This window comes from Setaria viridis, chromosome 1 (assembly GCF_005286985.2).
Source record: "Setaria viridis chromosome 1, Setaria_viridis_v4.0, whole genome shotgun sequence".
In the NCBI taxonomy this organism is placed as follows: Eukaryota; Viridiplantae; Streptophyta; class Magnoliopsida; order Poales; family Poaceae; genus Setaria; species Setaria viridis.
The window spans coordinates 24742771-24886558 of NC_048263.2; the positions used below are offsets into that span (position 1 = coordinate 24742771).

The following is a 143788-nucleotide window of genomic DNA, read 5'->3' on the forward strand; positions in this document are numbered from 1 at the left end:
GATATCATTGTCACAGCGACGAGTCGAGAATAAGGCAGCACGCAGCTAGAGATCGAATCTGGCAGTGGCAATAGGTTAAACAAATTAAGGTTCGAGTTCGAGTTCATCCCGGCCGATTTGTTGAGAGGTAAGTGAGGGTTTTGTTGAGACGAGGACGAGCTCGAAGCACAAGCGCATGGAGGGAGCCTGCTGATGTGCGAGTGCAGCTCGCGACGCAGAATATCATATCAGGCAACAGGCAGAGGTGAGAGGCCGCCTCACGTCAAGAACGGAAGGACACACGGTGAGGGGCCGTGCCGGCCCGACGGGTCCATCCTCTACCGGCCGGACCACTCCTCTTGTCTGTCTCTGCTGCGGCCGGCCGTCGACGTCGAGGCGCCATCGGCCGCTGGCCTTCCCTCGCGGCACGGACTGGATCGGAGAATTTGGCTCTATGTTTGCCACGCTTGATTATAACTTAAGCAAAGATTTTCTCGCTTTCACTTTTCACTTCTCGTAGTTTAACTCCGTATTTGGTGAAGTTCTTATTTATTTTCACCCATAAACCGTTTATAAACGAAAACAAACGGGAATAGCGCTAGCGACTGATTAGGATTAGGAACAGTCCATTCCTTTTCCATTTTCCCTGATTAGATTTAGTTTGGTTTCCCCTCTCTCTCTGTATTCCTGTGACAAACAAGAATGAATGATTGATTGTCGCTGTTTCAAAGCGGTCCAATCCAACTCGGCCTTGTAAGAGGGGCCCAAGCCCAGCGTTGCTCCACCGTGTGGGGCCCAACTTTACACGTTGTAGAAACCTTTTGTTTATCCAGCACTGATTCTTTTTAGATTATAGGCACGAGGAGTAAAAGAAAGATATTATCTTTTCTTATAGATCAGATTTATCTCATACGTTTATCCATTTATTAAAAATCCGATGTCAGATGCGAAAGTACCAAATCAGCCGAGAGGAGAAAAAGAAAGGGATTCAAATCCTCGATGGAAAATAGTTGTATAACGATTAGCAATCCGGTCATTTTAGCCCACTTAGCCATCTCATTTTTCTAAGTTGAAAGTTTTCATGACATGACATAAACCTACTTACACTTAACCCTATAAATACATGTGTGCAACTCTACCTCTACGAGTACTTCAGAATAAGCCAGCAAATCCTTAAGATTGACGAAGTTACCACTGACGCCTCGCTGTCGACAGGTATATCGCCCACCACTGAAAGAATAGCGCCGGTTAAATTCTGAAATTAATTTAGGGAGTCAAGAACTCGAACGCTGGTGGACAGGTTCAACCGCAAGAAGCCTTATCAGCTGAGGTAAGCTCAATTCCCACGTGCCCGATATCTACATCAACCAGGATCCTAAGCTAAGGTAGATTTTTTATTTTTAATCTTTTTTAAGATATTTTTAAAAATAACCCCTCCCCAACTTTATTTGCACGGCATAACCCTTTTGGTTGCGCCGTACGCCGTGGCACGGCAGTTTGCCGCTACCGCGCCACAGGCAGTGGAGCGATAGCGCTACCACGCTGGCACAGCAAGGCAAGCAGCGCCAGCGTGACGCTGATTGGACGAGACGCTGCCACGCCACATGCACTGGCACGACAAGCTTGCTACACCAGACCGTCTGGCACGGCAGCGGCTACACTTACAAGGTGCATTGGCCCTTCCTCCTCTCTTCCTCCTCCTCCAGCCCAACCCAAGCTCCCTCCCTTTCTCGCCGCCGGCTGCCCCCCTCCCCCCCAAAATTCGGTGATTCGGGGTGGGAAAAGTTGGGGGAATCGATCCCCGCGTCCCTAGGAAGGTATTCCCCCACTTTTTTTCCTTCTTTTACCATTTCATTTCATGATCTACAAGTTTGCTATGTACTAATGGATGCTTAGTTTACACGCAGTCAATTCTCTGCCCGCAATTTTAACGTGTAGAACTAGTTGCATGCATCGATTTACATAGTTATTGATGTATTTGTTTAGTGTACATAGCATGTGTAGGTTTATTTGTCTAATATATCGAATTGATGTAGATTATTGTTGTTGTTCATAGTAAATGAGCTATATTTGGTATGTTAAACTCTTTGTATTTTATAGATGGATCGTTTAGTTCGTATGTTTCATGGTGGTATTCTGAAAGAGAAGGGGAGTTTGAGATTATGGATGAGATACTGGAATTGTTCGATGCTCGTCCAAGTTTTAAAGATTTAGTCGACCGTGTAACGATAAAGTATGGATATGGAGTGGATGAGATGACATTGAGAGGCCGTTTTGATTGTGGTAAAGCTAGACCTCATTATGTTCTCATGAATTTGGCATCCGAGTGTAATTGGAAGCAATATAAGGAGGTAGTTGACCATGCATATTGTATGTTTGAAGGTGGTAGTTGATATTTATCGTAGGCCTAATGCAAATGTTGCCTTAAGAGATGAAGTCCAGTTAATGGTTGAGAATGGTACCCAAGAGTCAACAATTTCACAGCATGATTTAGGTGAAACCCAATTTGATTTTGGCTTGGGTATTCCGAATGATGATTTTTCCAATGATACTTTTGAGCGGGAAGAAGCAAACATAAATGATGATGACATATCTCTAGGTTCCAAAGATGATGACTTTGAGGAGGAGGATGGGTAGAAGATGTTCAGGCCAATGTACATGAAGATGTAGTAGTTGAAGATGTGCCTGAATGTGAGGACGAGTCACAATCTAAGGAGGATGGGCTTGAATCTGAGCAGTCACAATCTGAGGAGGATGGACCATAGGTCAACACTACAACCGTGCATAATGTAGAGGACATTGGTCCTGTGGATGAATGTTATTCTTACACCCCTAGTGAGTTGCGGTTGTTGAAGGAATATCATGTCGAACTCCCATCCGTTCCCAATGATAAGGAGATAAGCATGGTCCACAAAGCCATATGTGAATCTACTATGGTGAATTCGGAAGGGATATTCTATAGTGAGAATCCAGTGATTAAGAAGGAAATGAAGTTCAACAGTCTTGAGGAGCTCAAGTTTTTCTTGGCTGACTATGCAGTGAGGTTACATAGTCCGTTCAGTGTAGTTCACTCTGACAAGAACCTAAGGTATGATGTCGTGTGCAAGCAAGGATGCATGTGGTGTGTATGGTCGTGCCTAATTAGAAGCACGGGACAATGGAGGATTTCAAATGTTGTGAAACCTCATACTTGTCGTTCTTCTCAGCTGAAGCGAGTGCAGGTGCAGTGCACAGCTACATACCTTGGGCGGCGCATCCTAGGCATTGTCCGCGCCGATAGCGAGACATCGGTGTCATCTCTCGTGGAGTCCATATTCGCCTTTAGTGGATACCGTGTCAAGTATTCAAAGGCATGGCGGCCTGGCACGGCAGGGGGATGCTGCTGCACCATGCAACCTCAAGTTTCATTATGCTTCTTAGGCAAAATGAGAAGTCCCGCGTGGCTGGCGCAGCAGCCTATGTTTGCCGCACCAACCACACTGGCGTGGCAATTGTAAGCTGTTGCGCCAGACACCTCGGAGTTCTCAGTTTACCTTGGAAGCGTACTGAAACTTGAGGTTGCATGGCACGGCAGCAACCACTAGCCGTGCCAAGCTTCCTAGCGTGACAGGGTTACCGTGCCAAGTGGCCTGGCGCAGCAGGAGAATGCTGCCGCGCCATGCAACCTCAAGTTTTAGTAAGCTTCTTAGGCAAAAATGAGAATTGCAGGTTAGTTGGCGGCAGCTCTAGTTTGTCGCACTAGTGGGCTTGGCGCGACAAGGTAGGCTTAGACTCTAGTTATTGCATATGAAAGGAGGCGGGCTCGGCAGTCAGCCAAGATGGCCACGTCGGGCGAAATTGTTTTGGCCGTTGAATGACCATCCAATAGCTGTTGTTCTAGCCATTTTTGCATTATTGGTATATTAGTATCAAGAAATCATCCAGCACTTTCAAATATATTAGTATACAATGGCCATTCAGTAAGGAAAGTATAGTCACCGTGCTACATTAATGTGATCTAACACGAGGCAGAGGGTTCAGACAAGACGTCCATGCTTCAATAAGCCATAGCCTTGTACAATAAGAGAAAAGCATACCTGCCAGTTCCAACAACACTGCCGCTACAAGAGATCTCATCTTTGCACAGTTCAATCTCAGAGAAATCTCACATAACACGTAAGTTGATAAGACCCATGCAATCATGGATAAAAAGAACAACACAAAGATGTGCATTAAATGTTACGACTATGAAGGCTATAAATCACTGAAAATGAGGCAGTTCTAAAAAGCCTATGATGTCATGCTTAAAGGCTATAGATTCTTGCATCCCTAAAAAGCATATAGGGTCACTGCAAAGTCTTTAGATTTGCTGAAATAGCCTTTTCAGTTTGATGCGACTATACCACCAATGTTGTTTCTTCATCTTTCTCTATCAAACAAGCAACCCACTTGCACCAGCAGCACTACCAAGTTTTCCATTCAACTTCAGCAACAACACCAGCAAAGCCCTTCCTTCTCCTCCACCATAAGAAACTATGGCCGCACCAGGGGAAGAGGTCGTGCGAAGAAGGGTCAGGGTGCCACTTCTGCCATTCCTACCATTACTTGGCCAGGTTCATTTGGCCCTACCGAGTATGATGCACCAGTTGATCACTTCCCTCTCGAAGGGAGGAGTTGTTTCATTCCGCCGTAGGTACTAAGGCCATATGATGACCGGAAGGATGTGTGGCCCATTTGCCTCCATGGGGAGCCTTGTGTCGTGCAGATGTACGATGACTATGGGAATGGCAGCCATCGCTTCTTCAGGTGCCCTTATGGACTGGTGAGTACTCGTACCCTACATAATCATGCATTAATGTACTTTGGTTACAACTAACAGCATCATCAGAATTATCCTGATGAGGGAAATTGTCGCTACGCCAAGTGGGTTGATCCTCCAATCCATGAGCACACAAAATAGTACATCGAGTATCTGCAGTGCAAGATCTTCGACCTAAAGCAGAGGAACGAGACCCTTGAGGCGGAGGCTAAAGCCAATGCATAGGTCATTAGCATCAAGGATGACCCAATATGCTCAGATCCATGATGCAAGTGCGGTTACCACATGAAGAAGAATAGACCTCCATCTCCTCTGTCGTCTGGTGGTGGTGGCTAGTCACAAGGTGGACTGTCCCGATACTTCCAAAGTCAGTACTACTAGATGGTACATCTATGGTACTGCAAATGGCTATTTTCCTTTACCTAAGGCATGCTAGGTTTAGTAATGCTCAACATGTTTACTAAACAAGTAAGCCACACAAGCCATTGCAAAATGTACTAGATTGTGTATGTCAAAGACAACGGTGTCGGTTGTTGCATGTGTTATCGTAGTATCATGCAACAATACCTACAACATCGTTGCCTTTTCGTGTTTGTATGCAATGAAAGCTGGGACTTTATTATTAGCACATGCTACATATGTAAACTTTTTTTAGAGCATCTCTAGCTTTTTCAGAGCCTCGTAGACTTTGCAGTGCAGCTCTAGCCTTTTCAGGTCGCCTACCTTTTTCAGAGACCCTAGCCTTTTTAGGTGCATCTCTAGCCTTTTCAATGTTTTGGCACATCAACTGGACAAACAATGTTTGCAATGCAAAATAAAATCCTCAACTTATCCAGAATTCAATCTTGGGCTCCTATAAAATCAAACCTTGCCTATATTCCAAAACCATCACCTAGCAGAACTAGAACACTGAATCCATGGCATGGATGCAAGGTCCCTTGGATCCGCCTCCTCCCCATCCAAATCTAGATGTCAGCACTAAGGATTATTATGGAACCCATAATCCACTACCATGTGACTATTGGCCTACTTGCCGACATGGTGAAGAGGCGGTGATTCAAGTTCATGAGCTCTTTGGTGATGCCGGACGACGTTTCTTAAGTTTCCTGCACTTCAAGGTTACATTCTTAACTCATCGATTATGTTCTATTTTCAAGAAATTACATTAATTTGTTTAAACTTCTTGGTCAGATCAACGATTGCGGGTTCACTTATTGGATAGATAGTCAGATGGAACCACATCCCCAAGAGTGCATTCATCATCTTCATCTCGTCAAATAGCAATTGGAAGAGGACAACATGCAGAAACATCATCAGATAAATCAGTTGTTGCAAGAGAACATGCAAAAGGATCACCAAGTGACCTAGCTTCAACGAGAGAAGGACGAAACAACTGATCGCATCAGGCAACTTGAGGAACAACTACAACAGGAACGGGAGAGGAACGTGAATCGATGTTTCATGCCACCAACGGTACCTGGACGCCGGAACTACTACGGGTAGTAGTCGTAGTTTATCTAAATATTTAAGTACTTTCTTGCATCATTTGGTAGTTCGTCATCTATTTATGTACTACGAATGTTGTATCACAATTTGGTAGTTTGTTATCTATTTATGTACTTCAAATGTTGTATCCTCGATAATTATGTGTGCAATGACATAGAGACCGTACAAATAATTTCAAACTACACATCTCAAAATATACCAAACATCATGCAAATAGTATACCATGTGGTTCAATGCAAGATAAATACAGTGCAGATTACATCACATGGATACATAGTTCTCAACAATAAACATAGTTCTCACAAATCAATATAGTTCTCATAAATAAACTTAGTTCTCACAAATAACGAAACACAACTACTAACTCAATGAACACACTCATCTAGTCGGAGTCACCTTCATATAGTAACTTATCATCACCCCACCCATCATCATCATCGTAATCATCATCCCCTGCAATAACAACTTCCTTCCCTTTCTTGTCCACAGTAGCCCTATCTTGAGGCAGCTCTCTCACAAGTGCCTTGACTGCCTCCATATATACCTCCTTTGCTATCTCTTCTTCTCCATCCTTGCACTTGTCACCCTTGCCAAAGGCCATGCCAACAGGTAAGTCAGCAACAAGTGCCTTCATCGCCTCTATCTGCGCCTCCTCTGCCCTTTCTTATAACTCTTCCATTTCAATCCTTCTCTTTCTTGCCTCAACCTGCTGAAAATATTATTCCCATGAACCCTTAGGGTATTTTGCATCTGGATCAACAACAAAACCTATGCGAGCTCGCTCCTCCCTCAACCTCTATTTCTCCAACTCTCTCTCCTCCTGCAATTTCCTCCTTTTTTCTCTCCTCTCATCTTCAGTTAGAGGCCGTGGATACTTGGTTCGGTTCTGTCTCCAATACTTAATAAGAAGTCCTTTAGGCTTCACTTCATTCTCGCGAACCATGTCTTTGTATATTCTCCCCCATAGCAAGTCATTGTCAGGTATAGGCACATCATACTTAGACCTAATATTATCTCTCAAAGCTTGTGTTTCTCTTGACTTCCATGGTTCTGATGTACGACCCAACTTTAGCATTAGATCATGCCGACCATAAAAGTCTTCCCAATCGCATGTCCTTCCCTCCTACAAAAATGCTTCAAACTGTTAGAAATTTGTAGCAATGCAAAATGACACAAATCATCACAACAAAAAAAGGTGGATAGTTTCTCACCCAATACTCACCATATGCATTGCCACATAACCAACCATAGCCAAGGTCAGAGGGCACCACACCTTGCGTAGCCAATATATCAAACTTGCATCTATCACTAGGATATGACTCACATGGCCATGGTGCCTTTCCAATCTCGAACTCCCGCACTTGCTCCTCCGTTGGCCACAATGGCCTAGGCCCATGAATGTACTCATTGAAATCACATAGTGGCCATCCGTCCTGCATATAAAGAATGACAAGATTACATGCTACATCTCAAATAAATACAAGTGTGACTTGCATGAGATTGTAATATTATGGTACAAAACTTACATGTGTCTTTAGCGAGCATCGGAAAAATGGTGTGAACTTAGGTGGAACCCCTATGTTAAGACGCATAAGTTTAGTAGCAACTCCACACTTGCACAAGGGATGATCCCTCACACGCCTGCAGGCAGCCTCCTGCTTCTCCTCTTCGGTCATTGGAGGTAGGTTTGGTGGAGGAAAAACCCAACGCCTGAACTGATGGAATGGTTCAAACTTCCTCCTGTCATATGGGAATAGGAGGATCCTATGATCATGTTTCTCAAGTGCATCTATCCACTGAAAAAAATAACAAGGGCTTGTAGGCATAGGATCAAACTTCCACTTGCACACATAGTAGGCTATTCTAGCGGTTTTTGGGTGCCTTGATTGTTTCACCTCGGCTGGCACACCACATCTACAATCTGGGACCGAAAGGGCTAGAGGTACGGGAGCATCCTCATCCAACTCACTTGGGTACTGCATATAGCCCATGCGCTGCTTGTATTCATACCTAGTTGCCGACATCACACCTACACAACAAGTGAACAAACATGAATTAAGATTTTTTTAACAATACCATTGTGTTGCCAACGAATAGGTCTAACCACAACAACAACAATTCTATCATTCATCTACATTATTCATCTACATCCCATGCCTCCAACTAAATCATTACCAAAATCTTAAATCAAGCATATGTTACATTTTCTAAACATCAAATCCAGGGCAGAACAATACCTACAAGTGTACTGCCACTCCGATCTATCAACATGAGCGTGCATTGATTCAACTTTCAACATCTTACCATAACCCTAGCCTAACCTAGTTGTTCAAATATCTACGAAATGCAACGGTAAAATAAGGGCAAAAGTGGAGGAATACCTTCCCAAGGACGCGGGGATCGATACCCCCCCCCCTTTTCCCACCCCAAAACGCTGGAATTGGGGGGGGGGATCGGGGGCGCGGCGGCCGGTGGGAAGGAGAAGGTGTCGGTGTTTCAGACCGGCAACCCGCCTAGGGGGTACCCTAGGTGGTCTTTTATGCGGTAAGGATCGTCGAGAATCAAGGAATCAATGGTGACGCAAGGAACACGATTTCGACAGGTTCGAGCCGCTAGATCGCGTAATACCCTACGTCCTATGTGTTTGTTCGTATTGATCTTGGATGAACTGGAGTTGTTCCTGTTTGAGGGGGGTCCCTGCCCACCCTTATATGCACGGGAGGACAGGGTTACAAGTCCGAGTCCTAGTCGAGTACTATTACAGAGTTCTACTCGGTATTTCCTAGTAGTTTTCCATACACATACTTGACTAGTCCGAGTGGGATACGCCTATCCCTTGTCCTAATCATATCCGAGTACGTCCTTTAGTGGGCCGTCCAGGGTCTACTCGTGGGCCTGGGATGCATGCCCGACAAGCCCCCGAGTACTTTGTAGTCGTGCGCCATAGTCTCGAGAACTGTGGGCACTATTCGAGCAGTTTGTCGTAGAGGTTGCAGTGTTCGAAGTGCTCGAGTACTGTCGCGTGGCTGGAAGGTACTCTTCTTGTTCCTTTGAGTTGCTTCTGTTCCGAGAATTTTTATATGGTAGTGCGATGTCAATCGCACTCCATATGGAGTAGCCCCTGAGCCTTAGGTTGAGTCAAAGAGTCAGGCTTAGGGTCAATCCTGCTTTTTGGCTATTTTACCCTCGAAAAACTGAAAAAGAGTCAGCCCCCGAGCACTTAGGCGATTTTTGTCGTTGAAGTGGTCAAAACCCCGTTGAAAAGAGTAGCCGTTGGGTGTTTAAAGCAATTAATCTGCTTAAAATCCGTCCATTGCATAACTGACGCTTAGAATCCGGAGGTGGCAGAGATATAACTGGAGGGCCCCCTTTCGGTTAGGTTTACGCCCCACTAGCAGATTTGTTTCTCTTCTTCTCCACCCACCTTTCCTGTTTTCCTCCGCCGTGATCCTCTTGTGCCGCCACCACCGTTGTTGCTCCTCTGAGAGGTTCAAGGTTGAGTACATTCTGCTGCAAGTGAAGCCGACGGATGCGCACCAAGAAGATGGGGAAGAAACCCGCGAAGATCCAAGGCAAGGCTCCAGCGGCGGGCAAGGTGAAGTCCAAGAAAGGGAAGGAACTGGTGCTGCCGGCGCCGAAGATGGGGCCAATGAACCAGACTGCGCCGCCACCGCCTAGAGCAACGTGGCAGCATTCGGTGATGAAGGAGGAGGCCGTGCAGGCGCTAGTCGATACCAAGCTCCTGCAGACGAAGGAGGTACTCGAGTGGCGCCTTGCTTTTGCAAATGCGTGGCAGTTCAAAGAACACCCCAACAAGACGGTGATGTTTGCACACTTTGTGGAGAAGGGGTTGGTCGTGCCCACCTCCGACTTCTTCAGAGGTATCCTCAAGTACTATAAGCTTCAACTTGTTCACTTGAACCCCAATGGTGTACTGCATATGTCAATTTTCGTACACCTCTGCGAAGTTTACTTGGGAGTTCCTTCGAGCCTTGAGCTTTTTAGGAAGTTGTTTCGTTGTAAACCTCAGCCTAGTGCACTTAGGACGGAGGTCTTTGGAGGTGCTGGGTTCCAACTCAGGAGCTCAGGCGCGTATATTGAGTACAATTTGACTGAATCCCATGGGGAGTGGAAGAAAAGGTGGTTCTATATTGGGAACCATGATCCTCGCTTGCCGGTGGTTACTGGTCACGCGCCGAAGCATGCAGAGAACTGGGTGAGCGAACTCGAAGATACCCTGGAGCTTGACCATTTGTTGCAGCAGATTACCGAGTTGAAAGCACTCGGTCTCATTGGGATTAACATGGTGGCCAGTTTTCTCAAGAGAAGGGTTCAGCCGCTTCAAAAACGGGCTCACTCGGGGAGTGAGTACACAAGATTTAACGATCCATCACGTATGTCCAATGAGGATATATCTGACGATGATGTGGAGGCACTGCTAGCCAAGTTCTTCAGGAACTACCAAGGAGTACCAGTGATCCCTGCAGCTCTTCGGCAGTATGATGCCTGGTATGAGCCAGAAGTGGTGTGTCCTTGCACTTGACTTGTACTTTTTTGACTTTTGTGATATTTATTTTGAGTATCGACTTGTTTTTTGTAGTCCTGAGTTCTTGCCGGCTACTTGGTGCAGTCGGAAGAAGAAGAAACTGTTATTGAGGAGTCAGAGGATGAGCCCTCTCCTCCTGTGAAGAAACGCAGAGTAGTCCGCAAGATGTCTGCTGCTAAGTCTGCCTTAACTCCTGAGAAGTCTCAGGGTGCCAAGGTATGTTGCCGTATACTCACTTGTAGCTGATGGATTTGAATTTCCAATCTTGTGATTACTTTGTCTTGTTCAAAAGGCTGGCGATGTGGCACGTGGTGATAATGAGGCTGCTTCCGGAGAGGTAGCCGTGACCGACCCGGGCAACAGTATTGCGTCTGTTGAGAAGGTACCAGAGAAGGTGCCGCCAGCGGATGCTGAATTAGCCCCGAGTTGACCGCACAGGCTCCGTCGGCTGCCGCGCTGCCGGTTGCTGACCAGGCAGTCCTGGGATTGCCTGCCGGAGTAGCGGGTGTTGCAAAGAAAGTGTCGCTAGTAGTTGCTACTGGTTCTTTGTTGTCCAATGTGATTGCTAGTGGTAAGCTTTCTGTCGCGACTAGTTTTGTTAGTCTGAATTGTATTGTAGTCTTGACTCTGTGTTTCTCAGGCCTTAGCGAGAAGACAACGCCAGCAGCTGTTCCTGTGGCGCCGAGTACTCGGCCGTCTGTTGCCAAAAAGAAGCGTGTGCGATTGCCGCCACGCTCAACTCGGTGAGTTTGTTTGTCCTTGGTATGTATCTTTAAGTTGTCTTGAAGTCATGAAATGACTTTGTACTCTAATGTAGGGATGCGGAGGAGACTATCCCTGTGGAGGCAGGAGTAGAGTCGTATCCCCCGACTACTTTTTCTGCTCCCTTGCAGGATATTATTGTCAAGGAAGTATCCAGAGTTGACGCTGGTAACCTTGGAGCTACCATGTTTATCCTTCAAGAAGTGATTTGCTCGGTGGAGGTCCCCTCCGCTGCTTCGGGTTCTGGAAATGCTTCTTTGTCGACATCTACTGGCGGAGCTCTGGCTGTAGTGGATGTGGAAAAATCCAAAGAATCAACTGCTCTAGGTATGTATCCATAGTCCTGGTATTGTAGTCGTAGTATTCAGGTGACTGATGATAATCTTTTTAGGTACTACTTTGGGTGCAACTCCTCATCTTGCGAAGAGTACTCAAGGTCCAGTACTCAGCCTTCCGTCTGAGTTAGAATTCCAGAGAGCTGTCGATGTGTTTCGGAGCTTCCAGGTGTGTTTTCTTTGGTTTGTCACACAGATTGAGTAATTTTAACGTCTTTGACTGATCGCATTGCTTTGCGCACTCGGGCCCTTCAGGAACGAAGCCATCAATTGGAGCAGGAGTGTGCCCGACTTATAGAATCCTTGAGGGTTCATGAAGCTGGAGCAAAATCCTTTGTTATGGAGCGGTCAGATCACGAAGTCTTGCAGCAGAAGCTGGAGAGCCGCTACAAGTCTTTGAATACAAAGTATCAAGGTGAGTATTGTGTATCTTCTGAGTATGTCCGACTGTAGTCGGTTGTGTTTGAACTTGGCCTTTTTTGCAGAGCTCAAGAAGCAAGAGGCTGCTGCGAGTAGCCAACTCCTTGACTGGAGAAACGCGCACGACCGAGTGGCGGATGAAGCTGAACGTCTTCGGGCCGCGCTGACAGAAGCACAAGCTGCTTGCGAGCATCAGTGAGACAGGAAGATTCAGAATAGGGTGATGCTTGCTATATCCATGGTGGCATGCAGAGATCATGTCCAGACCATAGAAAGACTTCGGGGCAAACTCCAAGAGTTGACTGTGGCAGCTCAAGATTTTGTGAACGGCATTGCCCCCGTTGAAGAGGATGCGGGACCTCAATCACTAGTCGAGCGATTGAAGGTTACCCCGGGTAAGGTGGCGGGCCTCTGCAAGGCTGTTTGTAAACAAGTCCTAGCTGTGGTAAAGTCATATTACCCGAGGGCAGATTTGTCGACGGCTGGTGACGGCGTTGCTCGCAACTGCACAGAAAAAGCATATGCGCAGTACCTTGAGGAGGCAGAGCCAATCACATCCAAGATGTCTGAATTTGTATCTCCAGAGGAGCCTTGAACTTTTATGTACTCTTGTAGTTTTTCGAGTACCTTTAATGATACTTTGAAAAATGAATGATTGTTCATTCTTTTGTTGCTTGAAGTGGTTGTCTTGACGTGAGCGAGGAGTAATTCACTCCGTTTCGCCCAACCCAAGGTCCCGGGGTCGGATGTGTCCAACCCTTCGAGGGTGGAACTCCGCCTCGCCCGACCCTTGGTCCCAGGGTCTGATGCACCCGACCCCTTGCCGTAAGGCTTCGTATCGCCCGACCCCTGAGTAGAGGGTCGGACTTCTCCAAGCCCCCGAGACAATGGTGCGTTTGGAGCGCAGGCCATGCTTTGCTGGAGTAGTTCTGAGTTTCGAGTATGCTGTCGAGTACTCTACTTTCTGGGGATGCATGGGTGTACTGTACTCTTTTGTCCTTTGTAGCATGAATGCTTTCACGTGGGTAGAGTCAGAGGTCGTCAGACTTCATTGATCACGGGCGCATAGTAACTCCTAGGTGGGTGGCAGTTGCAGCGCTTGGCTTTAAATAGATCCCCCTAGAGGTCGACCTGAATCAAGTTTTTGAGTAGCAATGGATTGCCTTCGGTTGCTGTTGTTTGAGTGTAGAGAGCCTTCAAAGACTACACCAGTGCTAGAAGATTCCTCATAGATTGAGACCACCTTGCCTCCACAGACTCTAGCGCTCATAGAGATAGCCGCGATGCTAGAAGAATCCTCGTAGGAGGTTTCCTCGTGCGCCTCATCTTGTAGCTCGTGATCCAGTGGAGTACGCGTTGGAACTCGCGAGTGATGGGTGATGAGTGTCGTGGTCTTTATCCCGCTCCCTTAGAGGTGGAGGTGTGGCCGTAGAGTGGGTTGGCTCGGCAAGGCTAGCAAAAGAGCAGCCTTGGTTCCCTCTTGGCGCGGCACGCGGGATTCATCGTTGCCGCTGTCAAAGCAGCGGCGGTATAGGAGTTCCTGGCGTTGCCTTGGGTAGAGGACCTGGATATGGCTGCGTTTTGCAAAGCTTCCTTGCGTGTAGGCCCTCCCCATTGTAGTCGGCAGACCTGAGTGGCCTTGTGATATTGTAAAAGCCCGAGGCTTAAATACAGCCCGCCAGTAGGCAGTTGCTTGTAGTCCTTTTGTATTTTGAGTACCTTTACTCGTATGTAACTTGTTGATGTATCTTCGGGTTTGAGTAAAGAATTAATCTACCGCTGAGGCTTTACACCATGGCTGGAATGCCTGTTGAGTTGATAGTCTTGTGTCAAGAGTATTGTATTTTGAAGTTGGTAGTCGAGCTGTTGGCTCGAGTAGTTGATATGAGTTTTTGCTTTGAAGCAATTACTCGAGGTGCTACTACGGGTAGTAGCGACAAAGGTGTTCTATATTCCAAGAGTTTGGTATTTGTTCTCCTGAGAGCTCTTGCAGTCTGTAAGATCCGGGTCCCGTGACTTTTGATAGGATGTAAGGGCCCTCCCATGGTGAATTGAGTTTATGCAACCCTAACGTGTCTTGGATTCGCTTGACGACCATATCGCCCAAGTTGAAAGATCGTTCTTTCATGTTGCGGTCGTGGTAACGACTTAACCCGTCAAGGCACCTGGCAGATTGCACTAACGCTGCGCATCTTGCTTCTTCTAGACTGTTTAGATCTGTTCATCTTGTTTCTTCTGCCAGTTCTTCATCGTATTGTTCAACTGAGGGTGATTACCACATGATGTCGGCGGGTAATATGGCTTCTGAGCCATATACGAGGAAATAGGGTGAGAGCCTAGTAGTCTTGCATGGTTGGGTTCGTAGTCCCCATAAAGCATTAGGTAACTCCTTGAGCCATTTGCCGCCTTTGGTGTTGCCGACGTCGTGTAGTCTTTTCTTGAGGGCGTCGAGTATCATGCCATTGGCATGCTCGACCCTTCCATTGGCTCATGGGTGAGCGACCGAGACATAGCGAACGTCGATTCCGCTATTCTCGCGATATTCCCAGAAGTCGTGATTGTTGAAGTTTGACCCTAGGTCTGTGATGATCCTGTTAGGAAAACCGTAACGGTGTACGATTTCATCCAAGAAGTTGAGGACTCGGTATGCCTTGGGACAAGTGACTGGTTTGACCTCGATCCACTTGGTGAATTTGTCGATTGCCACGAGTACTCGGTTGAATCCTCCTGGCGCAGTTGGTAATGGCCCTATCATGTTGAGCCCCCAGCAGGCGAACGGCCATGTCGGAGGTATTGTGACTAGCCTGTAGGCCGGTACATGCTGCTATTTAGTAAAGAATTAACATCCCTTGCACTTCCGAACTAACTGTTTGGCATCAGCTAGAGCCATTGGCTAGTAGAAACCTACTCTAAAAGCCTTGCTGACTATTGTTCGTGAAGATGCGTGGTTGCCGCAGATTCCTTTGTGAATTTCTTCTAGGATTTCTTGGCCATTTTCCCGGGTAACACACTTCATGAGTACCCCTGATGATGCGCTTTTCCTGTAGAGCTTGTCTCCGATGAGAACGTAATTTTTTACTCGCCGGGAGATTTCTTCGGCTTGATTTTTGTCAGATGGTAGCTTGTGATCTTTGATGTAGTCGATGAAGGATGTCCTCCAGTCAACTTCTATCATCATGATTTCTCGAGTGACGTCAGTAGTCTGGACCACTAGCGGTGTAACTTGTTCAGGTATGGACGGCTTGTGCAGTTCGTGTACGAAAATTCCTGCTGGAACCTCTGCACGAGTTGAGTCCATTTTTTATAAGACATCGGCGGCTACGTTGTTGTCGCGGACGATGTGATGAAATTCCAAGCCTGAGAACTTGTTTTTCAGTTTGCGGACTTCTTTGCAGTAAGCGTCCATATTATCCTTGTTTCGGTCCCACTCGTCATTAACTTGGTTTATAACGACTAGTGAGTCACCATACACCAGTAGCCTTTTGATGCCGAGGGAGATTGAGAGACGAAGGCCGTGTAGCAGTGTTTCATACTCGGCTTCGTTGTTGGATGCCTCCCAGAAAATTTGTAGTACGTATTTGAACTGATCTCCCTTTGGGGAGATGAGGAGTACGCCTGCACCGGCCCCTTTAAGTTTGAGGGACCCGTGGAAGTACATTACCTAGTGTTCTGGCCGCTCGACTGGTGTTGGTACTTGATTTTCAGTCCATTCAGCCACGAAGTCGACCAAAGCTTGGGACTTGTTAGCTGTCCTCGGCTTGATGTCCAAGGTTAGAGCTCCGAGTTCAACTGACCATTTTGATATTCTGCTCGTGGCGTCTCTATTGTGTAGAATTTCGCCGAGCGGGAAGTCAGAGATGACCGTAATGTTGTGTTCTTGGAAGTAATGTTGCAGTTTTCGGGAGGTGAGCAGGATTGCGTATAAAAGTTTTTGTATCGGTGAATACCGAGTTTTGGAGTCCAAGAGTACTTCGCTGACGAAGTACACAGGTCGTTGGACCTTGTAAGCGTGGCCTGGTTCAGACCGTTCAACTACTATTGCCGTGATGACGACATGTGTAGTAGCTGATATGTATAGGAGCAAGTCCTCATTTGCAGATGGAGCAGTGAGTATAGGAGGTTTTGACAGAAAGTCTTTGAGTTGCATCAGTGCCTTATCTGCCTCTTCTGTCCATTTGAACTTGTCCTAGCGTTTGAGAAGCTTAAATAAGGGTAGTCCCCGTTCTCCAAGTCTCGAGATGAACCGATTGAGAGCGACCATGCAGCCTGTGAGTTTCTACACATCCTTGATGCTAGCTGGTGCTTGCATGTTTGTGATGGTAGATATTTTTTCCGGGTTGGCCTCAATGCCGCGATGGCTAATGATGAACCCGAGTAACTTGCCAGAAGGTACTCCGAAGACGCACTTAGTAGGATTGAGTTTCCATCGGAAAGCTCTTAGACTAAAGAAAGTTTCCTCCAGATCAGCGATGAGTTCCTCCTAGTTTCTTGTTTTGATGACTACGTCGCCGACATAAGCTTCGACATTGCGGTGAAGTTGCTTTTTGAAGCGCATCTGTATAGCTCGTTGATAGGTTGCTCCTGCATTTTTTAGTCCGAAGGACATTGTTTTGTAGCAGAAAGCTCCGAAAGGTGTGATGAAAGCTGTTTTGGCTTGCTCTTCTTCCTTAAGGCTTATCTGATGATAGCCGGAATAGCAGTCGAGAAAGCATAGTAAAGCGCACCCAGCGGTGGAGTCAACCACTAGGTCGATCCTGGGTAGTCCGAAAGGATCTTTGGGGCAGTGCTTGTTGAGGTCGGTGTAGTCAACGCACATTCTCCACTCGTTGTTTTTCTTACGGACGAGCACGGGGTTGGCGAGCCAGTCAGGTTGAAAAACTTATTTGATGAACCCTGCGGCGAGTAACTTGGCTAGCTCTTTTTTGATTGCTTCTCATCTGTCTTGAGCGAATCTACGGAGTCGCTGCCATTTTGGAGTAGCTTTGGGATCAACATTTAAAGAGTGCTCGATCAGCTCCTTGGGCACACCTGGCATGTCAGCTGGTTTCCAAGCGAAAATGTCGTGGTTAGCCCGAAGGAAACTGACGAGCACGGATTCCTATTAAGGATTTAGCCCTGTTCCGATCAGGGCTGTCTTGGAAGAATCACCCGTCTGGAGATCGACTGATTTCAAGTCTTGCTCACTTGCGGGTTTCACCTTTGTAGACCCCGACTTATTTTCTGGGATCTCGAGTTCATTTGGATGGAGCTTCTTTGAAGCTGTGAAGACTTGTTGCATGGGGCGACGTGTTGAGAAGTCGCGGCGATTTCCATGGCTTTGGTGTCGCATTTGTAGGATCGTCGTAGATCTCCTTGTAGCGTTAGTTCTCCCTTGGGGCCTGGCATTTTGAGTACCAAGTAAATGTAGTGTGGTATGGCCATGAACTTGGCGAGTGTTGGCCTTCCGAGTATGGTGTGGTAAGATGTCTCGAAGTCGGCGACTTCAAATCTGATGTACTCGGTCCGGTAGTGTTCCTTTGTTCCAAAGGTAACTGGGAGGACGACTTGTCCTAGTGGTATAGCTGTGTTTCCAGGTACGATGCCGTAGAAAGGTGAATCTGTTGGAGTAAGCATTTCTATAACGCCGAGGCACATCTTCCTCAATGTTTTGGCGAAAAGGACGTTGAGTCTACTTCCGCCGTCGATGAGTACTTTAGTTAGTTTTGAGCCTGCCACAATAGGATCAAGTACTAGGGGGAACCGGCTTGGTTCTGAGAACTTGGTCCATTGGTCCTTTATGCTGAAGGATATGGGCACTTCTAACCATTTTAGCGGTGTTGGATCTGTTGGTTCGATGGCCATGATCTCCCTGAGTACGATTTTGTTGGCTCGCTTCGATGCGGTGCCTGGGATTCCGCCAAAGATGACGTTGACTGTCTTGGAGGCGGTCTGGAAGTCGTCTTCTTCTTCGTCGTCGTTGTGGACTTTGTTCTTGCCCTTGTCCTTTTTCTTGCTGTATTCTTCAGGGGGTGGTGGTGCGGGTAAGTCTTGCATTACTCGGCGCATGCAGTAGTCTATTGCCAAGTGTTTGCGAGTTGGGTGCCATGGGCACTGCTTTTTGAGTAGTTCGGTGAAGGTCGGCCCTTCATCGTTTTTGCGGGATCCCTTTTTCCCGGAGTTGGTCATGGCAGCAACAGTATTGTCGGGCTTCCTTTTGCGGTTGTGATTACTCGAAAAGTTGTTTCGGGTATCATTGTGTCGAGTTCTATCTTGATCAGTGTTGTTGGTGTTGTCGCATCCACGGTTACGGTGGGAGCCGAACCGTTCTCGCTCTTTGTCTTCTTCGTCCGCCCACTGTTGCACCATGACTTTGAGGTCTTTGACGTTAGCTGGTCGTCGTCGACTGAAGTCTTGGTATGTTCGCCGATCGTAGAGTCCATTCTGGAAGCACTCGATGACGTCTGTTTCTGAAATGTCAACTATGGTTGCCTTCTTTTCGAAGAACCGTCGCAAGTAGTCGCGTAAGGTTTCACCTTCTTTTTGTTTAATTTGGCTCAAGTCGATCTTGTTGCCAGATCTAGCCATGGAGCTGGCAAGTTGTTGGTGAAAGTCTTTGTCAAATCTGCCCAAGAGTCAATTGACTTGGGTTTGAGTGACTCAAGCCACGTCAGTGGTGCGGGTTCCATGCATATGGAGAAGTGGATGACTTTGGTGTCGTTATTGCCCCCGGCTGCTTGGACTACTAGCGAGTAGCATCGTAGCCATTGAATTGGGTCTTGTTTGCCATCATACTTGGTAATTCATGTCGGCTTGAACTTGTCAGGTAGTCTTGTCTTCATTACCCAATTAGTGAAAGCAGGAAAGTGGTTGTAGTTGTCAACTTCTCGCTCGTGCCGATTGTTGAGTATTTCTCGCAGATCACTAAAGTTTGACACTTCGTGGTTCTTCCCAGTAGGACGAATGCTTTTTACCGAGTTGGTGCAGCTGGCCTCTCCAACATCCTTATGGCGTGTTGGAACATTGTATTTGCTTGGGCCTTGACTGTGTTGCCAAGGCTGGTTGACGACTTCGTTGTCGTTTCTTGGAGCATCGTTGTTGTTGGCTGCAGCACCTCGGCTGCCTTCTTGGTGAGCTGTGATGCGAGGAACAGACGGAATTGGTGATTCTTTGTCGAGTAGCTTGTAAGCTTGCTCTGCGAGTTGTGCGATTAGTCCGTTGCTGCGTTGCACGAGCTGAGCTGTGGCTTCGTTGTCCCTGTCTTGAGGCATTAACGTTATTAAAAGATTGATAGAAGCAATTGCCGCAAGTGGAGTGGTATGTTCCTGAGCCTGAACTGCGTCAAATGCTCTTTCCAGGTTTGTGATGGGAATATTTGTAGCTATCGACTGCCGTCGCTCGGCTCGAGTAGCATTGCGCATCCTTCTTTGGTTCCTTTGATCAGAGGTTTCTTTTTGTGGGGCATCAGCTGTAGACTCATCTTCTGAGATGTTGTCGAGTTGTGCTAATCGCCTGGGGGTTCTGTTCTGGCTAGTACCCGGGTTGTTATTTTGAGTAATAACAAAGACTTCCATGTCTGGGTAGTAGCTTCCGGAGCTTGATGTTGCAATCTCCGTGAAACTTTCCTCGCGATTGGAAGTGAGTGGGACACTCTCTTGATATGGGAGGTTGTCTATATGAGCGACAAGGCGTGACTCGTAGTCGTGGGTAAGAAGAGATGGTCTCAAACCTGGCCAATGTACGAATCTACCTTGTGATGTTGAAGTTATTACCAGTCCTTGGGCTGGACCAGATAATGGTATCTCTGGGGGATAAACCGAGTCAGAGCCGTCGTCTTCGTCGTGCCCGAGTTTGAGTTGAATTCGAGTAAGAAAACCCTGATGGGCTTTGGCTGCATTGCAGAGTCCGTGCGGAAACCGTTTTGGAGTCGAAGCCAGCTTGGGAAGTGACTGGGACCGACTAGCCCGAACCGAAGTTGAGTCCGACTCGAAGCCGAACTCGAGCTTGTTGACTTTGAAATCTTGGTCTTTTCTGACCAAACCCTCCGATTTCTTCTCTTGGGTGTTGATGATCTGGCGCCGGAACGAACCAGCGCCATCGGCGATGCAGAGCCAGGATCCAAAAATGAAGGTTGCGCCCGCTTCGATGGTGAAGACGGGCTTGATGACGACCGTTGCCATTGAGTTCGCGCTGAGAAACTCGACGAGTTCCCCTACTTGACGCGCCAGCTGTCGGTGTTTCAGACCGGCAACCCTGCCTAGGGGGTACCCTAGGTGGTCTTTTATGCGGTAAGGATCATCGAGAATCAAGGAATCAATGGTGACGCAAGGAACACGATTTAGACAGGTTCGGGCCGCTAGATCGTGTAATACCCTACGTCCTGTGTGTTTGTTCGTATTGATCTTAGATGAACTGGAGTTGTTCCTGTTTGAGGAGGGATCCCTGCCCGTCCTTATATGCACGGGAGGATAGGGTTACAAGTCCAAGTCCTAGTCGAGTACTATTACAGAGTTCTACTCGGTATGGCCCGAGTAGTTTTCCATACACATATTTGACTAGTTCGAGTGGGATACGCCTATCCCTTGTCCTGATCATATCCGAGTACGTCCCTTAGTGGGTCGTCCAGGGTCTACTCGTGGACCTGGGATGCATGCCCGCCAGAAGGGCCGGCTCGGACAGGGGCAACAGCTGGAAGAAAGGAGGGAGAGGGAAAGAGAAGGTTGCGCGCTGGCCTGGATGCAGCCGCTGCCGCGCCAGGCGGTCTGGCGCGACAAGCTTGTCGCACTAGTGCATATGGCGCAGCTTGCCTCGCCATGCCAGCGTGGCAGCGCTGTTGCGCCACTGCATGTGGTGCGGCAGCAGCTAACTGTCGTGCCACGGCGCACGGCATGACCAAAAGGGTCACACCATACAAATAAAGTTGGGAAGGGGTTGGTTTTAAAAATATCTAAAAGGGGTTAAAAATAAAAAAATGCTAAGGTATAAGAAAAGTATATTAAGATCTTTTCTTTCTTTCTTTTTCATGATTTTTTACTATGATATTGCTAGATTTTTTTGACGTGAATAAAAGAACGGTAGGATTTTTTTTGTCCATCCCATCAAGCCTCGTGATGGGAAATAGTTCCGGGCCACAGTACAATATTTCTACCGCATGTGGGGTATTTTCACGTGACTGGTGGCATCACAAGGGACGGAGCTTAGTGGAGTCTAGAGGGGTCATGGCTACCCCTGCCTATTGAAATTCCCCACTACATGAACAGTAATCAGCTACTGTTCATTGATTTTCAGAGAAAATTAGCATAGCTCCCCTTTCCCCTCATTAGTTGCTCCAGCTCCGCCACTACCCACTGCCATAAGATACTCCCTCCGTCCCAAATTACTATTCATTTTGACTTTTCCAAATACATATAGAAAAGTCAAAATGAACAGTAATTCGGGACGAAAGTAGTAGCTTAAAAAACAATTTCAGAAAAGAAGTCCCATAACATAATCATCATAGTAAGAACTATTCCAATGGCGATAAGATATAGTTGCCATACTGTGAAGTAGCCACCGATGACCCATTAGCCTCCCTGGCCACCTCCTGAAAAACACGCACACGAAAAGGATCGGAAGAAATGAGAATAAATCGAGTACGGCAGCTGCGGCATGAGCCGCGACGTCGCCGGCCAAGATATTGACGAAGCATCTGCCGGATATTTACGAGGGATTATTTAATGAGAAAACAGTAACGTCACACTACTTAAGAACACCTCACATCAGGTTAATTTTCTGAAAACTTTGTTATTTTTTTTATATCACAGGTCACAGGTGTAGATTCTGACCGGACAATGATTGGACGAGGAATTAAGAAAAAAAAGCAGGTTCGCAGCTGGATCATTCCGTGTTCGTACTACCCAAATAATTTGATCTACTCATCAGTCACTGCCATGCGTTGTTTGTTAGGTGTTTATCTCGAAAAGATGAGCAGATCTTGTCTCGTCCTACCGTTGCTGATCACCTTGCGTTGGTTGTTTATTAATTATTACACGGGCCTCGATGGGAGGAAAAAAAACAAAAGGATTAGGTCAATCATGCATGATGATAGTTTTTGGATGCCCCTCTTTGCCTTGAGCCAATCATTTTATAAAAAAAATAAAAAGAAAGCAAAACGCCCTTGAGCCTATCATTCACAAAGCCAGCAGTACGATTAGTGATTGGATTAAACAACTACTTTTAGGATGGTCCTAGTTCTCAGTTTTCACCTTTAAATTACTCTACTTTTACTTTATATCTCACCCAAGTGCTCTAGGTACTCTGTTGATCACCCCCAAGTGACTGACCTGGGCCTGGCTATGCTGCAAATCTAAAACGGGGCCCAGTGTCAGAGACCGGTCAGCAATGGTTTTAGTCAGTACTGTAAGAGCTAGAGGTCAATAGGATATTGTGCTCCGAGTCAGATTTGTGATGTGCCTACATGGCATGCCAAAATTTGGGTGACTCCTAGGAAGCAAGGCAGCCGTCAGCTTTGTCCCTTCCTTCTCCTCGGTTTTTTTACAGACCTCCTCAGTTTTTAAACTCCAAAGCTTGTACTTTTCTGTCTGAAATTAATAAATGGACACAAAACCACTGACATTATCCGAAACTATCTGAGCAAATTCAGTTTACTCTGTCCTGCTGTCCCTCACGTGTTGCTACATTATAAAAAGATTCAATTATACAAAGTATATACTCTCTCTGATGAAGGGGAAAAAAATTAACTCCGTATCCATGTGAGTCCTGGCAGAAGAGAAATGAGTAGCATTGCCATAGACACGCCTGTCCTGATTGCAGAATGAGATGTCCGGGTCAGTTGAGATGCCACTTATATTCTCAATGATTCAAGCTTGTTTATTCGGGTCCAGGCCATTGATTCCCCCCATACAGCAGATCGATCGGAGGCGTGCTCATCATCATGCTCCACCAAAAGTCCCAAGTGGTTAAATCCGGCGCGGAACATGCACAATCATCACTGTTCCTCTGAAAATGGATACGGAGGGAGACGGACGAGAGGGAGGGCTCGTTTGGTACGACTATGGATAGGAGGAGAGTACGCCCTTTTTGCGTTGAGTTTGTTAAAGCTGGAACAATAATGGACTGCCATGTAACATTACTGCTGCTGCCAGCACGTACTGTATTAGTGCTCAATAATGCAGCAAATCATTCAGGCTTTAATTTTGCGCGGGACAGATTAAGCGCGCACATGCACATTCCCAGGTCGCATTCGACAAGTTATTGCCCAAAGTAGGGGCCGATAATATTAACCGAGGCCTGTGCTAACGCGCCAGCATGGCTCAAGCAAGATCCCTCCCGTGCAATCAGTCTTGCGTCTGTGTTGATGGGTATGACTCGACAGCCACCGCCAATAATACGCGCGTGACCGTGCTTGAGAAATGAGAGCCGGCCACCTGCCGGTCTTGCTCCTCTTTCACACGCCCTGATCGCCGACTTGCATCCACCAAGCATCACAGTGAATGAACGAGGGGCTGACCCGACCGAGTTACACTTTGCTCTCGTTGGCCGTAGTACTCGTCATTGGGGGTGAGCAAAAAAGGCTCTAGCATTGCGAGTTAGCTTCTTGGCTCGGCTTAACTCGACTACGTTCATTAACGAGTCGATCTGAGCATAGTGTATTTATTTAGGGCGTTTATTTAATCACTCGACACAAGCTGGCTCGCTAGCTACGAGCCAAACAGAGCCGGATAAACAACCTAGCATCCAATTCTGGCCCAACAAGCAACAACTAGCGCACAACTATACGAGTACTAACCAAATTAGTTCCCTCTATGTGCACTTGGGTAATGACAAGTTGGTAAAACCAAAAGGGAGCAATAAGAAGGTCAAGAGATACTTAATTAATTGTCTATTTTATTTGTCCAGTATCTAAAGATTATGTGTCATATAAATAAGTTACTTAATTAATTGTCTATTTTATTTGTCCAGTATCTAAAGATTATGTGTCATATAAATAAGTTATGTCTTATACGTTCACACATAGTGCAATAATCACTAAAAATTCAGGACTTGCCATGGCCTTAGAATATTTTAGCTGTTTTTTAAAACGTTAGCTTTTCGTGTTTAAGATATCTAGAACCTGTAATATTCTTGCTCTAGAACCTAATGAGAGCTGCCTCAAGTTTTATTAATGAGCCAAACCGAGCAACACTTTTAGCTTGTTTGCTTTCCGAGCTGAGCCGAGCCAGCTTACCAAGCTAGCACAGGCTGAGTCGAGCCGACTGCCAAGCTAGCTCGACATCCACCCCTTGTCGTCGTCACGTTATGTTAATGGTCAGTAAAGTGAAATTCCTGCCCTGCCCTTTTGATCCACCACCAAACAGTGAGTCTAATTATTAGTTTTGTAACTTGACACTGGACACTACTTGAGTCCTCTCCATTCCTCCATTGTTACTTGCTACTACTACCAAAATTCGATCGATCACTTGGAAAACAGCGGCAGCCACAGCTTCATTCCCGTTCTGAGACAAGTGGAGAAGAAGCACGCTTCATCCCCAGCCGCTAATTAGAAGTAGGATGGGATTCTTTGTCCCGGCTTTCCGCATAAAGACCTACCCTACCCTGCTTTAACCGAAAGAGATGAGGCGACAGGTGCTTAATCTTGCCCTGGACGTGTATTTAAGGCAGGTTTCAGTAGGTCAGAGGACAGTTCTTGGTGTGCATCCAGGTGGGGCTGGTTGTTGGGTTGTCACTTTGTTAGTGCCGGAGTCAAAATATCCTAATCTTTCATTATCCTCCTCTAGTTAAGAGGGAGGGCGGATTAACCATGGATATTAGGATCGTTATACATTCTTTCAATGATAATAGAGATACTCTTCGGCCTACACACCACCAACAAAGAAGCACACAACCATTATAGAAACTGGATGCACACCAAAACCTATCTTCTCTGTTTGCATAATGGTCCGAACGTTCCAAACTAAGACGGGTACTCCATTCTATGAAAAGTACAATCCTCATGTTTGAAAAAAAAATCCTAAAGAAAGTCCAATAATCCTAAGAATTGGATTGCAAGTATTGCATAATTAAATGGTCAGGTCTGGTGTGCATGTCAAAATTAACTTATGGTCGGATTTTAGGAAGTCTAGTTAATTGCATGCAGCCAAACAAATAAGGATATAGGAGCCTTTTTACACCATCATTAATCTATCTAAAAAAATTAGCATTGTACCCTTTATGGGATGGAGAGAGTAGTCGAAGTTGCAGTATGTTCCAAACCAAGACCGATAGTTTGGAGAAATATGTATCAGTATTACTCTCCTTATTTCCAAATGCATGCTCTTTAGGACAGTTATAGAATCTCCAATATTATATTTTAAGAATATTACTATTTTAAATATTAAAAAGACAAGTTCTATTTACACGCACGTGTAGCTACTCCTATCATTAGTATACCACTATGTGTATGTCCACATATACTCATTTATCACTTTGAGTATGTTCATATACTGATTATAAGGTACTCCAAAAGAACTAAAAATTTTTTTCTAAAAACGCCTATATTTTCAAAGTATTATTGTGATTATTATACCTCGATACTAGTATATAAGGTGAGTTGGTCCACGTACTCTTTGTATGCTCACATACCCAATGTATTTACCATCCCGGTCTAGGATGATCACATACTTCATGTGCGTACTTTTCATTAGATCAGCTATATCCTATGTCATCAGATATATAGGTGGGAACAGCTACACGCGTGTGTAGAATGGATTTTTCTATATATTGAAAAATTATAAAATGTATATTATGATAATGTACAATCATGTGTTGTGAATCTACCCAACTTCTTATATAATACTCAAAATGGCCCGCTTCCTATGTACTTCATCCGTTCCAAACTATAGGTTATTTTGTCTTCTCTAAGTGTATAAAAGTTTGCATTCACCTAAATATAGTATATGTCTATATGCATACAAACATCTATAAAGCTAAAAAATCAAAATAACCTATAGTTTGAAAATTTGAAACGGAAGGAGTATATAGGATTGAAACTCTAAAGTCGCTGATAGGCTGCAACTGTATGCTGCGGATCAGTCCCATGTCCCAACTGCTCGCTGGAGCTATCAAACAATACTCGTCTGGATGAACAGGTAGCTGCATTTGCTAGAGGCCTGAAACTGAAATGCAAAGTCCGAGAGTGCACGTCACAGGCTTCTTCTAGTGGATCAGCGTGGAGGATATAACTCCGGTACCACTCAGATGGGTCTAGCCACCATCCAAATGTAGGGATACGAGGTAGGCTACACTAGCGCAAATCAAAATTTCTACCGCGTAAAATCAGGAAGAGATGCCGTATAAGGATCATGGGATTACCACTCGACGCACTACTGGTGCGGAAGATGTAGATATGCGCCGATGCAGTGAAGACGATCACGTAGTCGTACGTAGTTGATCAACGTAGTCGTACGTAGTCGATCACGTCAACGTTCAGAAGCTCCTCAGCAGCTCGTCCACGTGCAGCAAGATCGCCCTCGTGCCGCGGCTCGTCGTCGGCTCGTCGTGGCTCGTCGGCGGCTCGTCCAAGTGCTGCAGGCGCAACACCTCCAAGGTATCCACACGTGCAGGAGGAAGCGTCGCAAGCCGGACTGCTAGATCCGTGAGTTGCAACAGGCGAGGGCGTGGGAGGCGCGGCAGATGTGTTTCGCCAAAAGGTATTTTTAACCCTAGGGCGCCCCCACCCCTCTATTTATAGAGGTTCCTAACGGGCCTCTGGGTCCGAAGCCCATTAGTACTTCTAAACCTAATCCAACTCGGATCAGATCCGAATTGGGCTTCCAGCCCCTTAAGTGTGTGACCCTATGGGTTCGGATACGTATAGACATGGCCCGAGTACTCCTACTCGGCCCAATAGTCGGTAGCGGTCTCTAGCAAGACGTGCCAACTCCTATACGCACACGAAGATCATATCAGACGAACCATCACAACATAATATACATGCTATTCCCTTTGCCTCACGATATTTGGTCTAGCTTCAAGCCGACCGCTCTTTCTCGATCCTGTGATCCGGAATCCCTTTGTAGGTTAACTCTTAACCGTACGTAGCATGGCCATGCATTTTCGGATCCGATCACTCGAGGGGCCCAGAGATATCACTCTCAATCAGAGAGGGGCAAATCCCATCTTGATTGACCATGTCTCATAGCATGCTTCTTGACAAACCCGAAAGCTACCTTTATAACTACCCTGTTACGGCGTAGCGTTTGATAGCCCCTAAGTAGGTCGATCCACATCTAGAATACATGCGACAATCTCAGGTCTAAGGACAAAGCGTATATGTTGTTTAAAGAGAGAACTACTTCTCGTGTTGGGTCAGTCCTAGCACATGTCTCCACATGTGTCCACATTATTAGTTCAACATCTCCATGTCCATGACTTGTGAAACATAGTCATCAACTAATACATGTGCTAGTCTAATGTTCATGTGTGTCCTCACATGAACTCCGACTAGGGACAACTTTAGAATAACCATACAAGTAAAGAGTTTCACATACAATTCACATAATTGCAAATCAATTCAAGTAGCCTTTAATGGATATTCAATGAACACAATATACAAATCATGGATACAAATGGAATATCATCATCTCTATGATTGCCTCTAGGGCATACCTCCAACACCAAATGGGTGTCATGGCCCATACGAGGGAGACTCAGGATAGGTATACAGATCGACATCAAGAGATATAGTTATAGGTATACGTGTTTAAATATGTAAGGAGATAACTTGTACCGAAAGGGAGTAGATTTCCTTATAATTGACCAGAATTAGATCGAATCGAATCTGTAACCCTACTCCCAGACTACATAAGGACGGCAGGGACCCCCTAAAAACCCAAGCCATATTTGCTACGCTATATGCTGAGAATACAATGCTAAGCACAGGACATAGGGTATTACACCAATCTGATGGTCCGAACCTGGTAAAGTCCTCTGTGTCCCTGTGTTCATCCATCTAACTCTAGATGCGATGATCCCTCCACACAATCTACCACCTTGATTTACCCCGTGGTGCACCGCCGGACTGTTCCGCCCGCAATCAGATTTCTCCTTCGGCCGCAATCGTACCGTCTGGTTTTTGCAATATATATAAACAACGTGCCGGTTCGTACCGTTTCTTAATCGTGGTTGGGTACCCTTATCACGAGTGGTTGGTGTTCCATACTGTCCATCATGTCAACGTCATGCTCATCAAGTTTATCATTTGGATATGTTGACCCATCTTGGAATAATCCTACACCGATCCTCGCCAAAAAAAAAAACCCAAAAATCTTGGAATAATCCTGCAATGTGAAACGCGATGGTACTAATATAAATGTTCATTGACGTTTCCATTGCTCTACAATTCTGCAAACATGCCACTGATCGTTGTCGATCACCGCAAGAATCAGTAATTCAGGAGTCAATAATGCAAAACACAATTCAGGATTTACGAAAGGAAATACCAAAAGAGGGACGAAAATGAAAATGTCGACAGCAGCTCGTACAGGACGGCGTCGCATGCACTTGCTGGACCACCACACACATGCGGCACGCCGATGCGTACGCTTCCAGCTACGAGGCACGAGCGTTACGCCGGGTAGATTACCCCGCACGGAATGCTAAACTTGCGGGCGAGTCCAAACAAACACCTGATCAGGACCTGCCATGCTTTGTTAATCCTGCGCAGGCCAGGATGTTTTGCCAAGAAGCTTTTCGCCGTCTCTCTTTCCAGGCTTCCAGCCTCCACTCCACCCCCGGAACGGCAGCGGCGCGTCACGCCGGAAGCGTTTTCACGGGCACGCGAATGCTGCCGCCCCCACGGCAGAACGTTTGCTTCTTTGCACTGAAACCTTGAGTGATGCAGTTAGATTTCAGAAACAGTTTCTTCTGTTATAATTCTCCCTTTCAATTTTAATATATAAGAGCAGTTCCAGTTTTTCAAAAAGATCTTCTGGGGAGTCTTCCAAAAAAATTTCCCCAAAAATATATCAACCCACAGCAGATCCTCTCATTCTTTCTTCTTCTTCCTCCAGTCGAAGAAGAACTGAAACAGAGCGAGCTCCTCCTCGCCGCCGGCCAAAATCCTCCGGCTGTGCGCCACCTCAACCCAACAGCCACCACCCTCAGCTGCACAACCCCCTACACGAGGTCCTCGAGCCGTTCCCTCCAGCCACCCCACGCCTGGAAATCGCCGCTCCCCGAGCCGCCATTGTCGCTCGACCCCAACATTCGCCTCCCAGACGACAGCACCGTTCTGCCATCTTCCACCAATCACTCGCACACGCGCCTTCCCCACCTCTTCAGCTCCCTCCTCCACCATCTCTTGGCCGTAACCTTGGCTCCTGGCGCCGGGGATTCGAGTTGCTGTGGCTGCCCGAGCCGTCAGACACCATGGCCGTCCTTTGATGGAGCGCCGTCGTCCCGGCCATCCCCGACGCAAAAAACCGCAAAAATGGGCCCCTCACCCCCACCGCTGCTGCCACCCCTCGCCCCGCCACAGCCGTAGAGCTTCCTGCCACACGCGTGCCAAATTTCGTGGGAAGCTTCTCGTGCGCGGGGGGGAAGGGGGTGATTATGGAAGGAAGGACGTCACACAAATATGCGCGGCAACGGACTCTGTTGGCGTCAGGAATAGCTTGGGGAAGTTTTGGAGGAGCTGTTGGAATTTTTTTTTCCTCCCTAAACAAGGTATTATGGGTAGATACAGATTATTTTGGAGTTGCTCTAGGGACGTGCGTGCGACCATGTAAACATATATCTGAACCTTGCAGTCAATCTGAATTTTTACAGGGACGTCGATGCGAACTTTTTCTGTGCTTTTTAACCAGCTGTCACATCAGCTTAGACTCGCTCTTGCTCGAGTGTGTCCTGCCAATTCACCCATCACGTACAATTCCCCAGAGTCAACCGGTGCCTTGAAAAAGAGATGAACAGGCCTTTTGTTTTTTTTGAAACGTATAGTACTACAGTATTCTATATTCTCCTCGCGCAGGTGTTATCTGATCCAAATATAGGCCTATCCCATGCTGCGTGAGTACCAATACCACAGGGGAATTCACTACTACTTTACTCGGTCTGTGCTGGCGCAACAAAGAATATCCAGCATATCACCTCACAAGTCGCTGCCGATCGGCAATTTCTTTTTCATTTTTCTAAGAAAAACAAGGAAAAAAGACGAGAAGGGGCTTTCAGGAGAATTGCGACTCTCTCAGAGAGGAGGCCGGTGGCATGGTCATGGCGTCCTTTTCTTACCCTTTATTCGCGGCCTTTCTTGACTGACCCAACACAACACTACAGCATCAGCAGCATCCTAACACAGGTTAGCAATGCAATACCAATAAACAAAGCTGCTGGAATGTCCATCGTTCTTCACAGCTGCTCCTAACCTGATGCGCATGTGCTACCAGGTATGTGTTAATTACCGCAACGTCAAGATCAGTGCTGCTCCTTTTCTAATCCTAACCGGGAATGCACTGGCTCACATCACAAACTTAGGATTAAAACAAAGTGAAAGCCTGAGAGGCAGTACTACAATACAAATATACAATAGTCGGTAATTAAATCAAGGTCTGCTCTGCTGTTTCTCCGCTCCTCTAGATGACTGGATCATTGTCTTTGATTGTACTACCTCCGGTCGAATATATATGACGTTTTAGACAAGAAAATTAGCACAAAATAAGCTAGCTTCCTCTGTCTGAACGTCAAATAAAAATGAACGGAGGTTGTACTAACGGAAGGGGAAAAAGAGCAGCACCTCACCTCCGGAGGATCAAGTTGCTGGTCCAACCAAACCAACGCAACAGTCTGTCCAACTCGGATGGATGGGAAGAGTGGAACCGTGACAATCAAACGTGACGGATAGGGATAATCCTAAGAAATCCGCGCGAGTGACAGTGGGCGCGGCAGCAACAACGAGGCCTTCGTGGATAGCAGCATCTTTGATCTTTATTCGGATAGGTTCGTTGGGGGCCAGCCCCATGCCGCCCATCAGCCATGCACTGATGCACAGCGCAGTAGTGATAGAGAGAGAGATGGATGCAGGACACAGTTTCATTTCACCATCCCATCAGTCAGCAGTGCGGGGCAGGGCTTGCAACAGGAACAACAGAAGAAATGAGCCCCCAGTTCCCCTGTTGGACGCCCTGCTGTCTGGTCCCCCGGTGGCCCAGCACGACATGACATCCATCCTCGCCGCTCCTCACTTGCACCAGTGCTAGCAGATGACAGCATTATTTTTTCTTTTTATCCCAGAGAGGAAGGCTGCGAGTTTTCCTAAAGCAAATTAGTAGTACCAGCTTTTCAAAAAGAAAAATAGGAAGAAATCAGGACCTATTTGGACGTTCTATTGCTAAAGTTTACCTAGTACTGAAATTTAGCCCATCTAAGACCCTGTTTGAAAGAGGGGTGCTAAAGTTTAGCACTCCACTTTTAGCACCCTTTTACCACTTGGCCTGCCAAACAGGTGTGCTAAAATGTGAGTGACAAAGTTTAGCACACCCAATTTCATTAGCACATCAAAGGGGTGCTAAAACCTGCTAAAAGTGGTCCCCGAGCCCACATTTTCCCTGTTTGCCCCCCTTTCTCTCCTCTCCTCCCCGCTGCTTGCCTCTTCCGCCTAGCCTTGTTGCCTCCGCTGGCCGTGCCTTCTCCGTCCACCCCCGCTGCCTCCGCCGGCCCTGCCTCCTTTGCCCGGCCCCGCCTCCTCCGCCTGGCCATGCCTCATCCGCCGGCGCCCGGATCTGGAGGGGGCGTGAGGGAGGAGCGGGGAGGGAGGTGGCGGCGGAACTGGAGCTCGGCGAGGAAGTGGTTGGCCTTGATGACGCAGCACGTACCGAGGAAGGCGTAGGTGGCCTTGGAGTGCGCGGCGACCACGGCGGAGTTCCGCTCCTTTCGCCTGCGGCTGCTCCCCGGTGGCCACTGGTTCCTCCTGCCCGCCCCGTCGCCTGCGGCTGCTCCCCGACGGTTGCACAGCCTCGCACTGTGGGCAAGCGCAACGCGCTCGATGGAGAAAAGAGGAAGCTGGCTTGGATTTGTTCAGTGGGGTAGAAGAGCAAAGGGGTATAATTATCTTTTGGAAACCAATGTGTAAAGTTTAGCACACCATCCAAAGCGCTAAACTTTAGCCCTTCATTTAAGGGTGCTAAAATTTAGCATGAGGTATCCAAACAAAGCCTAAAGCACTTCCATCCATTAGCACTCTCGTTTGGAGACATGGCTAATGGATAGAGTTAAAGTTCATAAAAAGTCACTTTTACCCCTTTATCTCCACCCCTCCCTCTTTCGCCGCCCCCCCCCCCCCTCTCCCCCCTTCCCACCAGCTAATGCATTTTACACTTTTTAAGGGTGGGCTAAAGCCCTCCCATTAGCCCTTCCATTTGGATGGGCTAACGTGTAAAGGTGATGCACTTTAGTTTTTTCTTCCATTAGCGCTTGGAGACTGCATAGCAGTTGTGCTAATCTTTCTTAGCAGGTTTTACCTCTGATCGTCCAGCATTTGGCAAGGGGAAAAAAGCAATAATGCGGTTGATTGGGGGAGTAGTAGTTGGGCAGCTGATGATGTGATGGTTCTCATGCTAGGAGCACATCAATCGGTTGTTGGTTAGCATCAGGGAGGATGGATGGAGTTGGGCTGTTTCTGCTTGGACCGCTTAAATGCTCCATCCCTCCATTCAGGCCATGTTTAGTTACCCTCAACTCCCAACTTTGACACTATGCAAAAAGAAGATTTCCCATCACATCAAACTTGCGGTACATGCGTGGAAATGTAAACGAAATTAAAAACTAATTGCACAGTTTTGTTGTACTTTACGAGACGAATCTTTTGAGTCTAATTAGTCAATATTTGGACAATAATTCACAAATACAAACGAAACACTACAGTGTGCTACAGTGCTAGCACAGTAATTTTGCATCTCCCAATTTAGCCAACTAAACAAGACCTGACCTGACCGACCTGCACCGGAGAAAAAAGTTTCAGGGTACGGAAAGCCATCAAGAGGCCGTGTTGGGCAATAAATAAACCGTAATTAGCCTTTTTGATCGGTCGCTTTGGCCCTGTACAAGGGAAAATATTGGCACAAGTATTTGAATGTGTGTTCCTGGCGCTTTAGCAAATCGTGCGGGAATCAGGTACTTGCTGGGGAAAAAAATTTGAGGTGGGTTCTCATATGAAACGGCTTTCTCTGTGCCGCTACCTGCCAAAAACCATGGTAGAGGCAGCTACGGCATTTCGACTAGGTTCAAAAAGACAAAGGAGTGGGTACCAGCTCGCGCGTAGGCTTTTCTTTATCACGGAGTTATTGCTAGTGGTGAAAACCATGTAGACCCACGCGAGACGACGAGGGATTACGTGTACCTCCGTTGTTTCATTTGCGTGCGGTGTTTGGCTCTAGGACTCATTAGAAGTATTAAATATAGGTTAATTATAAAATTAATTACATAGATAGAGATTAATTTGCGAGATGAATATATTAAATCTAATTAGTTTATGATTTAATAATGTGGTGTTACAGTAACCATTTGCTAATGATGGATTAATTATACTTAATAGATTCGTCTCGCGAATTAGCTTAAAATTTCTGCAATTAATTTTATAATTAGTTCATATTTATTACTTCTAATTAATATCTGAACATTTGATGTGACAAGAGCTAACATTTAGCCTAGTATCCAAACAATCCAAACAACAGCCTGTAGGCCAAGAGCATTACAATTTGCAAGCCGCCCACGGGCTTCAGCTTTGCAAGGTACAGGCTGACGCACACACAAGACACAGTAGCCGACTAGTCGTCTCATGTACTGCCGCTTAAAAAAACACGTGTAGCATCACGTATTTTATTTCTACCCTGTATGTATACGGCAGAGTACGCACTTACAACTTGACGAAGCAGCAGCAGTAGGAGAGCGGCCGGGGAAGACGTAACCGCCACAGTACGCGACCGACCGACGGGAGGAGCGCGTCACGGCGGCGTCATCTCATCCGCCTGCCTACCCGGCAAGTGGGCCCACTGGACTGGGACCCTCCCCCTCCCCTCCGGCTCCGTAACAGCGCACTCATCTCCTCCGGCACGTAAGCACGTCTGCCACAAACGCGATCGCGTAGACGCGCAGAGCAAACCGCCGTTGCGTACGCTGTACACCACGCCGCCGTGGAGGCGAGGCATATAGTAGGGGCTAGCAGGCCGCAGGGATAGGCGGGTATCCTTTTAGCTCGGTGCGGAAAAACACGCAACCCTTCCCGCGCACGCAGCCGGCGGCCCGGCGAGGAGAGGGCGGGTGCGGAATCCGGTGGCCGAGGGTTTTCGGCCGCTCCCCGCCTCCGCGCGCCAGGCTTTTGATCCCTCCGAATCTTCCGTATGCGCCTCCCCCCCACCCCACCCTCGCGCCGCTTCCTCTTTCCACGCGAGCGGGAAATACCCACATGACTGCTCTGCGGGTCCAGGAGGGTGGGGGAGCCAGTAGGAAGCGGATTAGCGGAGGAGGTTGCGCGAGGATGCTGGTGCGGTGACGGGTCTTATCCTCGGAGGGCGGCGGGGCCCACGGTGCGGGGCGGGGTGGGGGGTCGGGTCCGTTCGATCCGTCCGTCGTCCTCCTGACGCACGCGGGCGGGGACAAGGCCCGGTTCGGTGGGCCCCTCGGCCGTTCGAACTGATGAGGCGCGGTAAATCGGCGGGGCCCACCTGGGATCCACTGCTTCCGGTCGCTCTCAGTCCCTTCCCTTGTGGTCTTTCCACCCTGTTGCACTTTCCTCGTGTTGGTTCCGGGCTGTCGTACTACTACTAATCCTTGGGTGATCTCTAATCCTTGGGTGATCTGCGGGACTGTTCGCTTCAGCTTATAAGCCGGCTGAAAAGCTGAAACGGCTGATTTGTTGTGAGAGGAAAATACTGTTTGGTGGCTGATAAGCCGGCTGAATAAGCTGAAGCGAACATGCCGTCATCACCTACAACAATACTATTAGGAAAGAAAATTGCTAATTATAGTAAGGTGTGGCGGAAGAAGTTACCGAAGATAAAGAGATGTTGCAATCCTTGAAATCCGATAGTTACAAGAAAGGCAGTGCCGTAGCCTTTTTAGGAAATATGCTTTTTACACACAACTTGCGTGCTAAGTAATTTATCCCATGTTAGTACTCGTGGCGATTGTAGTAGGGCGTTTCTATTTTCAGTAATAGCGATAGCAAAAGATGCATGCTCCACGATATTAGCATTAGATATAACTTTTTTTCTTCATTTTGTTCTTGATAAGGTAGGTGTCAATTTTAGAAGCGATTTTAGCCACCATCAAAGATCAAGACTTGAAGCACAATGCTTCATCTTTTAATGCTCTCGGTTTTAGTCCAGCAAAACCGGATGGTAGGCTATATATGAACTTGCTATGGAATACACATTTAACATCAAAGTCCGAGGACCGATGTTAATTAGTTTTTATTTCTAAGTAGTACAAGACAAGATATCACAAAACAACACACTAGACTATTAAAAAAGCGTGGACAAGAAGTTACCGAAAGATAAGAAGTTACAAAAGAAATGTGGGACCGTTGCCAATTTTAGTCAATACACTTATTACACAATAAATGAAAAATAAAACTTGCACTACTCAAAAGATGATATAGTTGGGCATTTCTATTTTATCCATGACTAAAGCCAAATGTGCTCCGCAAAAGGCTAGCAATCAATGACTAATTTGCATTTTTGGGGTAAGGAGGCATCAATTTCAGGAAATAGTCCATTCAGTGTCAAACAACAAAAAAAGGACTGCAATGCATGGTGCTTTCAATTCGAACTTTTACTACACCAAGTGAACTCTAATATCAATGTTAAGCTGTTTTTAAAATGTATTTGTGCCATGTGATTTCTGAATTCGAAGGTGAATTTACATAGAAAAAGTGTCAGTTAGAAGTATTGTGAACCAAAACCGTCAATTGAAATATGAAAAGTAATATAATTTAACTGAAGAAGAGAACCATCTAAGGCTTCCTTTGGAATAAAGGATTGGTGGAGGAATTATGTAGAATTTAGTTCCAACAGAAATTTTTCCTATGTACCCCTTTGAAATAAAGGATTGGACATCCAAGAATCCTACAAAATTCCTATGGAATGCTTCAATCCATAGGAATTTTGGAGAAAATCTAACATGAGGTCCAACCTCTTGGAAATTTTCCTTTGTGTCTATCTCTCTCCTCATGTTTCTATATTTTTCCTATGTTGTATCCAAATGCTCCCTTTGAAAGTTTCCAGCATGCTAAAATTCCTATAGAATTGTAATTGGCAACCAACTTGAATCCTACACTTTTCCTATTCCTACATTTTAAGAATTCTACATTCCAAAGGAGACCTAAATCTCTGAAGGAAGCAACTCTAAAGCCCCCTTTGGAACATAGGATTCATGTAGAAATTTTGTAGGATTTGAATCCTAGGAATTTTTCCTATATGGCTCTTTGGATCCAATCCTCAAAATTCAAAATTCCTATGGAATGGCTCAATCCATAGGAATTTTGGAGGAAGTCTAACATGAGGTCCAACCTCTTAAAAACTTTCCCTTATGTCTATCTCCCTCTTCTCATTCCTTTGTTTTTCCCATGTTGCATCCAAACACACAATTACAAACTTCCTACATTCTCAATTCATATAGAATTGCAAATGTCATGCAACTCCATTCCTATATTTTTTCTATTCCTATATTTTGAGATTCCTTCGTTCCAAGGAGATTAAAAAATAAAAAATAAAGTAAATACTGTAGCAACTCCAAGAGTTTTCCAAAAACTTCTTCCCTAAAACTATGTATTGGGAGCTCTTCCAAAAAGTTTTTCCTCCAAAAACATATCAACCCCCCAGTAGATCGCTAATAACTAGCCCCCAATATTTCAAAATAGGCCACATCATCGTAATTGGGCCCAGCCCGGCACCTTCCTGCTCTCTCCCCGTCTCGTTCTTTCTTCTTCTTCCTCTAGCCAAAGAAGAACCAAAACAGAGTGAGCTCCTCCTCGCCGTTGGCCAAAATCCTCCAACTATGCGCCGCTTCAACCCAATAGCCACCACCCTCAGCTTCACAACCCCTTGCACGACAGCCTCGAGCCGTTCCCCTTGAGCTCTGGCCACCCCACGCCTAGAAATCGCCGCTCCCCGAGCCGCCATTATCGCTAGACCCGACATTCGCCTCCCCGATGACAGCACCCTCCGGCCATCTCTCACCAATCACCCACGCACACGCCTTTCCCACCTCTTTAGTTTCCTCCTCAGCCAACTCTTGGCTGCAGCCAAGCGCTCATCGTGCTCGCATCACTCCAGGTCGAGACGCACGCTGTGCTGCACCGAGGGGGACCCCGCCAGGCTCGCGTTCGCGTCGCGCGCACAACGACGCGCCGGCTGCGACCTACCATGCCTCGTGGCGGCCGTACGCGCCATGTCCGGCAGGAGCCCCGAGTCGCTCCCCAAGGGCCTTCCCGCCGACACCATGGCACTCGCGGCCGCGGTCGCCGACGCCACCGTCGCCGTCGCCTCTGGCTCCGCGGGCGCCTTCTCTGGCGTGTCCTCGCTCTCCAACTCCGCCGCGTTCGCCCGCGTCGAGGTCACCTCCATGCCGTGTTGGGCCACCACCCCTGTGAGGCTCGCTGGCTTATCGAACATGCTGGGAACCAGCCGCCACCGCATATGGAGGGTGGCCGACCTCGTGCGTTGGATGTTGCGCGCCAAGCGGCGGTCCGCCGAGAAGCAGAATGGCGACGATGAAGAGGATGAGTCCTCTACCGTCCAGCTTCGGTCTGAGGCCTGCATGAAGCCTAAGGAGCGGCAGCGGAGGGCGGCATTGGAGCTGCATGAGAATTTGGAGCGATGCATCGCCAGTGTTGACGACACGGCGAGAAGGTGTTCTGAGCACGGGTCAACACCAGAGTGTCCTTTGCCACCACCGCTCGCCCCGCCGCCGCCGCTTGCCCTGCCGCTTCGCTCGTTCAAGGAGCTCCGCCACTTCCACGTCGAGCTACCCTTAGGTGAGCTCGGCATCGACGAAGGCGTGCTCCGATGGTGTTCGAGGGTGAGTAGGGAAGGACCGAACTCGCACATATATGCGGAGCGATGGAGGTATTTTTAGTGTCTGCGCAATTTTACGGGAAGGATTGGGCACTGTTGGAGCTAAATTTTATTTATTTTTCCTCTAAATAAGTTTTGGGATAATTTTAAAGGAGTTTTGGAGTTCAGCCGTCACCTCCCCGAACTCCCACCACCCAAATTTGCCCACCTGGCTCCCCCCGCGCCGCTCTCACCCACACTCTACTGCCATCATGGACCCACCTCAATCTCTATCCAGTGACAGGTCAGCCCGTCCAGGAGTGGGCCCTCTCCTGTCAGCGAGTGAGGTCGAGCGAGCCCCGGGGCAGGCGCATGCGCCGCGGTCCCGTGCTCCGCGGTTGCGGTCACCGGGCGTCACCGCGGGGCACGATATAAAACGCGTGCCCCCCTGTCTCGCCGCCCGCATTTGGGTAGGTAGTTGTTGTTCCCCTGCCCCTGAGGCCCGCGTCTCTGCTTCGTCTCACCACCCACCCACCACCTCGCCGGGACCCCTCGCCGGAGCCAGCGAGCCTCCGGCGAAGAACTCCGGCGGGCACACCACAAGGGGGCGGAGCGGGGCGACGTGGGCGAGCGCCGGAATGGGGGCCAGCGGCCGGGGGCGGGCCGTCGTCGTCGTCGCCGCTGGTGTCGCGTCGCTCTAGGGTTAGGTAGGTGTTCGTAGCTTTCTCCTTCCCTCGCCCCAGCGGGCGGGGCTCCGCAGCCCGGGCGTCGCATTGGGGTCCCCGGCCGCCCGTCGGTCCGCGTGATCCACCCGTGCTCGAGCTCGGAGAGGGGCCCGTTTGCGGGGCATGGGGGCATCTCTTCCGCCTGCTGCCGCCGCTTGCGAATTTGGCCCCAGCTTTTCGCTCTGAGGAGGAGGAGGTGGCCGCAGGCGCCGATCTGGTGAGCCCGCGCTCGCTCCCTGCTGTTTTCGTGGTTGCTCTTGCTTTGTGATGTTTGAATTTTGGGAAATTTTGGAAGGTCGCTTTGTTTCCTTGCTTGTTTCGTGTGATCTGAGCTCGAATTCGAGGGGCGGCAAGGTAATTTGGCTCGGGCCGCGCGGAATTCTTCGTTTTGTCTTCGCGGTTTCTTTGATCACAAGATACTTGCGTGTTTGGGGGCTCGTGGAGCCCGAGGCGCATTAAATTCCACATCTTCTGTGCTGTTTTATTGGGGAAATTAAACATTTCCCGCACCAGCTTGTGGGATTCCCACTCCGATTTGTCAAATCTACTGGTTCTGATTCAAAAGTATTGACTTTCGAAGCTTGCACGAACTAAATTCCACATTTTTTTTCTGCCGCCCCTTACTTGGTTGCTGCGGACTCCGAATTTCTGCGCGCAAAATTGCTCTGATTTATAATGCTTGCCCCCTGACGCTTCATCATTTCTGCAAAATTTGACAAATTTTGCCTTGATCCCGTGCAATTGAGCTACCGTGCTGTTGTCAGGGTTTGTGTCTAACACGCTATGTGGTCTGGGCTCCTGCAGGATGCCATCTCAAGTTATGGATCAGCGGCGCCACCTTTCCCAGTTCAGCAATCCCACCATGGCCGCGTCCTCCTTCTCTGAGGAGCTTCGCCTTCCCACAGAGGTAATCATCTACAATTGCAGAATTGCTGCTCCAGCTCTTGTTTTTCCATTTTTGGTTTGTTTACTATGGCCAATGGTGACTTGTTTGAGTTCTTTGTGTTTGACACCTTTCATTTTGTTGCCTGATTATTGTTCTTGACTATGGCTTGCACTAACTGTTGATCTATATTTGCAGAGGCAGGTTGGATTTTGGAAGCCAGAGTCATTGCCTCATCACATCGGTTAGTATTAAATTCGATGTAGTGTCCCTTAGCTTTTTGCTCATTTCTGTGTTAAGGATGCCTTCTAGCTGCAAAATTCACATGTTATTGGGGGTATTCTGTGCATTTAACGAGTCACAACTTTTTATGCATGACTAAATGACACATAAGGAGTGAAATGCTTTCCCGCCAACACACAAAGAATTTGTTTGCATGTGATGGATGTGATTTTAGCCTAGCACAACTTGCTTGGGAATAAAAAGGCTTTGTTGTTATTCTGATGGATATGATTTATTGCAAGATTCATTTGTTTTTTCTATATTTAGGGCAAGCCATTGTTTTTTCACCTTGGTTTCCCAAAGATTGTTGACAAATGTGCTGTATGGTTATCCCCTGATAAGCATTTGGTTGCTGCTGGTTTTTCCTTTTATTGTTCATTTTTTTTCCTTTGGCGCTGGTGTCATAGTCTCCTTTTGTTATCGTGATGGTTCATACATTTTGTTGTTCGTTATCATGATGCCTTCTCAAAACAAGATGTTTCTATTGTTGTCAGGAAACAAGTCAGTAGCATCTTCTCCAATTGAGAAGCCCCAACCTATTGGGACAAAAACTGTTGGTCGAGTAGATCTACAAGCATATAAGTTGAGGGAACAGAAGACTGCATTTAGCCTTGAGCACAAGATTTTTGGTCAAGAGAGACATGTTAACTTGTCACCATCTCTGTGGAGAGCTGATCAAGACCCTAACCGCCAATCTGATTCATCTTTATTTCCTGACGGAAGGAGGACTAATCCAAATGAGGCCTACAATGAGAATGGGCTTTTCTCAAGCTCCCTATCTGAAATTTTTGATAAAAAACGTGAGACACTTTACTTTAGCACTTTTATCTACTTAATCAGAGCAATCAATTGCACTGTGCAGCAAACCTGAACCATGGGAACTATTCACTTTTTTTATAGCTAAGGCAATGAACTGTATCACATCTAATATATTGGCAATTGTACCATTACGTAGCATCTTTTCTGTATGGTTGCTCCTTGAAATTAAGAGAAGGGAATAAAAAGTACAACAAAGGATATGGGTGAGTATGAAAGGGAAGAAAAAAAATGGAAAGACTTTCCATCTTATTTTTTGAAAGAATCCTGCTTGCTTTATCCTCTCTTTCTTTGGCCAAAAGAATCCTTTCACTTTAATTTGGTATTGTTATTCTTCTATTTCTCCGGCATATCTTGTGCAGGAATTGAGCAGTCAGACACTGTAATTTAATCATTTCTATCGCAGTAAGCAATATATTGTTCATATTTATTGCTTTCTAACCAATACTTCAATCTGTAGTGAGACTGGGATCCAAGAATGCCCTTGTACGCCAACCAGTTGAAAAGGTTGATCCAACTCATGTTGATGATGAGCCCTTTGAGTTAACAGAGGAAATTGAGGCCCAGATAATAGGAAACATACTTCCTGATGATGATGACCTGCTATCAGGTGTTCTTGATGAAGTTGGGTACACAGCCCATGCTAACAATGGTGATGATGTTGATGATGATATATTTTACACTGGAGGCGGGATGGAATTGGAAATCGATGAAAATAAAAAAATTACAGAACCTAATGGTGGAGTTAACGAGGGTCTTGGGTTGCTAAATGGCACATTGAATGGTGAACATCCTTATGGGGAACACCCTTCCAGAACTCTTTTTGTCCGAAACATTAATAGCAATGTTGAGGATTCTGAATTAAAGCTCCTGTTTGAGGTGTGTTCCTTTTTTCCATTCTCTGCTCAACCTATCGTTCTTGTACACCATATTTGTTTCTTAAAGCCATTTACTCTTTTCCCACAGCATTACGGAGACATCAGCAACCTCTACACTGCCTGTAAACATCGTGGTTTTGTGATGATATCTTACTATGACATAAGGTCAGCACGGAATGCCATGAGGGCACTTCAAAACAAGCCACTCAGACGTAGAAAACTTGACATACATTACTCCATTCCGAAGGTATTCACAAGTTTTTATCTTCCTGGCTTGATTTCGGGACATGATTTTGCCCTTGATAACAAAAATGCCGTTCGTAGGGCTTGTGCTAATTGTCACTTTTTCCCCCTTAGGACAATCCTTCGGAGAAGGATATTAACCAGGGAATGCTTGTAGTATTTAATGTTGATCCATCTTTAACAAATGATGACATCCACCAGATATTTAGCGACTATGGTGAAATCAAGGAGGTATGCTATGCTCTTACGTCAACTTACTCCTGCTCCATTATAACTAGAATTAATAATATCTTAAATTTTAATTGCAGATTCGGGACGCTCCGCAAAAGGGCCATCACAAAATTATAGAATTTTACGATGTCAGAGCAGCCGAAGCTGCAGTTCGTGCTTTAAGCAGGAGTGATCTTGCTGGCAAGAAAATAAAATTGGAGACCAGCCGTCTGGGTGGTACTAGACGGTATGTCTCTGAAATGTCAAACCATAATGTTCATTCTTGTATTTCATTATCAATACTTATTACTTTCAGACATTCCACATTCAACCATTGACCATTTGATCGCACATTGAGTGAACCTTATCTTGTTTTTTTTCTACAAGCTGAATGATTCTTTGCTTAGGCATCATTGACACTTGTTCTGTATTATGGTACCACTGAGGATAGTATGCACATTCGATATATGCTAAATGGGTTTTCATTTCCTTTTGTCAAGCGGAAAATCTCTTCTAGGAGATGTAAACATTGCATTGTTTTTTCTTGTGTATGGGCTCATGTTCTCATAAAAACATATTTCTGTTTTATTCTTTCGTATTATATTCCTAGTTCGTTGTATCACATTTAGATGTGTTGATATAAATGTGTGCTTGTTATTTAATTTGTTCAGAATAATAGCAATTATTATATGATGTAGTGTTCTAATCCTGGTTCCATTTTACACACTTTTGAACATGGTTGTATGAATATGTTGGATTTAGTCACTGCTCTAACATTGACTTTAATGTTGTTTTATAACAGCTTAACACAGCATGCGCCTCCAGAGTTGGGGCAGGAAGAATTTGGTGTATGCAAACTAGGCAGTCCGAGCACAAATAGCCCTCCAATACCTTCATTGGGTATGATATTTCTTTTTTCACCTTATTATATGTTTGTCTATAGTTGTATTTCCTGATATGGAGGCTTACTCTACACGGTTCGTCAAATATGGCAGCAGTGACATCTTCTGGCCGTGAAAATGGGAGTATTCATGGTTTGCATTCTGGACTTATCACATCAATGAGCCCATTCAGGGAGGCGTCTTTTCCGGGCCTATCCTCTACCATACCACAGAGCCTGTCCTCTCCCATTGGAATTGCATCTGCTACAACTCATGGTAATCAGGCTTCCCTGGCTGAGCTCAGCCACTCACTTGGTCGGATGAATGGACATATGAATTATGGTTTTCAAGGCATGGGTGCTCTTCATCCCCATTCTCTGCCCGAAGTTCACAACGGAGCAACTAATGGTGCCCCTTACAATCTAAACACCATGGCACCAGGTGGCATCAATAGCAACTCAAGAACAGCTGAAGCAGTGGACAGCAGACATCTTCATAAAGTGGGTTCTGGCAACCTCAATGGACATTCGTTTGATCGTGCTGGTGAAGGAGGTAATTTACATCCTAATAACCATTGTCTAATGGTGCCACTAGGATTTATCACACTTTTAAGTTCCAACCCATTCTTCCGCAATTCCATCCCTTAAGCATTGTGTTTTGTAATAATAAAGCTGATAGGTTTATCAGGATTGTGAAAGCAATGCTGTGAAACATTGATCAATTAATGTTTGCTATTTAACCACTCCCTGCATGGGTATCAATTTTTGCAGCTCTGGGATTTTCAAGAAGTGGAGGTGGTTCTCTCCGTGGTCACCAGTTAATGTGGAATAATTCAAATAACTTCCACCGGCATCCAAATTCTCCTGGGCTGTGGCAAAATCTAGGATCATATGTAAACAATGTTCCATCTCGCCCCCCTGCACAGATGCATGGAGTTCCAAGAGCACCATCGCACATGCTTGATAGTGTTCTTCCCATGCATCATCATCACGTGGGCTCTGCGCCAGCAATCAATCCATCACTATGGGACAGACGTCATGGCTATGCAGGGGAATTGACAGAGGCATCAAGTTTTCATCCTGGCAGTGTTGGGAGCATGGGATTTCCTGGTAGTCCTCAGCTTCATGGTCTGGAGCTAAATAACTTATTTTCTCACACTGCTGGGAATCGTATGGATCCAACTGTGTCTCCAGCTCAGATTGGCGCACCATCTCCTCAGCAGAGGGGTCCTATGTTCCATGGAAGGAATCCAATGGTTCCCCTTCCATCATTTGATTCACCTGGTGAGCGGATGAGAAGCCGGAGAAATGACTCGGGTGCTAATCAGTCTGATAATAAACGGCAGTACGAGCTTGATGTCGACCGCATTATGCGGGGGGAAGATTCACGAACTACACTGATGATTAAGAATATCCCAAATAAGTATGTATTAAAAGCACCTAATTTTATGCTGTATTTATGTTATGTCTCAGCAGTATTTGTTGTTCTGATTGCCTCATTCGGGTTTCAGGTACACCTCAAAGATGCTCTTGGCTGCTATTGATGAAAGTCATAAGGGAACATATGATTTTATTTACTTGCCGATTGATTTTAAGGTAGTTTGGATCTAATTCATATGCACTTTTGCTGCTTATTCTTTCAGATTGTAGTTGCCTGTTCATGTTACTAAATAAGATCTATCTCCTACTTTTCAGAATAAGTGTAATGTTGGATATGCTTTCATCAACATGACCAATCCTCAGCATATCATTCCGTTTTATCAGGTGAGAGAAAATTACCGAATTGGCTAAGTGCTGTACTGCATCAATGCAATAATGGTTATTTTTGCTGATGGTCAATTTATATGGCTTGCCAAATTCGTACCTTGATAAAATATGAAACTTGAATATCAGCATGCCGTCCTGAGCCATTTTGTCTTCTTTTTCAGTCTTTTAACGGAAAAAAGTGGGAGAAATTTAACAGTGAGAAGGTGGCATCACTGGCTTATGCCAGAATCCAAGGGAAGACAGCCCTGATTGCTCATTTCCAGAACTCTAGTTTGATGAATGAGGACAAGCGCTGCCGCCCCATACTCTTCCACTCAGATGGTCCTAATGCAGGAGATCAGGTATATATATATTTTCTTTTCTACCTTGGTTTCTTTCCTGGCGTATTCCCTTGCCATCTTCCTTGTTCTCCAATCACATTATGCATTGCTGCCCTGTGACAAGTTTTCTCTATACCATCTTTGTCATCTGTATATACCATGAGGGCTGCTAAACACAGTTAGGTTTTGTGCAAATAAAAATGAGGGAGGTAAATGCCATGTGCCATTAGCTGAATTAACTTTATGGTAGCGACTCCACAATAGTATCTGTGGTTACCTTATCATCTGCATATTCGTACTCTGCACCATGACCTAAGATACATTTTACATGTGGGGTAAGCATTCTTGTAGAGCGCAAGTTTGGCACGTAGTTTGCTATCTTACCATTCTTTATTGGTCTCAGTGTCTTACTTGCAATTTCAGAACTTGCACTATAATTGTGCCTGCAATTCTTGTAAGCGTATTATCATGATTTTGACATTTTGTTGTGACCATCTCTCAGGAACCGTTCCCTATGGGTACAAATATCCGAGCCAGGTCGGGGAGATCTCGGACTTCCTCTGGTGAAGAAAATCACCATGATGTCCAAACAGCCTTGACCAATGGTGACACTTCTTCCAATGGAGTTGACAGTTCAGGTCCCACCAAGGATGCTGAGTAACTGAGCCGCAGCTTGCTGGATTGCTAACCACAAAGGCCCCAAGCTATAACATTTTGCAGCCCCATTTTCAGTTTACTAGTTTTTGCCCCTTTCCGATTTTGGTTTTGTTGGTACGCCCCCGATCTGTATTTATTAACTTCCATGATGCGGGTCGCCGAAGACTTAGATTGCTGCAAAAATTTTGTCTCTGGCGGGAAGCTATATGCAAGAGGGTGCTACTGGTTTCCCCAGAAGCCGTTAACCTGAAGGCCGAGGAAGGCGAAAGGCGCAGGGAGAGCCTCCAGATTTTTTGGTCGCTGTAAGAAATTAACCCCATGTTGTACAGCAGGTCCCAGTAACTTTGTGCTGAGGGGAGAGCGAAGGGAGACATTCTCATCAGTTTTTAGTGGTGGTGTGTGTGGATGGAGAGGAAGAGCCTTGCCTGCATTTTCTTTTGGAACCTTCTCTTGTGCCTTCACCTGTGTGGTATTTTGCGTCGAGGGCTCCTCTTTAAGTTGTGTGCAGAGGAAGCTCGATTTTGTTAACCGGAACAGGGCGCCTGTTGTGCGCGTCTGGATCTACCCCGGCCTCTTTGTCTTCATGGCACTGTCACCGTATTTATCAACCTTATGTACATCTACATCTATATAGTATGAGTTTTGCTGCCATCTATTCTGTGGCTGTCGTCTCGTCTCACAAGGGCACGTGCCTATATCAACGTGTCTGTAATGTTGTGTATGTTTGCGCTGTGTATGAACCTTGTTGCAACTCTGTGCTTGTTTGGTTTGGGTCCTGGCGTTAGATTTTGGTGGCCTAGGGTTGGATGATGCCTGCCATGCAGCAACCAAACAGATAGTTGGCGATTTCACAAATCTTTTGTCTTCGCTAAAATCTCTGATGACGCCGGCGACCGCCGCCAGAAGCGAGGACGACACGGCAGAAAGAAAAGAGAGGATCGAAACACGTAAGGGCCATAGCGGTAACGTAGCCCGCGCCTCGTTTCTAACTAGCTAGGGTTTACGTATTATTCATAATTTCCGGATATAATATAATAAATACAGACATGTTATTGTGGAATCAGGTTGCAAGAGATGTGAGTTCAAGTTGCAGCATGGTCGCTGCAGGTACGGCCCGTCCATGCTTCAGGGTTGATGGCAACAAGACGAATTCTACACTGCTATGGGCTGTTCATGAGGCTTGCTTGGATCATGGCATTTGGCCTGGACTAGAGAATTCAAAACGACTAGTTTCCTATTTTACAGTTTGTGCATCATCAACATGTATGTGCATACAGTGGCAGACCTAGGATTTTATCATAGGGTATGCTGAAAACAAATCTTATGCAATTCGATAAAACCATTTACAATTTGATAAAATCATTTTCTAATTCGGTAAACGACATGCACTAAATAATATGATAAGTCTTAAATTCAAAGATTAAGCTAGAAACAATAACAAATCACAATATAAATAGTTCAAATGAAATACAAATAGTTCAAAATATAGCATAAAAGAAACTTACAATATTACTTGTTCGCTTTGTTTACCCGCCGCTTTTTGAGTGACATGAATGTCTTGATTATATCATCTTCATTCATTTGGAAGAAAATATCCCGCTCAATGAATGTGACTAGACAATCGTCCAAAATACTATCACCTAGTTTATTCCTTAACTTTGTTTTCACTATAACCAATGTAGAAAATACCCTTTCAACACTTGTTGTTGCCACTGGTAAAAGTAATATCAATTTGAGAAGCAAGTAAATCATATCATACACTTTGTGCCTCCGTGTTTGAACAAGCCTAACTGAGAGATCAACGATATTGTCTAGACCCTTGAGGCTATCATCTCATCGCATGCCATCAATATAATTATCAAGTTGCAATTCAATTATCAAGCGAAATCTTCGCCTCTCTTCGTAATCCAACCATTTGTGAAATTTTTTTTGCATACATTATTATTTAATTTAATTACAAGAGTATTAATGGAGAAGAACACATCAAGAGTATTAACCGGATGCCGGCAAAGCGGAGGACGCACGCGTCGCTGTAGACCGCGACGCCCTTGTCCTGCGGGCAGGCCTACTGCGCGTCCTGGAATGCCGCCGCGACACAGGCGGAGGCGGTGACGAAGCCCGACGGAGGCTTTTGATTCAACCTTGCATCTCAAATTGGCAAAAAGATTCATCTCCATATTGAGTTTCTCATTCCAACAGACTATCCATTTCCCACTCTCCAAATCCTAACAGACTATCCATTTCCCACTCTCCAAATCCCAATAGCTAGGTTCCTCTCTAAAAATATACACTCTCCATCCACTCCAACAACCTCTCCATTTTGCACTCTCCATTCTGACAATTACTGCGTGTGGGACCCACACTTTGGCAAGGCAAATTGACTTGCCAAAGGCAAGCCAAATTGACTCGCCAAGTTTAGCAAGTGTGAGGGGAAGTTTGGCAAGTTGGATGAGATGAAGAGTCAGATAGCAACTTTGTTGGACCACGATTTTCTTCCTAACTTGCCAAATTTTAGCTTGGCAAGTTGGATAGCAATTCTCTTGGAGTTGCTCTTACATCCTTGTCAGAGTTCTCAGACAAGGGAGCAGCAGCTACAGATCATCCTATTGGCACCAGCAGTTTGTGCCATCAGAAGAAGAATACACAAGTATACGCCTATCTATCTCGTCAGTGGATGCCTAATTCTCATGTATGCCTAACTTCAGACTGTTAGACCATTCATCAACACTAAATCATGTATATTTGGCTTCAAGTTGACCGGTTGTCTTACCAACACGACAACCAGGATATTGCCCTCAATTACCATTACATTTTGTCATAAAATGAAGAATAAGCCAAACACTGGCCGTTAATTAAATCAATGCAAGTAATAACACCTTGGAGTTTTTAGAGATTTTATAGCACATCACAACAACATCATTTATTTTCTTGAAATTCCATATCAGATCACAAGAGGGCCTATGAGTAATCAACAATCATCTAATCTGGGATGGACAGAAACTGAATTCAGTAGCATTTGCCCATGCTTTTATCTCTACCCTCTGATCCTACACCATTTTGTACATGATTTCTTGCCACAATTAACTTTACCATCTCAAGATTTCATATTGGAAGACAGAGAGATCCCATCTCAAACACAAATTGTCACAAGACTGCTCGCACCAGCCACCAATTACAAGTAAAAATGTAAGAAATATACAGTCATGTAATACCTTTCTCCAGATCGATCCCTTGTAATAATTTTCAGGCCATATTGTTGCTGACTTCATCTGTTCCAGAATTAACATCGAAGTCAAATATTCCAGCAAGGGAGCAGAAAAAAGAAAACCAAAACTTATCCAGTCTTGTCACCTATTCACATTTATGCTTTGGGGCTTCCATGCCAGTTTCAGACATTAAACTAAACAGTGCAAGAAGAGTTGAATACAACAGCGCAAGAACGCGCACCTACATAATCACCGAAAGATCGTTGCTAGTGCAAGAAGAACAGAAAGACAAAGTCCCCAATCTCGGATGCCACACAATTCCTTGGCTCCAGCCACTAAATCCTCCCCAAGGTCCTCAAGAACGGTAGGATTCGATTTCCCAAATCACAAGCAAGCAGGAATAACTCAAGAACGCAGTCGAAAGATCCAAGAAACCGCACCTGCTCCTGTTGCATCGCCGTTCCCTCCGGCTCGTCCTCCTGGTCCATCTCCGCGTTCGCCTTGCTCTCCTCCAACAGCTCGTCGAATACCTCCTTCATATACATTCGCCCTTCCCTCATATCCTTCCACTTAGCCCTCACCTCCATGCCGCTCTTCACCACCTCCGCGTCGGACATCGGCTTCTTGCCTTTCGATTTCGAGGCGCGGACGGCATGGGTCGGGAGTGGGGGCTTGCCGGTCGCGTACTTCGGCTCCCATGCTCTCGAGACGGAGGCGGCCAGGGGCGGGAGTGGGGGCTTGCCGCCCGCGTAGCGCAGGCAGGAAGTAGCCCCGATCCCCATGCCTTTCCGCTGGGCCGCAGCCGCTGCCTCAGCGGTGGTGGCAGCGGAGGAATTCCGGCCTCCGGCTTCCGGTGACCCATGGGCCCGTTCTTGGAGGCGCTCGGAGGGCGGAGCGGGGGGAGGCGGCTTTGCGGCCACGGCGGTGGCGGCATTGGACTCCTCGCTTTCGACCGGTTCTTTGGTTTGGTTGCCGTCTTGCTTCTTTCCTGAACCGGAGGCCATCCTGGCGGGAAAAGCCTGACGAAAGTCGGGGCGGAGGGACTGCTTCGCGAATTCTGGGAGAACGAAGGGGGCGGAGTGGGGATACGTGGAGGGCGTCGTTGTTAATTCAGGAGAGTCTGGGAGCTATTTATGAGGATGGAAATTAGCTGGAGTCGGTGGATGTGCAACGGAGGGTGAAGGGTGGCGTGGTTTTCCGTTTTTGGCTGTTTCGTGGTCGGATAATTGCGCTTGTTATGAAAAAGAAAATAAAGGTAAAATGTAGTGTTCATTGGTGTTCTTGCTATACAAAGGTTTCTTTTAAGTAAAATACACTCCAGGTGCCATAACCTTGGGTACATATAAATTATCGATAAATATGTCATATAAATCGATGCGTAAGTTGTTAGATGATGTGGAAGGTAGAAAAAAAATCCGCACTACATGTGTGTGTTGCAATGCACGCTCTCCGACAATGCATGTTTAGATGAGTTAACAACTTGAAATGCTATCTTTCTGATCTCTTTTTGAAAAACAATTACTAACAACGCACTTCAATTGTTGTGTTGTGCATGGGCAAAAGCAAGTGTTAGGACTGAGCCCACATTTTCCGTTGATCTTTTGTGCATATACAAATGTACTCAGACAAATTTTATGGGCAAGAAAAGAACCATAAATCAGGTTATATCCTTTATGGTAAAATTGCACAAGATTTGTTTCTTCGTACTTCTTGTGGTGAAATGTTTACTCCTTGGTTAAAAAAACAAAGTCAATTTAGGAATTTTAGGATGTATCGGTAAGGACCTTGTTTGTCACTTTGTCCCTATTTACTAGTCATATTTGGTGCTAAGCTGCATGCACGTGCAATACTAAATAGGGTAATAATTACTTGTTTTTTTAGACATATTTGTTCTAGAATAACTTTTTTTTTTACGGAGGGAGTACATTAGCAACTTGAAAGTAAAGACATGCACAATTTTAGTAATACATAGTTTCAAAGTTTTTAATGACAAGTAAATAATTTTAGATTTGTTATTCAAAATTTAGAGTGTAGGAAATTTTAGTATATGTCGGTGTTTTAACCCGGCAACCTATCAAGGGAGTACTCGAGATAGAGTTTTGGTTGGTGGGTGTTGCCGAAATCAAGGAGTCGATGGTGACGCAGGAACACGATTTAGACAGGTTCGGGCTGCTAGATCGCGTAATACCCTACGTCCTATGTGTTGTATGCTCGTATTCAATTGAACTTGTTTTGAGGGGATCCTTGCCCGCTTTTATACATCAGGGGAGCAGGGTTACATGGTAGTATTTTGGTAGTATTTTGTTAGTATTTTGTATAAGAGTACTAGTCGGACAAGATATAGAGTCCTGCTCTAACTCAGCAGAGTAGTTTCCTTGTATTCCGACAAGTCCTTCAGGAGTTCCATGTAGTCTACGTTGCCCTGTAGCGTAGTCTTCATGTCCTGAGACGTCTCAAGTATGTCCCCTTGAGTGGGTCCGTATAGACCCTCTGGTGGGTCCAGGCATGTATGGTCGACAAGCCCTCGAGTACTTTGTAGTCAAATGAAAGGGTTCTGAGTACTCAGCAGACATTGCTCGACTAGTCCTCGGTGCTCGTTGAGTACTTCTATCGTGGCTAGTCTTCAAGTACCTGAATACTGTCATGCGGCTGGAAGGTACTCCTGCCTCATTCTGACATTGGTTTTGAGTTATTTGTCTTCAAGTTTTTATATGTAAGTGCGATGAAAATCGCACTCCATATGGAGTAGCCCCCGAGCCTTAGGTTGAATCGAAGAATCAGGCTGAGGGTCAAACTGAATTTTCTTCATCTTTCCTTAATCTCTGAAGAAAAAGAAAATTTTGTCCGATGGGTGAAGTGTATGCAGCCCCCAAGTGCTTTGATCGACTACGCTCAGGCGATGAAGGGGTCAACCATGATCGACGTGACCATTGGACTTCAATCTCGTGATAAATCTTGAGAGTATCAGACCGTATCAAAATTACCGGCTGCGTTGCCAGAATCTCGGGGCCGTTTTAGATCCATTGCGGTGTTATAAAAGATAAGGCTGGTAGCCTCCGTGGTTTACGTTTCCAGCCATTCGCATCTGTCATTCTCCATCTTTGAAAAAACCCTAGCGCCGCCGCTTGCGCCGTCGTCGCCATCAGCCAAAACTAGCAACCTCAAGTAGTTTTCTCTTCCTCCCCTTACGCACCCCGTGGTGATGCGTGTGAAGAAGATAGGGAAGAAAATCGACAAATCCGAGGGAAAGGCCGCAGAGGGATCGACGAAGGAAACCAAGAAGGGGAAAGAGCCGCAGCTTCCCCCACCCAAATGTGGGCCTACGGATCAGACCGCCCCACCAAATCAAGCATGTGCTTGGAAGATGTCCACCATGAGGAAAGAGGCCATCCAAGAGTTGGTAGATGCGAAACTATTGTAGGAGGAAGCTGTCGTGAATTAGAGGTGTGCCTATGGTAATGCCTGGAATTTTGAGACCCATCCAAAAGAGACAGTGATTTGGGCTCACTTTGTGGAGAGAGGACTCGATGTTTCTACATCGGTGTTCTTTAGAGGTATCCTCAACTTTTATGACCTTCAGCTTGTTCATCTGAACCCCAATGGGATATTGCATATCGCAATTTTTGTGCATCTCTATGAAGCATATTTCGGGATACAACCCTATTTTCATTTGTTCCGCAAGCTTTTCCGTTGCAAGCCTTTTCTAGTCAAGATAAGATGGCGGTACTCGGAGGCGTGGGGTTTCAGCTAAGGGACTCTGATCTGTATCTGGAGTATGAGACTCCAGCGTCCCATGACGTCTGGAAGGAAAAGTGGTTTTACATTGAGAACCATGATCCTCCAATGCTAGTGATCACCGGGTACCGGCCGAAGTACTTGAGCTAGTGGCTCGAAGAGCCTGGTATTGAGGATAGTCATCAGGTGGCCGAGTTGCTGCAGAGGATTGCAGATTTGAAGAAGGCCAGGCTGTCTGGAGTTAATGTGGCTGCCAACTTTTGAAAAGAAGAGTACAACCGTTGCTGCTGCGCCAAACTTGGGGTTATGAGTACTCAGGTTTTGATGATCCTTCACGGATGTCTGCTAATGATATATCTGATGAAGCAGTTGAAGAATTGTTGGGCAAATTTTTCAAGAATTTCCAAGGAGTGCTCGAGGTTGATGAGTCTGTCCAAGAGTTTGACAACTGGTTTAAGCCCAGAGAGGTAACTTGCTTTCCTTTTGAGTACCCATAATTAGTGGTCATCATGTTTGCCTACCAGTAATTCCTTATGCAGGAGGATGTTTTTTTATACTTTTCTCCTCCTCCTCCTCCTCCTGATGCTGATGTTGCAAAAAACACGAGATCTGTGTACTATGTGCGCTTGCTTGATGATCCCTTAGAAGAGGAGGAGGAGAATGAGGACTCTAAGTTGCTTGGTGATTCAGATATAGTGTCATCTGATTCTGAGTTGTCTGATCATACTTTTGTGCAGTCTTGAGTTCTTAAAGGTTATCAAACTGGGGCCGATACTTCGAAGCGTCCGGCGGAAGATGCTGGTCATGAAGGGGTCCAAGCTCCAATGCCGAAAAAGAGACGGACCGTTGTGCATAAATGATCGGTTAGCAAGCATTTGGAGACGTTCAAAGCTCCACCACCGATAGTTACCTTTCTGGAGTATGAGTACTTACATAACTTCCTTGAGTAGTCTAATTGTCCTATTTTGTGCTTGCAGGTTGTTGATGTGGATGAGGACATTGAGGAGGACGTGGACGTGACGTACGGAGCTGCCGAGATTACTTTTGATGATTTAGTCACGATAGCGAAAGACGCGGCTGCCAGCATGATTTCTTTGGAAACATCTGCTGAGGCCATTGAACTTGAAGTTTTGAGTGGCAGAGCAGGTGACCTGTCAGAAGTTGCTATAAGTGGAACTGTGAAAACGCCTGAGGCAGTTTCTGACGCCTCCTTGCCCGAAGTCCATGCTAGCGGTGAGTACGCGAGTACTAGTAGTACGCGTACATTATCTCTGAGATGGTTCTTTTAGGTCTTGGTGAAGACATTGAGGAGTTGCCACCCGTATCGGCTAATGAGCCAGCTCCGAGTGTATAGCCAGCCCCCGTGACGAAGAAATGTCGACGAGTTCCTCCCCGATCCACCAAGTAAGTATTCTATTGTAATGGTGTGATTACCGACTTTGATAGTAGTTGCTTTATTGATCTTGAATCTTGTTTGATATCAGGACTTCCAAGGATATTGTTCTCGAAGAAACGAACTTAGAACTGGTTGAAAATCCATCAGGCGTAGACTCTGATGCGCGTTGTTGATTTGACAATTGAAGAGCCGGCGCAAACAGTTGCAGTGAATCTCGCAGCCGCCATACTGTGGGATGTAATTTGTTCGCTTGAGAATCCAGCACTGCCAGCCCCCGAGAATGTTAATGACAAACCTTCTCTCGCAGCTGAGGTTGGAACAACTACAACAGTGGCGAGCATCAAAGAGGGGGCTGTAGTAGTCTCACAGAGTGTCATGGCATCTGGGAAGGAGTTGTGCCAGCTACTAATCATGCAGCAGATAAGAATGTCTCAGAGGCTGGAACTTCTTTTTCTCAACAGCTAATCCTTACACCGAGTGTGAGGGCTAGTGTGGCGGCCGAGGCTCCGGAGTTGGCACAGAAGGTTGAAATTTTTGAAAGGCCCCTGGAAGAGCTGCCACCGATATCAAACTTTGTGACTTTGCATCAACAAATGATGGTTTATACTCAGGTGAGTTCTTGAAACTGCATTTGAGTGCTTAATTACGTAGCCTGACACCAATTGTACTTGTGAAGAGTACTAATTGTTTGATTGTGCAGGATTTATATGAAAGATCCCACAAAAATATCCAAATTGTCCAAGAACAGAGTGAGGCTGTGCGCCATGTGGCACAATTGGAAAAAGATATAACTGAGGAGCGCCGCCGTACTGCTGATTTCTTGAAGAAATATCAAGATGCCGTTGAGTCCTTTCGAATTCAAAGGCATGATTTTGAAGTGGAGAGGTGTCGTTTGGCAACACGCAACAAATCTTTGCAGCAGAAACTAGAGGGTGAGTACTTGCACTCATATTTTGTTGATACAAATTCTGTATTCTGTTGATCTTTCTGACTGTGTTGTCTTCTTCCTTTGTAGAGCTAAAGGGTGAGGCCAGACTTAGAAGTCACGTTTTGGATTGGAGGAATGCACATAGTTGCGCCGCTGATGAGGTTGAATAGCTCACGGCTCAGTTAGCGGAGGCGAGGGAAAACTGCGAAAAAGAGAGGGGTCGGCAGCGAAACTTCGTTGTTATGTTGGCCGAAGCTATGCTTGCTGTCAGAAGTCATGCGGCTTCATTGCAGAAGAAAGAGCAAGATCTTAAAGAATTATCTGACGTAGCGCAGACTTTGGTTGATGTGATAGAGCCTCCCGAAGAAGGAGTGGAGTCCCGCCCCTTAATTGCGAGATTGAGGGATGCACCGGCCCAGATCACCAATATTGCGAAACTTGTTTGCAAGTAGTTCTTGGCGATATCAGCAGAGATTGTAGCGATGAAACATATACACAGTATTGGGAGGAACTGGAGCCGGTCGCTGAGCATGTAGCGGGCTTTATTAATTTAGAGTAGTCTCGGGTCACTGTATTGACTTGTAATTTTACCGATAGACTTGATGTGTCTGAACAAGTATATGCTATTTCTCTTGGGGTGACAACCATTGTATAAATGAGTGTTTTCTTGTAGATCTCCAATGGCTAGTCTTGTGAGTAGTCTTTCATGTAGGCCCCAATTCCTGCAGATGGTTGTGGAGAGTGCGTATGTGATCGTAGTGATCGTTGCATTATTGCCATAAAGTTGCAAGGACACAGGAGTGTACTGTGAAGGACTTGGCGGTTTGTGTTCTGAACAATTCACGTTCGAATTTTGATTATGCTCAGGCAGGCTTTCACATGGATGTTGTCCTTGAGTAGGACAAGTCGAGTTACTGTGGAGTCACAAATGCGCTTATTCTGCCTGGCCTTCTGGTTATAAATAGTCCCCCAGCTGCTGTTGCTGAGACATGGATCCGAGTATAGCGATGGTTGGCCTTAGGTTGCTTCTCTTTGATAGTAGCAAGTTTCCAATGAGTGCCCCAGTGCTAGAAGATTCCTCGTAGTGAGGTTCCACATTCCCTCCACAAATCTCCTCGCTAGGAGAGATAATTGCGATGCTAGAAGAATCCTCATAGGAGGATATGTCGTGTGCTTGGTCTTTTCCCCTACTCTCTGGTAGTAACCATGTTGGAGCTCACGGGGTGAAGGATGATGTGCTTCACGGTCTTTATCCAGTTGTCTGGTCGAGGATGGAGGCGTGGTGCTGACTGCTTACTCTCTCTACAACATCTCGGGATGAGACTCAAGTACACGATGTGTGCTTGAAGTCCAGTTCTGAGTACTTGTAAGAGGGAGAGGGTGTTGATGAAGGGCAGCAGAACTGGAGTGCGTGAAACCCTAGTCTCCGTCTATGCCACCGCCTGTTGGAGGTATGCCCTAAAGGCAATCATAGAGATGATGATATTACATTTGTATCCATGATTTATATATTGTGTTCATTGAATATCCATTAAAGGCTACTTGAATTGATTTGCAATTATGTGAATTGTATGTGAAACTCTTTACTTGTATGGTTATTCTAAAGTTGTCCCTAGTCGGAGTTCATGTGAGGACACACATGAATATTAGACAAGCACATGTATTAGTTGAGGATTATGTTTCGCAAGTCATGGATATGGAGATGTTAAACTATTAATGTGGGCACATATGGAGACATGTGTTAGGACTGACCCAACACGAGAAGTAGTTCTCACTTTACACAACAAGTATGCTTTATCTTTAGACCTGATATTGTCGCATGTACTCGAGATGTGAATCGACTCACTCAGAGGGCATAGTGTTTGTCGCTCGGAACGGGGTTTTCCTAGAGAAAGAGTTTCTCAAAGGAGAAAAGAGTGGAAAGATAGTGCATCTTGAAGAAGTTCAAGATGAGCTGATCAGGCAAGAATCAATGAGTGATGCTAACGTAGCAGAACAAGTTGAGATACCCATGGCAAGAGAAGCACCGCCACAACCACGAAAGTCGGCAAGGCTCCGCGAAATGCGGGAAATATTATTGTTGGACAATGATGAGCCTGCGACATATGCAGAAGCAATGATGGACCCAGACTCCAAAAATGGCAGAGTGCCATGCAATCCGAAATAGAGTCCATGGGAGACAATCAAGTTTGGAACTTGGTTGACCCGCCTTATGGTGTTAAAGCCATAGAGTGCAAGTGGATCTATAAGAAGAAAAAGGACATGGATGGAAATGTTCACATCTATAAAGCACGACTTGTCACAAAAGGTTTTCGACAAGTTTAAGGAGTTGACTACGACGAGACCTTCTCGGCCGTAGTGATGCTTAAGTCCATTCGGATTATTCTAGCTATAGCTGCTTATTTCGATTATGAGATATGGCAGATAGATGTCAAGACAGCTTTCCTGAATGGAAACCTAGCTGAGGACGTGTATATGATACAGCCCGAGGGTTTTGTCGATCCGAAAAATGCTGGAAAGGTATGAAAGCTTCAGAGATCCATTTATGGATTGAAGCAAACATCTAGGAGTTGGAACATTCGTTTTGATGAAGTGGTCAAAGGGTTTGACTTCACCAAGAACGAAGAAGAGTCTTGTGTTTACAAGAAGGTTAGTGGGAGCTCTGTAGTATTTCTAATATTATATGTGAATGACATATTGCTGATTGGAAATAACATTCCTATGCTTGAGTCTGTAAAGACTTCACTGAAAAATAGTTTTTCGATGAAGGACTTAGGGGAAGCGGCGTATATTCTGGGCATTAAGATCTATAGAGATAGATCGAGAAGGCTTATAAGATTAAGCCAAGATACTTACATTGACAAAGTGTTGAAGCGGTTCAGCATGGAAGAGGCGAAGAAAGGGTTCTTGCCTATGTCACATGGCATACATCTCAGCAAGACTCAGTGTCCTTCGACTGCTGATGAGCGGGATCGCATGAGTAGAGTGCCATATGCCTCGGCTATTGGATCTATCATGTATGCAATGATAAGTACTCACCCAGATGTTGCATATGCGTTGAGTATGACAAGCAGACACCAGTCTGATCCGGGTGAGTCACTGGACAGTGGTGAAAAACATTCTTAAGTACTTGAGAAGGACTAAAGATATGTTCCTCGTCTATGGAGGTGAGGAGGAGCTCATTGTAACAGGTTACACCGATGGTAGCTTCCAAACCGACAGAGATGATTCAAAGTCACAATCATGATTTGTGTTCACGCTAAATGGTGGTGCTGTTAGTTGGAAGAGTTCCAAGCAGGAGACGGTGGCCAATTCTACGACAGAAGCCCAGTACATCGCGGCTTCGGAAGCCGTGAAGGAGGGTGTTTGGATAAGGAATTTCCTTATTGAGCTTGGTGTGTTCCCGAATGCGTCCAGCCCATTGAATCTCTACTGTGATAATAATGGGGCAATTGCGCAAGCAAAGGAGCCAAGGAATCACTAGAATAACAAACATGTAATGCGGCGATTTCATCTCATTCGAGACTTCGTTAACCGGGGTGAGATCAAGATATGCAAAATACACACGGACCTGAACATTTTTGATCCGTTGACAAAACCACTCCCGCAGGCTAAGCATGATGCGCATGTAAGAGCTATGGGTATTAGATACCTTCTAGATTGACTCTAGTGCAAGTGGGAGACTGTTGGAGGTATACTAGAGGAAATCATAGAGATGATGATATTACATCTGTATCCATGATTTATGTATTGTGTTCATTGAATATCCATTAAAGGCTACTTGAACTGATTTGCAATTATGTGAATTGTTTGTGAAACTCTTTACTTGTATGGTTATTCTAAAGTTGTCCCTAGTCGGAGTTCATGCGAGGACACACATGAATATTAGACTAGCACATGTATTAGTTGATGACTATGTTTCGCAAGTCATGGACATGGAGATGTTAAACTAATAATGTGGGCACATGTGGAGACATGTGCTAGGACTGACCCAACACGAGAAGTAGTTCTCGCTTTACACAACAAGTACGCTTTATCCTTAGACCTGAGATTGTCGCATGTACTCGAGATGTGAATCGACTCACTTAGGGGCTATCAAACGCTACACCGTAACAGGGTAGTTATAAAGGTAGCTTTCAGGTTTGTCAGGAAGCATGCTGTGAGACATGGTCAATCAAGATGGGATTTGCCCCTCTCTGATTGAGAGTGATATCTCTGGGCCCTCGAGTGATCGGATCCAAAAATGCATGGCCATGCTACGTACGGTTAACAGTTAACCTACAAAGGGATTCCGAATCACAGGATTGAGAAAGAGCGGTCGGCTTGGAGCTAGACCAAATATCGTGAGGCAAAAGGAATATCATGTACATAATGTTGTGACGGTTCATTTGATATGATCTTCGTGTGCGTATAGGAGTTGGCACGTCTTGCTAGAGGCCGCTACCGACTATTGGGCCGAGTAGGAGTACTCGGGCCATGTCTATATGTATCCAAACCCATAGGGTCACACACTTAAGGGGCTGGAAGCTTAATTCGGATGTGATCCGAGTTGGATTAGGTTTAGAAGTACTAATGGGCCTCGGACCCAGAGGCCCGTCAGGAACCTCTGTAAATAGAGGGGTGGGGGCGCCCTAGGGTTTACACCTTTTTGGCGAAACACATCTGCCGCGCCTCCCACGCCCTCGCCTGTGGCAACGTGCGGATCTAGCAGTCTGGCTTGTGACGCTTCCTCCCTGCACGGGTGGATACCTTGGAGGTGTTGCACCTACAGCACTTGGACGAGCCACCGGCGAGCCGCCGACGAGCCACAATGAGCTGACAATGAGCTGCGGCACGAAGACGATCTTGTTGCACGTGGATGAGTTGTTGAGGAGCTACTGGACGTCGACGTGATCGACTACGTTCGACTATGCTGATCGACTTCGCTGCATCGACGCGAATCTACATCTTCCGCATCAGTGCGTCGAGCGGTAATCCCGTGATCCTTATACGGCAGTTTTTCTGGTTTACGCGGTAGAAAAATTTTGATTTGCGCTAGTGTAGCCTACCTTGTATCCTTACACCGCCGAGGGAAGGAGAAGGGCACAACTGCCTAGAGCGTAGCTTCCTTGCGTGCACTCCTTGCTTCTTGGTGGTTCTTCCTCGTGGACTGCGAGTAGTCACCAGGCTCAAGTGTATCCTTGTGATATAATTTGAAATCCCAGCCTGGAAGTTCTGTTGTAACTGCCAGTAGGCAGTTGCTTGCAGTCGTTGTTGTGCACTTGTGTTGTACTCTGAACACCCCGACTTCTTAAAGTAGGGTTAATTGTTGTAATCCTGCAAACATTAATACGAAAGTTGCATGTAAGAAATGAGATGAGTAGTTTTGTGTACTCTTTATTTGTTTGTTGCAAAAGACTGATGCTTAAGGAACTTGTTAGCCAAGAGATAGCTCAAATTGCGATTGTAGGCCACTGTATGAACTGTGGAGAACTCATATAGTCTTGTGTTGACAAGTGAAAAAACAAAGCGCTAGGGCTCGTGGAGCTGTATAGCTCAAAATGCTTGTTTGAAACAAGTTGAAGTCAGAGCGCAGAGGCTCGTAGAGCTGAGTAGCTCAAGTTGCAGCTAACCCGCCTTTGTGAGTTGCTAGACTTGTTGAAAACAAGTCAAAATCAGAGCGTGGAGGCTCGTAGAGCTGAGTAGCTCAAGTTGCAGCTGACCCACCTTTGGGAGCTGCTAGTTGTAGGCACGGATGAGTAGTCGGTAGTTGCCCATAGGAAATTTATTAATCAAAAATGAAAGATTGAGTCCAGTGGCCTTAGTACAGTGCCATTGAGTCAGTTGACTATTGGTAGTAATGACATAGGTGCTCAATGTTCCAGGAGTTTGCGATTTGTTCGCCGGAAAGTTGCTGTAGCCTATACGATCCTAGTCCTGTGACTTTGGACACGACGTAAGGCCCTTCCCATGGTGAGTTGAGTTTGTGTAGCCCCGTTGTGTCTTGAATGCGCTTGAAGATCATGTCACCAATGTTGAAAGAACGTTCTTTGATGTTGCGATCGTGATAGCGGCGTAGTCCTTTAAGGTATCTTGCTGATTGTACGAGTGCTGCACAACATGATTCTTCCAAGCTACCAAGGTCTAGGAGCCTTGTTTCCTCTGCTACCCCTTCATCGTATTGCTTGACCGTAGGGGATCTCCACATGATGTCAGTAGGAAGTATGGCTTCTAACACATAGACAAGGAAGTAGGGTGACTAACCAGTAGGCTTGCATGGTTGAGTACGTAGTCCCTAGAGAACGTTGGGTAATTCTTTAAGCCACTTGCCTCCTTTGGTGTTACCGATGTCATGCAACCTTTTCTAGAGAGCTTCAAGTATCATGCCGTTGGTACACTCGACCTGGCCATTGGCTCTTGGGTGAGCAATGGAGACATAACGAATGTCAATTCCACTGTTCTCGCAGTACTCCCAGAACTCGTGATTATTGAAGTCTGAGCGCAGATCTTTGATGATCCTGTTTGGGAAACCATAGCGGTGAACTATTTCGTCCAGGAAGTCTAGAACCTCGTCAGCTTTGGAGTTGGTGATTGGTTTCACTTTGATCCATTTGGTGAACTTATCAATGGTGACGAGTACTCATTTGAATCCTCTTGGGGCTGTTGGGAGCGGACCAATCATGTCGAGCCCCCAGCATGCGAAATGCCATGTTGGAGGTATAGTGATGAGTTTGTAGATGGGAACATGTTGTTGCTTGGCAAAAAACTGGCAGCCTTGACACCTGCGGACTAGTCCACTGCATCTGCCAGTGCAGTTGGCTAATAAAATTCTACTCTGAAAGCTTTGCCTACTATTGTTCTTAAGGATGCGTGATTCCCGCTGATTCTTTTATGTATTTCCTCCAAGAGGTCCTTGCCATCTTCGCGAGTAACGCATTTCATGAGTACTCCCGAGGATGCTCCTCTTCTGTAGAGTTTATCTCTGATTAGAATGTAGCTTTTGCCTTGCCATGAGACTTGTTCTGCCTGTGTCTTGTCGGAAGGTAGCCTGTGCTCTTTAATGTAGTCGATAAAAGGAGTCCTCTAGTCTACCTCGATCATCATGATCTTCTGATGGACCCTTGATAGTGGTTGCTGGAGTTGCTTGTTTTGTTATGGACGTGTAACGACCTTGTTTGATCAGCCGAGTTAATCTTCAACCGAAAGTCCCTAATCCCTTTGTCTCAGCTCCCCTGAGCTTAACCGCTCCAAAACCGGTTCTTAGTCCCGACCCCTGAGAACCCAACCAAAACTGCTGGTTCCTTCTGAGTCCCCAAAGGCAGTGTTCCTTTCAATCTTGGAGCTGTGGAACAACCGAGACTGACTGGTGGACCCAAAATCTTTCTCCCCGGATCTCCCGAGGCAGACGCGCCCGAGCAGCATGCGCCCGCTTCAGAGCTTCCCCGCCGCGTGGCTTGATCTCTTCGACGCCCGCCGCTTCGCCCAGTCACCGGCCACGACAGGATGGATCCACGCGCCCTCCTCCCCAATCGCAGTGAAAGCCCCTCTGCAATCCTTTCTGCCTCGCCTCGTCTCGCTCACGCCCTCGCCGGCCGCGCCAAGGTGCCCCGTCGCCGCTGTGGAAGAGTTTTGCCGCTGCCGCGTAAGACCGCCTCACGACCCGCGCCCATCATCTCGCCCGGATCCCCGGCTGCAAGACCCGATGCCTTCCGGTTTTCCCGCCTCTCCACAGTCGCGCCGCCCACGAACTCGCTCCACAATGATACCTCCCTCGCCGACCCTGACTCCGGCCGCGACAGCTCCTTTTCTCGCCCCACCAGTGCGTGCTCCGGCAATGCCGCTGTTTCGCGCTCGCCCGCGCCGCCGCTCGCCCTGTCACTTCGCCTGTTGCAACCTTGCTTGTAGCGCCTTTCTCCCTGTCACACTAGTCAAATCCGCCACTCGACGCGACTGGGCTACGCTCGCCTTCGCCAAATCTAAACCCCGGCAAAACCGCGCCTGCGCCGCCTTGTCTCCAGTGCCCAATGGCCGAAGACCGTATCTCCGAAGCTCTGTTCCACCGCCCATCGCCGCTCAATCGCCGCCATGGCAGCACAATCCATCTTTTTCTTCCCGGTCTTCGTGCTGCTCGAAATCTCTCTCTTCCACACCACTATAAAAAGGCATACCAGAGTCCCACCGGAGTTTCCTTCGCCATTGCTGTTTCACCGCCCCTACTCTGAGCGCACCTGAGGACTTCCGCTGAAATCTCAAAAAGTTCCCTTCTCCACTCAGACCCGCTTCTCCCCAATCCACCCAGCCATCTGCTCCTTCGCGCTGTGCTAGAGCTTTCTTGTTACCCACAAGAAGCACCGCCGCCAGAGCACCGTCAAACCTCGCCGCCGCTCAAGCCTTAGTGCTTAAGTCTTTCCGCCCAAGTCTGCTCCTTCCCGACCCCAAGCTTCACCTATAAACCTGAAGGTAAGCTGCCGACCCCTTTCCGGTTCGCCCGACCCCTTTTCCGTCTCGTCCGACCCTGTCTGTTTCGCCGACCCTTATCACCTCGCCTGAGGGCTCGGCTGTATCCTTTTCCTTGACCCAAGGGCATCTGTGCAAAATATCGGAGACTCCCCGGTGTTAAGTCTGAGGACCCCGACACAGTTATTCCTTAAGTTTAAGGGTCAGATCCTAAGTTTATCCCCATCCAACCCTTTTATCCTATTCTTCCCCAACTATAGTGAACTTCCCCCACCTTTTTGTAGCCTTGCTACAAGTGTCCGAGCTTTAACTTGCAAGTGTTGTTGAAATAACCGTCTAAACACTAACTCTTGCATTTGCATTCGTGTAGAGTTACACCTCGCCGACGGCGTCTACGAGGTACACCCGACGCCTGAAGACAGAGCTGTAGCTGAGCTGCCAATCCCAGAAGCCGAAGCAGCTCCAGCTGAGGACTAGTTTCCCTCCCTTCCGCTTGAAGGCAAGTCTCGGAGCATGAACCCATCTTTCCAAACTTGCGTATGCCTTCCTTCTCATGAGTGTGCATTTACGTATAGGAGTTGTTTGCAACCATAGATGCATGCCATAGTTCCTTTGAAATGTACACTAGTCTGTTGGGTCGACTAGTTGCAATGCTTAAATAGGAATCGGTAAAAGCCGAGTGATTTCCTGTCACTCGCGAGTTATTGGAGTTGGTTGTTTTCTTCTGTTACAACTATAAGGACAATGGACGGGGCAGGGTTATGGTTAACTCTTTTGGTGGTCGGCTGATCGCCCCGTCTGTTTATTAAACCTGTTAAGGCCCGACAGTGGCGGTGTTCGTGATCAAGTGTTTGAAAGTACTAATCTCATACCCAGTATGGGATGGGGAAGCCTAGTACCTGATTGAATCTGGACGTGCGCGGTCGCTCCACTGTCCTTGGAACGAAGTTCCCCTACGGCCGCACGTGGTGGCAAGTGTGGTCATAGAACGGCAGAGGCCGGATCTGTGGAACCTTGCACCAAAGGAAGTGGACCTAACACGGGTTAGGGAATTGATGGGGAAGGCCGACACAGGAAGCGATCCTCGGTGGTGCGCGGATGTCATGATGTTAGGTTCACCATGCATGGTTAAAGAACTCGAATTGATTCGTCTGCCTCTCACAGTTTGAGACTGCTTGATCGCAATGCTACACTGAGTAATGAAGGAGTCTGATGATGACATGGTCTTGATGTTGAACTTATATACATAAAGTTGGATCTATGTTTGCTTAGTATAAGTTGCCAACATAGACTGGTTAATGAACTTAGAATCTGAGCTAAAACTTGAAAATAAGGATCTAACATAGTTGCTTTTGGCAAACAAACCCCTCAGCCAAAGAGCCGTGCATGTCTAGACGTGGTGGAGTAGTTTTTCCCACCGGTCAGTTAAGTCTTGTTGAGCTTAGAAGCTCAGCCTTGTTTGTGGCTTCTCTTTTCAGGTGAAGTTGCAACTTCTGAGCTTGTTGCTGGCACTTGGTCACCCCAGCTTCCTCCGGGTTGGACGGTCGAGTGGGATCCTTCCTCGGACGGAAAGGAATGGGATCATTGATGTCCTGGCTGGCCTCACGAGGGACGTCCGACCCCGACAAGTAGCTTCCGCTTTGTTTTCACCTTCTGTTGTCTTCTTTCAAACCTTTGCAAAACTCTGATTTTTAACTAATGTGTAATGAATTGTTAACCCAATGATGGATCTGTTGTATTCTCTGGAACCACTCACCTTCGTGTGAGCTATGCTAACTCGGTCCTGTTATGTGGTTAAATCGGATGAAATCCGACGACACATCGAGTTAACTTGATTAAGGCATGAGTATCGCGTGTCAAGCGACTTAACCATGCTTTAGTTAAGTTAATCCGAGGTGTTCCGCCACAGAACGACTTGCAAAGTTCGTGGGCAAAGATGCCCGCTGGGACTTCCGCGCGTGTTGAACCTGTTTTGGATAAAATGTCGGCAACAATGTTGTTGTCGCGGACCACATGGTGAAATTCGAGGCCTGAGAATTTGTTCTCTAGTTTGCGGACTTCCCTGCAGTATGCATCCATATTTTCCTTGTTGTGATCTCACTCATCGTTGACTTGGTTGATGACTACTAATGAGTCACCGTAGACTAGTAATCTTTTGATACCCAGTGAGATTGCTAGGTGAAGACCGTGTAGAAGTCCTTTGTACTCAGCTTCATTATTTGATGCTTCCCAAAAGATTTGAAGAACGTACTTGAGTTGTTCGCCTTTTGGGGATATTAAGAGTACTCCCGCACCGGCTCCTTAAAGCTTGAGAGATCCATCAAAGTACATGACCCAATGTTCAGGGCGTTCTACCGGTGTAGGCAATTGATTTTCCCTCCACTCAGCCATGTAGTCGACTAGAGCTTGGGATTTAATTGCTGTTCTGGGTTTGAATTCCAAGGTCAATGCTCTGAGTTCCACTTCCCATTTTGAGATTCTACCTGAGGCGTCCCGATTGTGGAGGATTTCGCCGAGCGGGAAATCAGTGATGACGGATCTGTTGTGTTCCTGGAAGTATTGTCTTAGTTTCCGCGAAGTGAGTAGTATGGCATAGAGTAGCTTCTAGACCGGCGGTTACAATATCTTGGAGTCCAAGAGTACTTCACTGACAAAGTATACTGGTCTCTAGACTTTGTAGATGTGGCTTGGTTTAGATCTTTCGACTACTATTGCTGTGCTGACAACATGAGTAGTTGCAGCGACGTATAAGAGCAAGTCTTCATTTGGAGCTGGAGCTGTGAGGATTGGTGGCTTTGACAGGAAATCTTTCAGTTGTAATAAAGCCTTGTCCGCCTCCTCCGTCCATTGAAACTTGTCTTGTCATTTGAGTAGTTTGAAGAAGGGTAGGCCCCGTTCTTCAAGTCTTGAGATGAATCTGTTTAAGGCCGCCATGCAGCTTGTAAGCTTCTGCACATCTTTTATGCCAGATGGGGCCTGCATATTGGTGATGGTGGAGATTTTCTTGGGGTTTGCCTTGATTTGTTTTAGATTTTCTGTAGTTCATCAATGATTCAATGGTAATGATTTGTTTTAGATTAGAAAAATGGGTTCTTTATTGTGCTAGATCAATGGCTCAGTCACAATTAGCGGTACTGTTTTATCCAAGATTAGAGAAATACTACTTTTATTGGAAATTTTGTTGCAACTACTAGTTTAGTTTTTGTTAATTAGGCTTTTGTGATGGATGCAATAGTATACATAGTCCATTCGTTGGCTTAAATTGAAATGGAACCTCTTCATGCTTGTAATTAGAGAAAGGGACTTCTTTCAATGCTTGTTAGAATGGAATAGTAGCAATGTCTGGTTACTACATTAATATCAATGCCTCTTATTCTCATGTTGAACAAATTTGTCTCTTCGCAGGAATGGCAGGATGTAAAAGGTCTTGGTCTGCAAGTGGAAGCCCTAGTTAGGGTTTAGTTATGTCATCTAAAAGTGCAACACCAACACCTACATCAAGTCCAACAACTGGTGGTTCTATGCAAGGTCAAGCTTATGGGATGCCAACTATGGCTGTGACTGGTGGCAGTGGTGCTTGTGCAGGTGGCAGTGGTGCTGGTATTGTGGCAGGTTGCAGTGGTACTGGTGTTGTTGTAGGTGGTAGTGGTGCTGGTGGAATGCAAGTGCAGGCTGTGCCTTTGCCAGGAGATAATACTGCAAATGCTAACATTAATAGGGGTGATGAGGCTAAGCCAGTTCGAGAAGGTGTTGATGAACCCTGTGGAAAGAGTAGAAGAAATGCAATTAAGATGTTTGGCAATACTTCACCAAGAAGAAGAAGATCCATGAGGAAAATGGCAGGACATATGTGCAAGTCTGGGGCTGTCGTTGTCAAGATTAGCGGATCAAGACTAAGACTAGTAAATTTCTTTTATGCGCGTAAGGCTTCGGATGGTGGCGTGAGAGACACGGGGTTTAGACTGGTTCGGGCAAGGAAGAGCCCTACGACCAGTATCGTGAGCCGCTCGTGTTGCCCACGCGGGGTCTGTAGTAGGGGTTACAGGAGGGCAAGAGAGGGAGCTGGTCTCAAGTCTCTTGGGTGTGCACTAAGGCTCTAAAGGAGAATGTGAGCATGTTCTGTTGGCTTGAGAGAGTCCTCCATCTCGGGGGCCCCGGTTCTCCTTTTATAGCGCAAGGAGGCCACCGGGGTTACAAGTGAGACCGGGTGTGTGGAGAAGTAAAGAAATAAACTAAGTTAAGTAAAATACAACATAAGGAGAGGGACCAAGTTCCTAGACCGCCGGCGTCCTCTCCGGCTTTCGGCTCCTGCCAGCGCGTCCGTCGGAAGAGGGCGGCTGCCGTCGAATCCTGTCGATGGTTTCCTTGGTGGCCGTTGACGTCAGACGTGATGATGGTGTTCCGTCGTGGCACCTATCTCCGTCGGGGAAGGCGGCTGATCCTGCCATCCTGTTGATGGCCCGTGGGATGTGGACGTCGCGTCCCTCTCACCGGATGCGCGAGCCGAGAGAACGGGTGGGACTTCCTCCTGTGCCGGGCGGCGCAAGCCATGTGTTCCCCGTAGTGAATCGGAGGGAGCCGCGACCACTGTAGCCTGCCTAGCACGGTCGCGCATGGGTACTTGTGGCGGGTCGCGTCGGGGGCGCGGGCGCCTTTCTACGCGCCAGAGCCGCGGTGCATTTATGGCGAGGTCGACAGGGGACCCACAAGATCCGCGCCCTGATCTTCCAGTCCGCGCCCGAGGCGGATATTTGTCTTGCGGGCCTGGATGAGTCCGACCCCCTGCGCCCTGGGTCACGCGAGACGGAGTCTTGTGGTGGGCGGTTGGGTGCTCCCGACCCTAGGCCCCTGGGTCGAGCGAGGCGGAGTTTGTTCATCAAGAGGTCGGGAGCGTCCGACCCCGGGGCACTGGGTAGGGCGAGGCGGAGCGGGGCTCTCCCCTCCCATGTTGGGCTGACGGCAATCTTTATTACCTCAGGTGGGCCTGGGCCTTCATGATCGTTGTTTTAATGGGCTTTAAGGGGTCGTTAATATTTCCCCCCAACAGTAGCCCCCGAGCCTGTAGTGGAGCGGGGATGCTCCTCTAGAGGCTCCTATCGCCGTTCGTAGGGGATCCCTGCTCATCATGCAAGCTGCAGTTAATCAGGGACGGGAAGTGTTGTTTGTGCGGTTTGGCCGAGGAGGTTGATCAGGTGAAGCGTCCTATGGGCGACTCAGCGTGAGAGGATTCCTTATTATTCCCTTCTGTCTGAGAGCCTCAAGGCGTGACCATCCGCGTGGTCATTGGTTGCGAGGCTAGCCCCCGAGCCCCCGCGTGTTGCAGGGAACTGGTCGGGAGGCTAGGTCGACTTTTGTACGTTACCCCTCAAGCATCCATTCACTGGGACGGAGGGGGCGAGCCGTGCCACGCTATCCTCGTTGGACGAACCGTGGTTCTCGTTGAGCTGCGAACGGGTCGGTTCGAGTGGAGTCCCGGTCCCCGTTCGGGGGGGTCCGGCTCGGGCCAAGCTGGTGGCGTACTCCAGATTCCGTCTAGCCAGTTCATATAGTTCCCGAGTCCGTTCGATCGGGTTCAGGGGCTCGTTGCCTTTCTTCGGGGAAAAACCATGAACTTAGATGCCAGTCCGGACTCGAACGTGAGGTCGGGACGCCCTTGGCTTTTGCTCGCCTGGGTGGTGGCCGCTAGCGGACCCGTCCCTTCTCACCCCTTGCTCGGGTGATGTCCTGGGACGGCTGTCGAACCCTCTGGAGGGCTAGCCTTCGAAGCCCTAGACCGTAATGGGTCGTAAGAGCGTTTTCAGCTTTGTATCCCTTTTTTACCTAAAGCGGGCTCTGGTCCGCTTGCAAAGAAAGTTGTGCGTATGATCTCCGGGAGTCGAGACGGCATAAAACACCGAGCTCGTGGGGTAGGGAGGCGTGGTGTTCCCTGCGGTAAAAAAAAGAGATCGTGCGTACAGTTTCCGGAGAAAGGCGGAGGTGACGGGATGTACCTGACGTCACAATAGATGTGGTTGGTTCGTATTTCGTCTGTCGCCCACTCTTTATAGAGCAAAAGAGCTTTGTTCATCATCATCCTCATTATCATCGTCACCGTCTTCGTCAGTTGTCGTGCTTGAGCCCCTCCGCAGCCTTCAGGGTTCCGCCGCGCCCTTTTTCTTCTTCTAACGATTGGAGGCGCCTTCGTCAGCATCCTCCTCCCTCTTTGCTTTGCCTTTGGAGCGATCGAATATCACCCCGACGGCCTCTTCGCCCGAGGCAAAGTCGGCGGCGATGTTGAGGAGCTTCTTGGTGGTTCGCGGGCCTACACGTCCCAGTTCGTGGACCAGAGACCTACAGGAGGTCCCCGCCAGAAAGGCCCCGATGATGTCGGCGTCGATGATGCTGGAGAGCTCGGTGCGCTTCCTGGAGAAGCGCCGGATGTACTCCCGGAGAGTCTCACTCGACTCCTGGCGACAGCTCCGGAGGTCCCAGGAGTTACCAAGGTGCATGTATGTGCCCCAGAAGTTCCCTACAAAGATTTCTTTCAGGTCGTTCTAGTTACGGATCTGACCTGACGGAACGTGTTCCAGCTAGGCTCGCGCCGAGTCGGCCAAGAAAAGTGGGAGGTTGCGAATGATGAACAGGTCCTCATCCACTCCGCCAGCCTGACAGGCAAGCCGGTAGTCGCTGAGCCAAGGCCCGGGGTTCGTCTCCCCAGAGTCTTTGGCCACATTAGTGGGCTGTCTGAAGCGCACTGGGAACAGCACGTTCAGGATGCGTGCGAAGAAGGCCCTGGGCCCCGCTGGGTCGGGGCTCAGGCTCCGATTTTCTCTGCTGTCGTGGCGACCACCACGGTGTACGCGGTAGCCGCGGTTGGCTCTATCCTCCCTATCCGCACGGGAGTGCCTCTGCGCATCCAAGGCATCACGGGCGTCGCGGATGGGGCTGACGCAGCGGTGGACGGATGAAGCCCCGTCGCCCGCGCGTGGTGGAGTACGTCGAATGGGCAAGGCCCGGTTTCCCCCATAGGAGGAAGGTTGATGGTCAGATCCTGCACGCCTCTCGATAGGCGCAGAGGGTGTGACTTTGCTGGCGCCGTGTGTGCGGTGCCGGGACGCGGAGCTTTCTGCCTGCTGGACTGCCGCACAGTCAAGCAAGTCGCGTACCTCCTGGCGGGCCTGTCGCTCCTCGAGCGTTGCCGGATTGGGGAGTCATCGGAGTACGGCTGCCGCGGGGGTGACGTTCTGGCTGGCGCGTGCGAAGAGTTGGTGGTGATCCTCATCCCCGCAGATGCGCCGCTAGACATCACGGGCCCGATGACGCGCCCCGCTCTCATTGCAGCGGTGCTCGTCCTCCTAGTGGGGCGCCGCGCGCGCCTCCGGCTGTCGTGGCCGCACCGGGACCCTGGCAAGGGCCTCAGTCGTAGCTGCGGCGCACGGTGGGGGAGCGCGTTGCTTCCCTTCGGTGCTGTCATCATTGGATCCCTTGGAGTGCACCTCGGCCATGAAGCACTCGTGCGAGGGGTGGTGACTCCCATCGTTGGAGCTGGCGTCGTGGTTGGCCATCTGAAGCCGGTGATGTACGTGCAAAGGTCCCCTACCTGGCGCGCCAACTATCGTTGTCAAGATTAGCGGATCAAGACTAAGACTAGTAAATTTCTTTTATGCGCGTAAGGCTTCGGATGGTGGCGTGAGAGACACGGAGTTTAGACTGGTTCGGGCAAGGAAGAGCCCTACGTCCAGTATCGAGAGCCGCTCGTGTTGCCCACGTGGGGTTTGTAGTAGAGGTTATAGGAGGGCGAGAGAGGGAGCTGGTCTCAAGTCTCTTGGGTGTGCACTGAGGCTCTAAAGGAGAATGTGAGCGTGTTCTGTTGGCTTGAGAGAGTCCTCCGTCTCGGGGCCCCCAATTCTCCTTTTATAGCGCAAGGAGGCCACCGGGGTTACAAGTGAGACCGGGTGTGAGGAGAAGTAAAGAGATAAACTAAGTTAAGTAAAATACAACATAAGGAGAGAGACCAAGTTCCTAGACCGCCGGCATCCTCTCCGGCTTTCGGCTCCTACCAGCGCGTCCGCCGGAAGAGGGCGGCTGCCGTCGAATCCTGTCGACGGTTTTCTTGGTGGCTATTGCCGTCAGGCGTGATGATGGTGTTCCGTCATGGCACCTGTGTCCGTTGGGGAAGGCGGTTGATCATGCCATCCTGCTGATGGCCCGTGGGACGTGGACGTCACGTCCCTCTCGCCGAATGTGCCGGGCGGCGTAGGCCATGAGTGCCCTGTAGCGAATCGAAGGGAGCCGCGGCCACTGTAGCCTGCACCGCACGGTCGCGCATGGGTACTTGTGGCGGGTCGCGTCGGGGGCGCGGGTGCCTTTCTGCGCGCCAGAGCCGCGGCGCATTTATGGCGAGGTCGACAGGGGGACCCACGAGATCCGTGCCCTGATCTTCCAGTCCGCGCTCGAGGTGGATATTTGTCTTGCGGGCCCGGATGAGTCCGACCCCCTGCGCCCTGGGTCGGGCAAGGCGGAGTCTTACGGCGGGAGGTCGGGTGCTCCCAACCCTAGGCCCCTGGGTCGGGCGAGGCGGAGTTTGGTCATCAAGGGGTCGGGAGCGTCCGACCCCGGGGCACTGGGTCGGGCGGGGCGGAGCGGGGCTCTCCCCTCCCATGTTGGGCTGACGGCAATATTTATTACCTCAGGTGGGCCTGGGCCTTCATGATCATTGTTTTAATGGGCTTTAAGGGGTCGTTAATATTTCCTCGCAATAGGGGCCATTGCAACTGGCCTGGTTGTAGGCGCATGTATAGAGCTGAGAGCAACTATGGGACAACTTGATTTTGGACCCACTTGAAGTCCGCACATAGTATCGTGAAGGGGCATCAACAGCTCAAAACAGAAAAGGATCTCACTATTATTGAATCGTACAAGTATGATAAAGAAGCTAGTTTGAAAAAGTTTTGGCAATTGTGATGCATGAATACCCTTTCAACATAGCTTAGCATGAATATTTTGTTGAGTTCATTAAATCTCTGCATCCTAGATTTCCTATAAAGTCATGTGTTACAATTAGGAAAGAAATTATGAACATGTACTTGAAAGAAAAGGAGAAGTTGTATGGATATTTCAAAACTGTCCAGTGCTGTTTTAGTGCCACTATGGATACGTGGACTTCTAACAAACAAGGGATACATGTGTGTCACAGTGCATTGGATAGATGATGAGTGGTGCATTTAGAAAAGGATTGTCAATTTCTTCCATGTTGAAGGGTGACATTGTGGCGGAACACCTCGGATTAACTTGGCTAAAGCACATTTAAGTCGCCTAACATGCGATCATATGCTTTAATCAAGTTAACTCGACAATCCGTCGGATTTCATCCGATAAAACCACTTATACAGGACCGAGTTAGCATAGCTCACACGAAGGTGAGTGGTTCCAGAGAATACAACAGATCATCCAAGTTAACCAAGTTTTCAACAATTTATTCCAACACTAGTTCGAAAATCAGAGTTTTCGGAAAAAGGTAAATATAGCGGAAGCTAGCACCGGGGTCGGATGTCCCTGGTGAGGCCAAACAGGACATCAGTGATCCCGCTCCTCGCCATCCGAGGAGGGATCCCACTCGACCGTCCATCCAGGAGGAAGCTGGGGCGGCCAAGTGCCAATAGCAGCAAACTCAGAAGCTTCAGCTTCACCTGAAAGAGATGCCACAAGCAAGGCTGAGCTACTAAGCTCAACAAGACTTAACCGACCGGTGGGAAACTACTCCACCAACATCTAGACATGCAAGGCTCTTTGGCTAAGGGGTTTGTTTTGCCAAAAGTGACTACAGTAGGTCCTTACTTTCAATATTTTAGCTCAGATTCTAAGTTCATTAACCATTCTACATTGGCAACTTATGCTAAACAAACATAGTTTCCAACACAATGTATAGAACAAGCATCGAGTTCATATCCTCATCATGTTCCATCTTTACTCAGTGTAGCATAGCGATCAAGCAGTCTCAAACTGTGAGAGGCAGACGAATCGATTTGAGTTTCTTAACCACGCATGGTGAACCTAATCTCACGACATCTGCGCACCAAAAGGGTCGCTTCTTGTGTCGGCCGTCCCCATCAATTCCCAGGCATGTGTCAGGTCCAAACTTCCCTTGGCATGCAATGCTCCACAGTCCCAACCTCTTGTTGCACTGTGGCCGCACTTGCACCCCCATGATGCACCATGGGAACCTCGTTCCAGGGACAGCAGGGGTATAAGCCATGCCCTAGTTCAATCAGGTACTAGGCTTCCCCATCCCATACTAGGTATGAGATTAGTACTTTCAAACACTTGATCACGAACACCAACACTTTCCAACCTTAAGCAACTTCAGATAGACAGACGGGGTGATCCACCGACCACCAAAAGAGTTCACCAGGCCCTGCCCCGTCCACCGTCCTTATAGTTGTAACCAGAAGGAGAACAACCAACTCCTATAACTCGCGAGTGATAGGAAATCACTCGACTTCTACCGAGCCCTATTAAGCATTGCAACTACTCGGACTCAATAGACTAGTGTTTCGATCAAGGAACTAAGTCATGCATCTATGGTTTCAAACAACTCCTATAACGTAAATGCACATTCATACAAAGGAAGGCATGTGCAAGTTTAGAAAGTTGGGTTCATGCTCTGTGGCTTGCCTTCGAGCGGGGCGGAGGCAAACTGGTCCTCTGCGAGTTCTACTTCAGCTCCTGCGGTCGGCGGCTCAGCTACCGTTCCATCTTCTGGCACCGGATGCCGCTCGTAGGTGCCGTTGGTGAGATTTAGTTCTACACAAATCCAAATGCAGGGGTTAACACTTTAGACGGTTACTTCAACAACACTTGCAAGCTTTAGCCCAGAAACTTGTAGCAAAGCTACATGAAAAGTGTGGAGGTTAAAGCTTCAGTTGATAGAGAACAAGACAAAAGGGTCGGATTGGGAGAAACTTATGATCTGACCCTCAGACCTAAGGAATAACTGTACCGGGGTCCTCAGACTTAACACAGAGAAGTCCCCAAAATTTTACACAGATACCCTCGGGTCAAGAAAAAGGTACAGCCGAGCCCTCGGGCGAGGCGGATAAGGGTCGGCAAAATAGACAGGGTTGGGCGAGACAGAAAAAGGGGTCGGGCGAAACAGACAGGGTCGGGCGAGACAGAAAAAGGGGTCGGGCGAACCGAGAAGGGGTCGGGTGAACCGGAAAGGGGTTGGGCGAACCGGAAAGGGGGTCAGCAGCGTACCTTTAGGCCTACTGGTGAAGTCTTGGGGTCGGGAAGGAATAGGCTCAGGTGGAGCGATGAAAGGTGCTAAGGTTCGGGCGGCGGCGAGGTTCGGCGGTGCTTCTTGTTGACACAAGTAAGCTCTAGCACCATGCGGAGGAAACAAGCGGCTGGTGGGTTGGGAAAGACGGGTGTTGAGCGGGAAGGGGAGTTCCTCAAGAGCTTACATGGCAGTGCTTGAGCACGAAACAGAGGAAGATGCGGCAAGGCAACGATGGCAAAGGGAACTCCGGTAGGGGCTCTGGTACTCCCTTTTATAGCTGTGCGGAAGAGAGGGAGTCCGGGCAGCGCGAGGATCAGGTCGAACAGGATGGAGTGCTCTGCCGTGGCGGCGATAGGGTGACAATTGGGCGGCGTCTCCATTGGCTAGCGAAGCGGAGCTTCGGGGATAAGGTCTTCGGTCATTGGGCACTGAAGATAGAGCTTATGCAGGAGCGGTTTTGCCGGAGAGAAGGATTGGCAAGGGCGAGCGCAGGTCTAGTCGCATCAAGCGGCGGATTGGGGGTGGCGACTCGGCTAGCTTGTGGTAGGAAGGAAGGAAGGGGCACTGCAGGCGAGAGCACTGCAGGTGAGGTGACAGGGCAAGCGGCGACGCTAGCAAGCGCAGACCAGCAGCTTTGCCGGGGCACACTACTGGCGAGGTGGGAAAAGGAGTTGTCACTGCTGGATCCATGGTTGGCGAAGGCGGCATCGTCGTGGGGCGCGCGCGTGGGCAGCGCAACAGAGGGGATGGTGGAAAAGCCGGAAGGCATCGAGGTGTGCGGCCGCAGATCCAGGTGAGATGATGAGCGCAGGATGCGAGGCGGTCTGGCGCGGCAGCGGCCAATCTTTGGTCGCAGCGGAGACAGGGCGCCTGGCGCGGCCAGCGAGGTTGCGGGCGAGACGAGGCGAGGCAGAGAGTCTGCAGGGTGCTTCTGCACGTGATTAGGAAGGAGGCGTGCTGATCCGTCTGGTCGGGGCCGGCGACTGGGCGAGGCGGGGCTCGTCGGGGAGGTTAAGCCACGCGGCGGAGAGACTCTGAAGCAGGGCGCACGCTTGCTCTGGTGCGCTTGACTCGAGAGATCTGGGGGATCTGGTTGTGGGTCCATGTTCCAATCTCTAGCTCTCCCACAGCTCCAAAGTTTGGAGGAACACTGACTTTTTGGGACTTAGAGAAAAACAGCGGGTTGTTGGGTGTCAAGGGTCGGGGCTGATTAGAACTGCAGATTTGGGAGCTTGTCTTAAGATTAACTCGGCTGATGAACCTGAGTCGTTACAGACATACTGGTGCTAGGTTGTCTGAGATTTTTACTGAGGTCATAGTTAAATGGTATATTGAGAAGAGATTGTTGGCCTTGACTTTGGACAATGCAGCAGCAAATGAAGTAGCAGTCAAAGATATCATTGCTGATGTCAAGATGGATGGTAATGCATCACTGGTATGTGATGGTTTGTTCTCTCATGTGAGATGTGCTTGTCATATTCTGAACTTGGTTGCTAGGGATGGTTTGAATGTAATTGCACATACAATTGACAATATTAGAGCACTTGTTCTACCTGTTAAAGGATCCCCCTTGCAGTGGGAGGAACTCATGAAGAGAGCAACTAAGTGTGGGTTGGATACAACTAAGGGCCTCTCTCTTGATGTTGCAACAAGATGGAATTCAACCTATTTGATGCTGCGTGATGCCTTATACTACAAGGCAGCATTCATAAGGCTTAAGTCATCAGATCGTCGGAGGTATGAAAAGATCTCTCCATCTTCTAGTGAATGAGCCAAGGCATACAAACTTTTTTAATGCCTTAAGAAATTCTATGACCTCACAGAATTGTTCTTTGGTACTTTATATCCAACTGCAAACTTATTCTATAGAGGGTTTTGTGAGATAAAGCTTTTGCTAGATGATTGGTGCGCTAGTCAAGATCTAACTACTATTAGGGAAATGGCACCTTCTATGAGTAAGAAGTTTGAAAAATATTGGAAGAAGTCCTCTACTACCCTTGCTGTTGCATACTTCCTAGATCCTAGGTACAAAAAGAGGCTCGTAGAAGTCTACTTGAAGAAGTTTCATGGTTTTGGATATCAAGTCCATCTTGATGAATTTTATGATGTCCTTAAGAACTTGTATGAATCAAGTGGATTTAATATTGATAACTTAAATGATTAGGACAAGTACATGGCTGATCCACTTTTGAGGATTAGTTGAAAGTTTGTGAAGAGTATCTTGACCCCTTAAGTGGGTTTTGGTGAATTAATGACGCAAGCTTAAGTGTCTAACAAAGTTTCAAGTGCATAAGCAGGTTTAAAAGGAATGTTGTACATGAAGCAATTATGATTGACCCCTCAAAAGGAAATGAATAGATAAACGGCATACTTTGAAGGCTAAAAGTATTTTTAGTTTGAATTTGAGTATAGGAATACCGCACTACTAAGAGGGATGCGTAATCTCTGGTCTTTATATTGAAAAAGGTGCTCAAAATGACCTAACAAACCTATGAGAGACACCTTTTGCACCTACACATCACATGGGGTTACTAAGTTTGGTGCTAACTTGAGAGCTCCGCATTTTTTCGAAGAATCTTCCGAAATATTTTGGAGCCTGCAGAGTTCCCGAAGGAATTCCGGAAGTCTAGAGTTTTCCAGAAAGTTTTCCGGAAGAATTCGGAGGTTCCGGAGTTTCCGGAAAATTCCAAAACTTAACCCCCAACGGCTAGTTTCGAGGTGAAGGGGTATAAATACCCCCTCACCCCCTCCCACAGTCTCCCTCTCAACCTCACATTGACCTGAGCTGTTCAGAAACATTCAAAGCCCCTCGTTACTCCCCTCTTAGCCTTTAGATGAAGATTTTGTGGGGGATTTAAGGAGGGATTCAAGGAAGAGCAAGGGAGAGTGCTAGTGAGCTGATTTCCCATCTCTTGAGCACTTTGTTCTTCGTCAAGCCGGTGGTTTCACATTTGTTACTCTTGGAGCTTCAAGCTCCTAGCCGGCTAGGCATTGCCAGTGGAGCATCCAAGGAGTGTGGCTACCCACTGGAAGTTTGTATTACCCCAACGATTGAGTAAGTGAGTCTAGCTTGATCTTTGTGGTCGCTAGAGGGAGAAAAGCAGCCTAGGAGTGAAAAGCCCACCCTTCATAGGTTCTCAATGGAGACGTAAGCTTCAAGGTGTGAAGCTAAACTTCAGGAAATAAATCCTCGTGTCTCTTATGCTTGTTGTTCTTAAATTCGTTCATTTTCAAGCATAGAACCTTTTTTAGGGTTTGTGTTTGATCCACTTTTCTAGCAAGTTTCCAACTGTCTATCTTATGCCAAAGGCCTAGAATAACTTGTTGCTTAACCTATATTTGGCGATTTAAATTTCAACAAGTATTTCATAAGGTTGTAGTTCAAATCCTCTAATCTCCGGAGAATCTGAAGATTTCTTTAAAAATTTCGTAAGTTGCGGAATTTCTGGAACAATCTCCAGAAGTCGCTGATAAAATTGTTCGAAGTTGTAAAAATTTTCAGCTTCGACTATTCACTCCCCCTCTAGTCGACATCCTAGATCCTTTCAGTTTGATATTTTGTCTTGGTGGTAGAACCAGAAAGATGAGTAACCTGTCCTTTCCCAAATTGCACGTGACCTGCTGACAGTTCAAGTCCCTATTGTTGCTTCTAAATCCGCATTTAGTGCTGGTGGACGTGTAATTGATCCGTTCTGCAGCCGTGTTGATCTAGAAATGGTTGAAGCTTTGATATGCACCAAGGCCTGGGTCGCCATTTATCTTGTTGTCCTTAATTTTCTATAACAAAATTGATCATATGTCATGCCTGTGCTAATATATGTCTCGCTGTCCTTCAATTTCAGATAGGAGAGTTGGTTCCATTGTGGGTGACCTGGAAGTTCTTGATGCCATTGCTACAAAACTGGCGCGTGAGGTACGTATTTGTAAGTTCTATTATTGTAACATGAGTTCATATTATTTTTTTCAAAATATTTTGTCATTACAACTTCACCGGTTAATTGTTTTGCCTCATTGTCTATCTTGTTGACTAGGAGGATGAAGTTGCTGATAGTGATGAGGAGGTGGAGGGGTTCAATTCAAGGGATTTGGAGTTTGAATTGCAGGACATGTAGGTGTTGCTATTGGTGAATTGTTGTGACTTGTGACTAATGCAATTGAAGTCGGGAGCTTTCTTTTGGCTGCCTACTTGAATTGATGTTATGTATGGACCTATGGAGTATGGTGTATGGACCATGTATCACTGTGTCAAACTATGTTATGTAGCTGCTACTATTAGCCGGTCATTTAGGTATGGATCTTGGTTTTATGTTGTCATGTCGATTTGTGAACTTGAACGGTTAAACCTGAGATGTCATATGATTTATGAATGTCATGTATGAACTATTGTGTCATTTATATCTGCTATCTGGTTATGATTGGATATGCCTCATTATATGGGGGGCATGCTTCATGTATCTGTATTATTTATGTTGAGCTAAGTATTTTGAGTGGTTACATGGGTCGATGTTCCCGAACCGTATTATTGGCTTCCCGATCGTTATCGACATGTTTCTGTTCGAATTACTTCATTTCTAACATCCGGAATTGCCCGTTATTGTTTTCCCGACCAGCTTTCCCGATTTTGTTTTTTATTTCATATAAAAATCCTGGTTAGAGGGTTTTCCCATGCGTTCCTGATCGTTTTAGTCACACCTCATCGAGAGATTTTAGTATTTGAGTCCCAATTTGCACGTCTTTCGTTATTTGATACCGAATTCGCAAACCTTTTGAAATTTTGACACTAAGACATGAGAGTTCTTAATTTAGGTGTTTCTTCTCATTTTCTTCTTTTCCTTCCCTTTAATTTAACTTTTCCTATCCATGTCCGCATCTCTTGCCTGCGTCCTCCAATCTCACCGTCAGACTCCAAATCCTGAATTCCCGATTCGGTCACGAGGGAGTGGAAGGGGTAGTCCAATCAAGATCGGATTCTGACTGCTTCCCCTCCCCTATAAATTGGACAGGATCGAGAGACCAATCTGCGAATCGACGAGACTGATCCTATGTAGTCAAGCCGCCCTCGCTCGCTCGAGTAGGGGTGGCAACGGGCACAAATTACCCGCGTGCCCACGGGGAAAAACCCTGTAGGGTGAGGATATGGATTCTATTTTGTGCCCACGGGCAAGGGTGCGGGTTCGAGTTTGTGCTGTGTAAAAAAAATAACGGGTATAAAAATATCTTACCTATACCCGCAAACCCACGATCCTGCTACATACTACCTGATATGTGGACCCTATACAACTGTATAAGCGAACCAACCTCTTTCGTTCCTCCCACCGCACCCCGCACACCAGGCGGCCGCCGCCACCTCCCTAGGACCCTGACTCCCCGTGGTGAAGCTAGAATAAATTAGAGGGGTGCGCTTGCCTTGTGGGTGCATAAAGTTGAAATGTTATGAGTGCATGTATGGTGAAAAATTAACCTTAATCACTGTTTTGCATTTTTGTTCTGGGTGCATGTGCACCCCCTAATCCTAACATAGCTTCGCCCTGCCGACTCCCCCAGTCCCCGAGGCCGCTCCGCCGGCGCCCGCCCTCGCTCGAGACCGATCCTGTGCAGTCAAGCCGCCCTAGCTCGCTCGAGTGTCTGCAGAGGCCGCATCGAGCCGAAGCACGGCGATGGGATCCGTGCTGTCCTCCACCTGCGTCGCGCTGTGTTCCTTCGTCGGCGCGCTGCTTGACAAGGTGGAGATGTGGCAGATGATGGCTGCTTACCCGCAACTGCGCGCCGAGTAGCGGGAGGATCTGCGGCGTTGGTTCAGGGACCAAGACGCGGAGCAAGACGCGCGTGACGCTGCTGCCAGGTACTTACGTATCGTCTTCTTCTCTGATTAGGAGTGCAATTGCTTGCAAAGCTAGTGAAGCTTAGTATGTTTATTATGGTAATACGAACACGCTTTGATTGATATCCTCTCTATATTCAGGTTGAGAGGTCGTGATCTGAGGCTGAGCCAGCGCTGCAAGTACAAGCATCCGTGCTAGGGTTGATGCTGACAAGAACAAGGTGGCAAATAATGTTTAATTGAGGGGAGATAGACAGATTATATTAGCTGCAAGTGTTTTTGTCCATGTGATCTGTGTTCCTATCGTACCATGAATTAAAACATTAGTTTGATGTTGCCTTTTTTTTCTTTAATTTCTTCTGTTCCTAGGCTTCGGGCCTCTATTATTTGTACATCATATTTTCCACACATCTATAGGAGTCTGAAATCAATCTTGATCTCGCCGGCAACCACCTTTTGGTTCGTATTGTCGGCTTGTATTTTGCCAAGTGATTGGCAAAGAAAAATAGCAAAGAGTTAGAGCTACGTTTCCTGCCATACCAATCCTTATCAACCCCTATGCAACCGAACAAGACCGAAAGATCGCAAGATGGGCGGAAGATGCGGGAACGGAGCAGCAAGAATATTTCTTCTATAAACAAAATAGTAGATGGATCCCAACAACAGCAGTATTGTAGCTGAATGCAAGTATATCACTGTATCGGTGTATGTGTTCTTCTCACGAAAATATTAGTATCGGTATTGCCAAGAACAGCAGTAACCTAAGATAAGAGAAAGTACTCACCACAGGAGTAAACAATCCAAATTGATCACTCAAACAAAATGAGAGGGTAGCAGGATAATATAGAGGACTTACAGAAGTAGTAATCCAGAGCAAGCACCCAGAAGAGCAGTCTGTTCATGAGGCTTGCTTGGATCATGGTATTTGGCTGGCCTAGAGAATTCAAAATTACTTGTTTCCCTATTTTTACCCTTTGTGCATCATCAATGTGTATATATATATTTCTTGTATCTGCAATGAAATCCACCCACGCCATGAAAAGTGCAGTCTACTATGATCGAACAGGGATCTGTATTAAGCTGCATGAACATTATACTACTTCAACAGAGTTACAGAGCAAGCTGTTATCAGACAATAAAGTTATCTCAAGAAGCTAGTACTTAACAGAATGTAATCACAATTTACAAAAGAATCAATTATCTCAGGAAGCATTAGTTAAGAGAATGTGATCACAATTCACAAAAGAATCAATGTACCAAGTCGGGACTTTACATCAGTTTTCAGACAAGGGAGCAGCAGCTACAGATCATCCTATTGGCACCAGCAGTTTGTGCCATCAGAAGAAGTATACACCAGCTACACAAGTATACGCCTATCTATCTCGTCAGTGTATGCCTAATTCTCCATCTACCTCTTTCACTTAGTAATGCTCATCATACTCACGGGCAGCAGTCGGACTCAGTTTCCCCATGCGCAGTGTGTTGATTTGGGTTCTCACTTCTCACCAGTGGAGCTCTCTACCGTGGCGGTCTGTTATTCACCTGATTTCTCACCACTGCAGCTACCTCCCTGGTCTTGACTTGGACTCTTAGCGGTCGGGCTCTCCACCTTGTCAGATTCCTGGCTCGCAGCAGCATCATGGTCGGGGTAGATGATGTCGTAGTGCAGGTTCGTGTATAGCATGGTCACACGGGGAACTTCGTGATCAGGGGGTACTTGATGATGACGACGTGGCCAACACGTGCTTCTTGGCATATTGTCTTGGGAGCCTTCGCCAGTGTAGAGGTCTTGACCAAATTCTTGAAACAGATACTCCACCCGCAGCGGGACCCGAAGTGCATTGACAAGTGCTGTCATCTGAATATGATCTGTGAGGACCCTCGACTGTATAACTTCGACAAAGCACCACTGTTTTTAAAGAGGTAATGTCAGGTTTTCTCAAACAGATGCATTAGCAATTAAGATTCAGAATGAAGTAGTGCAAGAACCCAAGGGAAAGTAGCGGCGATACTTACATCTGTGAGAGTGTAGCCTTCGTTGACCTCTAGGATAAGTGGTTCGAACTCTTCACTGTGCGAGCATATCCAGATAGCTGCTACCAATCTGAGGAAAGCGTAGACTGAAAAACAAAATGTGATGTGTTGGAATATTGAGTTAGGATAGAAGTGGACGAAGGAAATCTTGGTACACCGGGGGGAGGGGCTTTTTACTCACTGTCATTCGTCTTGTCATAGCTGTTGAAGTACTGAAGAAGTTTCTTTTTGCGGTAGCTGAAAAAGGGAAAATGTTCAGTTAACTACGTGAAATTCATTGGCAGAAAAACTCTGATAGAATTGCAAAAAATAAAACATATTAGAACCTGTTAGTTGTTTGTACGTGCTTCCATCTGCTGTGTCTCTTCCATCTCATTACTTTCTTTATCAGCTTCTTAAATTCCTAAAAGAATCAGATAATCAGATAAACACTATATATTGCAATAATACTTACACAATACTGACCGTTTATAGCAAGGTATGAACAGATATGAACATCATAAGAGTCATCTTTGAAGCTTCTACCAGTAAACAACAACTGTTAAGATATTAGTCGAGAAAGACAAGATTATATAAGCAAGTAGGTAAAATTAAACATTTATGATCTGATGATCAGATGACCACACAAAGCAGCCCTTTAATGTCTCTAATTTTATCTCATTATTGCTGTTCTGTGAAAGTAAACTTATCTCAACATGTATTCCTATTAGCATTAGATTGTTACATTTTCAATAAATTTAAATTCGAAGATATGTCAACAGGGTGTAAAATGCTGATGGCATGTAACTATGCCACTACTGTGAAACAATGGTGCACATCCTGCAAATGATGAAAGAAAAAAAAGGAAAGTGAGAGGCCAGATCCAGCTTGTAGCTTGATGTAACTTGAAGAAAATCATCTGTTAACATGTTTATCTCAGAAATAACAAATGTGAAGAAACGCGAGCTTACTTTGTGGCTTCTGGAAAATTCGGAGGCCCACCCAAGGCGCTCATGTTGCCTAGCCACTTCTTTAACAGCAACAAGAAGACGATGTTCCTCATGTGTATCCTGCCTATCAAGAACTTGCTCCTGTTTTTCAGTGACACAAATCGGAGTGTGAACCACTAAACATGAATCGTATTCTAAGGAAAGGGGGGAGGGACATTACGAGGTAGGAAAATATGAAGCTCCTGTAGAAACACTCTCCATCTCCACGCACTGGCCTAAATTCAGAATAGGTGCGACGAAGGTTCAGTGCATTTGAATGAAATTCCACTCCTCGTCCAGCAACCATTTCAAGGAGCCTATAATGCCTAATGATGTCGAACATAGGGATTGTCTGCACAAACAGAAGAACAAAGGAATTCAAATCAAAATGATCTGAACCAGGAAGCAACAGATCTTAAAAGGAATTTTAATTTGTTATGTTGTCAGGTTTCCACATTATAAGAAAAGCTTAAGCCACTAGAAAAATGTAATGTCTTCGCTGATACCGACTGGTTGTTGTTCAGTGAAGAAAAAAAAAGAGCATATACCACATTTCCTAAGTTCAATAGAAATTCAAAGACAATTAGGTCCAATTGCCATCCAATACGAATACTATCAATTAGAAGAGGCGCATAAATAGTATAGGAGTCAAACCTCGTAGTTCACATCGGGATTCGCTATTCTGGAATTTAGGTCAGAGATTCCTATCCTGTCCAAAAACTTTTCAACAGAAAATGGGTTAAAATTCACAATTTCTGCCAGAACTAGCAGCAACAGTGAATAATTAATGACAAGATGAAACATTTTGCACAAGGAAACAATTGAAAGGCAATGTGACTTTTTAAAATGGTACTACAGAAATTTCAAAGAAATTTATCTGAAAATTGTCTACATTGCTAATGATACTGTAACTTCAGACTGTTAGACCATTCATCAACACTAAATCATGTATACTTGGCTTCAAGTTGACTTGTTGTCTTACCAACACGGCAACCAGGATATTGCCCTCAATATACCATTACATTTTGTCGTAAAATGAAGAATAAGCCAAACACTGGCCGTTAATTAAATCAATGCAGGTAATAACACCTTAGAGTTTTTAGAGATTTTAGAACACATCACAACGACAACATTTATTTTCTTGAAATTCCATATCAGATCACAAGAGGGCCTATGAGTAACCAACAATCATCTAATCTGGGATGGACAGAAACTGAATTCAGTAGCATTTGCCCATGCTTTTATCTCTACCCTCTGATCCTACACCATTTTGTACATGATTTCTTGCCACAATTAACTTTATCATCTCAAGATTTCATATTGGAAGACAGAGAGATCCCAACCCCACATCTCAAACACAAATTGTCACAAGACTGCTCGCACCAGCCACCAATTACAAGTAAAAATGTAAGAAATATACAGCCATGTAATACCTTTCTCCAGATCGATCCCTTGTAATAATTTTCAGGCCATATTGTTGCTGACTTCATCTGTTCCAGAATTAACATCGAAGTCAAATATTCCAGCAAGGGAGCAGAAAAAAGAAAACCAAAACTTATCCAGTCTTGTCACCTATTCACATTTATGCTTTGGGGCTTCCATGCCAGTTTCAGACATTAAACTAAACAGTGCAAGAAGAGTTGAATACAACAGCGCAAGAACGCGCACCTACATAATCACTGAAAGATCGTTGCTAGTGCAAGAAGAACAGAAAGACAAAGTCCCCAATCTCGGATGCCACACAATTCCTTGGCTCCAGCCACTAAATCCTCCCCAAGGTCCTCAAGAACGGTAGGATTCGATTTCCCAAATCACAAGCAAGCAGGAATCACTCAAGAACGCAATCGAAAGATCCAAGAAACCGCACCTGCTCCTGTTGCATCGCCGTTCCCTCCGGCTCGTCCTCCTGGTCCATCTCCGCGTTCGCCTTGCTCTCCTCCAACAGCTCGTCGAATACCTCCTTCATATACATTCGCCCTTCCCTCATATCCTTCCACTTAGCCCTCACCTCCATGCCGCTCTTCACCACCTCCGCGTCGGACATCGGCTTCTTGCCTTTCGATTTCGAGGCGCGGACGGCGCGGGGCGGGAGTGGGGGCTTGCAGGTCGCGGACTTCGGCTCCCTTGCTCTCGAGACGGAGGGGGCCAGGGGCGGGAGTGGGGGCTTGCCGCCCGCGTAGCGCCGGCAGGAAGGAGCCCCGATCCCCTTGCCTTTCCGCTGAGCCGCAGCCGCTGCCTCCGCGGCGGTGGCAGCGAAGGAATTCCGGCCTCCGGCTTCCGGTGACCCATGGGCCCGTTCTTGGAGGCGCTCGGAGGGCGAAGCGGGGGGAGGCGGCTCTGCGGCCGCGGCGGTGGCGGTGGCGGTGGCGGCGTTGGACTCCTCGCTCTCGACCGGTTCTTTGGTTTGGTTGCCTTCTTGGTTCTTTCCTGAACCGGAGGCCATCCAGGCGGGAAAAGCCTGACGAAAGTCGGGGCGGAGGGACGGCTTCGCGAATTCTGGGAGAACGAAGGGGGCGGAGTGGGAATACGTGGAGGGCGTCGTTGTTAATTCAGGAGAGTCTGGGAGCTATTTATGAGGATGGAAATTAGCTGGAGTCGGTGGATGTGCAACGGAGGGTGAAGGGTGGCGTGGTTTTCCGTTTTTGGCTGTTTCGTGGTCGGATAATTGCGCTTGTTATGAAAAAGAAAATAGAGGTAAAATGTAGTGTTCATAGTACATACCCTACACACAATGGGTAATATAGGTCACGAAAAATATGTCATGTAAGTTGATGAGTAGGTTGTTAGATGATGTATAAGACAGGAAAATCCTGTGTATTGCAATGCACACTCTCCGACAATGTATGCTCACATGGGATGGTTGAGTTAATATAACTCGAAATGCTATCTTTCTTATTTTTTTTTAAAAAAAATTACTAATAAACGCACTACAGTTGTTGCCTTGATGCATGGATGAAAGCAAGCGTTAAGGATTGGGCTTACTTTCTTTCTCTGTTGATTTTTTTGGACATACAAATGTAATTAGTCAAATTTCATGGGCATAAAGAAGAGAACCATAGAATCAGGCATGTTATATCCTTTAAGGTAAAATTGCATAAGATTTCTTTCTTTGCACTTAGTGTTGTGAAATGTTTACTCCCTTCATTAAAAAATAAGTCAATTTATGAATTCTAGAATATATTTAGTCATATTTGGTGTTAATTAGCTACCGCATGCACGTGCAAATACTAAATAGGGTAACAATTACTTGTTTTTTTTGACAAATTTGGAATTCTAGAATAACGTTTTTTTGGATGGAGGGAGTACATCTGCATAGACATGCATAACTTTAGAAATACGTAGTTTTAAAGTTTTTAATTACAAGTAAATGATTTTAGAGTTGTTATTAAAAAATTTGAGGTGTAGGAAGGTTTTAATATAGCACTGGAAAATTTCAAATTTAAGGTCCATTATTTTACTCGTAAATGTACACGTTATGTAATTTGATCAGAAAGTTAGAGACTTAGTAAGTTTTGAATGTGTCAAGTTTTTACTTCTAAGTACAAAGGTTTCAATATGTGGCTTAAAATCCAGAGATGTACGAAGCGTGGACCATATTATTTGAAAGTTTTAAATCCCACGTACAAAAGATTCAATATACATCCTGAAAATACATGATGTTTTGAATTCCAAGTACAAGGTAGGTTTTGATACGTTCTTACAAGATCGAGATGCAGGAAGTTTTTGAATAGGCTATTTCAAGTTTTAAGGTGCTAGATAAAAAAGTTTTGATACGTGGTTTAGGATATGGAGATATTGAAGTTTCGAAATGTAGATTTGATTTTTTTAGTTCGGTGTAGAAGTTTTGATATGTCGTTTAATAGAGATACGTTGGAAATTTGGAATATAGCATGTCAACGTTTTGTAATCAAGTAGGAAGGTTTTTGATTCGCGACTCCAAAATTAGAGATATATAAAATTTCAAATATGTTTTTTTAAGTGTTTAAAATACAAGTAATAGCCAAATCTGCCTGCGAGAAGAGGTCTAGCATCGAGCCGTGCCGATCCTTCCCGTCCAACGCCTCCACAGGCCCACAGGCTCGCTCCTCCCACGGTCCCACCTCATCGGCTAGCCCTCTCGGCCTCTCCTGCCTGCCTCCTCTAATCTCGCCGCCGGCCTCCACACCCCGATTCGATCACCACTCACCAGGGATTGGAACGAAGGAGTAATCCAATCAGGATCGGAATCTGAAAAGCGGACTGCAGCAGCGTGGTTTCTTGAGCCTTCTCCGATAGCTTCCGATCCCTTCCCCTATAAATTGGACAGGATAGAGAGAGATCAATCCGCAAACAGACGAGACCGATCCTGTTCCGTTGCGCGATCGCTCGCTCGCTCGAGTGTCTGCAGAGACCGGATTGAGCTGAACCACGGCGATGGGATCCGTGCTGTCCTCCGCCTACGCCGCGCTGTGTTCCTTCGTCGGTGTGCTGCTTGACAAGGCGGAGATGAGGCGGCTGATGGCTGCTCACCCGCAACTGCGCAACATGCCGGCTGACGAGCGTGAGGGTGTGCTGCGGTGGTTCAGGGAGCAAGACGCGGAGCAAGACGCGCGTGACGCTGCTACCAGGTACTTGCCTCTCGTCTTCTTCTCCGATTACGGGTGCAATTGCTTGCAAAATCCAGTGATACCGCTGCAAATCTCACGACCCAACCCAACTCGTTCTCAGCTCTAGCTTGGAGGAAGTAGCTAGTGGAGCTTAGTATATTTATCAGGGCCGGTCTTGAGACTTGGGAGGCCCGGGGCGAAAGTAAAACTCCAGGCTCTTTAATATAAATATTATATAGATATATATGAAATGTTACCAATAAATACTTAAATGTATTTAAAAATAATATTCATATCGAATTACTTATACATATTATCTTAAAATTTCTTCTAACATTTCTCAAAGCAAAGTCATGTATGATAGGGTTGATGTCAATCTGGCAAAGAGAATTTCATAATCTTTAATTTAGAAATAAGATCATGTACCCCAACATCAGATGAACCATCGACATGATATCGCACAGTGCTGAATTATTATAAATATACAATAGTTATAAATCAGATGAAATTAAATAACTTGTGATAGTAATTAATAATTAATGGTATGGAGAATTGGGAAATTGACAATCGAGTAGTGTACCCGGGTGCCGGCATAGTTGAATAGGAACCGTCTAATCACGTCCGGTAGAGTCGAATAGTAAATAGAATAACACGCGCACGAGACACAACTTCGGAGGGATCACCGGGCGCAGCCGCGTAGCACGGCATTGGCGGCAGCAAGGCAGCTTTTGGCGGCGGCGCTAGGGCCTATGGCGTGTGCGATCTATTGCCTGTGCGCCTGCCTTTAGGAAATAGCCATGATCATTAGTCTGACACGGGTGGAGCTCGGTATTTTGTTTATTTTGTTTCGTTTCTTTCTATTAGAGCCTCCGATTGTTTAATTGTTGGGCCTATCACCACCTGTGCATCGCGTATTCACGTTCTGCCTAGGTGCTGCACGCGCCTGACGCCTGGGAACGGGCCCTCGGAGTTGGGGACCAGGGCAGCCGCCCCCCTGCCCTGCCCTGCCCCCCCCCCCCCCCCCCCCCCCCCCCCCACCCCCCGGCCGCGCGGCCCTGTATTTATGGTAATACGAACACGTTTTGATTGATATCCTCTATATATTCAGGTTGAGAGGTCGTGATCTGGGGTTGGGCCAGCGCTGCAATTACCGGCATCCGTGCTAGGGTTGATTCTGACAAGAACAAGGTGGCAGAGAATGTTTAAGTGAGGGGAGATAGGCAGATTATATTAGCTGCAAGTGTTTTTGTTCATGTGGTCTGTACTCTGTACCATGAATTAAAACACTGATTTAGTGTTGTTTTTCTATACCTCTTCTGTTCATGGGCTTTGACCTCTAGTATTTGTTCATACGTCTCCTATAGTATGACCGAATGAGCGTAAAAATTTGATCTTAATTTCAGACACCGCTTAGTGACCTTTGGGTTTAGGCTATTCTCAGTGGAAGTTTCATTCTCATTTAATGATGCGACACATCTGCAATTTTGATGACATATCATATCATGCTAATTATGAAGAGAGAGAGGGAAGTAGTTTCATCATGATGAAACTATGTATACATTGTTTCCAAGACTATGAAACTCGATGAAACTAGCATTAGGGACTAGAGAGTTTCATCTCATCTCATCATGTTGAGTCACGTACCTCACAATTAAATGGTATGTCCAGCTTATAAAACTACAAAATGAAACTCTGCATTGGGAGACATTGTTTCATTAATATACTCAAACCTCTTTTGCTGACGTGTCATTTTTGGAAACCGCAAGATGAAACTCCCCACTGGGAATAAGCTCATGGGTTTTGGGAGTGGGAGTTAACGGGTTGGATTATACCCAATGATTGCCATGCACTATTGCATTGGGAGGGATTGGTAGGGGATTCATCTACAAGGAGAAGATGCAACAATTGACGACGTATTTTACAATATTGATATGTATTTTTGTAGTGGCTATTAAACTTTAATAACGCAAAGCATGTATGTATTCATGTGAGTGATGTCACAACATTCTTGAAAATTAGACAAACCAAGCACTATAATCTCAAAACAAAATGTCTTCATAAGTACAACCACCAAAAGAATTCAACAACTAAGAAGCTGCTACAACTTTAGCATCAAATAAAACGGCATTTCTCACCCCCGAACTGTTGGTGCGTGCACGCACAACGGAAATAACGACGTGGGATCGACAGGGTGGGGCTATGGGGGCTCCCAACTGCCGGCGCCCGGGAGCTGCCAATTGTGTGCATGCTCTCGAGATTCTTGCCTGTTACAATTTCCAAGTGGCGGAAGCTAGCTAAGGCGCCACCATTTGCACGTGCCCGGCTGGCACGTCGAAAATCCATTTGCAAAAGTTGGCATGAAACATGTTAAATCCTTCAAAATCGATGTCCGAGTGCTGCTGCTTTATGCTCACACTTGTCATTTCGTCGGGCACAGCAAACGCGAGCCATGCCAATGCCCGAGTACGGGACCAATCCAAGCCGGAGCATAGACGAGGAGGATGCGGCTGCGACAGCCTGGCTGATCTAGAAAATCATACATCCCTCTTGCATTCTGAAGAACTGATATGGTTTACATATTTTCAGTTTTAAACTATGCAGCAACGACATGAACATCGTAACAGGAACTTCCTAGCAATTGTCTCCGTTCTAAAATATAATACATAGGACAAGCTTTATTTTATTTTTAAACTGATTGTCTTGTTCTAAACGTCATATATTTAAACAGAGGGAATATATTGTTTTGCATTGATCATATATGAACACTGAACCAAGTTCATGCAAGGCAAATACCTCTCGTTGCCATACAAGTTAATCTAATATTTGTATTCCATTATAATTACATCAGGCCAACACAACACTTGATTTTGCCATAAAAGTTCAGCCAGACAACATGATAGGCTGACAACTATACAGGATTGAAAAAGAATTGCAAAGGAGACAGGAAATGCAAGCTCATCAGAAGTATAAACATAAGAGAAAGCACAAGAAAAAATATTATGAGGAAAGTAGATCTCAAGAATCAAGTTATGAGAATGTGATCACAATTCACGAAAGAATCAACGTATCGGGTCAATACTTTGACCGACCTGGCGACCTACAAACAAACTTCTCATCCTTGTCAGAGTTTTCAGAAAAGGAGCAGCTATTGATCATTCAGTTGGCACCCGCAGCTTCTGCCAACAGAAGAAAAAAAGAACTCCAGAAGAATATGTCTATTTATCTCATCAGTGTATGCCTAATTAGATACCTGGCGTTTCACTCAGCAATGCTCCTACACTCATCATACTCATGGGCGCTAGTCGAAGTCAACTTTCGCCTGCACATCATGTTGATTTGGATTTGCACACCAGTGGAGCTCTTCCCCCGGGCAATACGTTGACTTGAATTCCGACCACTCCAGCTATCTCCCCGAGCAATCTGTTGACTTGAACTCGCAGCAACCAGCCTTTGTACCTGTGCAATCTGCTGACTACACCTCTCATCAACAGAAGGAACATCACGACAGTGGGGATAGATGATGTCGTAGTGAGCATTCGTGTATAGCACGGTCACACAGGGAACTACATGACCACGGGGTACTTGATGATGACGACGTGGCCAGCATGTATTTCTTGGCGTATCGTCTTGGGTGTCCTCTTGACCCGTGTAGAGGTCTTGACCAGCTCCTTGTAAGAGATACTCCACTCGCAGTGGCACCCCAAGCGTGGTGACTAATGCTGTCATCTGAACATGATCTGTGAAGACCTTACACTGGATAACTTCGCGACAGCACCACTGTTTTAAAAGAGAAAAGTGCAGGTAGAATGTGTTGTCAAGTTTTCTCGAACAGATGCATTGGCTGCTCAGAAGTAATGCAACCGCCCAATGGAAAGTGATGGCGTTACTTACATCTCTGAGAGTGCAATCTTCATTGAGCTCAGGTACAAGCGGTTCAAACTCTTCACTATGCGAGCATATCCAGATAGCTGCTACCAATCTGAGGAAAGTAAAAACTGACCAACAACATGTGTTGGAACAATGAACTAGATGAAGTTGAGGAAGGGATGCTTGGTTCAAGGGGGATATTTCACTCACTGTCGTTTGTCCTGCCATAACCACTGAAGAAGTTGAGAAGCTTCTGTGTGCGATAGCTGAAAAATTGCACAGGTTCCATAAACCACATGAAAATGCATTGCCAGTAAACCTTTGATGGAATTTTAGAAAACCAAACATATTAGAAACCTGTTAGTAGTTGGTACATGCTTCCATCTCCTGTGCCTTTTCCATCTCATTACCTTCTTTATCAAAATCTTAAATGCCTGAAAGAATCAAGTTGTCAATATGTACTGCAATAATATTAAACAATACTGACAATTAAATAACAAAGGTATGAATAAGTATGATCATGATAGCACTTGTCTGATAACCATCAGTCAGTGAACCCAATTACAAGATAATACTTAGCAAAGAGAATGTTTCCATGGAGAAGCGTGAAAGAAAGCATTTGTGATTGGATCAGATGACCACACAAAGCCACTTGAGTGCATTATCTTGTCGTAAGTAAGAAGCATGAACTTTTTTTATTTCTCTAATTATAATTCATTATTTCCATTCTGTGAAAGTGAACTTATCTCAACATATGTTTTTATTAGTATTTGATTGTTACATTTTCAATAAATTCAAATTTGAATCTATGTGAAGGGGGTGCAAAATTACGATGGCGTGCCAATATGCTGCTAATGTGAAATAATGTGAATATCCTGCAAAACGATAGAAGAAACAGAAACTGAGATGCCAGATCCAGCTTGCAGCTTGATGTAACTTGAAGAAACTCATCCCTAAAGCATATTTATCTCAGAAATGCTAAATGTGGAGAAGGTGTCAGCTTACTTTGTGTCTCCAGGAAAATTCTGAGGTCCACCCAAGGCGCACCTGTTGCCTAGCCACTCCTCTAACAGTGGCAAGAAGACGGTGTTCCTCATGTGTATCCTGCCTATGAAGAACTTGCTCCTGTGTTGCAGTTGCACACATTAGGGTGTTAACCACTAAACATAAATCTTAAGGAAAAGGGAGGACACTAACGAGGTAGGAAAATATGAAGCTCATGTAGAAACAATCTCCATCTCCATGCACTGGCCTAAATTCAGAATAGGCGCGACGAAGGTTCAGTGCATTTGAATGGAATATTACTCCACGTCCAGCTGCCATTTCTGTGAGAGCTCGTAATGCTAAATGATCCCAGTCATGGGGATTGTCTGCACCAAACGCAAGCACAAAGGAATTCAAAACATAATGATCTGAACCAGGCAGCAACATAAATAAGATGGGATGGTATTTTTGTTATGTTTTCCAGGTTCCACATTTTAAGAAAATGCTAAAGCCACTAACAAATGTAATGTCTTCACTGATATTGATTGGTTGTTATTCAGTGTAAGAAGAAAGAACATATACCACATTTTCTATATTCAATAGAAATTCAAGGCTGATTAAGGTCCCATCACAATGCAATACTATCAATTGGAAAAGGCACATAAATAGCATGCGGAGTCAAACCTGGTGATTCACATGGGGCACCATTTCTGTGGAATCTGGATTGCAGTCATGCATCTGCCTTTCTATCCTCTCTGAAAACTGTTCCATAGAAATGGGTTAAAATTAAAAAAAATGCTAGAATTAGCACCAGTGGCAAATAATTAAGATCAAGATCAAACAATTCACACACGGTAATGGAAGATACTGGAGTTCTTTGAAACAATAGTGCAGAAATATCAAAAGGACCTATGTGTCTGAAAATTGTCTCTGTTGCCAATGATATACTAACTTCTATTGGGCCATCCGTCGACACTAAAGCCATGTATGCTTGGCTTCAGGATTTATTATCAACACAGAAGACCTTAATATACCAGCATCTTGCGGTACAGTGAAGAATAAGCCATCGCAGTGAACATCAAATAAAGTCAATGCAAACAAGAACACGTTATATTTTTAGAAAGCTCAATCACATGGCAACAACATCATTGCTTTTCTCAAAATACCATATCAGATCACAAGAGGACCTTTAACTAATCAGGAACTGTCTAATTAGACAAAACAGAAACTGAGCTTTTATAACATTTTGAACAAGATTTGTCACCACAATTTCACTTAATCATCTCAAGATTTCATATGAGCACAGATAAACAAAAACACAAAGGTCCCAATCCCACATGTCAAACACAAAAGTTGGCACAAGAATGCCCACACTAGCCACCAATCACAAGTAAGAAACAAAGGAATATTCAGGCTGTACCATGTTTTCCATGCCACCTTTCAATTTGCTCCAGAGCGATTTCTTGTGGATTTTTTCAGGCCATATTATTGGTGGTTTCCCCTGCTGCAAAGAACTAACATCAATGTCAAATATTCAAACAAAGGAGCAGCTTTTGGTAGTTATTTGTATGCATGCTTTTGGTGGGGCTTCTAAGACAGCTTCAGAAATCAAACTAGACAAGGGTGATGAACTAAAGAAACTAGCATAGCCATTAATAAACATACAGATAACTTCCCCTGTAGTTCCATTCATTTACAGTGAAAGCATAGCCATTTAACTAAAGGAATTGATATAAAACATATGAAATGGAATCACTAACAGGACATGATCCCAATGTTTCTACCCATCTGACAGTACAATGGAAAACATCCCATCACAATTAACAGAACGTGCATCACCTGAATAGTTGCAAGATTGCTGTTCGTACAAGAAAAAAGAGACAGACACATCGGTCCAAACATTTTTCGAAGGATTCTGCCCTAGTAACTAGTACAGGTATAGCATGACACACAATTTCTTGCCTCCACTATCCTGTATCGTCCCCCGAGATCCCCCGAGATCCCACAAGAACGACAGGAATCCAGCTCCCAAATCACAGCAGTTATGACTGAAGAACGCACTCCAAAGATCCAAGAAACCACACCTGTTGTCACTGTTGCATCTCCATTTCCTCCACCTTGACCCATTGCCGCTCCAGCAACACGTAGTCGAACACCTCATTCAAATCGATGTGCCTCGTCACCTTCGGCACCTCCATAATTCCCTCCACCAGCGGGTTCTTCCAGGAGACATTCGGCCTCCCACCACCATCCACTAGCGTGTCAACGTGACTAGACTGCCTGGCTCCCGAGACGGAGACGATGTCGGACGATACCGGGGACATGCTGCATTCGAAGCTCGTAGGGGAAGGAGACAACACCTTCTTGCCCTTCCTCTTGGCCGCCGCCGACGCAGAGGGGTTCCGGCCTCTGGAGCCCGGAGGCCCATGGGCCCATTCTTGGAGGCCGTCGGAAGGCGGAGCCGGGGGAGGCGGCTCTGCCGCTGCGGTGGCGGCGCTGCCGCTGCGGCGGCGGCGCTGGAATCATCGCGGTGCCTATTGACCGGTTCTTGGATTCGGATGCCACATCGGGCCCCTCCTGGACCGGAGGCCATCCTGGCGGGAAAATCCCACTGGGAGGGATCGGTGGGGACTGACTGGAGAATTCTGAGAGAACGAGGGAGTGAAGTGGAAATGCATCGAGGGTGTCGTTGTTAGATCGGGAAAGGATGAGAGCGGGCGCGGCTGGGCGTCACCTTCAGCAAGCACGTGGCCCACCCCATCTTCAGCCCACTATGCGGCCCACGAGGAGGTCGTCTTCCTCCTCCAGTTGCGCCCGCGCCGCCGCTCCCGTCCTCCGGTCGCTCCCACGCCGTCCTCATCCACCGTCTCCAGCGGATTCGCCACCGTCCTAACCCGGCTCCACCAGGATGCTCGCCATCACTCCCCCGCCTCCTCCGCCGCCCACCGGCTATCCTCCGCCACCCGGGGCCGGCGGCACCCGCCGCCTCACCGCCCCACCCACAACCCGTCGCCACCGCCGGTCTGCCACCGCCCAAGTCCCTCCCTCTACAGCCGGAGGTCACTGGAGTCCCCACCCACGGCAACCCGAACCCTGAAGCCCCCAAACCCTAACCCTACCGGCGGCGAGCCTCTAATCGCTCCTTTGCTTGCCCCCGCGCCTCCTTTCTCCTCCGGCTCCGGTGGCTCCCGCCACCGCATCCGCCACCACCACCCTCCGCCGCCCTAACCTAGCTCCGCCGAAGCGTCAGGGAGCTCATCTCCAGGGAGAGAAGGAAGCAGTGGGGAGGGGCAGCGCACGGACAGAGGAAGAGGAAGGAGCCGGCGGGTCGATCCCATGGACCTGTCGCTGAATATGTGACATGACGAGAGCTGTGATTTGGAAAAGGTTGGAGGTACATACTACAGACTGGGAATGGCATGTTTTTGACAGTTTGGTCCTTCTATGATTTGCTTGTTGCGACTTGCGGCAGGAGAGCTTGTAGTTTAGTAGTGTTCATAAATTGTTTTTGCTGAATATTTATAACCCTGCGCTCGCAACCATACTAATTTACGATTAAAAGTTCAAATCTCGACTTGGTTGTGCCGTGTAGAGGTTAGAATTCTTTAGTGACACAAAGTTTGATTCACCCAAAAAAGAAATAAAACATCAAGTCCTCAATAGCCGAGTTGCCCCACCATAATCTTAAACATGTAAGTATAGCTTTGAAGAAAAATCACATGCTTATTAATCCATAAAGTGTATTTGCAACTATTTGGATAGTTAGAAAACCATATATGTGGTGCATCAAAACTTTATTGTGTTCCATGATAAAGCATGGGTAGAGAGAGAGAGTGAGAGAGAGAGAATTTTACTATCTCCAACTATTATGTCCACTTAACCCAACCGAACTATTTAAAATTATGTCCACTTAACCCAACCGAACTATTTAAAATTAGTTAATTTTACTTGTGGTGTCTTATTTTCTTTCTTCTAATCCAGAATATGTGGGGTGGCACGTTCACATCATACCCTATGTTAGAAAAAAACATATTTTATTTTTTTCATGGTTATTTTCATACATGGAAGTATTTAACGTTAGTTTAAACCTCCAGGTATGAAAATATAATAACATAAAGTTCTTAAAGGTATTTTTTCTAACATGGATTGTGAAGCAAAATCCACCATTCCACAAATTCTAAACTTAAAAATCAATGTGTATAGGAACAAAATAAAGAGAGAATCAATTTCATTAGGTGTGAGTTGACCTAGTTTCAACAATTTAGGAGCAAAAAGAGTCCGATTTTTATGAACAATAGCTAATTAGACAAAATAATTTGTTTAGGTAACAAATTGGGATTTTCCCCATTAAACATTGTACTTCAAACCAACAAAAAACAATCCTATAATGGGATTTTGGTACGGAAAGTCAAGTTGACAAAACATATTATTCACATAATAATATGGGGTTTTCCCTTAAAATATTGTACTTCTTATAAGGATAATACATTGTATTTGAAGCCACCGGGATACACTACCGAAGGTATATATTGAACGCCCATAACATTCTTTTATGAAATGAAATTACACATAGCAGTGTTAAATGAAGTTTTGAAAATAGTAAAATAGCATGCAATATTAAAAGGAATTAGAACACCACAACAAAAGCGATGGTATACACGTTTCTTAAGGTTTTGTCAAATCCTCAATGGTGACTCAGCTACACAAGCTATACCTTTGCCTTCCTCCATTCTCTTTTAATAGGCATATTTTTAAAATTCAAATTTTCACAAATGATAGTCGTATTTAGGCCGCAGCAATAAATTGCATCAACAATGATAATCCTTTTGTTTGCATTAATTAGATGATAACTAGAGTTGTTTTTTTGTCATATTAAGGTGAAATATCCCTATAAAAAGAGAATGGAGGGAGTATTTCACTCCTTTCCTCGAGACTTTGCTACTTCAACCTTATTAGCCCTTCCAGTTTAAAAAATGTATGTCATTTTAGGATTTATACTTGTGAAAAACCTATTAGTTTCGACATCAATATGTACGTAATCTTTAAATACAGGTCGGTATTTAACGGAAATAAACATGATTAGTTCTAACAAAGCCGCCAGCTGCTCTCTGCCCTCCTACCATTGAGTTATAGGGGTTCATCATCCCAATTTCAAGAAACAAAGTCGTTCGTCAACAAAGTGCGATACAATATAATTTTTTTAAATATTCAACATTTTGGTATATCATTTCAATATGTATATGAAAATGTTGAGGTAGTTTTTTAAAACGTTGAACTAGGTTTAAAAAATATTAAATATAATATTTTGAATGCGTTGAGATATTTTGTTTCTTCCCTCGAGATCTTGCATCATCAACCCCATTAGTACTTCCGATTTGAAAACGTGTGTCATTTTAGGATTTCTATACTTGTCAAACCCCTTTTTTTATTTGACACAAATATATAGATAATTTTGAAATCCAAGTCAGCATTAACGGGAATGCGAATGCTGACTTAATCCTAGTTAGCAAAGCTATCCATGATTTAATCCTAGTTAGCAAAGCTACCTGCCTCCAACCATTGAGTTCTACTCTCTCTCTCCCACGAAGAATGCAATTCCTATGAGTTTTATCACGTACCGGTGATGAATACAAATAACTTAAGTGCTCCTAATTATTCCGAAAGAATTCTCAGGCACATGCAGAGATGGAGGGATTGGGTATCTGGCTCTAATTGATTTTGTATAAGAATGGGCGTGGGGCTGGTCGATCTGTTGGATCGATGATCCGCACCATAAAAACGAGTGCAATGGAGCACTGGTTCAGTTTAAGAAAAAGTCACGGAGCGAACCAAAAGGTCCATCGGATCAAGCGGATCGAATCGTCTTGTAGGTCACGTAGGGTCCACATATATGTTTAGACATATTATTTTGCACAAAGCAGTAGGTAGTAAAACTGAGTCATCTCCAACAATTTTTGATCAATTTCGTTAAAATTTTAAGATGTAAATGCAAGATTTTTATTCTAGGGTCCGATTCTTGATACAGGGTCTACATGTATGTTTAGGCATACTATTTTTCACAAAGTAGCGGGCAGTGAAATTGAGTCATCTTCAACAAATTTTGATCAATTTTGCTAAAATTTTAAGGTGTGAACGTAAGGTTTTAATTCTAAGGTCCGGCTTTTGACTTAAAGCATATGTCGATTTATTTTTATTTCAAATATATATGCGATTTTTATACGAACTTATAAATTTATATAGCAAATTCATGGGTTCTTTAGCAAACCAATGGGTTCATGCTATCCATTGGAATGTATCAATGCATTACCCCTGAATTTTCAAATGGATCGCGTGGAGCAGCCAAGTTCGCTCCATAGATCACCCACGCTCATCTTTAATTTTGCATGTAGAAGTATAAAGGGAAACGAACAATTAATTTGCTAGGTCCAATTAGATATGCATGCAAAAGTTTAAAGAGAAGAGTGCAATTAATAAGATTCAACAAGCATGTCAAAAAGCTAAAACTGCATTCTTTATGTGATTTTTTAATATTAGATTTGCACTCTTCATGGATGGAAGGAGTAGGATTCATCCAAAAGTTCTGGAAACAAAAGTTCGTCAACTTTTTCAAGCTAACTCACACGATCAGAACGGAGCTGCTAAGTGCTAACAGAATTGTGCTGATACCAGTGGAGCGAAACATGGACCTCTCGTGGGCTCCGTTAGACTGCTGACAGCCGCGACATGAAGGGGATCGCAGCAGGCGGGATTGTCCGGTCCGTGTAGGACTACGATAGATGTACTTAATTGGTCTGCTGACTGCCATACGATACCGGTCCGTGTACGACTACGATAGATATGATGTAGTTACAAGTGTATATATATACATTGGCAAGCCGCCGGCCGCAATTCATCGCGCACAAACTAGCGCAACAGCCAAGATCGGCATGGGCAAACCCTGGGCTCTTCGGCTGCTGCGTTCGTGTCTCTTCTTTTCCGGGCGCATGCAAGCGCACCAAGGAAACCATCCAGCAGGTGAACCTAGGAGGGGAGGACGACATCATCGACGGCGATGGCGTCTCGGTCTCCCTGCCGGATCGGAGGACATCATCTTCGACGTGCTAGCCAGGTTCCGGTGCGTGTCCAAGGGGTGGCGCGCGCTCATCTCCGACCCGGCCTTCGCCGCCGCGCAGCAATCCCGCGCCGCCACCGCCGCTCCCATCGTCGTCGCGGCGTGTTCGGGAAAACGCGCCCTATGGAGAAGTTTTTACCCTCCCCGGCCCGACCACCACGCTTTCCCCAGGAATCACGCGGGTGATCGACACGGCAGACGGCACTGTCCTCAGGGTTGTCAAGGATGTCAAGAGCACAAAGCTGATCCGCACGCGCCTTGGCCTCGTCTTCGTCGACCAAGGGGAGCACGGTGCCAGGGTAATCGATCCGTCAACCCGACGAGTGCTGACGTTCAGCAGAGAGCTGCCCGACAGATATCCCACGGCTAACTACAACCGAACCAGCAGCATCCTCAGCATTCACAACCGGTCATGCCACTGCAGCTTCGGCCGTGCCACTTCGTCCGGCACGTACAAGGTTCTTCGTCTTTATGACACGTTGTTGGTGAACAGAGACGTTATCTAGATCTGCCAGGTTGCCACGCTGCGCGATGGTATGCCCGCGGAGCCCATGCGGAGGTAAAGGCCAGAGCCTCTAATTGCTATTGAAAAAATGAGCATTCTCCAACGCGTTAGTACCATATGCATTTCCGTCTAGTACTAAAAGACGTCCAACACTAACGCGCGGCGTTAGTACCGATTGTCATACACAATATTATCGTAGCCCTTGTAGTACCGGTTTGGAGCCTCAGCCGATACTAAATAGCAGCATGGGAACCGGGTGGCCAACGGCTAGATTCACTTGGAAACCATTTAGTACCGACTGGTAGCTTCAACCGGTACTAAATGGTGTTCACGCACGTGTGTACCGGTTGTTAGCTTCAGCCAGTACTAAATATCACAATTTAGTACCGGTTAGAGCCACCAACCGGTACTAACGTACAAACTATAAGATAAGCTCATTCTTCTTCCCCGAGCTCGAGCTCAACCATTTGACCAAGAACTCGGGCTTCTCCACTCCCATGGCGACCTAGGGGAGGTGCTGCCCATTTTTTCCACGATTTGGGGGGATTTCACTCTTCCAACTGTTTTAAAGGTTAGGAACTTCATCCTCCCTCCTCTCATAATTAGTATTCTATGTTTTATGCTTTGTAGCTAAAAAAATTTGTGCTTTTTAGAGCGAGGATGAATGGAGAGTTTTTCAATTTATACATGCATATAGAATGTAAATTTTTACTTATGAAAGTCTGTTCAATATTGAGAAATTTGTATTGGATGTTGACAAATATGTGTTGTGTTAATTACTTTTGTTGCTTTACATAAATAACATCAATGTTGAAACAAAAATAATCAATTAATTTTGTTGCTTTACATAAATAACATAGTTGAGCTCAAGCTAATGACGATTCGGGACAAAGGGAGCTGCTGCCGAAATTTCTCACAAAATTTGTAGGGATTTAATTTGCTCATCGAAATGGTCCATATATAAAAGGTCAGCAATATTTTTCAGAAAGTTTTTTTTATATTTGTTGCTTTACAAATGGAGAGGTAAATTAAATTTTTTTTGCAGATGGACCGACAATGGATGTACGACGATCGGTGCTCCATATCGTTCATTAATGCCCTAAAGACTTTTCTCGAAGCGGCAGAGGCCAACGAGTCGTCGAAGGGTTTCATGTGCTATCTATGCAGAATGTGCAAACATAACAAGGATTACTCTAATAGAAAAACTCTACACGCCCACATATTTTGTTGAGGTTTCATGGATAACTATATTCTTTGGACTAAGCACGGTGAAAGAGGAGTTGTAATGGAAGACAGTGAAGAAGATGGTGATGATAACAACATTCCAGCTGACTGGGCTGAAGGCAGTGCCTTTGTAGATTTTGAAATGGGCGAGGCTGAAGAAGATTTTGCAGAAGATGAACTAGCTGATGAACTAGGTCAGGTGTTGCTAGATGCAAAGAAAGACTCCGAAATGCGAAGGAGAGAAAGAAATTTGAGAAGATGTTGGAGGATCAAAAAAGTTGTTTAGCACACTGGAATTGATGCCGTGGAAGGCAGCAAATTGTGTGCCTGATAAGGGATTTGGAGAGCTATTGAGAATTGTAAAGAACATGCTTCCCGAGGGTAACGAATTGCCCTCAACCATATATGAAGCAAAAAAGCTTGTTTGCCCTCTAGGATTGGATGTATAGAAGATACACGCATGTCTTAAAGATTGTATCCTTTATTGTGGTGAGGAATATGAGAAATTAGATGCTTGTCCTGTTTGCGAGGCATTGTGGTATAAGATCAGGCGAGATGACCCTAGTAATGTTGAGGGGCAGCCTATCAAGAAGAGAGTTTCAACAAAGGTGATGTGGTATTTTCCTGTAGTACCACGTTTGAAGCGCTTGTTCAGAAACATGACGCACGCTAAGTTGATGCGATGGCACAAAGAAAAACGTAAGCAAGATGAGAAGCTGAGACACCCCGCAAATGGTTCCCAGTGGAGAAACGTTGACAGAGAATTTCTAGACTTTGAGAAGGACGCAAGTAACATAAGGTTTGGTTTAATCATTGATGGAATGAATCCATTTGGTGAGTTTGATAGTGCTCATAGTACATTGCCTGTGACACTATGTATCTTCAACCTTCCTTCTTGATTGTGCATGAAGCACAAGTTCATCATGATGCCAGACCCTATGTATCTTCAACCTTCCTGCACTTAGTAACCTATCGGGACACACGAACAAGGGACATTGGGTGCGCACTGAAACCGATAGCATGTATTTGAAACGCTGCCGGAAGGTGGTGTATATGGGCCATTGTAGATTTCTTCGTGCGAATCACCCTTTAAGAAAGAAAGGAAAGCATCTTAAAGAGGATCCCGACACTCATGCTAAGCCTTTGCACCGTAACGGAAAGCGTGTGTTTTCTATGATAAAGGATGTGAAGGTAGTCTTTCGTAAGGGTTCTGGTAGCCAGCCTGTTCCGAACAACGATAACGGACGTGCAGCCATGTGGAAGAAGTCCATATTCTGGGAGCTAACTTATTAGGAAGTTCTAGAGATCCGCAATGCAATTGACGTGATGCACTTGACGAAGAATCTTTGCGTGAATCTGCTAGGCTTCCTCGGTGTTTATGGGGAACCAAAGGATATATTGGAAGCAAGATAGGACTTGAAACGTACGGAACAACGAGAGGACCTATATCCGGAAAAGAGGGAGAATGGACAACACTACTTATGTCCTGCTAGCTACACTCTCAGCAAAGAGGAGAACGAAAGCATGTTTGTTTGCTTGAATAGTATGAACGTCCCATCCGCATACTCCTTTAATATACGGGGAATAATAAATATGAAAGAGAAGAAATTCACAAATCTAAAGTCACATGATTGCCACATCCTGATGACATAGTTGCTTCCGGTTGCACTGAGGGGTATTGTACCAGAGAATGTGAGATTGACAATCGTAAAGCTATGTGCGTTCCTCAATGAAATTTCACAGAAGGAAATCGGTCCAAACAATCTAATAAAGCTACAGAATGACGTGGTCCAATGTCTTGTCAGCTTTGAGGGGTCCCGTGTCACGACATGAGGGCCATGTGAAGGGAAAGGGCACACTCGGGAAGAAAGCTAATATGAAAATACATGAGTCAGGTTTTCTATGTGAAGGACATGTCAAGCAAACCCAAGACGAAGGCTGGTAAAAAGTTAGAAGATGAGCCAAAACGCTACATAGTTCTGCTAGGGAAAAGAAAAATTATTGGAGTTGAGGGTATTTCAGACAAGTCAAAAATTTTTGATCAGTTTGATGACCATCCTCCATTCTCAGTTCAGGTTGACCCCAGTATCTTATTATCCAAAGAAGACACTCCATACTTACGCCGCAATCATGACCAAAGGACGTTTGTCAAGAAGAAGATTATCAATGTTCCATTGAATAATGTCGAGTCGCTTTAGAACTTTAACATTATGTGATCATGTGATGAACTATGTAATGTATTTTGTACAATTCGAACAATTATGTTGTATTTCTCTCGATTAACGATATCAGTTTGGCTCATCAAAAGTCCGGAAACATTAAATTAGAGGCAACTATACAAGTACATTGTATACTGATGGCAAAATTGTAAAATTTATTATAGCTAATAATTATTAATATTTTTGCATGTTCAAAATAGTAGTTTTTTCCTTTTTTATGGATTACTTGTAGCATGGAAACGTTTTATATTCTATTAGTAATTTAAAACTTCTAATTTTACTATATAATTAAATTATTGTATGGTGCAGAGATAATCAACACTTAGGTATGACACGTTCTTTAACTATTTTTCCTAAGTTTACTCCATTTATTAATCATAAAACTAATATAACAACAAGTTTAGAAATATGAAAAGAAAATAGAGTGGTGGGAAACGAAATGCTGGGGAAGATTAGTACCAGGTGTATGCTTTGCCTGGTACTAAATTTTCCCAATTTCGCCTCCCGCCTTTTTGGCCAAATTAGTACTGGGCAGTGGTCTTTCCCGATACTAAATGAACTCCGACTAGAGACAACTTTTAGAATAACCATACAAATAAAGAGTTTCACACAATTCACATAATTGCAAATCAATTCAAGTAGCCTTTAATCGATATTCAAGGAACACAATATATAGCATGGATACAATGGAATATCATCATCTCTATGATTGGCTCTAGGGCATACATCCAAAACTTTGGGCCGTGTTTGTTAAGGTCTGTGTAGTTGACACACATCCTCCACTTGTTGTTGTTTTTCTTCTGCACCAAGACGGGGTTGGCCAGCCACTCTGGATGATAGAATTCTTTTATGAAGCCAACCATGAGTAATTTGGCCAACTCTTTTTTGATGGCTTCTCTCTTGTCTTGGGCGAATCGACGTAGTCGTTGTCACCTAGGTGTAGCTTTGGGATCCATATTCAGTGAATGCTCGATCAACTCCCTGAGCACCCCTAGCATATCAGATGGCTTCCATGCAAAGATGGCTCGGTTGGCCCGCAGGAAGCTGACGAGCGCGTCTTCCTATTTGGGATCTAGCCCTGAGCCAATCAGGGCTGTCTTGGAGCTATCGCCAGTGTCAAGGTCAATTGCTTTGATATCGACTTCACTTGCCAGCTTGACCTTGGTAACCCCTAACTTCATCTCTTGAATCTTGAGTTCTGTCGGAGATAGTTTCTTGGAGGCGGTGAAGACTTGCATCATGGAGTTTGGCACCTGAGTAGTCGCTGCCAGCTCCAGAGCTTCTGTGTCGAAGTCATATGATCTCTTCGAGTCTCCACGCAGAGAGAGTACTCCCTTGGATCCTGACATTTTGAGTACTAGGTACACATAATGCGGGATGGCCATGAACTTGGCCAGTGCTGGTCTTTCGAGGATGGCGTGATACGAAGTTTCGAAATCAACCACCTCAAACTGAATGTACTTGGTCCGATAGTGATTCTTTATCCCAAAGTTAACTGGAAAAATCACCTAACCAAGGGATACAGTCGCGTTGCCCGAGACAATTTCGTAGAACGGTGAGTTAATCGGAGTGAGCATCTCTGTGATGTCGAGGCCCATCTTCCTTAGAGTTTTGGTGAAGAGCATGTTAAGGCCACTGCCGCCATCGATGAGTACTTTTGTGAGTCGAGAGCCTGCGACTACTGGGTCCAGGATGAGAGGATAGCGTCTTGGGTCTGAGAAACTAGTCCACTGATCCTTTCTTGAAAAGGTGATTGGCACCTCGGACCACTTGAGGAACGTAGGCATTGCTGGTGCAATGGACATGATCTCTCGGAGGGCTAGTTTTTGGGACCGCTTGGTAGCAGTACCCGGTGTGCCATCGAAGATAACGTTGATGGTGTTGGACGGGTTCTGGAATTTCTCGTTGTCGTCCTCGTCTTCGTCTTCTTTGGCCTTGCCTTTGTCCTTTGCTCCAGAAGATTCCCGCGGATCTTTCATGACCCTGCGAAGGCTATAGCAATTCATCGCAGAGTGTTTGGAGTGTGGGTGCCACGGGCACTACTTTTTCAGGTTGGCACTGCGTTGGTCGTTGTTCTGGTTGTTATTGTTCTGGCCTCTATTACGACTAGACTCAAACCGCTCGATCTCTTTGTCTTCTTCATCTGCCAGGCATGTATCATGATCTTGAGAGATTTGATATCTTCCAGGCATCTCGTGCCAAAATCTTGGAACATCCGGTGGTCATAGAGATCATTCTGGAAGCACTCTATGGCATCCCGCTCCGTGATGTTCACGGCAGTGGCCTTCTTGTCGAAGAAACGACGTAGATAACTGCACAGGGTCTCACCTTGTTGCTGTTTGATTTGAGACAAGTCGATCCTATTGCCAGGACGTTGCATTGCCCCTGCGAAGTTATTTGCGAAGCCACCTTCAGTTGGCTCCACGTGTCAATGGAGTTCCCTTCTAGAGATTTGAGCCATGTGAGTGGCCCTACCTCCATGTAAAAGGGGAAGTAGATGACTTTGGTATCATCATTTCCTCCCGCCACCTGGACTGATGGTGAGTTGCACCTCAGCCATTGGACTGAGTCCTGCTTGCCATCGTACATGGTAATACCCGGAGTTTTAAACTTGTCGGGTAGATTCATCTTGCGTACTCGATTTGAGAAGGTGGGAAATCCGTAAGAGTCTTCTCCCGAGTAGTTGACTTCCTGCTCGCGCTCGCGGCGACGCCCTTCGATGATGTCTCGAGTGTCGTGATTCTTGTTGAGCTTTTGACAGAGGTCACGTGTTGGTTGTTCAGGCTCTGGATGGGACCCACGGTGGCCACAGCCTCTCGAGGGTCCTGTCCAACAACCTTCTGCTCTGTGCTGACTTGGTTTGGGGTTCTCGATTTTGGAAACCTCGTTTCAACTTGGTCGGGCATCTTCATTTTGACTAGGTCTGGCACTACTGCCATGGTGGGAAGAGGTGTGTCGAACCAAGCTAATCAAACTCTGTCGATCGAGTTGCTAGTACGCATGCTCTACCAATAGAGCCAGTTGCGTAGTGTACTTGGTTTGTGACAATGCCCAAGTAATTAGGTCAATGGATGCGACGGTGGCGAGAGGAGTATGGTGATGACGTGATTGAACTGCTTCAAACGCGTGATCCAAGTTCATGATGGGTAAGTCGGATGCAAGGTGGCGGCAACGATCTACTCGTGCCGCGTTTCTTGCTTGCCGTCGAGTCCTTTGACTCTCGGTTTCTTCTCTTTCTACATTGGCGGTGAACTCATCCGCGGACATGTCATCCGGATGACGCTCGCGTCGCAGATGCCTTTCTGGAGGTTCTTTGCTATCGCCCTCTTGAGGAGCGATGATGGCAAGTAGTTCCCGTTCCGAGGAAAAACTAGCCGAGCTCGATGTGAGAATCTTTGTAGGGCCATCTTCTTCGTAGATAGGAGACTGAGGGGTACCCTCTTGGTAAGGGAGAGTATCGAGGTACGCAACAAGGCGTGACTCGTCATCCTTGGCGAGAGCAGATGTCTTCATGTCGGGCTAGTAGACGAATCTACCTTGTGGAGTAGATGTGATTACCAGGCCCTGCTGCGGACCTGATAAAGGGATTTTCTCACCTGGATCCGAGTAGTAGTCGAGGTCCTTGATCGAATCCGAGTTGGATTGAGATCTAGACAGGGTGGTTTGGTAGACAGCACCCGAGTTTTGGAGTCCAAACAGAAATTGACTTGTATCATAGACCGATTCACATGATGGATTAAGCACCAGCTTATGGGAACCAGTCCAATTAGTGGGAGAAGTCGAGTTGTACTCGGACTCATCCCTTGAGCCTCGGAAGAGGTCGAAAATTTTGTTGAATTTTTCAACGAAGTCCTCCAAAGCTTGGCGATGAAGATTGATGACATAGTGCTTCTCCTCCAGGGCCGACGCAATGTGGTGGAGGAAGTTTCCAGCGCCGTCTACGACGCAGACCCAGGAGTCGAAGATGAACGTTGCACCCGCTTCGAACGTGACGGTGGACTTGATGATGACTTGGACCATCGAGTTTGCCGGTGAATCTTTGGCGAGATCCCCTACCTGGCGCGCCAGCTGTCGGTGTTTAGACCCGGCAACTTACCGAGGGGTTACTCAAGGTAGTGTTTCATGCGTGGGGCTCGCCGAGATCAGGAACTCGAAGGTAAACTCGAACACACAACTTAGATAGGTTCGGGCTGCTTATGTCGCGTAATACCCTACATCATGTGTGCTGGTTGGATTGTATTGATTGAACTTATTTGGAGGGGGTCCCTGCCTCGCCTTATATTGCTGGGGTAGGGTTACAGGTCGGTTGTTTACAAGAATACTAGTCGGATTCGACTAGAGAGTCCTACTCTAATTGCTACGAGTAGTTTCCTAATCCTCGACTAGTTCTTATCCTCCACGTAGACCACGCCGTCCTGCACCGCAGTCTCCATGTCTGACACGTCTCGGTGTACAGCTCCGTATCTAGAACTGTCGAAGCCTCCCAGTGGGCCTATAGATGTATGGCTGACACATACATCTATGGGCCCACCAGAAGATTTGGACAGTCCTAAATATGGGGCTGGACACCGAGACACATCTGACATGGAGACCATGGCGCAGGACGACGTACTCTACATGGAAAGACATGAACTAGTCAAGGATTAAGACAGTTCTTGTTATAATAAGAGTAGAACTGCTCTAGTCGTATCCGACTAGTATTCTTGTAACCAACCGACTTGTAACCCTACCCTCGGTAATATAAGGTGAGGCAGGGATCTCTCCAAAGCAATTCAATCCAACCAACGCACAAGACGTAGGGTATTACGCAATCTAGCGGCCCAAACCTATCTAAATCGTGTGTCTATATTTACCTTCGAGTTCATGATCTCGATCTACCTCGGGCACCCCCTCGGTAGGTTGTTGGGTTTAAACACCGACAAGTACCTATGTAAATAAAAATAAATGGTTGACTTATAATTATAATTATTAATCTATTTACTAATATTTTTTAATTTCATATGAAATCTCATTTGGACATTTGACACAGCCGTACAGCTAAGGTCATATAGGACATTTGACCTCTTACATCTATTCCTAAAAGTATAAGAGAAGCCACTTGCCAAACATTTTTCAGAACTACTTCAGCTTCACCAGAGAAACTGCTTCATCAGAGGAGTAACAGCCGGAGCCGTTTCAGCCATAACCACAACCCTGCCAAACGAGTCCCCTTCAAACTTTCCATATTGTTAAAGAACAATATTTTATGTTGGCTAGAACTCTAGATATGAATTATTTACCGTGACTGTCATGTTTTTACAAATCAGGTGACTGCTTCTTTGAAAAATAAGGATAAGCGCTATATGTCATCCCTAGATTCTTGATTGTACGGTGTTTGAGAACATTGTTTTCTTAGAATCCTTCGTGCACGGAGGCTTCCTCCGAAGAAGAGTGCCTGAATGTTTCTGTTAATAACATGCAGGATTACCTGCATAAGAATTGAAAAGGGAAAAGTTCAAAGTCCAAATTACTCCCTTTAAGTATAACCAAAGTCTAGGTAATTTCTAAAATATTTTTTTAGTTCAGTTGACCTCTTAAACTATGCCGTTTGGTTTAGTTTACCCTTAACAGTTAACACAATTTGTCTTTTTTTTTCCTCCATGCACGGAGTCTTAAGTTCAAATTTTGCAAGATGATGGCAGACATCATAAGACATGTTAGAAAAATATATCATAATTTTTTATCATTATTTTGGTAGGGTAAGATATTTAATAATAAAATTTATCCTTGAGATACAAAATTATATAAAAAAATAATGTTAAAAAATTCATAAAATATTTTTTTAATATAGATCATTGTCCACTACTACTCTGCAAAGTATCAAATTAAAATTCAACTTGTGTATGGAGGAAAAAAAAGGACAAATTGCATTATGGGGTAAGTTGAATGAAATAACATAGTTTAGAAGGTAGATTGAACCAAAACATAGTTTTAAGGAGTTATATAGATTTTACTATACTTGAAGTATACTTGAAGGGAGTAATTTGGACTTTTGATTGAAAAAATTGTAACACGTGCGTCATGTGTGGATAGGAGAATAATCTGAGCAATTTTCCAAACAAACCTGGGATACTTATTTGGAAGCCATCATGTGTGAGGCGTATAGTTGTGACTGAAGCTCATTTGCTTTGCAGCAAAATGATACTAGAATTCGCCTGGTTCACTCGTTTTCAAGATGACGCAATAAAATATTTTCACCCCAAACTCTGGAGCTGGGTGCTTGTATAGTTTTCGGATTGCAAACTGGCATTTTGTTTTGAGACGCACGCTTCAATTTCCTGTGACATTGTGATGGTATTTGAAGCACTAAGGTCCATCCATCCATTTAGTTGTGGCATTCATATATATTAGGCATCTACATTTTTATAGTTTCTGCAAACTTGCATGTAAGCGTTAGTGAGGAGGTGCCCTCTCTGCCTGAACCGAGCCCGCCCTCTGCCTAGGACATACCTGGTGCAATGACGCAAGCTTAGATGAACTTTTTCTACCCGATTTGTTGTAGAATAGCTATCTCTGTGTTATAGGACAAAACATTTTTATTGGTGAATCCTTATTCAGTTCAGTGTACTATTGTTGATGTATCATCAGTATTCGGTTCATTTTTATTTTCAATGCATTTTTTGAACAAGGTGATATGGTTTATGCTGTGTTTATGGATGGCAGTTGGCAGGCGAAGTTTTTGTGGGAGGCAGTCTGAATAGATTTGATAAGCATAACAATAGTGAAGCAGTACATGTGCAGAATGAGAGTTACTCTTTTAGTTCTGGCTTTGGAGAAAAAAGAAGCAAAATCTGTGTAACCTAAATGTTCTACAATCCTTTCAGACCCTGAATCCCTGTTCCCATGTTAACATAATCATGACTGTAAAATTGAAAAGAGATGCATTTGGTTGCTAATTGTCAAATGCTCAGCAAAATTAAAAGCGCCAAACTACCAGAGATGGCTAGTGTTATTTGGCATGCCCCTATTAACATGATCTACCAAAGGTACCGTATGCGTTGTATGCTTCTTGCTTGCGAAATTTTCAACACCGGCGCTCAACTAGTCAAACAAAAGGCAACGGCCAACGGGACGGGCGCGAGTCAAACGGTCAAACCTCGCTCAGCCGTCCAGGGACAAAGCCGTAAATTCCGCCCTGTTCCCGGTGCCCGGCCGGCCCCCCATCTCTCCCCTCTCTCTGCGCGTACTGTGCTGCTGCGTTGGGTAAGGTTGGGGTCCAAGTCTCCGTGCCGTGTCGTCTCCACGACTCCACTTGCTCTTCTTCGCTGGCTACTTGCGGCAGCAACTCCCATCCCCACGCGCTCCCTCCCCTCCCTCCGATATCTGAGATCTCGCCCGCCTCGACGGCGAGCGGCTGACGTGGGGGTAGAGGCCCGCCGGCGATGGGGAACTGCTGCTCCGACGAGGCGGGCCATAGCGGCGCCCACCCCGTCGGCCCCGCCGCCGCCAAAGCCGCCCAGGCCGCCTCCGCCGCGGCCGATCGCTTCCTCCGCTCCCGCGGCGCTGGCGCGTCCACGCAGATCGAGGTACGGAGCCCGCCTCGCAACCCCCGGGGGCTCTATAGTTCTACCTTCGAGCGGTAGGCCAGTGGTACTCGGCTCGGGCGTAGGAGCTCGGGCACCGGCATTGCGCCCGGCGGTGGCGACGGCTAGGTCCCGCCGCGTGCTGCCCCCTTGCCTGTTTTAGGATCGGTTCGGTGGTTTTGTGGCGTCCGCGGAGGACGCATGGGGGTAGGCGGTGGTTTCTGATTGGAGCGATGGGAATTCTCACCATACTTCGGTTGATACTAGCTATCTGGTCCCCCGTTCTGTGAATCTAGGTGCTACCATCTGGTGCACGCAATCTAAAAAGTGGCAGTTCGGGAAAATGACCCGTGGCTGGGGACGGGACACCGTTCACAATTTCACATTACTGCATTAACCTATGGTGATTGGGTGCTGTGCTGATTTGACTGTGCTGCACCCCTGGTTTGGTGCTTTTCCAATAATTCTGGTGGCTGCAGTCAGCGGCTCGTGTGTCCTTAGAGTCATAGAGATGCTAGTGTAAAAGATGGCCGAGTTCTCGAGTCATATATGGTTTTATGACATCCATATTGATTTGTTTGGAAACATTTTTGGATATTTAATCTTCATTGAATTTGTGTATAACATACTTCAAGCTATAGCTGAGCAGCTAAGACCGGTCCCTGTAGCAACTTATTCATTAATGCTATGTTATGGGGTACAACTACTTGGAATTCTTTCAGTAGGATACCTCGGCATTTCATTATCCCTGTTTTAGTGTGATTTTGTAAGGGTTTGGTACTACAATTTTGCTCCATGTGAGGTCTATGGTCATTTATGTGATTTATGTTATGCATTTCTTTTATTGTGTTGCGTTATCTGTTGCTTGTAGCAGTAGAGTTTTAGTCTCTGAATACACGAGGCTTGTTTAGTTGTGTAGTGTTTGATGCTGACAGTATGCATGTTGCAGTTATCTCTCTCTGCATCAAATTTGGGCGATCAAGAATATTTTCCCAAGGTATTCTCCTTGTTGCACCTCTTGCATTCGTGACTTTGCTATTGTTCATTTCCTTGCATCTTAATATCTTATAGCCCTTTACCTTATCTGTTTTTGTAAAGAAAAAAGCAACAGTCAGGAGAGCTGCTCATTGCATTAAATTATGCTTCTGTATCTTCACTGGCATATGCTATGTCATGCTTCTTATTGAATACCATGTTGAGGTCTCTTATAATCCACCTAAACTATATAATCTAGATTATGGGTCATGGGTACTATGGTAAAAGAACACTTTAGGACCACCATGGGACTACAAATAATCTCAAATAAGCTACTCTTGGGTAGCTTATTTTAGATTATTTGTGGTCCCAAAATAATCTTTTACCCTACTACCCATGGATCATAATCTAGCTTATATAATCTAGGAGGAAAACAAACAGGGGCTTTGTTTGGTTAAAACCCTAAAGTGATATTAATTGAGCGGTTATCATTAATTCCACCATGTGACATAATTCCGGAAAGTATAAAAGGAAATGGCAAGCTAATTATAGCATACATAATTACCTTTCCTAGCTCATATCTCATATGCGATGTTAATCCACTACCTTAGCTTAGAAATGAGGTCCTAGAGTGAAAAAGCAGTCCCTTAAGTTTCTTTCATTTTGTCGTTCGAAATCTCGTGAACCTCAGGTCATGTTCTCCACGACCCCTTAATATGCTACATAAAATATTTATAAAAGCCTAAAAAGTTGCTACTAGGAAGAGCGTTTTTTTGGGTAAAAGCCACATTCATTCTTAAGGAGTCTATGCACATGATTTAGTCTTTTAGGTTAGCATGTGAACACGTCCAATTCCTGGCGAGCTTGTAATAGAAACTTGAGAAGCTAAGTTGTATTTCAGATGATACTTTACCATTTACCTATATCACCAAACTTTGCAGCATATTCTAATGTTGAAGTGAGACCAGAAAACAATAAGGCAAACTCCACTTTGGTTCCCCTGACTCTGGACTTGGTTTAATTTACACCCTCAATTGTACCACCATTTAATTTGCATCCCATGAATTTATAAACCAGTGCATATTAACCCCCGTGTGCCTGAATCATTTTGTCCTATGTGGTTGTCAAGGCATACTCTCACTGGCGATATACACTGATTCAGCTCTATTGTCCACACTTACTTTTTCTCTTGTTCTTCCTCCCCTCTTTCCTCTCACCTCTAAACTATAGCTACTCTTGCAGTAGCAGGCTGCAGGCGGTTGCCATGTCCTACACTCTACATCCACCACCTCATCTGTTACCACGCAGACAACTACTTACGCTTCTACTCTCTCACGTGCTCTGCTGCGCACCAAAGTCTCTCCATTTCCTCTTTCACCTTCTATTAGTTCCTCCTCAATGCCACCCTCTCCCCTTCTCCAGCTTCATTTTCATCGTTGTTTCCATGGCCTTTCTTGAGAGTGAATTTCAAAAATACAAACACAATTGGCCTTTTGATGTGATAAAATTGTTTTCCTTTCTAGACCCTTCCTTGCCCACTGCTTTAAGGAAAGTAGCTACAGCCACCTTTCTCTCTGTATCCATGCTACTTTAGCTGAATTTTTGTTGAGTTCTTATGTTGCCACCCTTTCTTAATCTCTCTCACCCATTTCCCTCAGATTAACCCCATGGTGGTTCTGTATTCCAAAAGGAAAGATGGACCACTTGAAGAAATTGGGCGTAGTGAAGTAATTTTAAATTCTTTGAACCCATCTTGGATGACAAAAATCAGTATGCAGTACCAGTTTGAGGTTCTTCAGCCATTGGTGTAAGCTTCTTTCAGTCTTCTGTCATAGTATACTTCAAATTTCACCATTTTTTGTATCATAAATTAATTGTCAAGAGTGTGTGTTACCTCTTAACTATCTTATTGCCTAAACGGATAATTTTATTTGCAGTTTTCAGGTTTTTGACATTGACCCACAGTTCCATGATGTCAGTGAAAAGGTGACTGTTGTTGCAATTCTATATTACTTCTGTTCTATTTACTTCTGCACTGAGTCTGCTAATTGCTAATAGAGTAATAGTAAAGCACACTCTGATACTATTAACGGGATGTTCCAAGCTGACAAAAGCTGGAATGTCTTCACCCTTCAGGACCTTCTGATCCATTTAATGTTTTGCTCGGGTAAAATGGTTTATATAATTAAATTCAGATAGTATTCATTGATACTTCTATAATGTATACCTAATGCAACATTTAAATTTGTTTTTGTACTTAGAAAATATTAGTTATTTGAATATATAGAGAATAATATATACTTTTTTTGGGCCTAAAATCTCCACATTAAATTAATTTCGTTTACTCAATTTTTCTTGAACACCTCCAGATATCTTTAAAATGTTTTTTCTATATAATCCCAAACGAAAAAGAATCGCATGCATGTACTTGGTTATGAAAACAAGGAATTCTGCCTATTCGAAGTATAGAACTCACTGACTTGCAGCTTCAGTCTGTTTTTCAATTGTTCCTTAAATCTTATATTAATAGCCACGTTTCAGTGACCCTGTTAGATTCTGCCAAGATACTAGGGGATGTGATTTATTAAGCCTACACCCCTCATTTCTCTTTGCTGCTGCTTTGCGGTTCTTATGCTAATCTGCTCTGCAATACAGATGCTTAAGCTGGAGGAGCAAGAGTTTCTTGGAGAGGCTACCTGTCTTTTGTCAGAGGTATATTTCTTTTGGCTTTTGAAATTGTTATGTTTTTTCATGGTATATATTCTTCTCCTGAGTAATGCTCACTTTGGTGCACACTGCCAACATACCTTATTTTGAGCAAGAAAAATCGTTCTGAATTTCCAACATGGATAGAATTTCAAGTAGTTGGCAAAGGACAAATTAAAGAGACTAGAAAACACTGACGGTGTATGTTTTCCTGGCTGTGTAACTTGGCTATTGTTGAGTCATGCGCTCACTCACAGTGATCGATAATTAGCAGGTAAGCTCTGAAGCGGAACATCTGAAGGCAAACTTAAGCTAATTTTGTATCTGTTTGCTTGCACAATTCAGACTCGTGGACCAACATGAACTTATCATAGGAATTTGTAGAGCAAATTGCATTACATTACTGAGTTTGTCATGGAGGTCTAAGTAGGTCACTGAAATCCTAAATTGCACATCTAGGCCACTGAAGGAGTTCAAATGAGTCACTAATGTCCTTAGCAGGCCAGCTAGGTACTGATTGTTGATATGGACCTGCCAACATGGTAAATGGCACATTGGCACAAATTTCCCAACCCATGCTTGGTGGCCTTTTTTTTTTGGCAAAGTAGTCCCATATCTATACGAGATTCTTAAATCTCCTATTTGTGATGTCTTACTTAGTCTCCTATTTGTGATGTCTTAAGCCTTTCTCTCTTCAGTTCGCTCTTTCAATCTCCAGCACTACCAGCTCAAAATCCATCACACTGTTGATTCCCACTCTCTGCCAGTTGGCCCCACCCATCAGCAATGCCCCCAGATTTCCCTCCTGTAGATCCACAAAGTCCCCAACTCCACTTTCCTTAGTACGCCATGGTACAATTGCCCCAATCTTTTGAGTATGGACCCCGAAACTGAAGTTGTGATAGCAATGGCTATGGTGAATTAGGTAGTAGCTTGAAAACGGCTGTTTGTTCCTGGTCTTTTCAGATGCTGCAGCCTGCAGTTGCTCATATACATGACATAGAATTGTGCTCCCGTTTAATGATTACACAAGATACATGACATATAATTGTGTTGCTCTGCTTGATAAATGCGTTTTGATTCACGATCAATGAAAGCCGTTACACCTTAAGGCCATGCAGTTAGCTTTGGCATGGAGGGAACACAACTAGACAGTGTAATTCAGCAAAATTTAGAGCCATCTCTGCAAAGCACCTTGTTTGTGCCAGTGTGCTTTGTCATCTTATTAAAAAAAGGGCTCGCCACATAATTACATTAGGTGACTCACTTAAACAGGTTTGATCAAAATGCACAAATTTGGAGTTCATTGACCTAAGTGAACCTATATGACAAGTTCCGTGACCCTTAATGCAATTTACTTGAATTTGTAACTTTGACATAGTGGCCTATGGTAACATGCATATGCTACTTAGATGTGAACATAATATTGCGTGATTGCAAGGCAACACTTGCATGTAGCATTACATGAAGATTTTCTAGAATTTTGTAACATTAATATGTTCCAAGACTATGCTAATTCTAGATTAATATTGTCTGTACTTCTGTTGAAGACCAAGGCCAATTTTGCAGGTTATCACCAAGCGGGACAGGCTGTTGACTTTAAAGCTTGGTGTTTCTGAACACAACTTGCCAAATCCTAGCAAATTTGGTGAGCTAACCATTCAGGCTGAAGAAAGTGCAGGTTCAAAAGCAATCATGGAGATGGTATTCCGCTGTTCGGATCTTGAAATCAAGGATCTTCTCACAAAGAGTGTAAGCTTATGGTCTTATGTTTCTATTCCTTAGTTCTTTTTTTTCTTGTACTATTTGGACTCGCTTTTTTTTTTCTATGCCAATCTTTTGGTTTTTTTTTTGGTGCCATTTCACCATTCTTATTTCTAAATATGCGTTATTGCAGGATCCTTTCTTGCTAATATCTAGAATATCAGATAGTGGAATGCCCGTTCCAATTTGCAAGACAGAAGTAAGAAAGAATGATCTCAATCCTAGGTGGAAGCCAGTGATTCTGAATCTCCAACAGATTGGAAGTAAGGCATGAAACTATCTTCTTCCTTTTTACTTCTGTACTTCTGTTGATGTTAGCTGTCGAAACCATCTATTTTCAGAACATGTTTTACTCTTTGATACTTATGGAAGCAACACTGCACCTTTGATTTTAACCACAGAGTGATGCTGATAGTGTGATATCTAAATCAAAGACAGTGTTTGTTGGTCAATGATGAAAGTATTTGTATTAATCTAATTGTTGTTCGTTCTTATGGTTATATTGTGTTGCAGGAGAACCCTCTAATTATAGAGTGCTTTAACTTCAGTAGCAATGGCAAACATGACCTAGTCGGGTAATTGTCCCCTGTTTAACTCGTTCCACTGCTCCTTTTCCATTTTGATCTGTTCGTAAGTATGTTCCATGGTGCCTTAGAGCCTGGGCCATTAATACTTGAATTCCAATTTGTTTTCTGATTAGATACCCTTTGTAATTCGACAGCAAGATAGTCAAATCAGTTGCAGAATTGGAAAACATGTACCATAGGCAGAATGGTGAAAATTTCTTTGTTCCTGCCAGCAATGCACATGAATGTCACAGTAAGGAGGTAAAATTTGTTACTTTGGAATATATTTAAATGTTGCATTATATAAATAGTTTTTCATTCTGATATGCAGGTATTGAAGAGTCAGTTATATGTGGAAAAATATGTCGAGAGCAATCGACATACTTTTCTAGATTATATTTCTGCTGGGTGCCAGTTGAATTTTATGGTAGGTGTAGATTTCACAGGTATGCGGCAGACATGGTAGTGCACATTGACCTTTCTTTACTTCTGTTTCTCTAGTCATAAGTTCATGCTTAATATATTACTGTCGATGTTTACCCTTTGTAGCTTCAAATGGAAACCCACGGCTTCCAGATTCCTTGCATTACATTGACCCCTCAGGTCGGCCAAATGTATATCAGAAGGTGAGCAACTGATTGATCACCCATTTGTTCTTATGTTCTGATGACCCTCAGAGACTCTGAGCGTGTAGTGATTTTGTGTTCTTCTGTTGCTTTTTTTGGAAGGCAATACTGGAAATTGGTGATGTTCTACAGTACTATGACCCAGCTAAACGTTTCCCCTCTTGGGGCTTTGGAGCAAGACCTATCGATGGTCCTGTTTCCCATTGTTTCAACTTGAATGGCAGCACCTATCAACCTGAGGTATTCTATTTTTTATTTTTTGCTACACTTGAAATGCTGGTTTTCTTTCTTCAGAATAATTGCTACTTCTCAAAAGCTGATTTGTAACCTGATTTTCTCATTTAGAATATTTACCTGGAAGTAGATTTGCTACTTATTTATTTTGTAAAAGTAAAGCTGATTTGGAACTGTTTACACGCAAGCTGATCTTATCAAACTTCTTCAGGTTGACGGAATACAAGGAATTATGTCAGCTTATATCAGTGCACTTCGTAATGTATCACTGGCTGGCCCTACTCTCTTTGGTCATTTGATCAGCACTGCTATGACAATAGCTAGCCAATCTCTTGCTGACAATCAACAGAAATACTTTATTTTGTTAATAGTCACTGTATGTATACCTCTGAAACCATCCTCAAAAAAAAATAGCTATCTATGATTTTCTTCTTACTGTCAAACTATTTTCCAGGATGGTGTGGTGACTGATTTTCAAGAGACTATTGATGCAATCATAAGGGCATCAGATTTTCCTATGTCTATCATTGTTATTGGAGTGGGAGGGGCTGATTTCAAGGAAATGGAGGTAATGTGAGGTCCAGATAAATTGTTACAGTTTTTTCAAGTCATTTGTATTTATTTTGTTCTGGAACTAAAATTGAAATGCTTAGAAACAGTTGCTGCGTAGATCCAGCACTATAGGAACTATAGGAGATAAAATTTCTCTTGGCTGCAACTATAGGAGATAAAATTTCTCTTGGCTGCAAGTCTGCAACTATACTAGCTCGGATGGTCTTAGTACTAATGTGTCACCTTGATGTATCTGTCTAAGATTAGTAAAGTTTCCCTTATCAAGAAAAAAATATAGGAGCTCGGATAACAAACTTAATATTCATTTTTTTAAGTTCTATTTCTCTAGATGTGACTGCCTTAATATAATCATTAAATACAGCACCCCGATACTTTATATCAAGTGATATTGACAAGATTGGTTGCTGATGCATCTGTCGTCGACTTTCTTTCTTCCTGCTGCGCCTGCCCAAGCTCAGCTCATCCACATTTTAATATCAAAATTTGTGATGTGCAGTTTCTAGATCCAAATAAAGGAGAGAAACTGGAAAGCTCAACCGGAAGGGTTGCATCAAGGGATATGATACAGTTCGCCCCAATGAAGGATGCACATGGTATGCATGTGGAACAGAATTTGATCCCTCTTTTTTCTTCAATTTCCTCCCTGAAAAGATGCAAATATATCTTTTGCGTACTATAAAGTACTTCCTCTGATTCTCTACTCCTAAAAAAATCCAAATATAAGTCCATTATGACATCAATAATCTCCAATATGGCACTTTGACTAATAATATCTGTAAAAAATGTTATTCAAAATAGAATGAGTTATGCATTACGGAAGTAGATTTCATGATGAATCTATTACATCAGCCTTATGTTGTCATTCTATATGATTTTTGGGTTATTGATGGTCAAAGCTGAAGATGTTTGACTTGACAAACATAAATTTATGTCATCAGAAGTATATTATCCTTTCAGTCAATAAAAAACAACAGAAACTGTTTTCATATAGCTAGCCAGCGGCATTATTTTCTTGTTGATTTCTTCTGTACTATTCCTGCATTTCTCCATCTTTACTTGAGCAAGAAATCTGATATTGAATTCATCCTTATTTCCAGGCAGTGGGGTGTCGACAGTACAGTCACTTCTTGCTGAGATACCAGGGCAATTCATGACATACATGAGGACAAGAGAAATTCAAACAGTTAGCTAGTATATGATGCCCTCTATCGGTAGAAGATAATCCCTCGAATGTTCATTGTTAATATGATTTTGGCCTTTCCATCGCATAATTTGTGCAATTTCAAGGCATGGGTGCAAGGTAGATAGTAGGGATGTGTTAAAAGGTAGATGAAAGATTCATCTCCTGGAGATGCCAACATCAAATTCGTGAGCTGAGCTGTAATGGCCGGTAGAGGCAAAGAACCGTTAGGCCAGAGGATCCAAGAATGCTGTTTGTGAAGAGATGCTAGGACCTTCACCAGGCCACCTTATTCATGTCAATTTTTACGAGGCTTTATTCTTGTTCGAGTTGGACTCCTAGGCTAGCAATTCGTAATTGGAAAGATGTAACTGTCATCTTTCTCTGTACCTGTTTGTAAAATATATCTTTAGGGTTTGAATTTTGTATTACCCTCGTAGGTACCTTGGAACGAGGAGATACTTTTTGGGATTGTGTATTCGATTTTTCAAGTACCCACAACCACAACCACAAGCTGTGGCACGGCTGTTTGCTTCATGTGGCGACTGGCGGCACATTTCCTTTTTAAAGATGATGGAAAATGTAGCATATGTTGTGATCCTTATGGTTTGAGTCATCCGGTCGCAATATTTTACTATTGTCTCTTTTATTCAAGGTCGTTGTAGCCAACACGACATTTGATACGCCAGTCAACTGTTCACTTCTGTGCAGGCCCGGAAGGCGTTGGATCCTGGAGCGGTCGGAAGACAGCTTCCAGAAAGCGGAACAGGATAGCTTCGTGATCCACATGTTGGGATTGTTCCGTCAATTTGCCGTAGAGAAGTCAACGGGTGCTTGACGAGACGAGCACACACGGCTCGACCACGAACCTCTGAAGCGCGGTGTTTGTAGCTGGTAGAGACGGGGGTGACACTGACGAAGCCACTAGCTTGGCCGAGCGAATGGTCACTACGAAAGACGCCGTGCAATGCATGCGCGGGGACCAACTAGCTAGGCCTAGGCGTGCTCCCTTCCATTGCGAGTATGCGACTTTAGGGAACCAACGTATCCGTTTCACCGAGGGCGGAGATCGATCGATATTCGATGGTACTCCACGAGTTGGTGGGTGATCTGGGTGAAAGCCACAGTAGAGTAATTAATTTGGTTCAGTGGACAATCTGATCCAGCAGTGAAAGCCTGAAAGGAAACATCAGATCCGCATTTCAGCACGGTCGGGAGACAGCAACCCCAAGTTCCAGTTGGGACCTTCGTCTCGATCGATGCTAACATGGTAGCTAGGAGGAACTTCAAAAGATTTAGTATGAGGTTAAAAACAGCAATAATTTGTTTTTTTACTGGCACAAAACTTACTTGGCGGTTAGATGTATGTGTTATCGATCTCAAGATCTGTTGGCCGAATGGAATCACACATACGAACAGAAAGCGGTGTCACTCACCCCCGCGTCGCTCCTGCAAGCGGCACGGGGAACCTTCACCCGCCGCCGCCGGGGCTCCGCTCTCCTTCCCCTCTCCACCTCGCCGTCGCCCGAGCAGGGAGGTCGGAAGCCCGGCCCCTGCAAGGAAGGTAGCGGCAGGGTGTTTTTCTCTGCTAGAAGATGGGAGACGTGAATGAACCGTGTAGGCAGCGCGAGCTTCTTCCTCCAGCTGGGATGGCTGTGCTCCGACACTCCGCGGGCCCTTTGGCCAGATCCATAGTCCTCGAGGGTGGATCTGCAGTCTCCTACAGCGCCGGGCAAGGGGTGGCATGGCGGGACGTGCGGGTGGAGAATGCCTCCAGCAGTGACGGGCCTGCTTCTCTCAAGCGGGCGGCCGTGGAAGGCGGTGCGCGAGCCCGGCGACGGCGTCGTGCGGGAACGAAGAAGCTGCAGCCTGCGGTGGCCGTGGGTAGGCGCGGAGGTGTGCTGGCCGCTGCCGAGTGTGGGCGCAGGTTCAGCAGTGTAGAGGGGCGGCGAGCAGCGAGGTGGCCAGCCTCGTAGAGGCGGTTGCGGCCGTGTGCAGGAGGCGGCACCCTGGGGACCGGCCCAATGGCGGCGGTGGGCGATGCGGCAGCGACGGTGGCATGAAGCGGGGAAGCGGCGTGACACGGTTGCTCGCGGGCGTGGTGGTCAGCGGTGGCCGCATGCATGAGGTAGCGGCCCGCAGGCGGCAGTGCAGATCTGAGGCAGCGGCGTGGAGCAGGGCGTGCGGCTGCACGACCCTTGGCCAGCCTCAGGTGAAGGAGGCTGAGGAGCGGTGCTAGGAGACGCACCAACGGCACTTGCGCGTGGATGCGGAGGTGAGGTTGTTGCCTGTGGCGGCCATCGACCATGGTGAAGAGGTGGAGGAAGGTTTGTGCTGGCAGATGTCACTGTCGTGTTGGGTACGTGGGGAGGTTTGGCTAGAAGCCGCGCAAGCGAGGAGGTGCGGCGGCTTGAGGCCATGGTGGTGCCGCGGCACAGTGGCTACGCGCGTCGAAGAAGAGGATCAACGTTGGTGGTGGAGTGGTATTGCTATTGGCGTTCGACTGTGTGTGAGGTGGGTTGTGTGCAAATGCTGGTGAAAGCCTTAATCGGAACCGATTACGACGATGGCGACACCTTTGGGCACCGTTCCCCTCCTTGGAGGGGTTGTCTTTGTATTTTTGCACACCCTCTTCTCTGGTCGACGTTTGATATGTTTCGCAAGGATGATGAGCCATTGTCTCTGGAAGCTTTGTGTCCGTGCATGTGGTGCAACTAAGATTCCGGCTACGACAAGATGGAGGTGAAGTTATTGGAGTAGTTCGGTAGCACCATGTTACCCCCGGTGGCAAAGCAAGTCTGGATCCTTAGAGTGGAGTCCAGCGGCGGAAGTGGCGAGACCTTGTCCACTTTAAGGTGATGTGCCCGAGGAGTGGTGTGCAATAGTGGATGTGGCGAGGCCCCCACGCGTTCGAGTTGCCTTGGAGGGCCGGGATCCGATGCGGAGTTTCGGTTGTTTGGTGTGTACGGTGCTGCAGCGGTGCTTCAACGTTGGATCTTGCATAGCGGTGGCATTTTCGGTGTGGTGCAATGTGCTCCTCTTTTGACTTTTGCCGCGGCTAGACCGTGGATTGGGAGATCGACGACCGTGTGTGTGACCTAGGATGACGGCGGCATGGTGGAGGAGTCGTGGTAGCTACACGGCTTGCAGCGGATTGCGGCGGTAAGTCCTGCGTGGCAGCGGCTGGTTCGGTGTGGTACATCCTCAAGGATGATGTCACTGGCGATGAGGGCTACTTGTTAGTTTTTCTCCCAGATTGTGGTGGTGCAGTGTGGTGATCAGTGCTTAGGTGTTATCATTGTGCGGCTTATGTCGATGTCTCAATCCCACCAGCTATAGAGTTTGTTTTGTTTTGGTTTTGAGTCGGCGCAAGCCATTAGGAGTTTCCCTTTGTGGTTTTGTTGTTGTACCTAATCTGTGCTCTTTCTTCTTTTTAATATAATCGGCAGCTCTCCGGCCTCGTTTGAAGAAAAAATCCGTTGGCAAAAAAAAATTCTTATCTGCTCTTTTAGTCTCCAGAAGATGTACATGTGTATTTATAAACGTGAGTGTACGTGCAGCGTCCTCGTTGTTTGGCAAACAAAAGAAAAAAAGTGGAAGACAGAGGTGATCTGCCTAGTGCTTTTTGACGAACCCATTAATGACAATCTGTTGTATTTCATTGGATCCCTATCCTTGTCAATGTTGGTCGTTTACATTCTTTCTTCATGTCCGCCATTAGAGATATCGCTCCATGTAGCCTCATTAACACACCCAAGTGAGTTGCCCATCCCTCTCTATTAACAATTTTTCGTTACTCCTGAAGCCTCTAAGCTTACAAACCTAGAGTCTGTTTAGTTCCTCTTGCTAAACTTTAGTTGCTAAACTTTAGTTGCTAAACTTTAGCAAAAGCTATTTGGATATTCTTGCTAAAAGGTATTTAATGAGCTGTAAAAAGACCTATCTACCCTTATTAAAGGTGCGCAGGAGGGGGAGACAAGCAATAAATGAGGGGTATAGGTTGTTCAGCCCATCTTTTAGCAAGTTTTAGCAACCAAAAACTTGCTAAAGTGCTAAACTTTAGCAACTCAACTTTAGCAAGTTTTAGCAAGGGTGTTTGGCAGTTTAGCAGCTAAAAGTTGCTAAACTTTAGCAACTAAAGTTTAGCAACTAAAGTTTAGCAAGGTGGAACCAAACACCCCCCTAATATGAACCCAAATAATGATCCTTGACCTAGAACACTAACGGGTGTTTGGATTTTTAGTTCGGATTAAAATTCATGTCACATCGAATATTCGAAGGCTAATTAGGAGGACTAAACATGCGCTAATTATAAAACTAATTACACAAATGAAGGCTAATTTGCGAGATGAATCTATTAAGCCTAATTAATCTATCATTAGCATATGTTTATTGTAGCACCACATTGTCAAATTATGGACTAATTAGGCTTAATAGATTCGTCTCGTAAATTTGCCTTCATCTGTGCAATTGATTTTATAATTAATCTATATTTAATACTCCTAATTAATATCTAAATATTCAACGTGATAGAAATTTTAGGTGCTCCTCAGGACCCAAACGGACCTAAGATTGGTTCTTGCCGTAGATGAGTCTCGTGGGGTGCAAAGGTAAAGAAAATTTCAGGACCAGAGAAACTATATATATCGCTGGAAGGATTGACCACCTCCCAGGATCCTGCTACTGTTCACACGCTGTGCTGTACTGTTTACTCCTGTGCGGGCTGTTCGCGCTGGAGAGTTCCTGCGGCTGTTCACCCCTGTTCGTACTGTTTACGATGCCTGTTACTGTTCAACTTTTTTTTTACTGCCCACGTCCTCGCTCGCTACTGTTCACGATTTCTGCGGGTGTTCACGAATAGGCTGGCTCTTAGCACGTACCTTTATTTATCGCCATGTAACTCGGTGGGTCACGTTCATCCCGCGCGTTGATGAAAGCAGATCCAGGTGACAGACCTACGTGTCTTCTTTTTTTTAAAATACCTACGTATAGTCCTTTTCAGCAACGAAATCGTTCCCGTCTGCTTGACCTCACGGCTGTCGCTTCGTGCACTGATGAGACATACACTATTAAAAATCATGATGCTCTATTCTCCATCTTCTTAGTTAAGTTGTTGTGAAAAAACTAGGGTTTCTTATCCTTCGGGATGGTAATTGGCAATTGCAGACCTATTAAATTTACTATGATAGGACGGCAATTGCAGACCTATCAAATGTACTATGATTAGTTATTATTTTACTGTATGGCTTTATGCATACTACGTTCCACCACATCAGGTTGCTTCTTTAATTCAAAATTGTAAAGTTCCCCGCATCCGAGCACCTGTAACTTATATTGAAACGTGATGCTTTGTTGCAGGAATCTGTTTTTCATTGTGCATTGTATCCGTGTGATTTGTGTTATGCTATTCTGTTATACCCAAGCTATACCCACATCACTGGTGCAGCGAAGCGCGCCATTCTTCCTAGTAAATATACCCCCGCTAGTATATTACAAGCCTTTTACCCTACATAAAGTACTCCCTCCGTTCCAAATTACGCTTAGACATATATACGTGCATAACAAAAATTATAAATTTAGAAAAACTAAAATAACTAATAATTTAATATGAAATGAGTATTAGTTTAGTGTACCGGAGATCGACAGCTCGGTAAGCTTGAAATCAAGGAGGGTACGGCGTTGAAGTTGGAGCTGTCACGTCGGCGAGTGTAGTCCGCGCAACGATTTTGACTCTCCTGTATACTCCTTCCATCCAAAAAAAAATACAATTTTCATTTTTCAAGAAGTCAAACAGTCTAATCAAATTTATGCAAAAAGTATTAACATTCACATCTCCAAATAGATTTAGTATGAAAATATATCATATGATTAATTTATTGATATTTATTTTATACTATAAATGCTAGTACTATTTTGTATAAATTTAGTCAAATTTAAAGTTGGTTGATTTTTTGGGGAATGAGAGTTGTATTCTTTTTGTACTTGGGAGCGAGGGAGTATAGTTGACTGAAAAACGAAAGGATGCCGTCAGATACTGCGAAAGCGTGGATGGGCCCTGTCAAATTTCGGTGGATGCTGGTGCGTTATCGTGGGTCGTTTGAATTTGGGCACAGCATCTTTGACTGAGCCTGCGTTGCACACACACGCATGTCTGCTGTTGCAGCTGCAGCAGGTGTTGGTGCTGCTGGGCTGCGCCGCCCATTCAACTTGGACCAGAGGCAGAGAGCCCCTTCGTCTAACCGCCCTGTTGTCGGTGCCATCGTCATCTCAGACGACCAGAAGCAAATTGTTGAAGCATCGTCCTCCTTCCATCATCTAGGACGCAGCATTTACCGAAGGCGTTCAAATTGTCACGGATCGAAAGTGCAAACTTGATTGTTGCGGTGAAATTCCTTTGAAAACACATTTCTTGTTGCAAATGATAGAAATGAAAACACGATGGATGGGTAGATCTGTGAGGAACTTGACAAGTCGCTTTTGAGGCAAAAAGTGAGCAAGATCACCGCGTGCACACGTGGGAATTGCACTCGAGATAGGATAGGATGTCGTCACATCAAAGGCGCTAACCCCACGATTTCTTTTCCGAATAATAATCTGGCAAAGTTACCATGCCCTGGACGTAACCATTGAGAACGACGTGGTCATTGCTGCCCATGTCATCGTGGTCCATTTCTTAAAACAAAGTAAAGACGCAGCTCTCATGATCATTACATGCGCCTGTAAACATTTCTAATGCACTAGCTAGGCATATAGATTTCAAGACCGATAAAATTACTGTAGATGGCTCGTTATTGATAGGTACGTTGCCTCTAAAAGAATAATTAGTTAAAAATATGGAACCGTGTTGAGTTGTCAGATACCCGAGCTTGCTAAAAATGTCCGAAAAATGCAATCAGCTAAAATATGCTCTATTCGCGTCATTAGTTTGTGTCTATATATGATCTGCTTGACCATATATATTACTGCTAGTATTTGGATAGGTTTGATGGTCTGGTCTTTGATATTGCACCCTGACGTGTAGTTGAGATGATATTTCAACCTTCTTGTACCTTATAAAAGAAACGTGTAAGCTATTTTCTCTTAAATTCCGTTGCCAAAGAAACAAAATGCCAACCAAAATATTAATGTGTTACAAAATATATAGCTTAGAAGAAAAGGTTAAATGAAACATTTAAGCAATCAAGGGGTAGCAGAATGCCCATACATATGTACACTACTAAATTTAACGGGTAGCAGAAGTCTAGAACTCAAACTTGAATAGACTCGCCGTACACTCAAATGCATGCCATACTTTCGCAGTATTTTCACCCCAGCAATAGACCTATCAGTATTTACTTTGTCCGTTAGTTTTTTCTTCACTAATGACGGGAATAGACCGATGATTCCACAAGAAATATTCGAAATATTCTAATTGAAACAAGCTGGAGGGGATCATGAGAATTATCCACCTTCACTCAGCAACACTCACCTCTACCGAATTGTAATCTTTAGAGACAAAGGCAAAGTTGCAACTTTTGATAATGTTTTTTGACCGAAGTACTTTTGACAATGTTGTAAGCTTGCTATTCAAACATTACAGCAATGCCATCAAAGCTTCCATTTAACTGATATTCTTTCAAAGAAAAAGATTTGACAATTTTACAAATGCCGAGGTGAATCAGATATAGTTTTCTACGGCTCGTCAGCATGTTACCACATATAGTTTCAGTGTTTTAAATAGCGGACTATATAATGTAGCAGCAGTCTTCTTCGACTGATGCTATTGACCGCTATTTTTGCTACGACGGTCCTAGCTAGTGGCAGTTCTTGTATAGAATATATTTAAAACATTGATAGATTTTGTAGCCTGTTTGGTAAGTAGCGAATGGTAATAATTCATTTAGTGGTAGATGATATATTTGTTTGTTGTCAGCAAGATGTTTATGTGACTTTATAAATCTTAAGATTTATGACTTTAGTCTTTCAACGCCGTTAATAGGAGAAGGGCGTAACATGTTTAACGTGCGTGTATGTGCATATATATGTAAGCGTTGTAGCATATCTGAAAAAAGAAATTGACGCATGGCAAATCTTGTGCACGAAAGCACCAAACAGCAAAAATAGAATCACGTTTCCTTGTATTATTAAATTTTTCTGATTATTTAATGAAGGATGGCAAGGACAAGCGGAAGACCTTTTCAACGCATCGATGCTTTTGCTTCCTTCACAAAGCAAACCTCTCTTCCGTATCACAGGCAGAACCGGCCACCACCACGCACCAGCACCAGACTGTCTCCTAGCTAGCTCCCGATTAGGTCAGTCAAATACGCAAGGTGGTCAAACCAAGATCAGAGGGAAAAAGGTCTAGAGATCGAAGGTGGAGCACCGAAGCCATGGCGGCAATAAGCGGCGCCTGCCCGAGCCTGACGACGAGGAGGCTCAATCGGCGTCGCTGCCCATCAGTCTAGAGCGCCACTTCCCGCGGCGGCAGCAGCAGCAGCAGGTCTTGCTCGGAGGCGGTGGGGATGGTGTGGATCGCGATGAGTACATGTCTGCACCGGCGACGGCGCCGTCGCCGTACCACGCGCAGGCCCAGCAGCATGGCGCATACGGCTCCACCATGCCGTACTACGACGTCGGCGTGGGCTCCTCCGCCATCTCATCGCATCAAACGGGCCACCTGGCCGCGCCGGCGCCCGCTATGTCTCCTCATCAGCAGGCGACGCCGGAAGCTGGAACTGCTGCTGCTGCTGCGGCGGCTAGCCAGGCCGCGGAGGTGCAAGAAGGTACTAACTTGTACTATGATCCAATCCACGAAAACATGTATGTGCAAGAAAGTACTAGCTTATAATAATCTAGGGAAGCATCGAAATATCGTGCCTTTTGAATTTACCAACGAAAGAACATGGCTAGCGGTATTTATCAAAGACGTGATCTTTCAGTGTTACCGAACAACTTTTCACTATAATGTACTGGTACCACTAAAGAACCGTGTGCTTTGCTGTAAGCCTACAACTACAATCTACAAGCCTGTTGCTAGCTACCAAATCATCTACTAGGTCCACATATGGGTCTGATCACTTCCTCTGTCCTAAATTATAGGTTATTTTAGTATTTCTAAATTCATAACTTGTACTATGCACCTAGATATACATATAGTGCTCATAATTTGGAACAGAGAGAGTACTTCTTATAATAATCTACAACTCCTAATAAGTGTCGTCGGTCGTCCGATTTCTCCCGAGATTATTGAGTTGATGCAAATCTCAGTCAATGGTATCTGGATTAGTCAGGGAATGGGGTTTCCGGAGTTAACGAGTTCCCAAGTCTGCCAACGCAAGCTTTGTAGAGGCAAGCCCCAGTTTGGTGGACACGCTCAATTTGGAGAGCTTAGCGAGAGAGGGGTGGCAGCGGTGGCATCCCTGCCGCTGGATATGGCCAGACGCGCGGGTGAGGCAGGAAGAATAGGGACCTGTTTCAATGAGGGAAAATACAATAGAGAAGGTAGCCAGAGGTTGAAGAAGACATTTCACGTGTTGGCTGCCACCAAATGTCATATGTGGATAGGGGTGGAGCCGGGCCAGGCTTTGCCCGATTGGGCTAGGTAGACCTAGGTCTTTATACAACAGTTGCTACAATATATATAGAAACTACGAGCCAACGCTTAGGGCCATGGTCCTAGGCCCCGCCAGCCTCCACCACTGTATGTGCGTCGGTCGAAAAGTTGCTTGTTTTTAGGTGTTTGGTGAATCATTATAACTATTAGCCTCTCTTAGTTTTGACTAGTCCATCATCCGTGCTCCCGCACGGGTTAATATTTTTAGAAGCTATTGTGTTTGAAAATTATTTAGAAATTAAACTCCTAGCTAATAATCAAAATTGTTTACCTACTACTCTCTTATTTTTCAATACTTCAACATAATACTTATATAGATACGTATCTATCTTTGTCCAGTTGTGATTAATTTTTAATTAATAATTACTCTATGCATGTTTTCATCCATATTCGTACTTTTTCCATTTGGTATCACACCTTCAATCCTCCGTACATTATATTTAGTATACAAATCAATATTTTTCATCGATTCCTCACATACATGTATAAATGGTCTAAATGGTGGCACTCATCATGTGTATATACTTTAACTTAGTATTTTTATATTAACAATGACATAAATAGGTAATGTAGAATCATGTATTAGTTTAGTTTTTGACATTTCTATAAGATGCACAAGATAATTAGATTAATATTTAGGTGTTTACTTTAGGTTATTTTTAATAACGACACACGTGGGTAACATTGATAAAATTTTAGAATGACATTTTAAGTTATGCTTTATAATGATGTGTATTAGTAAATTGGATGGAGATTATGGGGTTACTTTAGATTATTTTTTATAATAGTTGAGCTCGGTAATTTAGATATAGGTTTAGAGCTCATTTTTGAATATTTTCACCATGACATTGGTGGGTAACTTTTTAGAAAATATAATGGATCAATGGCTATGATTATTAGAGTTTACAGGATTGGTGTTTGATGTTTTTAATTTTTATGAGCATTTGTATCTTTTTTCTAGCTTGTCTCGTGGGAACTAATGCTGAGTCTCCAATGGAAAAAAATGAGATTACATTGCTACAAAACTATTACCATATGCTACCTCTCGTTTGTTAAATATTCGAACACAATACTTATGTAGATATATACTTAATATATTTATCCAATTGTATTAGATTTTAGTTAATAATTACTCTATAATATTTTAATCCACATTTATAATCTTTAACTTTTCACTTTGCATCGCAGGTATGCGCTTGAATTTGTTTAATGAACTCTAAGTTTGAGATACAATTTTAGCATAGAAATCTATATTCTCATCACTTTATATCCTTATAAATGGTGACACACGTGATGTGTATAGACCTTAATTATTATATTGTATACCAATAGTGAAAGATATAGACGATTTAGAATCATATATTCCTGTATATTTTTAATTAAGGTTATTTGATTCAAACGTAGGGTTACCTCATGTTATTTTTTATAATGACATGTGTGGGCAATATAGATGCAAAATTAAGGGGTTATTTTAAGTTTTTTAAGTAATAGTGGTAGGCAATTCAGTTGCAAATTAGGGGGTTATTTTAAATGTTGTTTATAATGGCATAACTGGGTAATTTGGATGAAGATTAGGGGGTTATTTCAGTTTATTTTATATAATGGCAGAGGTGGGTAATTTATATATAGATTTAGGGGGTTACTTTAGGCTATTTTCATAATAGCATAGGTGGGTAATTTTTTAGAAAACATAATAGATCCAATGGCTATGATGATTTGAATTTATCGATTGATGGTCGGATGTTTTGATTTTTGTTAGAATTTCTAGGATTTCTCTCTTTTTCTAGAATGCTCACCTAGGAATCCTAGGTGGGTTCATCTGGAGGCTTTAAAAGGAGCCTCCAATTAGTAATAGTAACATGGTTAATTCAATGTATTAAAGTTCTTATATCATACTACAATACATAGAAAAAGCTTTTTGGTTGATGTGTGAAACTCAAGGTAGCACCCCGGACTATATGTTGGTCCTAGCAAGTGCAAAACTTATTACGAGAAACGTTGCCTCCTCTTTGAGTTCCTTTGAGCATGACCCTCCACGGGAGAGGTGTTAATCTTTCCTACAGACATGCACGGTTCGTAAGCTTACAAGCTTCATGCATGCGCCCAAATAAGTTCAACTATCTCGCCCCAACACACGAACACGATGATAGCTTTAGCTTCTTCTTTTTCGGGTATCCTTAGCTTTAGCTACAAATAAACATGCAGGCAACGTGATGAGAAGGCACTACCGTGGCGTGCGGCGGCGGCCGTGGGGCAAGTGGGCGGCGGAGATCCGTGACCCCGCGAAGGCGGCGCGCGTCTGGCTCGGCACCTTCGACACCGCGGAGGCCGCCGCCATGGCCTACGACGACGCCGCGCTCCGGTTCAAGGGCGCCAAGGCCAAGCTCAACTTCCCCGAGCGCGTCCGGGGTCGCACCGGCCAGGGCGTGTTCCTGGTCACCCCCGGCGTCCCTCAGCTGCCGCCAGTAGCTCCATTGCCGCCGTCTCCGCTGCCAACTGTCGCTGTGCCGTTCCCCGACCTGATGCGGTACGCGCAGCTGCTTCAGGGTGGGAACAGCAGGAACGTCGTGGCCGGCGACACCGGTTATCTTGCGCCGCCGCCGGCACAGGCGTCGTCGTCGGTGCAGATTCTGGACTTCTCGACGCGGCAACTCCTCCGGGGCTCACCGACAACGTTCGGCCGCCAACCGTCGACGACGTCGGCATCGATGTCCACGACTACTGCGTCTTCTTCGCCCAGCATGTGGCCTCACGTCGAGGCCACGACTAGCGGAGTAGATGAGACGCACGACGAGAGTCGCAATGCTCCTGACTGATTTTTGTTAAGCATGCACGCCCTAATCAATATGATCAGTGAATTTCACATTATGGTCTAGATAGTTTGGTTCTTGATTTCTGTTCAAATCCGAATGAATGTGGAATTAAATTTGTGCAAATTAGCAGAGGAGTATCAGTATCGCTCAATTTGGAAGTAATTAAGAGGAATAATCTTAAGCAAGTGTACCAGTATATAATGACTATTGGTGAATGCCTTTATGTCACTTTACCGCCGGAGCTTTTGAAAATGCACGAGCTAGTATTTTATAAGCAACTTTGCTTAAGACCGCATCATGGATGCACCCCACCACGCATATCTCCACTGTTTCACTAGCTACTCCGTTACTTCGACAACGACAGAAACCAACACATAGTATGCACTCGTGGGGCTTCAAATTAATAAATCATTTCGTATACAATCTTCTCGATTCATCTAGGCTTGGTATTCTTAATTTAGTGTTGCACTGCATTAAGATGGAGTGTGCATTTAAAATTGTAGAGAGTCACTCGTCACTATTTGCCTTTTTTCACGTAGTGAACAACCTAGAAAAAGAAATATCGTAGTCGATGGTCATAAAACTTGTCCACAATCAAACCAAGGAAGATATATGTTCGTAGATCTTTGGAAAAGAACTCGTGTCGTCTTACGAGTGGCAATGGTAGATACACCCTATATTTCTTATTTATATGGCACGTACACTTTTCAATATTCAAACCTCATAATTTCCAACCAACAATTAGCCTTACAAGATGCACATTTTCTAACAGAAGCCATAGTTTGATTTATATTTGAAAGTACTAAGTCATAGTTGCCATTTTGTTATTTTAAGAGAAATCACAGGTCAAGGACTAATTTTGAGGACCTTGTCAAGTCAAACAATGCCCTATATTTTGGAGCGGTGTGCCCTATCAAGTATGATGATGTGTCTTGTTTGCGGCAATCGGGCAATGCAAACTTATACTTGATCTGCTTCTACAGGATGTCTCCTTGTTCCTTCTTTTCTTCAGATCACGAGATATGATCTTTCTTCATAATTCTCAGCAGATAAGAACAATGATCCGGTGCTATGTTGTGCCCATGTCATTTGAAGAAAAGCGAGGTGTTCCCGTGCTGCACTGCAACGAACATCCGTACATGGGAAACGGAGTCGGAGAGGACAATACAAGACGGAATCGTCGAAGCACGCCGCCGTGTTCTTGTTCCTGTTGTTATCAATTCGGAGTAGAATAGATCGATGCCGCGTTCTATACTGGATACAACAAAGTTCGAATAGGAAGTGGTGTACGTAATTAAGGTTGGTCTTCTACCACTAGTAGACAACTCATCTTTAGTCCCGGTTGGTAGGGTGCATGTCTCCCGAAAATCCATCCGAGATAAATCAATCGAGACAAAAGGGAGGAGTCTTTAGTCCTGGGTCCTTCAACCGGGAGTAAAGCCACCCTTTAGTCCCGGTTAGTAAACAGGGACTAAAGGGCCTGCCACGCCAGGCGCGGGACAGGCCCTTTACTCCCGGTTGGTAAAACCAACCGGGACTAAAGGGTGCCCCTTTAATCCCGGTTGGGTTTCCCAATCGGGACTAAAATCCTACTTAAATTTCAGGCGCGCGCCATACAGGCACTTGCATGGCACCTGTAATTTCATGCATCATGTACGTACTCTGGCTTTTTTATTAATCTTTAGTAGTTGAGACTTTTTTATAGTGAAATCAACTAGTATTTAAACGAATACAATTACTATATATATATACACAATTCTTAGTATATATATACAATTCTTAGCATACTATACAAATCGATCTTAGCGTGTATTATATATACAAATCAAACTATATATCTACAATCTTTTCGTCGAGGTGCTGCTTGGAGCGTCTAAATTTCGTCCATCGTAATAAATTCTCCTTGTGGATTTACCACCTCGTCCATTAGAAATCCAATGAGACCTTCACATATTGCCGCTACTCTTTCCTTCTTCAAGAGTCCTTGTTGAATATTGAACATCTATAATTTGGAAATATGTGAATGTTACATGAACAATTAAATATAAGGAGCTAGAAAATAATTAACTATTAATAGTTTTATTTTACGTACTTTAAAGTTGTGCGGCGTCATCTTTAGTCCCTTGGGTCCCATAAAATTGTGCATGTGCTCACAGATGTAGTAGCTACATAGATTATTCCCGGGTTCCTATCTTAAGTACTTCCGTGGGTAAAAAAATAAGTTATGAAATATTCATGTTATACAATGTACAAAATGTGCGGACTTCATACGTACCGGGAAGTCTGTGTTCCATGTATGTTTTTCTTTGAATGGACCTTTGTGTGCCCTCATGAATTGTTTCCATACGCTGCGGATTAGAATAATGAATGATATAGTGTAACCGGGATAAAATTTAGGAAACAAACTTTTGCATAGAGATAAATGTTCAGAATTATTACAAGCCTAGCATGTCTTGCATGTCTCGGTACTCCACTGGATCTTTCCTTAATGAATCAAAGACAGTGATGTGGTTTCTTTCAGGCTCAATTATAATGAGAATCCAATGGAAGCTGTGTACGTAAATGTTCATACATATTAGTGCTAACTAACATTAATTAGGTAAGGAAAAAGAAAAAGAAAGTAGACGGCATACACACACTTACTTGATGTTGTATGGAAGTAGTATGAAATCCTTGAATTTTTGTTTGTCTAGGAAATTGTATACTTCCACCAAGGTTTTTTCCAGCGATACCTGTATCTGTTTTTGGTTAACTACGGATGGATCCATGAAGTCAATGTGCAGGTACGCTTCTCGTCGGCACGTCTGAATTAGCATCCTACATAAAATGGAAGACGAAGTTAGTATGGTGATGCATGCAAAAAAAAAATAATGATATGAGCCAAAATTTACATGTAGATAAACGGACACTTACAGAACCTAGGCGCTGATCAGAGAGATGTCCAGGGCATCATGATAGTACACTTCGTATATATAATTCAAGCCACATAGTTTTCTCGCCTTCGCCGTAAAAATCTATCGGTTTTACCTTAAGGCCGAACATCTCCCTTGAGTCGGTGGACACCTTCATGTACCATTGACGGAATTCGTACATCTTTGTTGATAGCTTCCGTACCAACTCAGGCCTTACTAGAGACTTGCCTAGCTCAAAGGTCCATCTCGGTTCAACTGGTTTTGCAGCTGGCGGCTCAACTTGCCCTAAACAATCATCAAGTCCCATACCTGTTTCTTCCATGAATTTCAATACTTGTGCTTGTTGATCCAAGGGCATTGCTTCTATCTTTTGAGCGTCTTTTTCTGGTAGATGCCCGAGGTTGGGGACAGCACCACTGGAAGATGAATTTCCTTTCCTTTTGTCCCTCTCATCAGCCTTGACTAAAGCCCGTTCGTAGTTTGATAGTAGTGGTATCCTCTTCTTGGCTCCTTCTTCCATCCTGATAAAAAATTTAAATCTCTTCGATTTAATGGCGGTGGTTCCATCTCCCTTGCTTTTTTTTTCTTCGGCTTGTTTCTTGAACCACTCACTGGCCTCTGCTTGGATTTCGGCCCACTGTTCCGCATGAGTCATTGCCTCCCTGCGTTCCTTATGAGTCACTTCAGGCTCCTTTCTTTACTTCTTTCTCTATCTTGGCTTGGGAGGCGGTGGTCGCGACTTCTTAAGTGGTGCTGCAGGTTCCTTCATCGAGGCTGCTCTTAGTCCCGGCGACGGTGATCGGGGAGGGGTGTTGTTATTGTCGTCGTCGCTCCCACCACCAGGATGTGGTGGAGATAGAGACCTTGATTGAGCAGGAAGCGACGGTCCTGGAGCAGGTTGTGCAGGAGATGACGGTCTTGAGCTTTGAGGAGAAGGTCGCTGCTGGGGATCTTCGGGGAGCGGTCTTGAGCTCTGAGGCGATGCCTCCGTGCCGGGAATGATGATGTAGCGTTTGCGCTATAGAATGATCCCATGAAGCGCATCTCCTAGTGTTCTTTCCCCGTCACCTCCCGGGAGGTCGAGCTCTAGGCCTTCATATTGGCTATCAACAAGCTGCTCTACGCCGACGCTGGCGTAGCCAGGTAGAATCTCCATGCCTTGGCTTGTCTGTCCTACCAGGATTGGTAACGCACTCCTGTACGCCACCTGTACATATAGCAGAAGTAAACAAGTTATTAAACTCCGATCCTGAGGCGTGGATCAATTGAGAAGATTACATAAATATTACGTATAAGTATACCTTAATAGTGAGGTTGCCGACCGGTGTATGCAGCTCACATGAGGTGCGTTGCGTGATGGCATCCACAGCGAATCGTTGCTCGTCCATGGGTAATCTGGGCGTCTACGCATCGGGGAGCCCTGTAGCTGCACAACTACTCAAGAGGCGCTGAGAAGGGCTGGCGAAGTTTGGATTCGGCAATGCTCCAGATTGGGCCAAATCCGCAACTACATGGGCTACTCGACGATTGATTTCCTCCAACATTCTTACTTCTTGTGAATACACTTTGGATTCTAGCATCTGTCGCTAGCTCTCCTTGATCTGTTCCTTTCTTCGCTTGCAGCTTCTGTACGATGCGCTATCGTCTCGGAAAGCAAACTTCCACGGAATGACCCTGAACCCTCGGCAACGTCCTGGGTGCTTGGGATTGCCGAGGGCCAATGTGAACTCATCATTCTCTCGGTCCACCTTCAACCTCCCAGCCTTAGAATCTTCAATGTTCTTGATAAGTCTTTCGTCCTTCTGACGTATTGTCTCATTGAATATCAACGTCCCATCCTCTTGGCTCAGGGAGCCTCCATGAGCGTAATACCAATTTTTTGATCGTTCAGGCCATTCAATAGTTGCTGGTACGATTCTCCGATCGATCAGGTCTTGTTCCATCTTCTTCCATCTGAGAATTGTTGTGCCATAACCACCTCGCCCTAGACGATGATGGTTCTCCTTCTGACCAGAATTTGTAGTGTTGGTCTGGATCTTTTTCACACCGTCTTCTCTCCTCTTGTATTCGACAAATGCCTCCCAGTGGTCCCTCAACTTTGGCCACACATCGAAATCTAGAGTTCGGCCCTTCTTACGGTAGTTGGCATCCAACATCTTCTTGAATGTCTGGAATTGTGTAGCCATCTTCTTCAGCATCCACGCTTTCACATCCTTTTCAATATATCCTTCGGAAAATGTGAAATGTCTCTTGACATCTTCCCACAACATATTCTTTTGTGTATCCGGGAGCGCGTACAAATTAGTGCTTTTGCCCTTCCATTCCCTGATGCTGATATGCACGTTGCCTCTTACGATTGTCCCGATCTGACTCATGCACTTCTTTGCTACTTTTTCGGGAGCAACCGGCCTGCCCTCTTCTGTGACTTCCATGATGACAAGCCTCCCATCCATCACCCTTGTATGACCTTGGGTATTCTGACGTTTTGTCAATCTAGAGGGCTAACAGTTCAAGATTGGTTAATTAGTATATCGTAATAACAATAGGGTAAAACAATGGAAATTATATATACCTCGCCGGAACCTTCCACCACGGTAAGGTTTTGCTGGGCCTCGGGCTCTTTGCCATCACCGGAACCTTCCGCCACGGTAAAGTTTTGCTGGGGCTCGGGCTCCTTATTGCCATGGCCGGACATGTTGAGGAACATGTCCGCCTGGGTACCGTCTTCATCGGTGTACGATATGGGAAGGTTGGAGCCACTACCATCACTAGCAATAATCTGCTCCATTAGATACCTTGCGGTCTTGTCATCTGCCATCTCAACTACTGATTAAAATGTATATGAAATCATACATGACAGTCATGAATCATAGAACAACCATGAAATAGGCAACTCACACGAAATGAAACTTACATGAAATTGCCTTAGTTACATGTACATTAAGATATATACATGAAATCATAGAATAACATGAATCCCACAAAGTTCGGAATGTTTACACAAATTCTACCAAATTTATACAAATTTCTACAAATTTATTAGAATTTCTAGAAAATTTCTACTAATTCCTACTAATTTTAAGAATTCCTACCAAAATTCTTCTAATTTCTAAATATTTCTACTAAATTTCTACAAATTACTAGTAATTTCTAAGAATTTCTACGAAATTAATACAAATTTCAACAAATTTATTAGAATTTCTAGAAAATTTCTACTAATTCCTACTAATTTTAAGAATTCCTACCAAAATTCTTCTAATTTCTAAATATTTCTACTAAATTTCTACAAATTACTAGTAATTTGTAAGAATTTCTACGAAATTAATACAAATTTCAACAAATTTATTAGAATTTCTAGAAAATTTCTACTAATTCCTACTAATTTTAAGAATTCCTACCAAATTTCTTCTAATTTCTAAGTATTTCTACTAAATTCCTACAAATTACTAGTAATTTGTAATAATTTCTACCAAATTTATACAAATTTCTACTAATTATACTAAGTTTCAACTAATTTCCTATTGATTTTTCACTAATAGCAAAACTAATCTACTGATTTTCACTAATATCTATTGATTTTCTAACTAAAAAATAAAAAAGGCCCTTGCGCCATGCGTCAGCAAGGGCCGCTCATTCTCGCGCTAGTGCTGTCGGGGATCGGGGGCTAGCTACTGGGGCGACGAGGCCGTACGGCGGCCGGGGCAGCGGAGTAGCAATGCGCATGCCGGCGGATGTGGGGATGGAGCAAGGTGGCTGCGGCGATGGGGGGTGGAGGCGGCCGGCGACGAGGCGGCGCGACAGAGGAGGTGGCGTTGACGGAGCGGCGACGAAGACGGAGGAGGCGACGAGGCGGTGTGATGGAGGCGGCGGCGACGAGGTCGAGGGGGCGCGACGGAAGAGAAGGCGGTCCGGGCGCGGGCGAGGCGACCGGGGCGGCAGGACGATGGCGGCCGGAGCGATGGGCGACGAGGACTCCGGCGGCTGGCGAGGGAGGCGGACGGGCGGCGACGGAGCAGGTGGGAGGGCGTGGATCTGGGCGGCGATGAAAATTTTACCTATGTGTAAGTGGCATTTGGGGGGGTGTAGAAGAGCCTACAATTGCTTTTATCCCCCTCCCCTTTTATCCCGGTTCGTAATTGAACCCGGGACTAAAGGCCCTTTTGTCTCGGGTGTCAACACCAAGCGGGACAAAAAGCCCCCCTTTTATCCCGGTTGCAAACTGTAACCGGGATAAAAGGGTACATTCCCGGCGGGAATCGAAAACTACCTTTTTATCCCGGTTGCTGTTGGCACCCGGGACAAAAGGGCCTTTTGTCCCAGTTGTTGTTGGCACCCGGGATAAAAGGGCCTTTTCTCACACTTTCGTCTCCCGCCTATTTTTTGGAAATGGATTTTATTTATATTTTCACTACATTTCAGGATGCAAAAACAAAAAACTTTACATATTTTGAACATGCAAAAATATATTAAATTAGCAAGTATATTGACAATAAGTGTGAATGAGTCATTAATTATATTGAATGATCATCTAGCGCCCCTTTGAAATGCATCCCGCTTTTTCTCAGCTGGTGGTGAGCAGGGAGAAATCGACGATGACCCATATAGATGACCTTTTTACAGGGCTTCAAATACATGTTGTTTGTGTCGTCTAAACAGTGGGTGTAGGCCCGATATCCCTTGTTTGTCTATCCCGAAAGGTTACTCCGTGTTGGCCAATCATTGATGGTTACGAGCAACAATGCTCGTAGATTAAAGATCTCTTGTTTATTCTCATCCCAAACACGTACACCTTCTTCCTTCCAGAGCTGTAAAAGTTAATCAACCAACGGTTTTAGGTACACATCAATGTCGTTGCCGGGTTGTTTTGGGCCTTGGATAAGCGCCGGCATCATAATGAATTTCCGCTTCATGCACAGCCAAGGAGGAAGGTTGAACATTCATAGGGTCACAGGTCAAGTACTATGGCCACTACTCAACTCACCGAATGGATTGAATCCATCAGTACTTAAACCAAACCTTATGTTCCTTGCTTCACTTTAAAAGTATGGGAATGCTCTATCAATTGATCTTCACTGGGTCCTATCTGCGGGGTGTCTCAGCATCTCATCTTCCATACATTTTTCTTTGTGCCATCGCATAAACTTAGCATTCGTCTTATTCCTGAACAAGTGCTTCAAGCGTGGTATTATAGGGAAATACCACATCACCTTCGTGTGAACTCTCTTCTTGGGAGACTGCCCTTGACATCACCAGGATCATCTTGCCTGATCTTATACCGCAGTGCTTCGCACATGAGACAAGCATCCATTTTCTTGTATTCATCACCACAATAGAGGATACAGTCATTAGGGCATGCGCGTATCTTCTGAACCTCCAATGCGATTGGGCAAATAATCTGTTTAGCTTCATATGTTGTGGACGGTAATTCATTATTCTCGGGAAGAATCTTCTTGACAATGTTCAACATCCCCTGAAATACCTTATCGGACACACCATTTTTTGCCTTCCATTACACAAATTCTAATGTCGTATCTAGTTTTTTATGGCCCTACTAGCAATTTGGGTATAATAATTTTTTGTGATAATCTATCATGCGCTGCAAATTTGCTGTTTTCTTCTCAGTTTCGCAATCTCTTTGTGCATCTCGTAGCACCTGACCAAGGTCATCAGTAGGACCATTTTTTGCAAACCCATCTTCATCAGCCTCACCCATTGTAGTATCTGCAAAAGCTTGGTCTGTAGCCTAGTCTAGAATGTTATCATCATCCTCCTCGTCTTCGCCGTCTTCCATTACAACCCCTCTTTCACGGTGCTTGGTCCAAACCAAATAGTTAGGTATAAAACCGTATCTAAACAAGTGGCTGTGAATAGTCCCCCAGGAATCCTTTGAATAGTTCTTCTTGTTACTGCATTGGAAGCATGGACAACATACGGACCCGTTCTCTAGCTTGTTCGCTTTGGCCACTTCGAGAAAATAATGCAAGCCATGAATAAACACCTTGCTCCATCTGTCCGCATTATACATCCATTGCCGGTCCATCTGCATCGTATTATGCATGAAAATGGATTATACTTGAAAATGGATTACGCGTGAAAATGGATTACACTTGAAAATTGATTACGCATGAAAATGGATTCACGATTGAAAGCATGTCAAACGTTGTAGTGCAAATAATGTTGAAAGTTTAGATATAGATAGAAATACACATATTTAAATTATAGATCCAAATAAACATGATACACTACGACAAGCCATCCACTGATTATTATCTAGGAGGACTTTAAGCATCCTTGGGCAGTGAAGATGAAGGTTCCACTGACCCAGCCTCATCCTGTGGTTTATTTGTCCCTCCTGGAACGGTACTACTAAGTGGACGTGAAACACCCGGGACTGACGGTGGAGCATAACGACCACCAAAAGGAGGTTCCTGATCTGCCGCAACAGCATCTTCATGACGTTTCTGCAAATAACGAAGCATTGATTTCTCCAACGTGCTCATTTTCTTTGACTTATCCTGAGGGCCAACTATGGTTTTCCCCTTGCCGCAAGAGGAACGACGATCACCCCCACTATCGCCACTTCCTCCAGAGCAAAAGCCATCTATGTACAAAAATTCATACCTTAGCACTGCAGAACTTGTTGAACTTGAAGACCGTGATCATCTGGCGAGCATGTTCTCAACTAGGCGACACCGTACTTCATCATGAAAGAGCTTTGATTCTACAAAAAAGGGGACACGGTTTTCCACGATGTCCGTATCCGCTGTTTCTCGTAGAATCGGAGCTCCTCCTTGACGTCCGTTGCTACTCGGCGGAGAACATGCTCACCAAGATGAATGTGGTATGCAAGTTCAACAAGTATGGATTTGAAAAACCATATTGAATTTGACAAGATAAACCATCTAGACAAGGGTAGCATCATTCTTAAACCATTACAAGGATACATACTATATATGACACATCAATCTCCCTCACATTCTAGCTCAAAATCCAATCCATTTTCTACTTCACATTCTAGCAAATAAACTATCCATCTCCATTCTACACATAAAGTTGTTTTAACTAATACGAATTGTATATAACAAGCAAACTATCCATCACATTCTAGCTCAAAAACATGTATAAATACAAATCCTCTTCATTCTCCCTTTTTCTAACGAACAAACTCATTTTTCTCCCTCTCTAAAGGATAAATCAAAGCATAACAAGAGAATGAAGTAGCAAACCTTCACAACACTTTGGATGAGTGAAATTCCCACGAAAATGAGGGAAAAAAATTCGGGCAGCACCTCCCTTGCTCCGGCATCACCGGAGAGTAGGTGAAGCTCAGCTCTCTGTCTTTGTGGTGGACTGGCTCGAGCTGGAGGAGGAAGAAAAGCCTCTATCTTGGTATATAATGGGGGATGAGTTTTTATCCCAGTTAAAAACTCCAACCGGGATAAAAAGGAACACCTTTTGTCCCGGTTCAAAGTTTACTCCCGGTTGGAGCCTCCAACCGGGACAAAAGTTAGTCTCGGTTACAAAAGGGCCAACCTTTTGTCCCGGTTGGAGGCTCCAACCAGGACAAAAGGGGCACGCACCGACGCTCGGGAACTAGCCGTTACAACTAGGACTAAAGGGGGGCGTTTAGTCCCGGTTGCAAATACCAACCAGGAGTAAATCTCCGCTCCATTCCTGCCTACCGTGGCGCGCCCCCTTTTATCCTGGGTCAACTTTAAACCGGGACAAAAGGGGGCGCATGGAAGATCAGTTCTCTACTAGTGTACTCGATCTTCTTTATATTAGCACACTCCATAGTCCATAGTGCATCGGGGCAGTTAGATTGATCGGTGCCATGTCGCCGTTGATCGCGGAGGGCATCACGGGAGGCGTACAGGCGGGGACCCTCAACATCCTCTCGGAGGAGTGGCGCCGACGGTGTAGGGAGACGAGGTAGGCTACACTAGCGCAAATCAAAATTTCTACCGCGTAAAACCAGGAAGAACTGCCGTATGAAGA

The 143788-nt window shown here is 45.3% G+C and overlaps 5 protein-coding genes and 1 pseudogene across 7 annotated transcripts; 4 read left to right on the plus strand and 2 right to left on the minus strand.

Annotated features, from left to right (window-relative positions):
• Nucleotides 1–9923: 9923 nt before the first annotated feature.
• LOC140221641 (uncharacterized) lies at nt 9924–38331 on the plus strand (annotated as a pseudogene).
• A 479-nt stretch (nt 38332–38810) lies between these two features.
• LOC117852350 (protein MEI2-like 4) lies at nt 38811–46662 on the plus strand. 3 transcript variants are annotated; one of them, XM_034734402.2, is made up of 15 exons: nt 38811–39288; nt 39876–39978; nt 40153–40198; nt 40731–41036; nt 41513–41931; nt 42019–42177; nt 42288–42404; nt 42482–42630; nt 43186–43283; nt 43379–43816; nt 44035–44686; nt 44775–44859; nt 44959–45027; nt 45192–45371; nt 45853–46662. In XM_034734402.2, exons 2-15 carry the CDS (start codon nt 39877–39879, stop codon nt 46009–46011), a joined length of 2979 nt encoding a protein of 992 aa, XP_034590293.1. In that variant the 5' UTR covers nt 38811–39288; nt 39876; the 3' UTR covers nt 46012–46662. The 3 variants fall into 3 exon arrangements, with proteins under 3 accessions (XP_034590293.1, XP_034590301.1, XP_072149264.1); XM_034734410.2 differs by having other exon boundaries at nt 43382–43816; XM_072293163.1 differs by having other exon boundaries at nt 38811–39053.
• A 2238-nt stretch (nt 46663–48900) lies between these two features.
• On the minus strand, nt 48901–50090 carry LOC140221419 (uncharacterized). Its single transcript, XM_072291010.1, has 2 exons — nt 49654–50090; nt 48901–49276 (listed from the first exon to the last, which is right to left on the minus strand). Exons 1-2 carry the CDS (start codon nt 49993–49995, stop codon nt 49094–49096), a joined length of 525 nt encoding a protein of 174 aa, XP_072147111.1. The 5' UTR covers nt 49996–50090; the 3' UTR covers nt 48901–49093.
• A 31912-nt stretch (nt 50091–82002) lies between these two features.
• LOC117841572 (uncharacterized) lies at nt 82003–86246 on the minus strand. Its single transcript, XM_072293168.1, has 9 exons — nt 85656–86246; nt 85222–85278; nt 84443–84508; nt 83970–84140; nt 83771–83890; nt 83147–83223; nt 83002–83057; nt 82803–82906; nt 82003–82695 (listed from the first exon to the last, which is right to left on the minus strand). The coding sequence occupies exons 1-9, from the start codon at nt 86229–86231 to the stop codon at nt 82321–82323; spliced, it is 1602 nt and encodes a 533-aa protein (XP_072149269.1). The 5' UTR covers nt 86232–86246; the 3' UTR covers nt 82003–82320.
• Nucleotides 86247–111556: 25310 nt separating this feature from the next.
• Nucleotides 111557–121007, plus strand: LOC117852418 (protein BONZAI 1). Its single transcript, XM_034734520.2, has 16 exons — nt 111557–111849; nt 112796–112843; nt 114480–114628; nt 114759–114807; nt 115477–115533; nt 117097–117279; nt 117425–117559; nt 117805–117866; nt 118013–118118; nt 118189–118303; nt 118407–118483; nt 118586–118723; nt 118929–119093; nt 119172–119285; nt 119787–119883; nt 120388–121007. The coding sequence occupies exons 1-16, from the start codon at nt 111706–111708 to the stop codon at nt 120480–120482; spliced, it is 1734 nt and encodes a 577-aa protein (XP_034590411.1). The 5' UTR covers nt 111557–111705; the 3' UTR covers nt 120483–121007.
• A 7656-nt stretch (nt 121008–128663) lies between these two features.
• LOC117845276 (uncharacterized) lies at nt 128664–133156 on the plus strand. Its single transcript, XM_034726254.2, has 2 exons — nt 128664–129235; nt 132271–133156. Exons 1-2 carry the CDS (start codon nt 128998–129000, stop codon nt 132879–132881), a joined length of 849 nt encoding a protein of 282 aa, XP_034582145.1. The 5' UTR covers nt 128664–128997; the 3' UTR covers nt 132882–133156.
• Nucleotides 133157–143788: the final 10632 nt, after the last annotated feature.

Bases quoted from the DNA above. Each gene is read 5' to 3' on its own strand.
- LOC140221419 (XM_072291010.1), bottom strand. From the start codon at position 49,995: ATGGGGATCGGGGCTACTTCCTGCCTGCGCTACGCGGGCGGCAAGCCC. The intron at 49,277-49,653 runs GTGCGGTTTCTT...ATTCTGGAACAG, and splicing joins CGGCGATGCAACAGGAGCAG to ATGAAGTCAGCAACAATATG.
- LOC117852350 (XM_034734402.2), top strand. From the start codon at position 39,877: ATGCCATCTCAAGTTATGGATCAGCGGCGCCACCTTTCCCAGTTCAGC. The intron at 41,037-41,512 runs GTGAGACACTTT...TTCAATCTGTAG, and splicing joins TGAAATTTTTGATAAAAAAC to TGAGACTGGGATCCAAGAAT. The intron at 42,178-42,287 runs GTATTCACAAGT...TTTCCCCCTTAG, and splicing joins TACATTACTCCATTCCGAAG to GACAATCCTTCGGAGAAGGA.
- LOC117841572 (XM_072293168.1), bottom strand. From the start codon at position 86,231: ATGGCCTCCGGTTCAGGAAAGAACCAAGAAGGCAACCAAACCAAAGAA. The intron at 85,279-85,655 runs GTGCGGTTTCTT...ATTCTGGAACAG, and splicing joins CGGCGATGCAACAGGAGCAG to ATGAAGTCAGCAACAATATG. The intron at 84,509-85,221 runs GTATTACATGGC...TCTGTTGAAAAG, and splicing joins AGGGATCGATCTGGAGAAAG to TTTTTGGACAGGATAGGAAT.
- LOC117845276 (XM_034726254.2), top strand. From the start codon at position 128,998: ATGTCTGCACCGGCGACGGCGCCGTCGCCGTACCACGCGCAGGCCCAG. The intron at 129,236-132,270 runs GTACTAACTTGT...ATAAACATGCAG, and splicing joins GGCCGCGGAGGTGCAAGAAG to GCAACGTGATGAGAAGGCAC.
- LOC117852418 (XM_034734520.2), top strand. From the start codon at position 111,706: ATGGGGAACTGCTGCTCCGACGAGGCGGGCCATAGCGGCGCCCACCCC. The intron at 112,844-114,479 runs GTATTCTCCTTG...CATTTCCCTCAG, and splicing joins ATCAAGAATATTTTCCCAAG to ATTAACCCCATGGTGGTTCT. The intron at 118,304-118,406 runs GTATGCGGCAGA...TACCCTTTGTAG, and splicing joins GGTAGGTGTAGATTTCACAG to CTTCAAATGGAAACCCACGG.